Consider the following 117313-nt stretch of genomic DNA (forward strand, 5'->3'; position numbering starts at 1 on the left):
CAAGGAAACATACCTCTTCAACAGGTGACTCGCGGGCATCGGTTGCCACTTGTTCTTGGGAAATCTCGAGAGGGTTGGCCGAATCAGGCGTTATCTTCTCCAGAGTGAGTGTTGTAGGTGGCTGCTAGTGAGATGTATTTGGTGGCGGCGTTCTTTCTTCAGTTTCAGGCGAGTTGTCATCCAGAATCTGCACCGGCACCAGGGGCAGCTGCGAATCACTCGCGGTATTGATTGGAGGTGGATTATTGGTAGAATCAGGCCGCGCTTGGGCTTGAGAAGAGGGTGCTCCGTCGCCAGCGGTAGATGATCCTTCACTAGTTAGCCTTAAGGGCCTACGACGAACCTGCAAGTGAGGAGCGTTATAGGCTCAGACATAATGATGGAATGAAAATGTTGGTGCTCGCGTTAAGTATGAAGTACCAGTCGAGATGCGAGTGGTTTATCTTCTGCCCACAGGTCGGTCCGGGGATCAGCGCAATTGCGTTTGCGGGCCAAAGCGGCGGCAAGCTGTCCGGATCGAAAGAGAATCAAGTTAGACTTTGAAGAAAATGTCGCAATATTAGATTCTAAGAGGAATTCCTTACAGTTTGTGGGTCGTCGTCGTTAGAAGAAGAGTCTTCAACTTCTGGCTCTGTGGCTACAGCTTTTTGTTTGGCAGCCTGACCAGTGGTCGGAGAAGCATCCACTGCGCGACTGCCGGAAGGCGAAGCACGTCCCTGCTGCATTATTGAGTCAGGGGAAAGGAGTGGAGGTAAAAGAGAAAGAAGAAAATGAAAACATTCTAGGGTAGTTACCTCTTGTGGGGGCTCGCGGATAACAATGCCAGCTTGAGCAGGACGTGGGGCTCGCGCCGGTGGCAGAGCCGGTTCTGGTGGTGGAGATCACGCCTCATCTTCAGGGAAGCGAGCAAGCATTTCAGTATCAGCATCAGCATCATAGGGATACCTCAAATCTTGGAAGATGGTAGCGAAGAGTTCATCATCCCTTTGTCTCCAGCAGTTCACAGAGACTTCTTTCCACCATTGGTCATAATCTTCGGCAGTCCCATCGACGATAGCAAGTTTGTTGGCCCAGTGAGGGAGATCGACCAATGCAAGCATGCTTTGGGCTAGCGGAGGAGCAGTTGGGGGACCAATTCTGCTCCAGGAGGTGTTGTAGTTCCAGGTGTCAAAGAGGGGGAATGACACTTACTGAATTAGCCCAAGTTGGCGAGCAAAGTGATTGGGCACGTAAAGCTCATAACTGAGTTCTTCCGCTACGAGCCTAATGTTTGAGCAGGAGATCATGCGACGAAAATCCAAGTGCGCGTGATCACTATAATTAACATCCCCAGGAAGGAACCCATGTTCAAGTAGAGGCGGGAATCTCCTATTAATCACTAAGTCGAGGTATGACATTTCGTGCAGGAGATACAAATATGAGAAACACTCGGAATAGGGTGGGGATGTGTACCTTGCCTCGCGCCACAGCCATCGACCAAGAAGGGTGTCAGCTGGTGGTAGCGGCGGAATGTCGTCGCGGTGGAAAAATGGAAAGTAAATTTGAATCCAGAAATCAAGGATCCAAAAGGGGCCTGAGATCTAGTTTCGAAAGGATGCATGGTGGCCTGGTATAGAGTACGATAGAGGGCGCCCAGAACCTGTTGTCCGAGCCCTACGCGGTGGCCGTTGTAGAGGGCCGTGGTGAGAGAAGTCCAAGGACCAGTGGGTTTGTTGGCAGAGGTGCAGAAGATGAACTTGCACAGCCAGTACTCCAGGAAGGCAATTCCTCCGGTCGCGTTGTGTTCTATGCGATAATGGGACAGCCACCGCGGGTAGGAACCGCTATGAGCGCTGCGGCCGGTTTGAGCCATTGTTGAAGTAAATGTGACAGAGCCAAATTGGTTGTGTACGTAGGGCTCGCCGTCAATGGGTAACACAGTAATAGTGAGGATGTCCAGCAGAGTGATGCTCATTTGGCCGAATCGAAAATCAAAAGTGTTGGTGGCGGTGTTCCAGAAATAAAGAAAGGCAGCCAGCAGTGAACAATTGCCACCGCGCGGAAGGCAAAAGCAAAGATGAATAGTCTGAGTAATACCTGCCGCGTCCCAGCGAGCTAGATCTCGCGCTCGTACTTCGCGATACCATGAGAGCTCCACCGTGTTGATGGTGGTGGGCCAATGCCCTATTTTGGCTCTATGCAGATGCGCACCCTAACTAGTGAAATCTCCAAGTGTTCTTCTAAGGAACAGAATGGGTCGTCGGATGGGCAGGCCGTAGAGGCGAGCGCATCGTCCGGGATGGAATCTCGTGGTGAAGGGCCCAATCTGGCATGTTGGTTTGGGAGTCAGAGAAGCAGAGGTCTTTGGACGATGGTATGGATGAAACAGCGGGCACCTACGCTGGTTCCCCAAGTGTGTGCGGCTTTCTTGTTAAGTTCCTCTTCCTGATCGATGATCGTCTTCTTCGGGGGAGCCATTTCTAGGTTTCTGTAAGGATGTGTATGGAGCAAGGAGTTTTTTGGGTTTAGGAGACTAGAAAGGTTCTGATGTGACAGGTCTGAAGTGGTTGTGAGATTTAAATAAAAGATTTTGTGAGGGAAATGATACGACAAAGAGATGTTTTGCAAGGCGAGTAGACGCGACCCTCATTAATGGCCTCGTTTCGGTCGTCAGGCGTGTCGTTTAAGTCCCCTTCAATCAGTTACTTTTCACGGGCCTGATTTCGGGGCCTGGGGGCAATGTTTGAGCCTAAAAGTATTTTTGGCAAGATCCCTTAAGGGATTGATTTAGCACAGCGGGTCGATACCTGCCCAAAAATAAGCCTACTTGGTTTTCGGTTACAGCTTCACCCATTCCGTGATCCATGAGGAAAAACAAGTCCTTATTGGAGTCAAGTAGCGGAGATCGAATAGGAAACTTCAATTAATATTCCTTCTATGGCAATGAACAGTCGAAACCCTGGGTATAAATACTATGTTTCAAGGACGAATTACGGACAACTCTTCAATCAACTAATCATATAGATTATCAAAGCCTCTCCGGAGCAAACCTACCCGCAACCTAGTTGCAACCCAGCGAAGCAAGGGTAACGCCCTCGCAATCCAGCGACTCTAGAGATACGCTTTAGCAAACCCGTGCTTTCTCCAAACTTCCCAGTGATTGCTCTGCTCAACCTACAACGTTGAGTATCGATTCAGTGACGCGAAGAGATCACAACCAAAGCCCTTACCCGTAAGGCAAAAAGTCCTTTTCCGGAAGGCATAGAAAAGAACCTTGTGATGAGGTTGGTGTTCTCCTCGTCCACAGCATTTGAGAAGAAGTTAGGTCAAGGGATTCTCCGACGACTGCACCCCATGCTACTGGCACGCCTGCGCACACGCTCAAAAGAGATAGTTTGCACCCATACTGGTTTTGGAGCCAAATACAACCATTCCATAACCGCTCGGCCCTATCATGGCTTTACTCACATCAAGCTTAAAAGTCGATTGGCCTCATCACCACTGCGCTTATTGCCTTATTATACAAAACACGAGTCATCCCATTGGCCACAAGTGTATTATAAGTGCTCAACCTTCCATGAACGAAAACACACTGGTATAGAGAGAAAATATCACTCATCAGCGGTTTGAGTCATTAGCCAATACTTTTGCACAAATCTTACAGAAAATGTTGCATAAAGCAATAAGGCATAAATGAGCCATCTTAGTTGGGTTTTTTTACTTTCAGGATTAGGCATACATGAGTATACTACCGCAAGAGTTGCTCAAAAGAATGAAATTCCTTCACCGCTACCAAATCATTGCCACTGGAGCCGCACACGCGCATAGAACAACTTCGGTACGGAGGTCCTTGTGGTTCTTGGAGCCGCCGCTCCCATTGAACTGAATCACAACCAGAGAGTAGAGCGCTGGCATGTAACCACCATACCATCCGATCTCAGTCATTTAATGGGGTGGATTTAAAAATAAAGCTAACTTGATTTACAATAGGAATGATGAAGACAACACTGGGGCCATGGCCTCACTACTTACACCATCCGAAGAAAAATGCTGCTTATTAAGATCCTGCCAAACCCCATTTACATCTCAAAAAACTTTCAATGTAGCTGTTCTTTCGCATTCTCAAAAAGAAAATGTAGCTATTCTTCCAGTTTGACGCCTTTTGACGATAGAAGCGAGTGTTTTTGTCCCCGTCTTTTAACCGATCGTTTTTAGATCTTTGCCTCCAATAGACATGTTCTTGTTGAAGCAAAAATTAATTTTGTAACTACTTCCCTTCTTGGAGATCCACCTATTGAAAAGGCAAGGACAAGAATTGCCCCTGCTTGGCCATGATAAGACTCTAGTTCAATAACATCTCTCTTTCGAGGCTCCTGGGGATGCTCGAGACTTCTCCTATCCAGATGGTGGTCATGCTTTGTGCCACCACTAGTCGAAGTCGATCACACAATTTGCACCAAATCGCGCCACCACCAATCAAAACCGGCCACACAATTTACACCAAACTAGCATGCACAACCACCACCACAGGCCTACAATAATCTTCTCACTCGAAATCTGCCATGTCCGAGAGTGAATGACCGATAGAAATCCAGTCACCACCACATCCCGCCGATCAGAGATTTACTAAATCAATGCACCACCAACAAGTACAAACGGCAAAATTCACAAAAACCTCGAAAGAGTACCACTCCACACCATCAAACTATCACTTCTCAAGAAGAAGGGTCCAAAATCAATTGCCGACAATAAGAGGTCAAGACTCACATGTAAGTGCGTTGCATGCATCCGATTCCTAGATATCCTCCCAGGGACCATCGTCGGGGCCACTATATCGAAATAAGTTGAGGCAATCCAGACTACTACCATACCCCAAGTAAATCAAGTTCATCAGGGGTGCTTCCTCCACATATCCATTAACGGCAGCCCCAACCAAATTTGAGGAGAACAATTTACGAAGGAACATAGGATGATAGATATCCTCGCCAATCGAAGATGAGTCGCATACAGGAGGAGGAGGGGAGGTTTAGCCGTTGTTTCACACCTAGCATTATTCCTTTATTCAGCACTCTAAACTCCATTTAAAAAAAAAAAAAAAAAAAAAAAAATCCCATTTGTTCATGTGATTGACTTCGGCATGTTTCATTTCCTGGAAAATGGTGACGGATTTGAGTGCAGTGAACAAGATTGCTGCACAGATTAGGGATGATTACATTTGGGTAGGACTAGGACAAATTATTATGATGACGTTTATTTCTACGAGCCCAAGCTTGGTTAGAATTGGTAACGTGCAAAGCCATTCATAAGGCTTACAAAAGTTCCAATTCATCAATCAAATGTTTGTACAAATAGAGATCAAAAGGACCAACGCTCGGACTGAACAACAGTCGAGTAGACAAAACAAAGATAACTTGCCACAGAACTCTCGTCTCCAGTAGCAAGTAGCATAAAAGCACACAATAATTAACAAAAACGATCCACTTACTAGACTAGGCCCTCAAGTATTATCCGAACCAACAGGGAAGCTCACCTATAAGTGCCACCTTAGTCCACCTGCATCATTACCAAATAGATTTTAGTTACAAGGATAACATAGAAGTGTTGTCTAACCTTCAACACCAAAACATGAAATCCAAAGATAGAGGCCTTTTCATAAAAAGAATATCAACCAAAAGTAAATGGAGCACCTAGCCAGTATTTACGTGACTAAAAACCAACTGATGTCTGGAATAAACCTGAGCTAGCAGGGACCTAATTAATAAATACCCTGAGGACCTGAGGTAAGTCATTCTTAATCCTATTGGCAAAATAAATGCTCTCCGTGTTGATTATTAGCATAATATGAGCTATATTAGTGGCACTGCGATATTAAGTAGCAAATTTGTCATTCTCAAATTGCTGACCACCACTTGCGCAACAATTTTGCTTGTATATATGAAACACTAGCTGGAATATAGATAGCACACCCATGATAGTCTGACAGTTTCTGTTCCAATGCAGAGCTGACGACCACACATGTATACAGAAATGAATCCTATCTGACTCGCTGAAACTGTTCGACAAAAGCTGAAAATAGAACACAGACTCGAATGCCGGCCCACATATGCATGGGCAGCTGTGCTTAGTACTTTGCTATCAAACAATTATACAACTTCACAGATGCAACTACACCATCTATACATTCTCCTTTAAGCTATCTATAGCCCACCATAATCAAGCCAACCCCAGCCCTTGTAATGCCCTACATATGCTGATAATACCAAAACAATTTGACAATTGGATGGCTCAAGTACCACGAACCAGAATGTATAGGTTTAGGGTTCTGTAACAGGAATGTACACTGGATTGTTTATTAGGGAGAGCAACGGATGGTAACATAAGATCAACAAAATGCATAGGTTGGCGAGCCAAATACTTTTGAAACAAATTTTGATGGAAAAAGAAGTTCCTATAGTCCTGAAGAGATTCACAATCTGTTGAAAGTAAGAAAAGAAAGAAAAAGTAAACTGAAGAGAAGAGTTCCGTAACCTCAAGAAGCACCCAGAGTGATTTTTCCTATAGTTTGAAGGTCAAAGATCTCAATCCAGTAACCATCTGGATCCTTAATGAATGCTATCCCTTTCATCTTTCCTGCAAACGACATACACAAATTTAAGACCAATAATTAATATGCAATGAAACAAAAAGGAGCCTCAAAAACTGAAATTGTGGAAACAGTAAATGAGCCTCCAACAAGGAGCCTGAAGGAAGGTTTGTTGCTTTTTCAATTTTTTGTTCTTTCCGTTTTTCACTTTGTTTTAAAAAATACAAAATCCTAGAGAAAGAATAATAACTGGAAAGCACAGTTCTGGTGCCTATGAGACAATGATGCATGGATACAGTCACTAGCACTGCAGTTCAAAACAGGCATTAAAGTTGACATGGCAATCCTCAAACTTCAAACAGTATGGACATGGCTATAAAATTCACTTGACAGCGTAAGAAAGAATAATAACTGGAAAGCACAGTTCTGGTGCCTATGAGACAATGATGCATGGATAGTCACTAGCGCTGCAGTTCAAAACAGGCATTAAAGTTGACATGGCAATCCTCAAACTTCAAACAGTATGGACATGGCTATAAAATTCACTTGACAGCGTAAGAACTTCAATCATCAATTAAATACTTCATGATCTTTGCGTACATATTCTAATGGTTTGTTGTGACTATTCTATGCCAAGAAATCTCAAATCCACAACTACACAATTACTGAACTCCTCAGCTATCCAGATTTCAGTGTAACCCAGACAACATAAATTTTAACTTAACATAACCCAAAGCAAAGAAAATATGATGTTACGTATTCTAATGGTTTGTTGTGACTATTCTATGCCAAGTATAAGATCTCAAATCCACACCTACAGAATTACTGAACTCCTCAGCCATCCAGATTTCAGTGTAACCCAGATAACATAAATTTTAACTCAACATAACCCAAAGCAAAGAACATATGATGTTACAGTCGAAGATACACCTTTATGAATCACAATTCTGGAAGATATCTTTCATTTTTTTAAATTAATTTTTTCTTTTTCAGATGACACCTCTCAAAGGTTTCAGTATAAAATTAGAGGTGTTCCTGTCGCTAACTCAAGGAAAGTATTGATCCTTCCTTTAAATGAAACTGCCTGCTTTCATATATTATCCATTTACACAACATGATCAATCTCTACAAACTGATTCCAAGATTATCAATCTACTTTCTTACAAAGGAAATAAGGTGTCCCAAGCAATCTCCACCCGTTGTACCAGTCAATATTCATAGAGACAACTCTTAAAAATTTTAGGATAAAAATGAAATCTTACCATCGTCCAGCCTTTTCACAAATTCAACCCCCAGACGTTCAAATCTCTCGCATGCCTTTTTTGTGTCATCAACAGTGATGCCAATGTGTCCTGATTAACAAAATAAGATGGACAGGGTTAATGCCAGAATCTAGAATTTACCTACTAGATTTCCTACCCATGACCTAGAGATTACACATGCTTGATTAGCCCTCAAGCAGGCTAACGGACATAGCTAATTACATTCTTATTTTATAAGAGGCATGGACATATGTAGATGTTTGAGGAATATTAAATTTATTTACGATTGCAGCAATATGTGATAGTTGTTTAGTATTTAATTCTTCTCCCCGGTCAATCAGAAAAGTGGTCTCACATGATCCTAGGAAGCCTCGCAGGGGCATTCTCATCTATTAGTAATCAAAAACATTATTCCCCGAGCAAAAAGATAGCATCCTATATGATTTGCAACTATAAGTTTGCTGCTTTTTATTTGATAATGGTAACAGATGTACAGATTCCTGTATGCAAATCAACCCTGCCCTATAATTACGACAGCTAAGGATTGACAGCATTCTCCCATTCGTATAACATCATGCAAAATGTTTGACAAGACATATACCGGTACTATAAATATAGTTATAACAGCAAATCCGGGTACAATGAGTGCATTCTTGTCTGGAAATATAGCCAAAGACAGATTTGTGGGAAGAGTGAAGCATTTGGTGTATATCCTAAAATTTATGGTTATTGTATTGCAAATTAGCAACTGATCAAAAAGACCGAGTGCAAACGATTCTGGGGCCACACATACCACATAGTAATGCAAGACACAATATGTGGCATTTGGCATCAAATGGATAAGTTAGTCAAACTTATTTGAAGGAGAACAACTACATCACAAGAATTGTCAGTTTTGAGTTTTGACACATTCATAGAGCAATTTACGTACCAAAGCCACGAGGTTCTGAATTACCATTGTGGTATCCTTTGAATTCTGGATCACTTTCAGTACCCCAGTTACTGTAAAATGTCGGTCATTGTCAGATATTGACATAACACTATACCAAAAGAGTTGTGAGAAAAATAAGTACAAGAAGTTTTAAAACTCTTACTGTGTTAATTCAATTGTAGCCTTCTGACCAAAGGTCCAAACAGTTCTATCAACTGGGTTAGTTGGAGCTGAGGCAGCATCCTGCATCAGAAAAGGAAAATGAAATACATGTCTCTGCCATACACCAGTACCCATTCGAGTAATTAAAAGTCTCCATCTTTAACTCACAAGAGGTTTGTAAAAGCAAACTATCTTCCAGTAAGTACAGGCATATTACAAGATGTGAGAAACACGCCAGATGGTTTATAGAATAGCATAGGAAACTATTTGTAGTGTTGGAAAACCCAATAATCAATGTAAGCCTACCTAGCAAAGAACTGTTGCTGGTCCCAGTTTGTTTTTGTTTTCAGGCTCTTTAATTCATTCAAAAATAAAAATAAAAAATACGGAAACCTAGCAGTTAAGATATATCTTTGGAATAATATATATGATGATATTAACTCACCGCATAGCCCAGAAAGTACAAACTAAACTTCATTTCCGGAAAGTCCAGCCTCTTAAGTAGCCTGAAAAATTAAAGAAATAACCATCAACTTCCACCTAATGAGCTATTTCCAAAATCTAACAATTTACATGAGCATGAGCACATCATGCACACAAAAACAAGACAATCTAACAGTATCCAGAAATTGGTTCACATGGTGAATACAGGTGCATAGTCACCATGATAACACACAAAATCCAACTGATCACATATACTATTTCAAAATTTTCAATAATGCATGCATTGCCATGATATCATGTCCCAAATAAACTCGAGGATTCTGTGTTGGTATTACAGAATCCAGAGACATAACCACCACCGCTCAATAGTCATATATAGAGTTAAATTCATCTTCCAAAACATTTAGGCCAACTCCATGCGGTGGTAGACTGGTCTACCATTGCATCGAACTAGTGTACCACCGCACAGAGCCTATCTTGATTTATCGGTCAATGTGTTAATGACATAGAAAAGATGTATTCTTTTTCGGATACTCATGGTTCACACAATTCCAGACTGTAACAAACACGAGCTAACACCATATATTGCCAGTAACACATACAGAAGGAAGAGTAATTTATCATCAAGTCCAATGATCAATCGCAAGAGAACAAGAAGGTATGGGCTAAGTTTGGCACATTCCTTTGCTAAATAAATTTTGCAGCGGTGTAGTAAAACAGAAAAGCAATACAGTCAAAAATTCAATATTTTCATGCACCAAAAACCACATGAACTTGAAGAGAGGCAATGTTAACGCTAGCTTATACATGTCAAACACCTACATAATTTGATACACAATAACACACAACAATACAAAGGATGGAAAACAAAGACTTACGACATGCCCAAGACACGAGAGTAAAAATCAAGACTGACTTTGGGGTCCTTAATTCGAAACATCTGCAACCACGATTCAGGAAAAAAAAAAGTTGGCCAAATCAAAACCAAATAGCAGAGCAATAGTTTTCATAAACCATGTAACGGGAAGAAGCGATTGCATACAGTTTGTTGCATGATGTAGCCCTTAGTTTCTTCATCTGGGACGGCCTGGAGACCCGGATTCTTGAAAGGTGAATCTTTGTCATTGGAGGAGGCCATTGAAAACAACCGGAATCGGAACTTGGGACCCTGCAACACAAAAACAGTGATTGATTAGGTGGGAGAGAGTTGGGGGAGTGAAGAGAAAAGTTGTGGGGGGATTGGGACCTTTGGGTTAGGGGCAAAGAATGGGATTGTATAAGGGGATGATGATGGAGAGGGCCTGGGTCTGGGTGTGAATCGGATCAGGAGGGAGAGGCGGGAAAAAGCGGTTGTGATTGCCATGGGAGAATTGTGTGTGTGTGTGTGAGAGAGAGAGAGAGAGGGAGAGGGAGAGTTACCTTACTGCGTGTGTGTGAGTAAGAGACAGAGAGGGTGACCTTACTATCTGGTATTTATAACGATCTTTGTCTTTTGATTCCAAGGATTTTATCTTTGGGTTAATGCTCATACACCCCAAATTTGGGACAATACTTCTCATACACCCCAGTGTATTATTTTTGTTCCCTTTTACACAACTTTTTCTCACTTTCTTTCCTACCTACCCGTCTTTTCAAAATCCCTACCATTAGTACCCCTTTGTTGTTTTGGTTTGTTAGAGTCTGCATCTGCATATGTCTCTTTCATAAATTTATATATGTCGTTTTAGAAACGTGGTGGGCCCATCAGAGTTTGTTTCATTTGAATATATGTATGAAGCTGACAGTCATCCTCTAATTCGAAAGGTAAACAGTACAATTTACTATTCATAATTTCAATTGTAGACAGACTTGAGCTTGTTGCTATATGCAAACATACTACTAAAGAACTGCAGAAAGAGAGAGAAAAACTGAGAAAATTAAAAACCTATCGGGACAGCCTTGATAGAGAATCTCTCAATTACTGGGATATTATTTATAGACTTCAGACTAGAATCTATAAGATAGAAGAAGAGATAGAAAATCTCCTATATGTTCTGGAAGAGGAACAAAAACCTCTGAATTATTTGAGCATTGGTTAGATCCGCACCCTCACTGGTATCAGAGCTTGTAAAAGGCTCAAAGGAGAACCCCTCCTTAATGGGGACAATGTCAGAATTGTTACTAGAAAAATAAATTCTCTACTAAAAGCTTCTGATGAGAAATATCAGAAGATGTTACTAGAAATATCTAGATGTCAGTCGACACTAGAAACAATACCTGCTATAATCCACCAATTAGAAAGATTGGAAAACAAACTGGATTATATCAAAGATCTTCCAAAAACGGAAGAAGAAAGACTGACAAGTGTCAGTAGAAAAATCAAAGAACAGCAAAAAACGCTGGAATCTATACTGAAGGACAAGAAATTGCCTACAGTAAAAAAGAAGACTAATGGGTTCAAACCATTAGAGAAACCAGACTCAAATCGTGTTCCTAACATGATTTTTCTGGAACCATCTACTAGTCAGACTAGTATCCGGTATGAAAATCCGGAGAATACAGAAAAAAGAGAAATGAAGATGTTAAGCATCTTTGGAAAAAAGAAAGGAGTTCAACTCCTAAATTCTGAAGAATTTGAATACAATGAAATCGAGCATGAGGTAAAAAACTCCTCAATTCCAAAGCTAGATTTCAAACAGATCTACCGACGGGGAACATTTGACCTGATGGACAGCCATCATTTCAAAATACTTGAATTCACAACCCCCTCAACAACAGGAGAAACAGATCTCTTGATGATCACCCCTGCTGAAGTTGCCAGAGCACAAGCAAAGCAATACCAATTTATGCACATTGGAGCAGTCCAAGTCGGCATAAAGCTATTGGCAAGAGAAGGCATCAACTGTTCAGTCCTATGTGTCCTGCAAGACAACAGACTGACAGACTTCCAAGCTAGTCTGTTTGGGACTTTAGAAGCATCATTATGCAACCAGGTAGCATATTTCAACTGCTTCCCCAACTTTTCAACCAGCTTGAAAGATGCAGCCCACTGCCTCAGACTGAGAGTCAAGACAGACGGGATCTCAATGAAAGAAGAAATGCAAGAATTGGCAATAGTATACAGAGTATACTATAAACTGATGAGCACCACAGTGGAACCAAAGACAAGGATCTCCAACATCCCTGGTCTCACTACTGGATTCCTCACCAACCAGAAGAACCATTCACAGCAGATTCACAAGGTTGCTTGGAATGAAGTAACTTTTCCTCTTGAATGGAAACTGTCCGGTCCAAAAAAGCTGCCGGAAAGAGCAAAAGCAAAGATCTACGAGAGTAGACGCACTGGAGAAATCAGCCTCAACTTTGAAGATCACAGGAAAAGTGATGTCTGTCCTGAAAACATCAGGATAAACAACAATCTTCTGAGAAGAAGCTACAGCACCAGAGAAGCCGGTGTCAGTGGTACAAAACCCACTATTGAAGAACCAATATCAGAAGAAGATCTAGAAGCTGATCTATGCAGACCAGTCCATATGCTCAGAGCTGAGAAGCTCTATGATCTTTACAAAGAAGCTGAGAATTGTGAAAGTCCTGAACGATTAGAAAAACTAATCGAGGAAATGAAAGAATTCAAATACAGAAAGACAAGAAAAGTCTTTCCTTACCAAGATGTTGAAATGGAAGAAGGAGGAAGCTCCAGAACTTTCATAAAAAAAGAAACAAGGGAAGTGAAACTCCCAGTTCAGAAAGCCCCCACGGGTAAAAAAGGAGAAAGAAATTCTCAAAGATTCGTCCCCGAGGACAATCTGCCAAGAGTTCCGATCACGAACTATGGCATCTGGTTGAATCTAGACAAGAGTCTAGACAAAAGAAAAACTATTGACCAATGGGTAGATAGCCTGATGATGGCTTCTGCACTGACCCTTGGAAAATTTGAAGCACCAGATTTGCAGGTGTACTATGAAACTACTCTCACTGGAGTAGCAAAAAAGTACTACCTATCTTTCAAGGAAACTACCAGAGGAAGAGACTGGCTTGAAGAGATAAAAATTCAAAGTCTCCGTATGATTTTGCAGTACCCCTGTACGATCAATTCTGTGAAGATCTCTCAAATCTGAGTGAGAAAGCCAAAGAAACGGCAAAGTCGAATATCTATGCTCTCAAGATCTGTGACATGAGATATTTCGAAGAATACCAGAAATTCTTCAAGAAAAAGAAGAATACTCAGCAGCATAAACAACCTAGCAAGAAAGCTTGCAGATGTTGGTTGTGTAAAGCTGAAGGGCACTATGCCAATGAATGCCCGGAAAAGGGTAACAGATCTACTAAAGCTCTCTTTGAAGAATATGAGCAAATAGTAGAGGTAGCAAACATGAAAGGCTACGAAATAGCCTATTCTGATGATGAAGATGACGACAGGTCAGTCTATTCTGCCTGGTCTGAAGAAGAAGAAAGTTCATCAGAAGAGTCTGAGATAGATTCTGAAGTAGAGTACTTCGAATCCAGACAAATGAACGTTTTGAAAGTCAAAAACTGGGAAGAAAGCAAGACAGAATCCTTCATGTCTTCTTATCAGGTGAACCCTGGTTCATTCGTCTGTGACTACTGTTTATGTCACGAGAAGAATGGTCTCCCTATGTTCTGTGAAGAGTCTAAAAAGACGTATCACAAAGAATGCTTCATAGCTGAAGCAAGAAGAAAAACCAAGAATGGTCTTGTCAGCCAATGGGTTGAGCAAGAATATGAAGAGTATTTCGCTGAGAAAAAAGCGAAAGAAGTTGAAACTCTGTTCCAGGAAACCATGGAACAAACAAAGAATGTTGCAACAACTGTAGTCCAAGAAACGACTATGGAACAACCATCTTCCTCAGAAATAAAGGAAGAAATCATCGGTGAAGAAACAATCGATGAAGATATTGAACTGGTTGAAATACCAGAAAATGTTCATCTCTTAGAAAGACAAGAGATAGCTGCGGATACTGGTACATGGGATCTACTTGGCCAACCTTCCGGCAAGTTTGACTACAAAGTCAGATATGATCCTCCCCCCTGGTTCAGTAATCCAGACAGCAAGGAAATAACTCCTACAGATTGGGATGATGATGACAAATCACCCACTCAGGAAAATGTTCCAGAAGAATGTAAACCATTCATTCCAACGGAATAAGCTCAAGAAAATGAGCCTCACCAATCGAAAGTCGTCTCTACAAGTAGATACAGCAACTACATAGAGATCGGACTCAAGTTCCCTGATCACAGGAAATATCATCTACATGCTTTTGTAGATAATGGATCAGGTTTTACTGTTGCAAAGAGATTTGCAATTCCAGAAGAACTCTGGAACGAAGACAAGAAAAAGTCAGCTACTGGTGTTACATTTGATGGAAGCCATCTCACCATGAAGAAAGTAGCAAAAAATGTTCATATCACCATTGGTGGAGGAACATTTATCATCCAGAATGTTTGGCAATCTGAAGGCCAAGGATCTGATTTCTTGTTGGGCAATGATTTTATTCTCCAACAAAGATTCATTCAGGATGAAGAAGCGATAGGCTTCAGAAAAGGAGAACGGGTGTTCTGGGCTGACCGCCTCCCACATGCATTCAGTGTGACCGGTCCCGGTTTTACTACTCAGTATCAGAGATCGCAACAGAATAGTGGTGATCTTACCCCCTACAAACCCAAATTTCAACCCATACTCCAAATCAAACAACAAGAAGAACTGCTTGTTGAAGAATCTTCAGAAGAAGAAGAAGAAGCTAGTGAAGATGAAGAAGCTAGTTTCATCCACGAGCACAACCTCAAGCACTTTCAGAACAAGCTTGAGTCTCAACAAACTCCCACTCTTGACAAAATCAAGAAACTACTCGAGCAGAATGTGGATACAAATCCTCAGAAGTTTTGGGAAAAAGACCCAGTGGTCTGTGAATTGAGATTGCATGACATGAATGCTATCTGCCATGTCAAAGCCATTCCTCAGTACAAAGAGGAAGATCAAAAAGAATTCAGAAGTGATATTGAAGATCTCCTGAAGAAGAGATTAATTCAACCTTCCACTAGCCCTCATCATGCTCCAGCATTCTACGTGAGAAATCATGCAGAGAATCTAAGAGGAAAAGCTAGAATGGTTATTGACTATAGAGATGTCAATAAGAAGACTGTCAAAGACGGATATCAGATCGCTCAAGTCAGAGTCCTGATCAACCAGCTCAGAGGAGCTAAAGTCTTTTCGAAATTCGATGCAAAGTCGGGTTTCTGGCAGGTCAAGATGCATCCTGAGAGTGTACCTCTCACTGCATTTGGAACACCACAAGGTCATTACGAGTGGCTAGTAATGCCTTTTGGTCTCAAACAAGCTCCCTCAATCTTTCAAAGAAAGATGGACAACATCTTCAAGCATGTAGCGGAGTTCTGCGTCGTCTACATAGATGACATCCTGGTCTTCTCCAAAAACAGAGAAGAACACATGAAGCACCTCCACGAGGTAGCAAAGCTGATAGTCCAGCATGGAATTATCCTAGGTGAGAAGAAAATCTTCTTTATCCTCGATGAAGTTGATTTCCTAGGAATAAACATCAAGAATGGAGTCATAAAGCTCCAACCTCACATCCTTGAAAAGATCTGGAAGTTCCCAGACACAATTCCTGATGCTAAGAGTCTAGAGAGATTCCTTGGTGTCATAAATTATGGGAGAGATTTCATCCCTAGAATCTCAGGGTTAACAGCAATGTTATCTCCCAAGACAAGTTCCAAAAGGAAATGGAACTTCACAGAAGATGATGAAAAGATCGTGAAGCAGATAAAAAACCTCTGCAAGAACCTCCCTCCTCTTCAACAACCAGAAGAGAATGATGAAATTATCCTCCAGACAGATGCGAGTGATAATTACTGGTCCGGTGTTGTTCTGGCGAGAGCGCCTGGAACTAACATTGAAAAGATCTGCAAATTTTGTAGTGGCAAGTTCAGCCCTGCAGAACTGAATTATCCCACAGGGGAAAAAGAAATTTTAGCTGTCAAGAAAACAATTTTAAATTCTCCAGCTTATCTGGGAAAAACCTTTACTGTCCGCACCGATTGTGCTAGAGTAAAGAATTTTAAAAATTTTAAACTTGACAAAGCTGCTGATAGAGGAAGATTAGCCAACTGGCAATTGTTTCTTAACCAATATGATTACACTGTTGAATTAATTGCAGGAAACAAGAACTATCTTCCAGACGCATTGACCAGAGAACTGGCAATGTTCAGCCAAAGAGAAGACGACGAAGGTCGTAATCCCAGAAGCAGAAGGACTGGGAAAGAACAGGAATCTGAAGAAGATCCAAAAGAAACCAAGGAGAAAATCCTTAAAAGGTTTCTGCTAAGCTCAAAAGGCTTGGCCTCAACTGATCAATCCCAGGGTAAAGGATTGGCTAGCCCGTCTCAAACGGCAGACGGTAAAGGCACATCAAGACCGTTGACGGCTGCTGCTTTGCCAAAAAGCAGACCAACTCCTAGTGGAGTTATAAATGTTTTTAATAATGAATTAAGAACTTTTGATACTCCTGTGTTCAGAACTGGCAGGAGACTAGCGTATCACCAGAAGGCAATCCTGGACAATCTCTTATTTGCCTTTCAAGAAAGAAGCAGTGGATTAATGTTCCCAGCTCTGTTTGCATTAGCTGAAGAACTCTACGAGAATGGTAGACCACAAGGTGAAGAGCTTCATACACAGCAGAGTGCTGTAAGGAAAGAAAAATTATCCTTCCTTGAAAGTCCAGAAAGTGCTAGGGTCCCTATCATAGCACTCAATGAATCAGACTGGTATGAATTCCATAATCTGATAGGAAGGCACAATCCTGAAAACCTAGTTCCTCCAACCCTCTTTATCGTCTCAGGACCGTATGTTGGAAGATACCTGGTAAATGTTCAGAGTGAACATCCTCAAGAACACAAGCTATGGCTTGTTGAAAATGGTTTTGTCCATAATTTATGGACTAAAACTAATGATGATCTAAGAGGCTTGCCGCCTATTATTGTCAACACGGTCAAGAACATCAGAAAAGACAACTGTATGCTTCGTCTGAAGTTCAGATCCACACCTCCTGAATGGATCCAGAAGACAGATGGTGAAGTTGAATATATTCCTCCATATCATTATGTGAGAATTATTCAAAGAAGATATCTTCAACCAGCCTGTGTAGCATACAACGGCCAACCGAATTCTAGCATTCCTTGGATGAAGGCCATGGCTCTTGACTACATCAAAAAGATCATCTCTGAAGACAGCAACAACACATTCCTGGCAGCAGGAGAAAAGACAATTATCACTGCTTACGATCATCCTGACGTAGTCAGCAGCGATATATTCCTATCTCTAACCAGAAAAGAGATAGACTCGACAATGGCATGCATGCGTTGGGTGGAGAAACTTGAAAATGACAACCACTACAAGATGTATGTTGATACAGACGTCGAGGATAATGCAACAACAACTCGCATGGCCCAGACAGACAACAACTCCTTTGTCTTTGGCCACCATTCTGAAAAGGACGAAAACATGTGAAGCTACAGGTGAAGAATCAGCACCAAAATAGCAACTGTAGAACTTTAGACTTTTCTAAAGCTACTTTTGCTTTTTCCTTTTCAAAAAGAAAAGGTTAAGTGAAAAACATTTCACTTGTTCCTTTTGCTTTTCCCAGACCGACCTCCACCAGCAGGAGCACTACGAAAAGCAGAAGTCACGGAGTTGTCCTGTACATTTTTGTATTTTGAATTCTAGTTTGAGTTCCGCTCCCTATATAAGGAGCTTCAGCTTCTCTTAGTAGGCATTCGAAAATTAGATCAGAAAAACCTCTCTGAAAAAATAGAATAGCAGTGTGCTTCCTTTCCTGTTTAGGTGTGAAGTAGTGTGCTTTCAATACAAGTAAGTAACTGTTCTCATTCTTATGGATAGCTAAACAGCTTTTGCTGTTTACCTGAGAATGAGGCTCTGATTGTCTAAAGTTTTATATGTATATTTGAATAAATAAATTCAGATGGATGTTCACCCACTTCTTTAATTTATAAAATGTTTATGTCATTATCTTTACATTTTGTACTCATATTTATCATGCATAGTTTACTATGTCAAAGTTTGAATATTCGAATGCATACATGCATCCCATGGAAAGCTAAAGTTCTAAAGCTTTACTGTTCAGCCAAAAGAATCAGTTTTAAAACAAAAAAATTAGGACAAGCAGCAGTGATTCCGCCCTGTGAGTAGCCGTTTAGACAGGAAGTCGTTAGGCGAAATGTGGCATGTTGAAGGCTAGTCTTGTTTTTGTTTTAATGTTTTTTATTGTTTCCTTTTGACTGAATAGAACGGTAGAAGAATCTAAGGTCAACATAGGATACAGAGGGCATTTGTTTGTTAAAACTATCCATGTGAGTCTTTGTCTTTTGTCAATAGTAAAATACCAAAGTGTTGGGCAGTTGGGAAAAATACCAAGGATTTTTGGGAATGCGGGAATTACCCCTTTATCTTTCTAGAGGAATCGGTTTGGCACTTGGCGGTGTGTGTAATTCGGACCCTGTTTCTTTTGATAAAAATGTTCGGACCGGTGGGTAGAAGAATTTTTAGTTTTATATTTTTAAAATTTGGAGAATTTTTATTCTAAAAAATATGGAGACTCGAAACTACTTTTATGTGTTTTGAAAACTCAATCGAGACACATTCTAATTTTTTTTATATATTTATAATTAATTATTTTATTAATTCAGAATTGCTTATGGCATTTTTGGAGAAGCAATCCAAAACAGTCTCATAAAAGCGCTTTTTAATTTGACAAAAGCGCTCTAAACTAGGAAGCTTGTGAAAATCACTTTCTTTAGTTAAAAATTAAAAATTAAAAATTAAAACCACTTTCAAGTGCTTCAAAAAACTACCCAAAGACACATTTTGTATTTTTTGTAATTTTTTTTTTTATATTTATAACAAATTTTCCTTATTATTTAAAACTTGTTTATGACTCTTAGAAGCAAATCCCAAATAGGTTCTAAGTTCTTTTTTTTTAACCCTAAAAAATAAAAACAAAACATAGTCTCAAATTGACCTTCTAATCTCTTCCTGCATTCCCCGAGGTTACTCCTTAAATAAATTATCTTCTTGAATTTCAAATGTAGATTTTAACGGGGTAAATTTTCTTTAAGGATTAATTTCAGTTTACCCCCCTGAGGTTTGGGGGTGTTATCATGTCACTCCCTCGACTTTCAATTTTGAATTTTTACCGCCCAAACTTTCCAATTTCAGTCAGTCATGTCCAATTTCTCAGATTCCGTCCAAATTGGATGTTAATTTTGACAATCTAACCCACTTTGAGGGCTAAAATGGTCATTTCAAGACAAAAAAAACTCATATGTGTCCTTAAAAGGCTTCAAATTGGGTTAGATCGTCAGAATTAACGTCCAATTTTGACGGAATCTGAGAAATTGAACATGACTGACTGAAATTGGAAAGTTTGGGGGGTAAAAATTCAAAATTAAGAGTTAAGGAGGTGTCATGATGACACCACCAAACCTCAAGGGGGTAAACTGAAATTAATCATTTCTTTAATTTCTTAGATGTAAGCAAACCCCAAACGCATGCATAGCAAAGGGGACATAAATAGAATAATTTTGATCTTCTAAAGATACTCAAATACATATGAAATGCTTGTTTAGGTTTTTACCAGTAGAAAGCATTCCAAAGCATATCTTTCAAAAAAACCTAAATATTTGGGTTCATCTCAAAGCCTTCCAAAGCGTTAAGCATTTAAGCATGCCAAAGATAAATAGTGGATTGCCATTTGCAATTATTTGCTTCCTTTAACAACACATGCTGAACAAATCTACATTGTGTCACATACATAAAAAAGTATTTTGTTTCAAATTTCAACCTTCTTACACATTCATCGAAATTTAACTATGATAATTCTATGTGGGTTTGTGGATTAGTACTTGTTGTTGGTAACTTGATCATCAAACATTCATTAGATTCCATCTCAAATGTAGTTCATCTTACATTCTAGTGTCACAATGTTGTCTCGATCCGATTTTCGTTGTCGTCCTGCAGGTGAAAATTTGAAAGTGAACATATCTTGAAACCCTTAAAAATGATTCAGTTTTGAATTTATCTCTGTCTACACTAGTATACTTCATAACTAAAATACTAGTGATCAGATAAGTTTGTAGGTTGTCCTATGATAGTAGATTATAAGTCTTGAAAAGTTTTGTTAACATTATAAGAATATAACATATAGTCTGTTGACAATGTAATAAGGATATCTCCTTTCCCTTATAATTCTACAATGCAGCTGCAAAGAGAAAATTGTGTCTCATAATCATAATGATCATTTCATATTTTTATTGTTTAGTTTTAATTTCTGCAATCTTGAAGATGTCAATTTTTTTGTTTTTTTTGAAGATGTCATTAGAAAACACAAATGTCCGACCACTTCATAGTCATAATGCCTCTAATGTCTCATACTCTAAAGACAACAAATAATTCAAAGTATTGAAAATACTTGTATTTGTTTTAGGGAAACGATATTTGAGAGAATTAAGTCGTAATTTCATTGATAATAGAGACCTCTTTATATAGAGGATTACAAGGCATAGAATCAGAGTTGTACAAGGAAACGTAATATTACATTGATTGGATATCTCCAAGATTCTCCGATATTATCTCTAATTCTGACCCTATTGCCACTAGGTCAAGTAACCTAGAGTTTGGGCCAGACACATATTTTGGATTTACTTGAACACTCCCCCTTATGTCGGCCAAACGTGGTGCTCCTCTCGTTGCCTCATTAAAAATCTTGCCTAGTAATAAAAACCTTGTGGGATAAAAATTATCTTGGTCGAAGGGGAAAAAGAGCACAACACACCCTTCACGTTTCAAGACCATACACGTAAACATCTCCCCCTGATGACTACGGTCATGGGAGTTCGGATAACTTCCGTAAACGATGCTACCAACATGTTTCTCGAAAGTGGAATTTAGGCAATGACTTAGTGAGCAAGTCTGCCATACTGTCCTCAGATCGAACCTAGTTCGCTTTGATCTTGAGGAGAGTCTGTTCTTGCTGATTATGCTTGGTGTTCTGTTCTTGCTGATTATGCTTGGTGTTGTCACTTTTGATTTAGCCTTGATTCATTCGTTCAAAACAAGCAACATTATTCTAAATGCTCATAAGCTATCTGTGGTAGACTTCAAACAACAATTGTTCGAACATGCGGAATTATGGATCCAATCCATATACATTCACGAACCACTTCGTGAAGAATAATAATCTCTACATGGTTCGAAGATATAGCAACTAGCTAGGGTCTGTTCTGTAGACCTCCTAGATATTGCGGTCTTACCCATGGTGAACACTTAACCAGTTTGGGAATGACATTTGTGTGGGTCAGAGAGATATCCAATACAGTAAAATCTTCCAAAACACATGTCGTTTTGGGATGGGATTAGAGGAATGAAAAAGAGGTATTTAACCAAGCACACTCTTCTCTTAGAAGCGTTATAGAACGCACATTTGGAGTTTGGAAAAAAAAGTGGAAGATTTTAAGGGACATGCAAGGTTATTCATTTGAAAAGCAAGTGAAGATTGTCATTGCTACCATGACACTTCATAATTATATACGGAGACATGCACATGGTGATAGACATTTTGTCCGCAGTGAAGAAAGAGAAGGTTATGGGTCAAGTGGTGAGATAGAAATGGATGATGATGTAGAAGAAGAATATCATGGTCACGGTGCACAAGAAATGGAAGCAATAAGAAATAGCATTACTCAAAGTTTGATGAATGCGCGTAATAACGTGAACATTTGATGTGAACTAGAAACCATGATTTATAATAATATAGTCACCATGATTTATAATCATATTGTCCAATATTAATCAAATAGTCACCATGCTTTATAAAAATTCAAAGTTAACAAAAATTAATACGGACATAATAAAGATTAAAAATAATAACAAGATCATTTGAACAACATTGTTTTATATACAATTAATTAAGGCAAAATAATCTCTCATGTCCAATTTGGTCATTCCACAAATAAAAAGCACAAGCCAGTTTGATTTACCAAACACTTTGCCACTGCTTCTGCCACTGACAGCTCTTATAAAAAGCCAGTTTACCAAACACTCAGCAGCTTTGCTTTTCAGCCACTTATTCTCAGAAATAAGCAGAAGCCGGCTTTTATGAAAAGCCCAGCCCTACCAAACAGTCTTTTGAAGATTAAAACAAGGCGGGGAACAAAAATTTCTAAGTTTCACACTTGCATTATTTTTCTCACTTTGAACGACAAACCCTAACCTCACTTCCTCCTCCATTCTCAACCCGACCCCAAACTCGACCTCCTCCTCCATTCTCTAGCTCAGACCCCGACCCCGACCCCAACCTCCTCCTCCTCCTTTCTCCTCCTCCAACCTATCCTTCGACGTCGATTGTAACCTGTGAGTGAAGGAGGCTGTAATCCGCCTCTACTTATGCCTCCTTTTTTCGTCCTTTTTCCCTCAAGCTTTACCCTAATCCTTTTACTCGATCTCAGCCTCTATGGCCCCAAACGAGGACGTTTTGGTTGAAGAAAGAATTGCAAATAGTCCAGAGCCCATGAAGGATTGAATTCTGGTGGTTGGTTTGGTGTTAGTTGTTGGACTGCTTCTTAGCCTTTAAGTCTGAAAATAGAGTTTGCTTGTCAAATTTCCTTTCTTTATCGACCTTTTGTTTTCGAGTTTTAGTGTATCTTTAGTATGAATTGATTTGTTGCTTTTTTTTTTCTGGGGATTTCTTTCTATAGTTGCAAATTTATATCTTTTGCGAGTCTTTTGTGCCGGAGACTGTCACTCTCTGTTACCAAGCGCCAGAGGTTTTGCTTGGGTCCACAAATTACTCGACTCGGCGGACATTTGGGCCTTCCGCTGCATCTTCGGTACTAGGCCTGGCAACGTGCGGGTACGGTGCGGGTTCTTAACGGGTCGGGTTCTTAACGGGCCGACCCGGTAAGAACCCGTTAGCTTAACGGGTTTCGCGGGCCAAACCCGGCGGGTTTGCGGGTTTTCCGTTGGAACCCGTTAAAACCCATAAACATTTTTTTTTTTTTTTAACTTTTTATCAAGGCAGAAATATCACTTTGGTCATCGAACTATGGCTCGCTCGACACTTTGGTCATCCAACTTTTAAAAATTTCATTTTGGTCATCGAACTATATCATCACATATCACTTTGGTCATTCTGTTTGTTTTCTCTGTTAACTCCAAGGGTATTTTAGAGATTTAAAGGTTTACTCGCCATTTTTATAACTTAATCCAACTTTTCCCGCCTAAACATAAAACTTTAACCAATTTTGCCAACTTTTCCCTCCTTTTATAATTCCTCAATTTATTAAATCAATATTTTTCTTCCTATTATATTCCCTCACTTTGAATCATTCTCTGACTCGATTATTTTTCTTTGTTGCATGCTTTGATTATTGATGATGAATGCATGAATAAAAGGAAGGAAAAGTTGGCAAAATTGGATGGAGTTTTATGCTTAGGCGGGGAAAATTAGATTAAGTTATAAAAATGGCGGGTAAAACATTTCATCTCCAAAATACCCCTGGAGTTAACAGAGAAAACGGAGAAAACTGACGGAATGACCAAAGTGATATATGGTGATATAGTTCGATGACCAAAATGAAGTTTTTAAAAGTTGGATGACCAAAGTGTCAAGCGAGCCATAGTTCGATGACCAAAGTGATATTTCTCCCTTTTATCAAAGCAACTCAAACCAATTAAGACTTATGTATATAACCCCAATTTCTCTATATGAACTTTTTTGGTTTTCTATTTTGAAATTTTTTATTTTCTATCTTTTTAGATTTTTTTTCCTTTCCTTTTTTGACAAAAAATAATTCACAAATCACAATTATACGACGATCCAACGGTCAGACCCTCACAAATCACCTAGAGGATCATCTTTACCGATTTATACGATGATCCAATGGTCGGATCCTCACGGATCGCCCTTAGGTTCATTCTCTCAAAATTATACGAAGATCCAACGGTCAGATCACCTAGAGGATCATCTTTACCGATTTATACGATGATCCAACGGTCAGATCCTCACGGATCGCCCTTAGTTTCATCCTCTCAAAATTATACGAGGATCCACCGGTCAGATCCTCACGGATCGCCCTTACATTCATCCTCTCAAAATTATACGAAGATCCAACGGTTGGATTGTCCCGGATCGCCCTTAGAATCATCCTCACAAAATTATATGACGATCCAACGGTCGGATCCTCACGGATAGCCTTTTGATTCATCTTTGTAAAATTATACGAAGATCCAATGGTTGGATCGTCCCAGATCGCCTTTAGAATCATCCTCACAAAATTATACGACGATCCAAAGGTCGAATCCTCACGGATCTCCTTTTGAATCGTCTTTTCATAATTATACGAAGATCCAATTGTCGGATCCTCATGGGGAATAAGAAAAATTATAAAAATACCCTAGTTGAAAAAAAAAAAAGAAAAAAAAAAAGGGGAACCCATATGGGTAATGGGTTTTTGGGAAGGATTTTAAGTTAACGGGTTCCAATGGGTTCCAACGGGTTTAGCCCACAAAACCCGTTAATTTGCGGGTTTTTGCGTGCGGGCTTTTTTTAGCCCGGATTACTAAACGGACGGGTTTGTGCGGGTTTTTAGCGTGCGGGTATAGTGCGGGTTTGCGGGTTACGGGTTTAACTGCCAGGCCTATTCGATACTTTCAATTTCCATTCATACTTTCTTAATTCACAGCATGGCGACCGTTGCTCCTCCTACAGATCGTATCCTTATCTATTTTAACCATATCGATATACTTTGATTTCGTTTTCTTCTTATCTCACTTTGCTCTGCTTCGATCTGTTTATTCCTGATTGGTTTGCCATCAAATTCAATCTTCTCTGACTTTGTTGCTATTGCTTTGTTCTCAGCATGTAGATTGCTCTATAGGTTTTACTTTTAGATGATTCGTATTGGTGTTTGCGTTTCTAGGCTTGATTTGTGGTTGTGAACAACTTGTCTGGGAATTTATGGCTATCGATTTGGCATTTGTATGTGCAGCTCTTTTAGTTTTGCATAATTTCTGCTTAATTGAAGTCCTCTGATACATGGAACTTGACAATTTTGTTCTTCCAAGTGTTTTTTCCATAATCGGTTGATGGAGTGATTGAATTTGACTGCTGGATGCTTACCCATTTGTAATTTCAATTCAGGTCAATACTGTTATGTTGGTTTGTTAGTTCTGTATGCTTATGATTACAAGATATTGTAGTATAACTCCTTTAAATTAGATGTAGACCGATTTTTATGTTTCCTTCACTCTTGATTACTTTAGAAGCAGCATATTTGCTTAAGAAGTTGTCATTAGATTCGCAGACCAAGACCTTGGAAATTCTAGAGCCTACAAAGAAGGTATTGTACATGTTTTAGTTGTTATCACATCCAATTGTTTTTGCTCAAGTAAAGTGGAGCATGAAACAGTATTCTTCAAAATCAAAGTTGATGATCAGACGTGTTAATTACTATTTTCTATGCAGCCTTCTGTTAACCAATATGGGTCTATTGATTATGGCAATGCTGCAAATGGTCAGATCCAATTTGATCTCTCTGTGACTCCACTGTCGACTGATTTCATGGATCAATCTTTCTCCTATCTCCCAAATGGTTATCCATCAACAGCCTATTACTATAGAGGTAAGTTGACTAGCAAAATTTCTACTTGAGATCTATTTTCGGTGGATTATCAATTTGTTTTTGAAATTATTGACATGACATGGATGGTCAATTTCCTGTATTTTTTAGGCTATGATGGGACTGGCGACTGGGATGAGTACTGGAGATATATGAATCCAGAGGGAGTAGATATGACTTCCGTAAGTTCTTCTTTTATTGCATTAGGTATTGTTCTCCTTTTGGGTCTCACATCAATTATTTACTAATTTGTAACTTTATTGTGTCCTTTTAGGGGGTTTATGGAGATAACGGGTCTCTTATGTACCACCATGGTTATGGGTATGCACTGTATGGGCCTTATTCACCAGCAGCTTCCCCTGCCCCATCTATGGGAACACTACTAGAATTTTGGCCTTAGACATCACGACAATTACATCGGTGAGGAATTCACGCGATGTAAAAAATTATCATTAACATTGATTCCTCAAATACCGATTTCTATGCATATAATTAACATCATTTATTACTGTTGACCGATATCTACAATTTGATTCTCAAATTTTAAAAAACGCGGAACGGATGAAGTTAAAAATTTGAACACGCGGGGAACAAAATTTCCATTCCGCCCACACTTCGTCAGTTTTCCCCCTTCTATCTCACTCACTATTATCTCCCAATTTTCGCACACTCCCTCTTCCTCAAAACCCTAGCTCTCTCCTCCTTCCTCTTCCGCTCTCTTTCCACGGCCACCACTGCCTCCCTCTCCTCCACTCACTCCCGCTACTATCTCTCTCTCATTAACCGCCTCCGCCCCTCGGCGGCGCCATCATCTCCACTGACAATTTCTCTCTCTGCAAATCAAACACATTTTCAGCAAAGCAAACTCAAACAAGTGTCCTTCTCTAATCCTCATCCCTTCCGTCAAGCCCTAGTTCCAACAAGTCAAGGAGAATGCGCCTCCGCCTTCAGATCTAATTCGTCATCCTTTTGATTCTCACAGACGGAGATTCCCAATTCCTCCCTCTTTCTATAAAGAATCGATTCACGATGGCCCCTTTTTATCCCGATTCAATTTCCCCAGGTAGTGTTTGTTTGATTTTTGGTACATGGAGATGAATTCTGTTCCATTTTGTGTGGTTTCAGTTTTAGATTTTCAATTTAAAATATTTTTTTGTTTGGGGTTTCATTTGAGGGCGATGGCTATGACGGTGAAGCAAATGGCCTTTTTTGGAGGTGGATTACCCCTCGTGAACCACCTGGCAAAAATGTGGTAAGTATCTTGGTTGATTAATATTTGTACAAATACATTACTAGAATAATTTTGTTGACAGGTTCTCTGTTATGATTCATGTTCTCACCATTGGATCTCCTTCATCAGGAGGAGTGGGGAAGTGGTTTTGATACTTGAAGATGACCATGAATTGGTTTCACTTGATATCATGAGCAAACAGCTTAAAAATTTTGGGATTTCTACATATCAGGGTTGTCCTGTTGGCTCGTATGAAGAGAGCCTACTCTTGCTTGACAGGAAGGATGCAATTTCTTACTGAGGGGAAAGAAGAGGTTAAGGTGATAAGTTATATAACTGGCTTCGTGTTTAAATGCATATGCAGGCTAAGTTTATTTGACATGTGACTGCTGAATTTTAGCTCAAAACAAAGTTTAGTATTCTGCAAGTGTTAATTTTTTCTTTGTATACAGTTGCTCTGTTCTTAGATTTCTGGGTGTCTTGTTGTCAGCTTGCTTTCGATATTGTTTTGTAGAATTTCTTGTCTTAGGTAGTTAGTTGATTGGATTTCTTGCTTATGTTGTCTGAAAACAGAACTTTGTAACTAGTTTAATAGGAATGATGCAATCCTACTCCAATAAACAAGCTCAGAGCGAAAATAAATTTTTTTAAAAAATTTGGACAAGATGTTAAAGGTGATACATGGTTATGTTGCACGTATCGTGTTTTATGTAGCACCGCTTGATAGTGCCATTCAAAGGACTATGGTCTCTCTGGAGTTGCTGATGCTACTTAAGTGTACTTGATATAACACATTATTATTTGCTGTTCTACTAAAAGTCTAGAACTATAAAAATGTTTATGCAATGGATGCTTTAATCAATTTGGCTTTGCTTTATACTACATTCCCATTTGGATAGACATCAGTATAACATAACCTAATCAAATGAGCACTAGACCAGCGGGGATAAGGTGATACTTTGAAAACCCGCAGCATGAATTGAAAATAGGACACAGTAGTGGTATAACTTATAGCTCTAATTTCTGGAGTTTTAAATTCATTTTTAATATCTAGACTCTATGTACATGTAGTGGTTTTTTTTTTCTCCTTTGTTGGATCGAAGCATCTCCAAGTTATCTTACAGGCTTCATGCTTTGGAAATCTTGAGCAACTATTCATTCTACGTCTGTCTTCAAACCGTAAACTGCACAAGTTACCTTTACGTCAATCTTCCAAGTTATTATTAGAAGATCATTTTCCTCTTAATAAAAAGAACGATTTTGAGGAATAGAGAAGATTCATTGATACATAGGTTTGTGCATTTGTATGCCCCAAGATTGATAATACATTATTGTCACAGTATATTAATGGTGCTAGGTGGTGGTTTAAGATGTTTATTAAATCTTTAGTTCATTATGAAGGCCAACATTTGGTGAATTTTAATATTAAATGGTTAATTTATCTAAAAACTATGCTTATAAGGTTTTGATTTTAACAAATTGAATTGATGCTTATAATGGTTCTTGTCAAATACTTCATATCTGATGTTGAGTTATTAAGAGTTGTCATAATTCACAAGTCTATGTAATACTTGGGTAATGAAAATTATTAATCCTTGCTTAAGAAGAACTTTGGGTGGCAATGTTCTAATGGTTAGTGTTCTTCTTTATCCTTTAATTTTACTTTTGTATATGCTATCATGTTTTTAACCTTCTTCTGACTATTTTACAGAAGTGACAGCAACATTTCTTGTGTTGGTCGTATTGTCATTCAATCATTCTGTGTTCCACAGTGTGGTTATTCCAGCCTGGTGAGTGGCAATTGTTAGTTGGTCTTCAACTGTTATTCTGAGGCTTTGCTTTGCAGTTGCCTCTTATTTCTTTTCTCTGCTGTTTTGGTGATTCATATAGGTTGTGTATGTCTTTTCCTTGCTCAAATCAATATATTGTATTACTGAATCAAGCATAATACAGTTAATACTGTTGGATTGCAGGAATGGGACATGTTTTCCTTCCTTAGATCTCTAAAAATTATGCTACAATCTTCAATGCAGTTGTTGTGACATCCCCGCCTAGTCTTCTTTCATCATCATCCTCTACAAGATGGCAGCACATGGCATCCTCCCTTTAATACTATTACATGCGCGCTCTCGCGCCGGTCAAGAGATTCGATTATGTTAAGTCATTGCCCTCTACTTTTAACTACTTTTTGTGATTTGAAGTTGCAATTTAAGTGGATATCTGTGAAACTAGTTCTCAACTCATTGGCACATGTTTTTGCTAGGTTCATTCGCAGCTACACCAAGGACTGGAAATTCAAGTTACAAGTATTTTTATCTTATAACAAATTGCTACTTTTTTCTCCTTTTGTTTTTATTGTATCTACAAACAGAGCAACTTGTCTTCATATGGTTTATTTAGGAGACTTTAATCTTGTTCTTTTCTTTTGCTATTGTATATGGAGAAGTTTAGGCCATATGTCCCCTTCTCCCTACTCTTTGTATTGTTTTTATCAATAATATTAATGAGAATTTTCTTTTGCTTACCACTGGTATGCTCATTGTGATACGTTTCTAGTGTAGAAACTGATTTAGTAATCACTTTTAAACTAGAAATTGAAGCAAAAAGAATGAAGACACAACAATTTGAAATAACAAACTGATGTTATAAATGACTCATGACATCAGTTTTATCTATAAAACATATGTCTAATACTGATATATAAATCACTTTCTTATGTAAAACGATGTCATAGTAGGATACGAAATCAGTTTTTTATAAATCAAACGATGTCTATAGTCATTTTATACATCAAGACCTTACAAGAAACTGATGTCCAAAGTCATTTTTAACATCTGCTAAAAACCGATGTCTGGGATTTCCTGATCTTTAACATCACCCACTAAGACATCAGATGATTTTTTTTTTAACATCGGTTTCTGGCCGATGTGTAAGGCCAAAATTCTAGTAGTGGAAATGATGGGCAGCATAGACTTGTAGCAAATACACCCATTACTTCTTCAAACTCGAAAGGCAATAGAATTCCATCTTTGAGGAATCAGAACTACCGTCCAAATTCTCACTTCATGGTATCGTTGAAAAATAAGCAAAATAAGGTGTATAGACAGAATCTTGTTTCTTTTCCTGTGGTTGAGGTGTAGCGTGACTTTGATATCGGCTACTGCTCAGTTGTCTAATTGAATTAACTAGTGGAAATGTCAACCTAATTGGGTTACCTTGTTTCCTTGGTCCCAATAGAAACCTCTAATCTTTGATGTGAAAACATATAAGGTCAGGGGAATCCTATTGGAGTGTCTAGCCAATGAAATATTGTTAGTATTCTTAAAAGGCTAGTAAATGATCTGTACTGATTCATCATGTATCAACCCAACTGGTTTATATTGTTTCCTTGGTCCCATCAGAAACCTCAAATTGGTTTATGTGAAAACATATAAGGTCAGGGGAGTCCTATTGGATGTTATTCTTAAAAAGCTAGTAAATGATTTGTACTGGTTCATCATGTATATATGATTTTTGTTCATGTCGTATGCTGAACATGCTAAAGTTGCATGCTTTAGTTATTAGGTTTGCGCATTTCTATTCTGCTCTTGGCTCATCTTCTCTCCAGTATACTCAGGATTCTGATTGGGAAAAAAATACAAACAGTACCCAACCTATGGGCCACTCCGAATTTCTGTACCCAAGTTTCCGAAACTATCACAACGGTACCCAAAATACCCAGCCCGACCCAATATACGTACCTCCCGTCCATGACTGCGTTAACCCGTATGCCACGTGGTGTATTTGGGTGGGTATTTCTGTCATTTACTTACCCGAGCCCTATTCTTCAGTGGGATAAAGGCGTCAGCCCTGACTCACTCTCACTTTACTCTTTCCACAGCTGCACTCTCTCTCACAGACCCCGTGTAAATCGAAAGTGAAAACTCAGAGAATCTAGGTGAAAATCATAGATTCCAAGTGAAAACAGATATCAAAGGGATTTGATTTTGAAATCACAGTTTCATCAGATTCCACTTCTAATTTCGTGAAGCCTTCCATGAGACAGTACCTCATTCCAAAAAGCACCACCAACACCTCACCAGAATGAGCAGACAGTCCTCCTTGGATGGTGTGCATCAGTGCTTCTTTCATACTACCCTTCTCATCTCTCACAACAGCTCCAGGCCTGCCTTGTGGGGGACCATCGTTCCGATGAATTTGCCTCCTAGAAGGAATAGAAGAATCTGATGAAATACGAGATGAGACAGCAGGGAGTGGCCTCAAATTGGCTTTACCGAAACTGTTTTGCCATTCAAGTGCTTGACTGACAAGCTGCTCCCCACCACAAACTTTTTCCCCGAATCTGCATGCATTTCGGTTTTTCCAGATTAAGTGATTAACCAAGCAATAACCCCACATAGGCAAAGAGGTGGAGCAAGCATCATCACACGTGCAGAAGTGGGGTTTAGATGCCAACACCGAGAGCTGCCTTATTTTCTCTCTGTTGATCCATTTCTCAATGTGTTGGTGGTCATGGATTTTTCCTTTGTGTGATGGTTGCCATATGAACCACAATACCCACTGCTCTCGATGAAGGAATAATGCTTTCGAATTTGGTGGAGGTGTTCAGCTAGCTTGCACGAGCCCACTAAATTGCTAGAAAGTTCCTGCAGTTTTGCATTTGTATGGTTTTCATTGCTGTACCTCTCTCTTCTTTGTAGCATAGGTAGGAACCTTCTAGAATGTTCTGCTGGCTTGTATTAGTATGCATGGTTCCATGATTCCTTGGCTGGCTTTTGGTCTAGTCCTCCAACTGGTTTGTAATTTTTGTTCTTCATTCTAAAAAAAAAAAAAAATCCACATAGGCCTGCTCCTCCACAGAAAACTTTGAAGGGATTTTCATTTTTGGCGGGAAATGGCTATGTAACTGAGCTGTTAGTTAGAGTTGGCGCCAAATACCACCTCGGTCGGATTTACCCCTAAAAATACACATGGGTTAACGCCGTCATGGACGGCAGGTACATATATTGGGTCGGGCTGGGTATTTTGGGTACCATTGTGATAGTTTCGGAAACTTGGGTACAGAAATTCGGAGTGGCCCATAAGTTGGGTACTGTTTGTATTTTTTTCCCATTCTGATTTGGAGAAAAAGAATCCTGAAAATAGCCTTGGATCGGATTATCCTGATGTTGAACTCTGTATGTTGATAATGCTACAATGCGGCTTGTTCGTAATCCAAAATAGGTTCGTCTTTAGTTCCATTCAAGTTATCCGTCTTTAATTTATTCTAGGACCAAAATATGGATGAGTAGCTAGAGCAAAATTCTAAAGTGTTGTAAATGAAAATTGCCAGTCTCACTGTGTCTTCCCATGAACAATTGCAGTTTGATACAATTGTAACAAACAACATATTTGGCGATATATTATCTGATGAGGCCTCAATGATTACTGGAAGTATTGGGATGCTTCCATCTGCGAGTCTTGGAGAATCAGTTAAGCAACTGTCTTTCAATGGTTCAAATTTAGCTCTATGTGTTCAACTGTATGAGGAATTTGTTTTTCTTGGTAGGACTTTCTAGCCTTTATCCTTTTGTTTTGAGGTATGTTTGGATTCCTTTTGATCTGAATACATTATAATTCCCATTGGCTCAAGGTCCTGGACTTTTTGAACCTATACATGGTTCTGCTCCTGCATGTACATTTTCAGTTTTTCGTAGGCATGGGATCGGTTCTGAAAAAGTTATTTTTAGCCGGAACCGTTTAGCTTATTCCGGTTCGGTTACAATGTTATTTTTAGTAGGAACCGCTCTAGAACCGAACCGTTCTGTTCGGTTCGGTTTTAATCCATTTTCGGTTCTGTCTATATGTTTTCGGTTCCTGTACATAACCACAAACTGAAACTGTTTTTACAGTTTCCCAGCTACACAAGAGTGACAAGACTATAGCACCGCACATATAAACTTACTCACCTGATGAACCTCAATGTTCCATCTCCAGAAATAGTTAAATACATAGCATTAATCCACAAATATTACAGTCTTGCACATAAACATCTTTCAATGAAACAAAGATAACAGTCCATCAATGACCTGATGCAGTACAATCACTACATTGCACAAAGCATTAATCCACAAATGTTGCAGTCTTGCAGATAAACATCTTTCAATGAAAAAAGAACCAAACTGAAATCAATAAACCAATGTACTCCACATTCCAACTTCCAAATTGCATCCTTCTATGATCCATAGAGATAGCTGCTTTAAAACTGAATTCCTGCATTAATAGTATAATTGGACATGAGACCAAAACATGGAACCAAAATAGAAGCATAACAGTCCCAACACATGGACCAAAGCAGACGCAAAACAATCCCAAAACTTGGAACCAAAACAGAAGCAAAACAGTTGTAAAACCTGGAACCAAAATAGAAGCAAACCAAAAGAGAATCAAACTAAAAGAGAATCAAAAACCACATTGAATGAAAGTGGTAAACATCATCAATAATCAACTGAGTACACAAATGAGTCAAAAGCTTCATAATGCTATAATCAAACCAGAAACTGCATCAAAATAGCCAAAACTGAACAACAAACTGAACAAAGCATAAACTCATAAAGCCATAAACTGAAATGAAGTTGCTCACCTTAGGCAGTCACTTTGATGGTTCTTGAAGTTTTGTTGGTTGACTTAGCTGCATCAGAAGTTGTGGATGTCCTGCTGGCCTTACTCGCCTTTGAAGGTATCGATGATGCAGTTGCCTCCTTCTCCTTCTCCTTCCTTTCCCTTTCTTCTTTATCTTGTTCTGCATAACAAATATTGGAAACAATTGGATTAGATCAGCAAGTTAGAAACTGCATCGAAAGTGACAGAAAAATAAAAAACACAAGCAACTCAAGTTATCACACCTTGTTCCACTTCTTCAAACCATTCCATTTCCTCCGGAGTAGGAACATAAGCCAAACCGGTAATGGAATCTGATTTCAGCCAGTTTTGAAGGCAAATTAATGCCTCAACTGATCTAGGAGTCAAAGAACTCTTATGAGGATCTATAATCCTCTTTCCGGTACTAAAAGTAGATTCACTTGCCACTGTCAACACTTGGATGGCAAGAACATCTTTGGCAACAGTTTGGAGGTTAGGATATTTAGGACCATTCAGCTTCCACCATGTCAAAATATTGAACTCAGTGCCTTTGGGAGGCTTCTCTATAGGGTCTAGAAGGTACCTATCTACCTCATTGTTCACCACCACTGTATCACCATCTTCAAGCTCTCTATCCCATTCCTCAAGCATATCTGCCATCTTCCCGGTAACTCTAGTTGAAGTGTATCTGCTACTGCCAGCAGTTTGAGTCACCTCAGATGATCTAGTTCTTTGTGAACTCTGTGAGGGCAGCGCAGCTGCATACAGATCAGTCAAGGAGACCACCAATTCTTTCAATTCAGCACTCTTTTTCTTAATCACTAAATCCTCAATGTTCAACATCTTCTTGCACACATTTTCAAAAAATAGAATCTTATACCTCGGATCCAAAACCAAGGCAACCAGCAATAGTTGGTTGATGTCCCCAAGCTTTCCAAAATATTTTTGGTACTTGACCCTCATCTTCTGCGCCATCTGAAATAGGATCTTTTGTGTAACATCATGGTTGGCCACTGGTTGACAAAACAAATCTTCAATCTCAACATGGATTGAAACAATATCATGGAAAGCTTTTGGTGAGGTAGGGTGATTTGTGGCACTAACACTCAATGTTACATTGTAAAATACCTTCAAGAATTTGACAAACACAACTGCCTTTTCCCAATCTGCTGCATTAGGTGGTCCAACCCTCTTCCTAGATGCCCTGCTGCTCCTAATTGCAGATAAATCAACACTGAAATCATCCGGCTCTTCACCATCTTCCTCAACAGCCTCTTCATCTTCATCAAAATAAGACATGTACTTGCTATCCTCATCATCTTTCAACCTATCAAATGCCTTTCTAAGCTCTAAAGCTGTTTCCAACATAATGTAGGTGGAATTCCACCTTGTTGGAACATCCAACACACAAATCCTCTTGCAATCATCTACTTCTTTTTCAATACAAGACCTAAATGCATCTAACCTTGATGAGCTTGATCTAACATATCGAACTGCATTCCTTATACTAGACACAGATTTATCCAGTAAATGTAGGGCAGACCTCACAATGAGATTGACTATATGTGCTAAACAGCGGACATGCAGATATTTCCCACCAAAAATAGCACTCTTTTCCCAATCGTTCATTTTGTTCCTAATGTAATCTATGACATGCTTATTTGCAGAAGCATTATCCACAGAAATAGTTAAGACTCTATCAATAGACCAAGCCCTCAAACATGACTCCAAAATTCTTCCGATTGTAACTCCTTGATGATTTGATATTACACAAAAATTTAGAACTCTCTTGTGCAATTTCCACCCATTATCTATGAAATGCGCAGTCAAGACCATATAGTTGATGTTTTGAAGGGATGTCCAAGTATCGGTTGTCAAGCACACACAATGACAACTTAATTCCTTCCTAAGCTATTCCTTCTTCGACTGATACATTTTCAAAAAAAATTTCACTATAACCTTCCTACAAGGAATTTTCCATTTCAGAATAGCCACCTTATAGAAATACTTAAACCCTGGTCTTTCTATGGAACTAAAGGGCATTTCATCCATCACTATCATAACCGTAGCAGCTTGAATGCAAGCTTCTTGAGTCTAGTGCCTAGTTACCATATTTTCATCCAAGTCATCAGCACCAAGCTGAGTTTGACTCGCTGCTAATTCTTTTCTACCCGGATATTCCTTGCATATTACCTCTATGTGTTTAATCAGAGAACTAGTTCCATTACTAGTCGAATTACATGCAAGGTGAGTAGTACAATACTTACATTGTGCTCTTGTGGTGTGGCCAACTTCCTGCTCAATTCCGTCCACAGTCTCCATAAGCGAGTGCTCCACCTTTATGAAATGTGCCCAAATCCAACTTCTCTCCTTAGATTTCTTTACTTTCTAAGCTTTCTCTGCCCTCTTTCTCTTTGCAGCAGCAATCTTTGCAGCACCTTTCTTCGTGGTGCTAAGATGATGCGACTGAGCTCCTTCAGTCTCTTCTCCTTGTTGTGTTGCAGGTATAATCTCATTTCCAGGACTCCGAGTACTTGAATTAGAAGAAAGTGAATTCAAATTCATTTGCAGTCGAAGTATTGAACGATTTGGGAGGAATTGGGAATTAGGGATTAGTTACGATTTGCCGGTTTGGGATACAAACTGGGATTTAAGAATTGGAATTTTGGGTTTTGAAGCACATATGGGGTTATGAAGATAGACGGATTTTGGGTTTGGAACTTTGAATCAAGGAACTGAGGGAAGTGCACTGTGTTCGATTGCAGGTCTGAGGTCGAGTGTTTGAGCCTTTGAGGCTTTAAGAGTTGAGAGATTTTTAGGTTAAGCCGTTTAGGTCGAGGTTGTCGACTTGTCGAGTGTTTAAGTCGTGATGTCATGTTGACTTGCAAAGAAACGGGCCTGAGGTCTGCATATACATGGGCTTCAGTGAATGAATATATGGGCTACTCAGCTACTAGACATGGATACCGGTTCCAACGGTTCCAGAGAGTATGGAAAAAGCATAACCGGAACCGAACCGGGTTTTCTAAAACGGTTCGGTGCTTCCATTTTGACATGTTTTCAGAAGTTCAAACCGAACCGAACCGCTGGTTCCGGTTCTACCGGTTCTCGGGTTCAAAATCCCAGGCCTAGTTTTTCGTGTTTTCTTTTATTTGTTCTTTTTCATTGGTAGGTGCACATGATCAAAATCCAATATATTATAATGCTCTTGTGTGAAACGCAAACATATGACACTGATTACTTGTTGGAATGTTTGTTTCCCATTCCTCTAGTTACCTACAAGTAACTTAACACCAAGGTAGGACATATGATTCACATACACGCGTGCACACACACATATAATCTGTGTGAGTATATGGATTTGTTCCAGTCTAAATATATGGATTCTCTTACATTGCTGTCTTTCACTTGCAGCTGCAATATTGGTGAGGGAGGTATTGCCCTTGAAGCTGTACATGGATCGGCACCTGATATTGCTAGAAAGGTGAACATTCTTGAACATTAATGTGAAGTTCAATCTCTTACTATTTAGCAGTCATGTATCCCAATGTTAGTAGTATTTAGTAAAGTTTGATGTTTTGTCCTTAAGAGGTTTAACATATATTAATCACATTCATATGTTTAAGGTCGATCTGGTGAACCAGAAAGAAGCAGCCTAGTATCTTAAATTAAAAGTCAACGTGGTTAATGAATGAGAGATTTTTTTTGGGGAGATTATTATAGAAATGTGGCTACCCTTAGATGGTTGCAAAATTGTTTTCTACTTGACAAGGTATATGCATTATATTATGAAGAACATTTTGGTTTAATTAAATATTAGTTGTTTACCCAATGATTTTGACTTAAATGTTGTTTTATACATTTCTAGTGGGCGGTAAAGACGCAAAAATCATATAGCCAAAAAGAAATTGACGAGGTGCGCATTGAAGTAGCTGATTATTTACAGAGTTTGATGTAGGACTTTTGGCTACCAACATGATTTTGGGTAAGACTAGTTTTTGCTTGGAAGCAAAGTTTGGTGTAGAACTTTTGTAATTGGTTGCTAATTAATATGTTTATAGGCTAGCCTTTGTAAGTTTTGGGGTTTTATTTTATGAATTATGTAGAATTATGAATTAAGTTGAGAAAATTAATGGAAAGCCTCAATTTTTGGATGATGAGAAATGTATTTCTTTTCCCAGCATCAGCTACATGATCACTTTGCACATCATGCTTGACAAAATGAAGTGATGTATATAAAAGCATAACAAAACAGTAATGCCTCGGAAAACAATGTCAATTGAGAGATTAGAAATCAATACCAAAATAAAAATCGATGTCTCATGATTACCAACATATCGAAATGTGCCTACAAAATTGATGTATCCAAAACCAATGCACATCGATTTCTAAACACAAAAACGTAATCTATTGTCAACTTACAAATCACTTACTATAAAGTAAACAGATTTACCATGAAATATAAAACATCAGTTTTAAAAACCTGAAGTGATGTCTACGATGAAATAACACATCAGTTCATATGAAAATAAGCGATGTACATAAAACCAGTAAACATCGTTTTACATAAATAAAAACGATGTCCTATGTAAAGGAACATATCATTTTTAATAAAGTAGCTAATGTTGAATAAAGACACATACTTCGTTCTTAGGAAAAAAAGGTGGCAAGATGCACGTAAAAATGGCCAAGAACAAACAATAGTTTTTGAACACTGATGTCTAGAAGAGTATCAGACATCATTTCTGAAATTGTAATTGATTTAAATGTTCACTTAGGTATTGTTCGATATATACTTTATTAAATATAAAATGTGAAAATATGAAGAATTAAATATAGTTAACATACAAAATTATGTTTATTATAACGATTATACATCGATTTTTGTTTTAGAAGCGATGTTGGTTGTTATCCGGGACATCGATTTTTGACCGATGTCTGATTTTCTCAATCTTTTACATCACCCATTAAGACATCGGTCGGATTTAAGTTTTACATCGGTTCTGAACTGATGCCTATTAACATAATTCTAGTAGTGCTTCATCATCATCCTTTGGACAAAGAGGATCATTTTCAGGATCAAGACTACAGATGATCATGGGGGTGCTTGAAGGCTTGACCTTGTCAAAATGCCTAAGCATCCATTAACATGATGCTCAAGTTCCAAACTGAGACATAATCGTGTTCTCCCAAAATCTTTCATCTCAAAATCGGATTTCAAGTGTTCAGCAGTTTCCCTTAATTCTTTAAAGGCTTCTAATGAAAATCATGTCCAACATGAACCGTGATAGAATTTGAAACTTATTATGAAAACGTGCGAGCATATCCCTTCCCAATCCAGTAGTCACTTTAGTGAGCATTTCAACCTTATTGTAAACGTGCTCTGTGGTATAGAGCCACTTGACTTGGGTAAAATGAAGTTCACTATGAACGTTCATGTATATTCTATATTTAGATCCCCATAGAGATACGTAGTGACCACATTTGTAAGCGGCATGTTTAGTTATTTGGAAACTACCAAACTGACAGGGTAGTGGAGTGCAATGACATCCATTACGAGAGAATATGTCTCATCGTAGTCGATTCCAGGGAGTTTCTTGAGAAGCCTTGCACCATAAGGCGAGATTACCATATCTTTTTCTCATCATGCTTTCTAACAAAGACCCATTAGTCAATAGGTTTTATGTTTGGAGGTGTTAGCATCATTGGCTCGAAAACCTTTCTCTTCGCTGAGAATCCAACTTAACTTGGATCACATCTTTCCATTTAGGCCAATTTTCTCTACGTTGGCATTCATTCATCAACGGAGCATGGTTCGATGTCATCTGACTCAACAAACTCATGCACTATGGAATGTGCGAATACATCATCAATCATGATGGAGTTTCTTTCCCACGTCTCATGTACACTAGTGTAATTTTCAAAGAGCTCTATATTCTCAGGAATAGGTTCTGATGTTGAGGCGTCCCCAACGATAACCATAATCCGGAAGATACTCATGAGGCGGATTTTGAGTCTTGATGATCAAAGGATTAGGTTGTACCAAAGTATCCTTCGAACACATGGGCCTCCAACGCATCCTAGTTAGGGCCATGGCCTATAACGCCAGAGTGCCACTCTCTTTAGCGTTAGTACCATGCCTACCTCTGTGTAGGGTAGTGCTACGTCCTCTTATAGGGACGTCCTTCTTTGCAGGCATATTTGTAGCAGATGTGTGATCTCGTCACTTTAACAGAGATCAAGATGAGACATAGTGGAGATAGACCACTACAATTCCTGTCGTTCCTGTTGAACATCTGTGTTTTTATCTCCCCCAACGACGAGAAGACTGTCTCATCAAAGTGACAATCCTCAAATCTAGCTGTAGGGAGATAGCCTAGCAAGGGCATTAAGTGGCGGACGATTGTTGGTGTCTTAAACCCAACGTAGTTGCTCATTCGTCTGTAAGGACCCATCATAGTGTGCTGTGGCGATGTAATTGGCACATAAATGGCACACTCAAATATGCGTAAGTACGATACTGATACCCAGTCACTAGCTGTAACGCAGAGAAAGATTGAGTGGCAGTGGGTTGTAGACGAATTAGCATAGCTGCTTGCGATATTGCCTCACCCCAAGCGGATAAGGAGATTGGTGCGTATTACCAATGTTCAGATTACCATAGTAGTCGTTTCTGTGAGATCATTTGGGTGTGTACATGGGAATATGATGTCCAACATCAGTCCCATTACAATAACCATCGAAAGTCTTTGATGTAAACTCTCTAGCATTGTCAAGTTTAGTTGATTGAATAGGATGATCCGGGGAGTGAGCCCGTTGTTATATGTTATGTGCTAGGAGTGTAGCATAAGCAGCATTACAAGTGGACAATGACACAACATGTGATCAGCGTGTTTGTGTGTCAACCAACAACATGAGATATTTAAATGTCCGCAAGTTCGTTGAATCAGTCCACAGGATCCCCATGGATTCTATGTAAGAACAAAATGAGTATTTTCATATCCTTTGCTTAGGATGGTCTCAGTCTTAATTTCCCTAAGGAACGGACTTTGTAAAATGAGCGAGAGGCCTTAGAAGCAACCAATGAGGATTTTGGTTGGGCCTAAGAGTCTGAAACGCTATTTGAAGCAAAATTGGTGATTTCAGCATCACCTAGGGTGCCATCACCATGATGGACGCCATCCATGGAGTCATGGATAGGGACTATGCCAGCCCTAGGCTTGTGGTGGATGGCAGCGGCGACGGTCATACTTAGTCCAGGAATGAACCTTTGATTCGTGCTTCGTTTCGCTCGAAAGAATGGATGTCCATGTGAAGTCTTTAGTAGACGGATCATCATATCATGACTAGGATGACCTATCCTGTCATGAAAAAGCCAATATGTTCTAAATTCAAGAGATCTTATCTCATGACTTTATTAGATTTAATAGCTCGAATAGTGACATAGAGTCCACTAGAGAGACACATAAACTTCTCTAAGATGCGTCTTTGTTCGCAATCATTAGAGGTATTGCAAAGGAACTCATTTTCGTTCTCTACATGCTTTTTCGCATGGAATCCGTTGGCTCGAATAGCTCAATAGGGTTCGATTCTCCCTAGGAGTGTAGAGAGTTTCTGTGATGGTAATCAAGGTGCCATTGGGCAAGCGGAATTTGGGCCATTCCATATCCTTGAACTAATACTGATGGCCCAGGCATCGTAGTCACAAAGTAATATGCTCAGAATCAAAATGGAGTCATAATGAAAAGAACTCAAAATTTTATTCATAAGCCAACGGAGTACATCATTGTCTCTTAACCATTAAGAGAGCCTAATCCAAATGCTAGCTAATGCAAAGCAAAGGTAGTCTTTTGACTTTTTTCGGTAACTCCAAAATAAATATAACCAGGTGAGTAGAGAGATGTCGGTGGAGCAAAGCTTGCTTAAGTACCATTTATCTCAAAACCTTCGTAGACATCATACTCACTTTGGATGAGCCTACTTTGAAGAGAAACTAAACCAATGGCATTTAGTACAATATATGGCAATTGCCTATTACATCTCTTGGAAAAAATAAAGACTTAAACAGAATTGGTGATCTATTGATCCCAGCCAAATTTGAAGTCTTCAACCCTTCACTCTAGATCATCTTCTTGATCTTCTTGTTCCATATAGTGAGCTTCTCTTGCTTCACAATATGATTTGTAAGTGGTGACAATTTCTTCACAAGCTCTACAAATGTGTGCCCAATGACTAGATACTCCACATCGAGAACATACATCTCTATGCTCATACTCCATTGATTGAGGCGCTTTCAAAGCGTCATTTGGATGACTCTTAGTGTTGGTGGCGCCACCAATATGGCCAGACGTGTTGCCTCTCTCTCTTTCCATGTTGACCTCTTCAGTTCCGTTTCCGCCTATTTTGGCGGTTACCTTACTCATTAGAGCGAGAATATGGACCAAAACGTGCAGAATTGTCCCTAAATGTAGGGTTTTGCTCTTGGCACCCTCGCTTAGGGGCACGACTATAATTGGACTCCGGAATATGTTATGTTCCCACAGGTCTTAAATTATAGTTCTTTAGAAGGATGTTGTCATGATTTTTAGTGACATTCATAGCTCCAACGAGCTCATGAAACCTTGTGATCCGTACTGTAGTAACATCGATTCGATAGTTCTCTGCAACCATCAAATCAGAGAAGGGGAAGGTAGAGAGAGTCCTCTCAATCAATATCGCATCTATGATATCTTTTCCATAGAATTCCATTAAGGATTTAATGCGAAGTGCTTCTGAGTTGTAGTCAATAATTGACTTGAAATCACAAAAGCGGAGGCTATGCCATCTCACTTCTAGTTCAGGAAGTAGGGAGTCACGGACGTTGCCAAATCTTTCTTCGAGTGAGACCCACATCTTTCTGGGATCTTCTTCGTTCATATACTCATACTGGAGCGAATCATCCATATGATGAGTCATTAGGATGATGGCTTTCACCTTATTTGCCTCCAAGGCTTCTCTATTTTCTTCCAAAGCTTGAGCTTGCTCAACAGTTAACACGTCCTGGATAGACTCGAGAATCGTATCCAAGATTCCATCGGCCTTGAGATGTTGGCGGACATCGCGAATCCACTTGTGATATCCAGAGCTAGTTGTTCCCAATGAAGCGAAGTCTAGTTTGTTCAGGTTACTCATCCTGAAAGAGAACAAGAAAAAGGGGTTAGTTTCAGAGCGAAAAAGGCTACCACGAAAACATATAAAATTTCTGAGCGTAATCGCTTCCAAGAAATTAGGAATTTCCAAGCATAGTCTCTTCCAAGAAATTTGATTCCAAGAGGTATTGGATTTTATCGAAACAATGAAGTAAGTGGTCGATCATAAATTCTACAAACTGTAAGTTTGGAGGACTCTACAAGCTCCAAGCTTGGAGTGAGCACGAACCCCCACTGTTGGGCTATTGGTCTCCCCAATGAAGAAGAAAGGGGGGTAGAAGAAAGGAGGTTGCAAGTCCCTGAGAAAAAGAAGAGAAAATGAATAAAAACTCAAAAACGGGAACTTTTAGTAAAAAATACCTTGGAAAGTGAAGAAAAGTCGCCTGAAACTGGTGGCCGGCGGTGACTGGAGCTTGGCTGGTAGTGGTTGCAGGCGAGGCTGGCAGGGGTGTTGGCGAGGCTGTTGCAGGACTTGTGTGAGGGGTAGGCGAGGGCTTGCAGGGCTGGTGCGCAAGCTGTCGGTAGGTGTCGCGCAGGCTCTCCGCAGGTGTTGCTCAGGCTCTCGGCAGGTGTTGCAGGGCTATTAGCAGGCGCGCGCAGGGCTCTCGGCAGTGTCTCGGCAGGGGCTGCACAGGCTCTCGGCAGCGGTTCAGTCACTTCCTACAGCCGGTTCAGAGCTATTTCGACCAGTTCTGAGGGTGGCGCTGCTGGTTCGAGGCTCCTGGAATCTGGGGCTTCAATATATGTGGCGGCGGTTGCTAGGGATTGAAGGCTACGAAATTAGAGTTTCAGGGTTATGGCTTCGTGCTGATAACATGTTTAGGGAAACGATATTTGAGAGAATTGAGTCATACTTTCATTGATAATAAGGGCCTCTTTATATAGAGGATTATAAGGCATAGAATCAGAGTTATATAAGGAAACGTAATATTACATTGATTGGATATCTCCAAGATTAATCTCCGATATTATCTCTAATTCTAACCCTATTACCACTAGGTCAAGTAACCTAGAGTTTGGGCCAGACACGTATTTTGGATTTACTTGAACAATATTAAATATTTTTATTTTATTCATTTGTTTATTATTAACATACTTGAAATCATATTTAGCTTTTTGTTCATTTCCGTATGAAGATGAAGGGAAAAGTCATTTTTCACTTGAGTTGTAATGATTATGCAAAATGTGAAGTTCTAATAACATTGTCATTTAGGTTACCAAAATATTATTTGAAAAGTGAATTGGAAGGTTGTTGGTATAATCATTAATTAAATCACACCCCATACCCTATTCAGATTATGTCTGCCATTAACAGGCCTTCAATGCTTGCCTAAAAGCCTCATTTTTTAATAAAAAAAATCAATATTCAATGTAAAGACTCTCTCTGAATGGACCACATAAATGGTATTATATCATGCATGACATCGAAAGCTAGCTAAATACTGAATTACTCTAAATTGTTCAACCCAAGAACACTGAGAGAACATATATATATAACTGCTCATGGTGTAATGGGAAAAAGAAAGAAAATAAAAAGAAAAAAGTTGTTAGCTAATTGTAGATGAGATTCCTAAGTTGGTTTTAATTGTTTTATAACCTATTTAGGCAACAACATTAATATATGCCCACAATTTCGACTGCTTAACTAGAAATCAGAATCTTCTATGCATATCTAATACCTTCAAGTTTTAGTAAAAGCTTCTATAAATTCTTCATCATCCAATACACACACAAGTTGGTTAAGTAAAGTTCTGGTCTCTTTATACTTGTGCAAACATCCTTGTCTTGCATAACTTGCAATGGAGAAATCTGGTTGTGGCTCAGATGGTATTTTCAGGTCTTTTAGACCCTTTCTATTTGATCAACTCATTTTTCAGGTCCCTAAACCGTAAAAGGAGGACAACTCGATCCTTCTTGGTATTAAGAAAAACGATGTTGTCTTCCTTTTTGCTCCAAACTCGATCTAGTTCCCTATCTGTTTTCTTGGCCTTGTTGCAATCGTTGCCATTACAACCACTTCTAATATCTTTACACTGTTTTTGAGCTATCAAAACAAGTGAAAGATTGCAAACCAAATCTTGTTACAACTATTCTTGAGTTGTGGGGCAAAGTGAAGGATTTCAATCTTCTAGCAGTGATGTTAGGCCATCTCTAATCTTGATGGTCTAAAATAGACCATGTTCTGAAATTTTAGACCCTATAAAAGTAATATTCATCCAAATAGTAGGGTATATACTTTTCTCAACTCCAATTGTTCGGGGCTAAGCTATAATTTGCATAGCAACATTTGCATGTGGTGGACTAATCTAGAACCCTTCTCCATCCACTTGTGGTCTACACTCTACAACATGGTCTGAGTGTAAACTAACCTTTAGCTTTTAAACCCTCAATATTTTTTTAATTTTTTGTAATAGATCTAACCTATTATTGGAGATGATATTTGGAAACGTATGGTCCAAAGGGTGGACTTTAGACTTAGGATTGGAGATGGTCTTAGGATCAAAAGCTTCTTCTTCCCTTACTCCAATATTGATTTCAAGAATCACAAGTTTTCATGATTTTATTTAAATGGAGCCAAGGAGAAGATCCGGATCCATTTTGTATGGAGCCAAGCTTTTCTTTCTTTATTATAATTAATTAAGGGGAGCGAAATCTATACCCCTTAATCCTTGTTTTATAATCTACACTCTAAGTTTCCTTTTTTTGTAACTTAATTTTTTTTTTTTTTAAAACTTAAATTTTGTCTTTTTATAAGAATTTTGACCAAAGAATGAAAGGAGGAGTGTGGATTACAAACTAGGGAGTATGGATTTCACTCCCCTTAATTAATGTTGCCTAATTTGGTTGAAATCTGGGTATGGCCTTAATGAAATTTTTTAGGTCTCTTAGAGCATCTTTAGCAATGCTAGCCATTTTTTAATCAAATTTTAGCCAAAGTAGCTACTTTAGAAAGTCTCCTTGGTCTATTTCCTCTTCCAAACTACCTCTTCTCACTCAAGCAAACCTGCCCCCACTAAGTCACTATATCTGAATCCTCTGGAAGTCTATGGTCATCAAAGTCTCCTATGTCTCCCCTTGTATTCAATAGTTTCATTAATCAAGACTTGAGGGCAGCCGCACCAGCCATTTATTAAAAAAAAAAAAAAAAAATCCCAAAGATCCCATGAGAGATGAACCGAATAGACCCAAAGAACCCATGAAAAGCTCATTTCACTAATTACAAACAATTACAAATAGATCAAACTAATTCCCATAATAATCCCAAAATCATGGCTGAAAAAATAGATCAAATTTTTGTAGAGAAGTAAACCAACACCGTGCAGTTTTGGATTAACCATCAACTATATGATGGTATGGTATATGAGTCTAACATCTTAATATTAGATTAGATTAGAAAACTAACACCATGGTATATGGTTTGATAGAAGCATGTGGAGTTCTTTCAATGGAGAAAAGGCTAGAAGGGCCTCAAAATACTAGTTTAGCTGGCCGTCTTATTGTAGGCTTTGAATATTAGATAATTAGTGTAAACACACTCTAGCCTCTCCCTCCCTAGCAATTGGGGGAGATATGGGTAAAGCTATGTGTGTTTTTAAATCCAGTTTTTCCAAGTCTTTTTGTGCATTTTCATCATTATCTTTGTTTCAAGGAATTCTTCTATGGCACTTTGATGTATTGATGCACCAAGTAGGTCGGCTTCATACAGTAGGGAACTGACTCCATCTTATGGTAGACTAGTGACAGTCTTATCTACTGATATAAAAAGATGGTCCCCTAGTGATGCACTAATACTTAAATGTGCCGTAAAATTTTTCATTCTTCAAGCTACTTTAAATTATTTAGGGGATTCAATTAATCATATTATGACAAAACCATGATTAGCTGATAAACTTCTTTCCAGGGTATATTTCAACACAACCCACAGGCCCCGAAGATTAATTTAGATGAAAATCTATCGCTTTTTTGTTGAAGTGAGCATCTCATGTACCGAGTCTTTGATGCAAGGATGAAAATATCCTTGATATTTCCTCGAAATTTCCATTTTTTACAAGCACCGATATTAATTTTCACATCTTTCCGATATTTCATTTTTATTCTATTTTTAGCTGATTATACAATTTTGATGTAAAATTTTGACAAAATTTCCATCAATATTCAATATTTTCTCGATATTTCTATTGAAATATCATTTTTTCAAACTATTGATATTTCTATGACTTTCGATATTTTAGTCATGACTTTGATGTACCAGTAATGATAATCTAATACGATAGGTTGATGTGACGAGAAAAAAGAAAAAGATAAACCATCAGTTTCATAGTTAACTTACTTTATATCAAATTTTCAAAAAAAAAAAAAACATGCTTTGTATCATTTGACAATCATATGTCTAGACAATAAATCTCCAACCGGAAAAGGACGACACTTACCAGAATTCAACACCGCATTTTGGGTATTGATCATCTTTTTAATTAGTCAGCCTGCACATAACTATTTGACAATCCCAATATGGTTTTGTTTCTAACCATGCAACATAACATTTCTATCCGTACCAAGACAGACATTCAACCATAGTTTAGGTAACAAATTCCTCATTCTCTGAGTAATCTCCCAGCTTTGGTTTTGTCTGCATCACCCTTAATACTTATAGTCCCACAAACCCATTTACCCCGAAGTCGTTATCTTTCTATCAAAAACAACATTGGGTATACCCATCACTCTTCTCTGACTTAATTTTGCAATGGAAACATCTGGGTATGGCCGTGATGGAGTTTTCAGGTCACTCAGACCACCTCTGGTACTACCCAGAGACCCAAATCTCAGCATGGTCTCTTTCCTCTTCAAAAACTCTTCTTTTTATCCACACAAACCTGCCCTCATTGATACCGAGTCCTCTGAAACCCTGTCCTTCTCCCAGTTCAAGTCAACGGTCATCAAGGTTGCCCATGGCTTAATCCATCTGGGTATTAAGAAACACGACGTGGTTCTGATTTTCGCTCCCAATTCAATCCAGTTTCCTATTTTTTTCCTTGGAATTATTGCAGTTGGTGCCATTGCAACAACTTCAAATCCTCTCTACACTGTTTCAGAGCTTTCCAAGCAAATCAAGGATTCCAATCCAAAACTGGTTATAACTGTGCCTGAATTGTGGGAAAAGGTGAAGGGTTTAAATCTTCCAGCAGTGATTCTAGGACCGAAAGGTTCATCTTCCCAAATTGAATCCAGCTCAAGAATTGTGGGTTTTCATGATTTGGTTCAGTTATCTGGGCCTGTCTCGGATTTCCCTAGTGTAAATGTTAAGCAGACTGATACTGCTGCGCTGTTGTACTCTTCAGGTACAACAGGCCTCAGCAAAGGTGTGATTCTGACTCATGGGAATTTCATTGCTTCCTCTCTGATGATCACACAAGATCAAGAAGTGGCTGGAGAGATGCACCATGTGTTTCTCTGTGTGTTGCCAATGTTCCATATGTTTGGATTGGCCGTCATCACTTACGCGCAGCTGCGGAAGGGAAATGCTGTGATTTCGATGTCCAGATTCAATCTGGAGAAGATTTTGATGACTGTTGAGAAGTACAAGGTCACCCATTTGTGGGTTGTGCCTCCTATTATACTTGCTCTGTCAAAGGACAGTGTAGTTAAGAAGTACAATCTTTCATCTTTGAAGCATATTGCGTCTGGTGCAGCTCCTCTGGGGAAAGAGTTGATGGAGGAGTGTGCAAAAATTATTCCTCAAGGTGTAGTTATTCAGGTACTTAATCAAGCTTATCCTAATTTATAGTGTGATTGACACTAGTGGCTTTGGATTAGTTTTTTCTTGAATAAGATTTTCAATTGAAAATGTTCAGTTGATGTGAAGTATTGAAATTGGGAAGTGGAAAGAGTAGCCATAATCTAGTGTTGCAAACGCTAGGGGTGTGAAGAGGTTTTGGAAGTCGGTTTGTTTTGCATGTTTAAGGTGGCCTCAGTTTAGTAGCTTGGAGTTTAAAACTTCTTCATTGGTTAGATGTTTGCTTGTTTTGCAGGGTTATGGTATGACAGAAACCTGTGGAATTATTTCAATTGAGAATTCACTAGTAGGACCTCGACATAGTGGTTCAGCTGGCACTCTTGTTTCTGGAGTTGAATCTCAGATAGTCAGTGTAGATACACTGAAGCCTCTCCCTCCAAAGCAGTTGGGGGAGATATGGGTTAGGGGGCCTAGTATGATGATGGGTAAGTGCAATTTGAATTTGGTTGTTGTTAATCTTAGAGAAAAGAAAGAACAATTATTCTGCATTTGAACGGGCAGTTCATTCCATTTGCATTGCAATCCATATTCTATTAGAGAATGCATTTTTTTTTTCTGGTAGCTAGTTTGCGTATGGAACAATAACAATGAAACATGAGGTACCTTGGACCGCTTTTGATGAAAATTTTTGCAGTAGAAATTTTGATTGATATTTTGTAGGTTTCATGTCTAATAGTCTGCACATATTTATGACAAAGGAATGTTTTTCCGCTTGGGACGGGTGTATTCAACACCTATGGGCAAATTGTAGAAAACTCCGTTGGTTGGGTGAGTTTGTCAAATCTGATTGAGTGATTGCCAATTTTGGCAGAGGCTGCACTGTGTCAAACTATGAATTTGTTCAAGTATCACTGCTGACTGCAACCTATTTCAAAGGGTATAGTTGAAATTCGCAAATTGCTGGAACCAGTGGCGGATCCAGGATCCAAGAGTTGTCTAGGCTTATTAGAAGTACACTAATTTATTTATTTTTGTTGAGGTTTGGAACCCAGTGGGAGGCTCATCCTCACCATTTATTATTTTCAATCAAAACATACAACGGAGGGGACATAAAACCAAACTCCGTAAATTAAAAACTACAAGCTAAAGAATATAAAGTTAGTAACACTAACCAGATGGAAAGGGCATCAACACTCAACAAGTCAACAGCAGTCAATTGAGTCTGAAAACGCTGCATTAGTTAGCCTCATAATATCAAATAGCTCCCCTTCTTTCTACAATTCAGCCTCATATTATTTACACAAGCAAGACAGATTTAAAAGGGATAGCTGAGTAGTCGACTAAGCCGAGTGAAACAAACCCAAAAGGCCAAAACCGATATCCCCTAATTCCTAAACAATCCAACAATCCCAATCATCAACTTATACCCAAAACTCAAAATCCCAACTCACAATTCATGGAGCCATGGAGGGCCAGAAGTCCAGAACTCTTCCAGAAACCTAGGCAATAAGCCAATCACTCGGTCATTCCAGTCTGCAACTCTGCAAGAAGCCAAGAATCTCCTCAAATATGCAAATCAAACAAGATACCCAGTGAAATGGAATATACCCAGTGAACCCACATTAAGAAAATCGAACAAGATATGAAATTGGCGTAAAGGAGACTAGGAGAGTGAGAGAAACCTTGGGCAGTTGGGCATTAGATCGGGCAATGGAAGGGAGAGGTGGAGATTGGTGAAGAAAAGGCGGAGCCGCCGGCCGCGGAGGTTCTGATACTCTGATATTTCCGATGAGTGAAAAATAGGCGAGGACTGAGGAGACGACTCTCTCGAAGCAGTCGACGTCTCGAAGCTGTGGCTGGGGGAGAACGCGGCTTTACCTCCCTATTCTTTTTCTTTTTTTCTTTTTTTCTTTGGGTATGGACTGAAATTAGATATATATATATATATATATATATATATATATATATATATATATATATATACTTGGTCGTTTTTTGCCAAAAAAACTGTCTAGGCTTGAGCCCATATAGCCCACCATGTAGATCCGCCCCTGGCTGGAACATTGTCATGTATCATCTAAGATTCCAAATGATAATTTTCAACTCATTTTTTTTATTACTTATAGAAGAGGCCTTGTAGTGATGCAAAGGAGTTCATTACCATGTGGATCGCACTCCCCTCACAATGTTTACTCTTTCCTGGCTGAAGATTTTATGTGGAATGTTTTCAGAGAAATTTAAGTTGGTCTGCCACTAAATGAATAATATGCATTTGACTACAATAACATAAGCATGGAAGACTTTATATGACATGGGAATCTAATTGCCCCTCCACTTTCCTATTTTTAGCATGGATTAAGAACACTTTTAAGCAGTAGCCTAGAGACATGTCAATATGATGCACACTTTAACTGAGGTATTAGTTTAACAGATAAAAGTACTCTCTTTTTCCAATGAGAATTCTCAGTTATGGATGCCTTCGTTCAATAAAATTATTCAAATCTAATCAGGTTGGAAACCTTTGCTCTAGATTTGTCCATCAAGTCTATTTGGCTTAAACTTTGTATGGAAGTTAATTGGTAGAACTTTTCATTGAGTTATATTTAAAGCTTTTATATGATAACATTTACTCTATATTCCTGCATATGATAACATCATGATTACATTACTCATTTTCAGGTTATTTTAACAACCCACAGGCCACCCAGCTAACTTTAGATAAAAATGGTTGGGTACATACGGGAGATCTTGGATACTTTGATGAAAGTGGCCAACTTTTTGTGGTTGACCGAATTAAAGAACTCATTAAGTATAAAGGTTTTCAGGTAACTTCTGTTTTTGAAGGAATCAATACATGAAATGTCTACTGGCGATTTTGGTTCTAACTAGTTCTATTGGGTAAAAGTAGTCGAACAGAGTAAAGGCAAAAAGAAAGTTTGAGAATTTCTAAATGTTATCTCTATCTTCTCCAAAGATGGAGTATATATATAAAGTATGCAGAACCCTAATAGGAAAGTGACTACCTAATTACATCGTAATATACTTCTCCTTAACTACATAATATTTTAAATAATTATACTATCCTAATTACATAACAATTGCTACAATCATGGGATACGATGCAGGAGTGACTCACACCAACACTTCCCCTCAAATTGGAGCATACAGATCACGTATGCCCAACTTGTCAAGTGAGTCATAAAAGGCTTTACTCGAGAGAGCCTCTGTAAGAATATCTGCTAACTGTTCTTCAGTAGGAACGAAGGGAAACAAAATGATCTGTCCATCCAGCTTCTCTTTAATGAAGGTCGATCTACCTCCACATGCTTTGTGCGATCATGCTGAACAGGATTGTGAGCAATTTCAATTGCAGCCTTATTATCACAATAAAGCGTCATAGCCTTTTTCTATTTGAACCCCAAATCTCTCAACAAATTTCTCAACCACAACATCTCACAAAGTCCTTGGGCCATTCCTCTATACTCTGCTTCTGCACTAGAATGAGCGACCGCATTCTGTTTCTTGCTCTTTCAAGTAACCAAGTTACCACCCACAAACGTGAAGTAGCCCGAAGTAGACCTGCGATCTGTAATATTACCTGCCCAGTCCGCTTCTGTGTATCCGGAAACATCCAAGTGACTATGCTTTGAAAAGAGTAATCCCTTACCTGGAGCAGACTTCAAATACTGCAAAATACGAAATACAGCACTCATATGAGCCTCACTAGGATTATGCATAAACTGACTTACCACACTAACTGCATAAGCTAAATCTGGTCTAATGTGGGATAAATAAATCAACCAGTCAACTAACCTCTGGTATCTGGCTTTATTCGTAGGTACTTGGTCTAAATACTCTACTAATCAATGGTTTTGCTCAATAGGAGTATCAACAGGTTGACAGTCAAGCATACTTGTTTCTGCCAGCAAGTCGAGAACATACTTCCTCTGACTCAACACAATACAATCATTCCCACGAGCAACTTCAATTCCCAAGAAATATTTCAAAGTACCCAAATCTTTCGTCTTAAATTAAGAAAATAATTGACCTTGTAACATCTGAATCTCCTCAAAATGTCACAACCATGTAGTCAACATAAATAATCAAGGCAGTCACTTTACCACACCGATGCTTAAGAAACAAGGTGTGGTCTGAATTACTCTGCCGGTACTCAATTTTCTTCATGAACTTGGTGAACCTACCAAACCAAGCTCTGGGAGACTGCTTCAACCATAAAGAGACTTTTTCAATTTGCACACCACCTGCTTTCTAGTAGAAGTACCATATCTAGGAGACAAATCCATATAAACCTCTTCATGTAGATCACCATGCAAGAATGCATTCTTAACATCAAACTGTTGCAAATGCCAATCAAGATTAGCAGCTAACGAAAGAAATACCCGAATTGTGTTAATTTTGGCCACTGGTGCAAATGTCTCATCATAGTCCACTCCATACTTCTGCGTATAGCCTTTAGCCACTAATCTTGCCTTATATCTGTCCACTGAACCATCAGGATTGTGTTTCACAGTGTACACCCACCAACAACCAACTGTCTTATTCCCAGGTGGCAATGATACTAACTCCCACGTACAATTCTTCTCAAGAGCATCCATCTCGACTGTCATTGCCTGCATCCACTTCTCGTCCCTCATTGCATCCTGCACTTTACTAGGAAGTGATACAGAAGATAATTGATTCACAAAGGTGTTTGCACCTGTTTTTTGCATGTCGACCTACTAAGCTCTCGCTGTTGGATGAGAGAGAATTTTGGCTGAGATTAAGTAAGGGCCAAGAATGAAGTCACTCGATCATTCGATCGAGAATGAAATTAATTGGCCATTCAGCTGAGATGAGGAAATTAGTCAAATAAGCATTAGCTCAGCCGAGAATATAGAGTTTAGGTCATACGGCCGAAATGAAGGTGTTGACCGAAATCAGAGTTTTTCGGTCACTCGACCGAGATTATAGTTTTGAGTCATATGACTGGGCGTTGTTCGGTCACTTGACCGAGATTAGAGTTTTGAGTCTGAGATAAAGAAATCGTTCAGTCACTCGACCGAGGTTTGAGATTTTGGGTCGAACAACCCAAAAGATGATGAAAGTGGATCACACGGTTACATGGTTGGGAAATCCAAGTTCAAATGAGTGACTACACAGATGGGCCGAGAAGGAGTTTAGATATGCTCGGCCAAGCCCAACTGACAAACATCGGCCGACGAATCCATTCAAGTAAGGAATCCTCACAAGGAAAGAGTTCAAATCAATCAAGGGTTTCAATTGTGAAGAATCTAGCTATCAGCCGAATCATAACATTTATGGACGAATCAATCTTAAAAGGAAGGAGAATCCTACTTAAATTCCACGGCTTGGAGGACAAGTTAGCTAGGGTTTTGATTTGTATATATAGCACCTTGTAACTCATTGTAGAAGGTCCTGCACCACACAAATAAATCAATATACAACTTTTACTCAAACTTTTCTCTTACTCTTTCATAGGTACTTTGCCTTCTATTCAACTTTTATAACTTGTTTTCATTTCTAGTTTTCTATTTCAATTCAATACTTTACATTCAAGCACCTTACTTTCTTGTTTCATTTATTTATATGCACTTTACTTTTCGCACTTAGGAGTAGTTCGTAACGTAGAATGATTGTCTATTGATCTCTTTCGGCCAGTCCGGATTGGATCGATGCGATTTGTTGTTCACACACACATTATCTCACAACGTTTTGACAACCGAATCCACTTCACCTTCGTCTTTACCTTGATTTACGAGTACCTTCACCCGGTAGACCTCTCGCTTGTCACCCGAACCTTTGAGTTTACCCAAGAAGTGAACGTGATAGAAGATCCGGTCAGGATTGACGCCTAACTAAAGTCCTTGCAACAGAGACATCAGAACCTAAAGGCCGAGAGGGTTCCTTCCTCGGCCTACAATCATTTGAAAGAAGTCAGATCACGCACCATTCAAATCAGAAACCTCGCTTGGCCATTCGGCAGCGAGTTGGCACGCCCGCGTAATTTCAGAAGGACGATTCATCCACAAGTCCCTCGGCTCTCATTTCGGCCGAGACGATTTTGAGGCAAACAAAAGGCTATATACGACTTCGACAACCTATGAGTAGACATATAATTAGCTACAGGATACCTAGCCTTAGCATTCAAAATTGGTTCATATTTCTTTAGGGTCTAACCACGAGTGGAGCGTTCCAGTAAGACTCGTGTTTGAACCTGTATAGAATCGACTAAAGGAACAATACTGATAGACAAAGGTGGGTTAGGGGATTAAGGTAAACTACTACATACCTCAGGTGAAGACTGAGCAGGGGAGACCACTGATAGAGAGAGAGAGATACTGAACGGTTAGGAGCTTCTTCTTGAAGGGTAGGCAATTATGCAATTGTCTTTTCTGTTTCGGAATTCACAATGCTCTGTTTGGCAGTTACATGGCGAAGGGTAGACGATTCAGCAATTGCCTTTTCTGTTTCGGAACTCGCAATGGTCTGTTCAGCAGTTTCATGGCGATGGGTAGACAATTCAGCAATTGCCTATTCTGTTTCGGAACTAGCAATGCTCTATTCGGTAATTACCTTTTCTGTTTCTGCAGGAGTATCGTTGGTTTCCGGGCCACTAGACATTTCCTCTTCACTAAATGATCGATCGTTTGAGATAAAGCGATCGATCGTTGGTCCTGTTTGATATTGTCCTTCATAAAAAACACCCTGCTCCCCCTGACTATGAGTCGTAGAAGGTGGAAAATAACATGTATCCTCACTGAATGTCACATCCATGGTGACATAAAATCATTGAGAGGGAGGATGATAACACTTGTATCCTTTCTGATGAGTCCCATACCCGATAAAGACACACTTGAGAGCCCTTGCGTCTAACTTGGAACGTTGGTTCTTATAAAGATAGACATAGACTACACAACCAAAGACACAAGTAGGAAGGGTATTAAGAGATGGGATAGAGACATAACTAGACAATACCTCAAATGGAATACAACCTTGAAGAGAGGAAGATGGGAGACGATTAATAAGATGGGAGGCACACAACACTGCCTCTCCCTAAAGATATTTAGGCATATTGGCACTAAGGAGAAGGGTGCGACCCATGTCTAACAAATGACGATTCTTCCGTTCAGAGACCCTATTCTGTTTTGGTGTTTGTGGGCAAGTGGTTTGGTGAACAATTCCATGAGATTGGAAGTAATCATGAAATCAATGATTACGAGCATCATATTGGGTACGGAAAAGATTATGAAAAGCTGTAAAAGCAGAGAAGACTGTATCTTTTGACTTAAGTAAAACAACCCAAGTCAATCTTGTGAAATCATCAATGAATAAAACAAAATAGCGCATTCCAGAAAGTGTTGAATGTTTGGAAAGTCCACATAAATCCGAATGAATCAATTCAAAAGGCATAGTGCTAGAATGAAAGCTGGAAGGATAGCTAGACCTATGGCTCTTAGCTAAAGCACAAGTCTCACAATGTAAGCTAGACTCCTTTATTCCCAAAAACAGAGAGGGCATGGACTTCTTCATACCTCCAAAGGATGGATGGCCTAAACGGCGATGCCACAACCACAACTTATTCAACCGATCAGAACTCAATGTCAGGGCAACAGGGTTTTGCAGACTTGGCGGTGCTTGTGTATGTTCTGCATACATGTAATCCAAGTGAAACAGTCTCTCCCTCAGGTGTCCCTTGCCAATTATCACTCAAGTGCACAGATCCTGAAAGATGACATACATAGGATAAAAGGTTACAGAACATTTGTTTTGTGTATTCAACTGAGACACAGATAAGAGATGATGAGACAGAGATGGTATAAAGAGAACATTATGAAGAGTAATGGAAGGTGTAACCTGGACAGACCCAATTCCTAAGACCAGGAAAAACTCACCATTGGCATTAGAGACATGTGTTATGGATGGGGATGACAACTTAACAAAGAAAAACTTATCATAGGTCATATGATCACACGTACCAGAATTAATTATCCATGTATTACTACCAGTAAAGCCAGAAACACGTAAAGCAACACCAATTTTACCTCGTTTTTCCTGAGTTAAGTAAACATTACCCTTGGTGAGATCTTGACCCTCTACACCATAGAAGTCTGATTCTTGCTCCGACACCAATTGAATTGCAACCTTGCCCTTCTGACCGTTGTTACCACCTTTCCACCCAGAATTATTGGAGTTGCGTCTCATAAGCTGGGGACAATGACTCTTATAGTGACCATGATTTTTACAATAGTTGCAAATAACCTGATTGTTGAATGGAGCTGCTCCTTCCATTTTTCCTTCTTCAACCAGCAAATTTTGACAAAAACAAGGGGAGAAGAGGCTGACGGCAAGGTATGGGAATTTTAGGGTTTTAAGGCGAAAGGAATAGAGAACAAAGACAAAAGACAAACTCTCAAGGAGTACCAAAGACAAATTTGCAGCGGAAACAAATGAGACAGAGTCCAAAGGATCTCTGCTCTGATACCAAGTCAAACAGAACAAAGGCAAAGAGAAAGTGACTACCTTCTCTATCTTCTCCAAAGATGGAGTATATATAAAAAGTATGCAGAACCCTAATAGGAAAGTGACTACCTAATTACATCATAATATACTCCCCCTTAACTACATAATATTCTAAATAATTATACAATCCTAGTTACATAACAATTTCTACAATCATGGGATACGATGCAGGAGTGACTCACGCCAACAAAAGTTTGTGTATGAAAAACTAATTATAATAATAATAATGAAAACGGCGTGGGTTGATATTTTGATTTCTATGTAGGAGCAATATCTCCTGTCAGTTGGCTAATCATATGATTACCATGGTCTCAATATAAAATAAATTGTCACTGTTGCAATATCTCCTGTCATTTGGTTAATCATATGATTACCATGTTCTTAATTTGAAAAGACTCTGTCACGTTGTTTTCCTCACTCACATCGTAGACATCAGACAATTCCTTTGATTTGCCTGTTGCCTTTTATTTATTGTTCTTGTTTTATGCATGCTTTGTACATCCACTATACTATTCAATCATGTTTTCTTTGCTTTTGTGGTCCTCTGCTAGGTAGCACCAGCTGAACTTGAAGGCCTGCTAGTTTCTCACCCTGAAATATTGGACGCCGTTGTCATCCCGTAAGTTGTATGCACACAAGATTCATAACTTGTACTAATTACAGGACTTGAATAATTGGAATATTTGCACCATACAGATTTCCTGATGCTGAAGCTGGTGAGGTCCCTATTGCATATGTTGTGCGCTCGCCAAACAGTTCACTGACCGAAGAAGATATCAAGAGTTTTATAGCGAGTCAGGTAAGGAGGCAACTTCAAGGAAGAATCAACAGCTAACAATCTAAATTGGTTTCCTTGATGCTATAATTGTCTTCTTGCATTATGATCCATTTGCTTCTTGAAACAGGTTGCATCTTTCAAAAGACTGCGACGAGTGACATTCATAAACACTGTCCCTAAGTCGGCATCAGGAAAAATCCTCAGAAAAGAGATCATCGAGAAAGTACGATCCAAAATATAAGTATATATTCCTCATTCTCATGTTTGTTAATTAGATGAAGACCAAGTCTACAGAGCACCCACAACATCGAACATACTGCACTTGCTTTAAAGTTGCAGGTGGTTCTTATACTCATTATCGAAGAAGCTCAGCTCACAATAATTGTAGCTCATAATTCAAAAAGCAATATGGGACGATCCTGTCTTGATTGTTATACTTGGGTCTAAAGAAACCGGGACACAAACTGCCCCAAATGACTGTATCTAAGTGCATCCTTGCTGTTAGAGACATTTTGTACTCTAATCTTGCAGTCTTTGTTCCACTCTTAGACTCATCTCGCTTAGCTTTTCTCGAAACTCATGTTACACTTGAACAAAAGTCTATAAAGGTAAGCTTACGCTTAGCAGGGACTAGCCTCTTTAAGTCATTATTACCTAGATGTCACAATCGAGTTATCAAAAAATTCTTTAAAAAATGAATAATAGAAACGATGCATGTCAAATGAGCTTCACTTAATTACCCGTCAGTCCATATATAAAAAACAAAAGAGCATACACGTCCTATACCGTGTATTTTACCAACCGCGGGTGACTCTAGATATTTCGAATTTATGATCAAACACCCAATAACAATTCAATCCACATTCCCTTTTTGTTAGTCATCTTGCTTAACCTCGATTTCCAAAATCGAACAGCTCTATTAGCCCACCTGAAATTTGGCCAGACGAGTCAAGCTCAACCACACAAAAGCATTCATTTTTGGTAATTCAATTCGATATTCCACATATCCTTCCAAACTTCTTTTACAATCTATATGCACATTTCCCAACGCATATGTATCATGAATGACATCATAATCATTATAACACATACTTTTACATAAAGTGATAACATTCAAGATTTAATCAACCAATGTCAAACAATTCACTGGTTTCAGCTCTATTTATAAATTTAACAGAAAAGGTTCCTCGAGAGATCCTACCTAGAATCTAAGCTTCAAATCCAACACTGCTCAAAGTTAATAACACTGCGACTCACATTTTGAATCCTTACGCTTCTCGACAATACAAATCATCCCAAAATACCGATCGTAAACCGAGCCTCATAAAATGAGCCTTCTAGAAATAACCATTGGATCTAACTCAAACCTCTATAGATAGAAAGAAGACATCAAGACGAATCCGTAGCCTTTCGAGGATCCTAAATCGGAGTTACGAATCAAAAGTTATGATCCGTTGAAGTTTTAGAGAGAGAGAGCTAGACAAAGAAAGTCTCTCACAAATTGGTATTGAATATACGGCGTTAAGTTCCTATTTATAGGGAGAGAAGACCAATGATAACTTGTCATGTGTCAACACCAAAAACTTCCAACAAAGTGCTTGAAACACTTGTCAACTATAAAACAAAGTTTATGTCCATTTTTGACAAGTGGCAGAGGACTACTCTTTTAGGATAACAGCAACAAGGGTACTACTCCGTGGTCACCAAGTAAAGATTTCAACCAATCATGAGGCGCCATGTCACTAATAAATTCAATTTCCACCCAAACTTAAAAAAAATCATTAAAAATAGCTCGCCGAAAAATACTGTAAACTTGTGGCGACTGGCAACCTCTAGCTTTCATTTCCAAGCTCAAAAATAAAATTTGAACAACTTCAAAATTCAGAATCTCACATGGACATATTTTGAAAGACTTAAAAATGATTCAGTTTTGAATTTTATCTCTGCCTACACTAGTATACTTCATAATAACTAAAATACTTGTGATCAAATAAGTTTTTATGTTGTCCTATGATACTAGATTATAAGTCTTGAAAAGTTCTGTTAGCACTAAGAATGTAACATAGTTTAGTCTGCTGACAATGTAATTAAGAGATCTCCTTTCCCTTATAACTCTATAATGCAGCTGTAAAGAGAAACATGTATCTCATAATCATAATGATCATCTCATATTTTTTTTTTTTAGTTTTGATTTCTATAATCTTGAAGATGTCGTTAGAAAACACAAATGTCCGGTCACTTCATAGTCATAATTCCCCTAATGTCTCATACTCTAAAGACAACAAATAATTCAAAGTATTGAAACTACATGTATTAAGTATTTTTTTATTCATTTTTTTATTAGTAACATACTTGAAACTAGATTTAATTTTATGGTCATTTTCGTATGAAGATGAAGGGAAGAGTCATTTTTCACTTGAGTTCTAATGATTATATGCAGAATGTAAAGTTCTAATAACATTGTCACGTAGGTTACCAAAATATTATGGGAAAAAAATACAAACAGTACCCAACCTATGGCCGACTCCGAATTTCTGTACCCAAGTTTCCAAAACTATCACAATGGTACCCAGGTTATCTAGCGCAACCTAACATCCATACACGCCGTCTATAACAGTGTTAATTGTTATGCTAGGTGGCATAATTTCAGGGATATTTTAGTCATTCCATGCCTTAATCTTAGTTTTTAATTTTTATTAGTATTTTTCTTTAACTGAATTTTTTTTTATTAGTTATGTATTTACTTATAAAGGAATATCAGCCCTTCATTTCCACCCACTCTAAGATCCTACGGCTAGAAAAATAAAACCATAATTTTTGGCTTTCTAATCCATTTACTTTTTCTTTGCCAAAAGAAGTCCATTTCTCCTTCATCTTCTCTATTCCTTCTGAAACCAAAAGCCTACCTCTCTGTCATAACCACCGCCACCGCCACTGCCACCATCATCATCAAAATCTCTTTACAGCCCCAGAAGAAAAGAAGAGGTATCCCCACAGATCCATTCATAATTCTATTGGAAATTTTATCTTGATTAATTAATCAACTAGGCATAAGAAGAACTGAACAAATTTTGGCGGTCAAATACTAGATCAATATACAACAAGTCGGGAAGAGAGAGAGAACAAATCGGGAAGATAGAGAAAGAGAGGCAGGGATACAGAGAGAGGTAGAGAGTAATGATAGGAGCATTTAAATGTGGTATTTTAATAGTTAATTCCTCATATTTTGCTGAGTTAATTCCTTAACGAATCGATTTTTAACTCAATTTCTATTTTTTTAGGTACATTGGAGTAGATGATGATGAAATGAGCATTTTGGCCTGACAAAGCGTGTCTTGGAGAAATTGAGCCAATGAGAAAGCGAGCTAGACAAGAAATGAGGAGTGGCAGACTAACCATCCGAACTCCAAATGAGTTGAAACTTTCCAGATTAATTGTAGAAAGCCCAAGGATCATTTCTTATGAAGAGTGCCAGAGCAAACTATGAGTGGAAGGCCTTCAAACAATCAGCCCAATTTTCTACAGAAGCAAAACTGGAAAACTGGACCTGTAAGAGGTCCAGCAGCATTTTCGGCCCAACCGCATGGAATAAAAATCTGAAAATATGTCAGGATGATCTACACTCATAGTGGAACATTTCATATGAAGAAGTCGAAGACATATAATGAAGTCTTGTTGGAGAAATAATTGAAGGAATAAAGGGGCAGAAACTGACCTAAAAACAGCTCAATATTCACATGTTCATGTTTCCTACCCACATGAAGAAAGCTAGATGCTTTTCTCTTTTTCCTTGGATATATTTTTCTTCTACAATCTCTTTAATAGATCATCATCACTTCCATGTTGCTGCACCTTCATGCTTTGCTTTCATTTCATCATTTCTCTATCTTTTCCATATTTTACAAGTGAACTTAGATCCACTTTCATTATTTTTCTTCCACTCATCATTTCACTCTTCTTTTTCTTCCCTATATAAACACCTTCTCCTCTCATTCTAAGAGACATTCCTTCATCCATTCCATCTTCTTTGTCTCTCCATTTCCTTTCCATTTTCCTTTCCACCCTCTAGAGCAAGCCACGAGTTCAAGCAAGGCCAAGGGAGAAGAAGAATTGCCGTGAGCATCATCCTCCATCATCATCCTTGAAGCTTGCTTTCGAGATTCAAGAGACTACTTCCTCAATTCGTTCATCTCATCTCCATCTCACGGTGTAATCCGATTCTCCTTTGTAACATTTGCTTTGATTTCGTTGGTTTGTTCTAGTTGACATATATGTATGAACAAAGTATTATTTCTGGAATTTTTATGATTAATTGATATTTTCAGATTCATATCATTGTTCTTCGAGAGTTGCTTATGTGGGTTTGCTTAATTAAATTTGCGTTATAGATATCCTTTGTGTATTAATCTTATTTGGGTCGACACTTATAGGGTTTATGCATAATTGTTGCTAGGTTTAAGAACATGAAATCGACTTTTCGTTTTGTGTAAACTTGAATCAAAGTAGTAAAGGTTTTGTACAAAGATCGAATTTAATTAACAAGGATTGCAATTAGGTGGACTTTTCCATACTAAGTTGTACACTTGAGTTGATAGCCTTTCTCTATGTGTAATGCATTAAACATGTTATGATTAACTAGCTTTCTAGTGCTTGAATGCATGTTTGATAGGATTGATCTAGGTGCTTTCGCTTAGGTTAATTAGCATTGAAAAGTAAAATATGGGAAATTGTTTGCTTTTAACGTTTCACATGATCAACTCCTTTCTCATGACTTAGATGAACAATATTAGGGTTTGAATCAATTTTAATCATAAGTTTCAGTTTTGATCTTTGTTCTCTCATTCCATCTTTGTATTTATGTTTTTGCATTTTAATTATTTTGTTAACTTAGTTTTATTTTCGAAAATCCAAAAACAGAATCCCCCCTTTTTTCGTAAATAATGTTTATAGTTGTGAATATATTTGTGAATATTATACTTTGTTTTAATTTTAATTGTTTAATTGTTTGACAATGACAGGTGTACCCTCAATCCCCGGAATAGAACGATCCCTACTTACTTATATTACTAACGACATTTCAGGGTTAAATTATGCGCTTGCTATAAGCGCATCAAGTAAAGGGACTTAAGAATAGGGCTGGGTAAGCCTAGTTTTCACTGTATGGCCTGCACAATTGACTTCCGCTGCCTAGACGAAGGCTACGGTGGCAAAATCTACAAGCGCAAGCGGAACCCCGAAGCCGCCGCCACCGAGGAAGATGCCGCCATGGAAATCGACGCCTCCTACCCACCTCCGGCGAAGCGATCCACGGTGTCCTCCTCGGACAATTCAGACAAACCAGTCTTCGGCCGGCCGAGCCGCGTCGTCGTGATCGCTGGGAAGATCTCCGGGCTGAAGTCGAAGCATCTGCGGAAGCAGAGGTTGTCGGCGGTTCAAGTGAGCCGGAAGGGGACGACGTTCGAGGAGAGGGAGAAGAACAAGTCGGTGAAGAAGGCGTACAAGGAGAGAATGGCGGAGCTGAAGGGGGAGATTAAGAGGAACAAGGAGGAGAAGAGGAGGAAGAGGGAGGAGAGGGAGAAGAAGAAGAAGGAGAATATTCTCAAGACTGGGACCAATTAGCTGCAGATTATTTCCAAAAAAAGGGATGGGTAAGTAAATGACGCAAATACCCATCAAATATGTCACGTGGCACACGGGTTAACGCCGTCATGGACGGCAGGTACATATGTTGGGTCGGGCGAGATATTTCGGGTACCATTGTGATAGTTTTGGAAACTTGGGTACAGAAATTCGGAGTCGGCCATAGGTTGGGTACTGTTTGTATTTTTTTCCCAAATATTATTTGGAAAGTGAATTTGGAAGATGTTGTTGGTATACTTATTAATTAGATCACAACCATGCTCCATTCAGATTATGCCTATCATTAGCAGGCCTTCAATGCTTGACTATGTCATGCCGCGATGTTCAAGCACAATTTATTAAACAAATTAAACACACACAAATATTTCAGGCTCGATGGTTCAGACATCAACACTAAATACTTCGAAATCGGGTTGTGACAGTTTGGTATCGGAGCATAAGGTCACATACTTGATGATAATCAGTACTACTCGAGTGATGGCCCGTCTGCAACTGTTCCCCATCTGATACTCTTCGGTACTGGTATAATTATTGGGTAATGTGGTAGTTTTAGGTGTTGGTCAGGACTTAAGTCTTTAATTAGAATTTTAGGTTTGCCCTATAGGTATTGTGGTAGAGCTTTGTGTAACTTCTTTGAGTTGCAGTCTTTTGAGGAATGAGAACATCTGGATTGAACTCTGGTTGAGTTGTCGACGATTATTTCATGAAAACTGTATCCTCTTCTGTAGTAGTAGTTGTTTTGGTTGTTGGGGTTAGTGTTGGAGACATCATTGAGTGTGAAAGTGTGTGAAAATTTGTGTATGATATTCCTTACTTCCAAGTGTAGAAGGTCAAGTTTTAGTAAGGGAAAGTGTAGAGTATCGTACCCAAGGGATTGGGGGAAACCCCACCCTAGCTAGATCACCGCGAAAATAAACCTAGAAAACACATGCAAAGTCTACCTTTTTACAAGTTCAATAGTTTTGGCCCTTTGGAAGCCTAACTACCAAAAGTGATATTAACAATGGATAGTAGTGAATCGGCTTTTGAGTTAATTTTAACTATATTAAAATTAAAGTGCAAATAAAGCAAAATAAACTAACAAAGTGTAAGAGATTTGATCAAATGAGATAAAAGGGGTTGTAAGGCATCACACCTAACCTCCTTTGTGCAAATTCTAAGTAACGAAATCTAACATGCTCAAGCCAAGATGGAATCCCCCTCGGTTCTCTTGATTATCGAGTAACCAAGAAACAATTATACTAAAGAATGTATCAAAGCTACCCCTTGATTATCGGACATAACTCTCCTACAATCCTTTGAGTTTCTACCCATTCCTTGATTATCGGACACAAGTAGACCTATGTAGATGCAAACTAAGATCCCTTGATTATCGGACACCTAAGCCACATCCACATGATAAGCTCAATTGTAAGGACCCAAGCAACCTTATTTGATTATCACAAGATTACTATTTCTACATTTGTAACATGCTTTAGTTTACTAAGTTTGTCAAGCCTAGCATACTTCCATGAAATTATCAACATTTACCAACCTTAGGTGACGAATCTAAGAAGCATAAATGATGAACAATTAAACTAGCAAAGTAAACATTCATGGCATGACCCATATTAAATTTAACTACATAGTTTGTACACAAATTCGGCCCCCCAAAATTATTCTACTCACAACTCATAGTTCCATAAATTAAAGCCATAAACTTGTAAAGCATCAAGTTAAGAGAGAAAATAGTAGATAAAGGAAGGAATACCCACGGGTTTGGTTTTAAAAAGAACCAAACCGTACCTCTAAGTACACTTTCTACCCTCCAAGATGCAAAATAAGGTGAGAAATGTTTCCTAGCATGGTATTTTTGGTTTCTAATAAGAGAAAGGATCCAAAAACACCATGCAACTCCACAAAGTCTCTTAGAAGTATGATGAGCAAGACTCGAATATGTGAAACTAGAGTTGTGATTGATCAAAAGTGTATAGATACTTCGGTTTTGGTAAGGAAAAACCAAGAACCCAAGAAGCTATACACCTATCTCTACACAAAACTAAGAAACTATGAACTAAAGCTATGAAACTAAGAGAAATGTGTGAGAAAGTGAGAGAAGAACATGAAAAACGTCCACCATGAGGGGATGGTGTTTTTATAGGCCAAGAGTGATGAATGGAGGGTGGAGATCAAAGGAAATGAAGGGCTAGATGTAAAGAACAAATGTGTAAGCACAAAATGTGGATCTAATCCTTAACTCTACATGAAAATGGCCTAGAAAGCCCATATATATTTTGGTGGAAGAGATAAAGTAAGGATAGAAGGGTCATTGGGAGACAAAGGTGTAAGATGTAAGAGGAGAACCACTTGTCATCCTTCAAATTTTAGATTTCAAAATAACCTACACCTAAAGTCTTCCCACCTAAACTCTCTAACCCTAGTCAACAGCTGTTCCATGCCCCCCAAACATGTCTTTGGCTAGAAATGGTTGGAAATTCGGCATTGACCTCCATTGACCCATTTTTTTGTCCTTTTGCGCACTTTCTTCTCCTTTCTTCCTTCAATTGAATCTCCACGGAGACTTCGAAATTGGCCTTCGGTTTCTTCATAAAAAATGTTCCTCCATGAGTGTAGGTCATCATGGTAAAATTTCAGAGCTTAATTTACCGTGGTATGGCCGTAAATTCTGCCGGAATCATTACAGCTCCGGTTTAGTAGTTTTCGTCTTTTAGTCAGAAACTTGTACCGATCTTTTGAAGGCCTTCCACTCCGAACTAGCTCTTACACTCTTCATAACAAATGATCCTTAGGATGTCTAGAATAGATCTGGAAATTTTGGTCAGTCTTCCGCTCCTCCTTCCTTACCTAGCTCAGTTTCTCCTAGCCGAAGTAGGAAAATGTCCTGAGACTGACTTTTTAGTGCATTTCCAAGCTTCTCCATCATTTCCTAGCATGATAAGGAAAACATAATAAATAGATATAAATAAACACAAAGGCTAAGAAAAAGTGCAAGATTGGGGGAATAATTACTAAGTAATTATGGACCTAACAGTTAGGACGTTTGACCTATGCTTGTATTTAATGTTGGTACAAGTATTCGAACAATTGTGATTGTGCTTCTTGTGTGTTGGATCGACATATGTTCTGGTTGGAAAGTACAGTTATTAGTTACCTTGTTGGGTGGAGCATTTTATTTATGCACATTTGTTATGTGTTTGGAGTGGCTTCGCTGTCTCTAGCTAGATCTTTTTATGTGGCTTAGCATCATGGTATGTTGTTGAAAATTATGTGTTTAGTGATGCCTTTGATTTTAGTTATGGTGAAGGTTTCTGAAATTTTTATTGCGGTTATGCAATGCTTGTGGTGACTTATGTGTAGGTTAGAGAGGCTGAATCTTACTTTGATTTTGGTTATGAGACGATAGAAAATTTGTTGAGTGGTGATGCATGCATGTGTTATTATTGTAGTAGAGACTTTGTATAGTTTTAGTTTGTGAAAAGATTACCTTGTGATATTGGAATGGTTGAGTTGAAATGAAGGTGTCATTTTCAATTCCTGAAATTCTAGTGTTGCGTTATCGGTGTAGTGAGGCAGATACTATTTTGAGGACAGGATTATGAACTCATGTGTAGTTTGTGTGTGTTAATGCTCAAGTCTGGCGGTAGCCGACTCTTCGCTTAACGCGGGTCCGATGGGCGGACCACTACTCCGAGGATTAAATGACTTCCGCTTGCTGCAACACGAGAGACAGGGCGTCAGAGGGAGACCGCGTTGGGCGGTCTTCACTTCTTCGATGCCTAAGTCAGTCACTGTATGGGCAACATAGAAATAAATGAGTAGTAAATGCGTAATTAATGAGGAGAGAGGAGAGAACCTTTTATAGGTGAGGAGGAGGTTGATCTCCTTCTTGTTTTCGATGTGGGACTGATGTGCTTCGATACCCAGCATCTGGAGCTTCTGATGCTAGCTTGGCGAGGCGCGTTGCGGCGCGTTAGCTGTGATCTAGGGGCGATCCCGGGCTCGGGTAGTAGCCCGCCTGGCTGTGTCTCCGCAGGTCCCCCACTTGGTTAGATTCAGTACCTCTGGCGGTACAATGAGCGTGGCTCATTATAGCTAATTATGCTTGCAAACGTACAAGTAGGTACAAGTCCCCCAAGTCCCCAGTCAAGGAGGGCAATCTTGGTTGGGGAGTTGATCGGCGGTGTGAAGCGTTTTCTCCGCTTAGACTTGCAAAAAGCATAATTAGCGTCATTGCGTTGTCAACCATGGACTTACTGAGCGATCGCTTTATACCCCTTCGGGTGGGCCCCTGCTAGGCCCGCCAGGGAGTCCCCCACTCCCTAGCCAAGAGGGACCTCCGGATGGTCGGCAAATTGTTTGTTGAGGGGAAGCTGTGCGGAGCAGAGGGTGTTGGGTAGCGAGCCCAATCTTAGTACCCAAGTGATGGGGGTCAACGTACCTGATCAGGGTCGTCGTAGACTGTTGACAGTCCCCGTGTCCCGTAGGGACTGTCTGACCGTAACGCCGCGTGGCGGTCGTTGTCAGAGTGAGGCGTAGCCTCGGGATTCGCCGCTGGCGGATACCCCCCGCTAGTTGTAGCAGGAAACATCGTCGCGTAGACGTGTTTTGCGGTAGCTATTGAGCCGAGTTGCGCTCAGCAAAGCACGGGGTTTGCAAGCGAAGGGAGCTTTGCCGGTAGTGTTGCGTGTAACAGAGGTTGCCTGTTGCAAGTTGATGAGTGGAAGTTCCGAGACTTCGACAATCGTAGGGTGTTAAGGGAGAACTCCCGCTGGCCGGGTTTCGCCAGCGGACCCCACCAATTGGAAAGTGACGAGAAGCTCCGCTAGCGGTGTTTCGCTCGGCGGACTTCGATACTTGGAAAGTGACAAGTGAGAAGTTCCGCTAGCAGGGTTTCGCTCAGCGGACTTCGATACTTGGAAAGTGACAAGTGAGAAGTTCCGCTAGCAGGGTTTCGCTCAGCGGACTTCGATACTTGGAAAGTGACAAGTGAGAAGTTCCGCTAGCGGGCTTTTGCTCAGCGGATACTGCCGACGATTGGCGCCCTCTTCCCAAAAGTGGAGGCTTCCATTAGACGCTTTGTCTGATGGTGGTTGACATGTGGCGAACGCCTAGAGGGTTAGCGTGCGGAGGCGCGTTTCCTCCGCCTAGCCGTCTCCCTGCCATTAATGCTGAGTAATGATGGATTTTGTAACCGAGGCGACGCCTCGGTTAATCCGGAAAGTAACTGGAGTCGTGGGACACGTGGACAGCTGATATTTGATGTCGTTTTTCAGCGGACGGCGTAGAACCGTTTAACGTTGACATAAAAGGGGGGAAGTTGGCTGATTTTGACACTTTGCTCTAAACTTTGAACTGTACTCGTCGTCTTCAAGCTCTCTGCGTCTGTGATCGGAGAAGAAAGCTGAGGCGATTTTGCTGAGTCATCATACGTGGAGAAACCGACGAACTCCGGACTCGCAGACAAGTGTGCTCAAACTCCTACCAGAGACTCCATCGTTGAGGTTGGTACTCTGATCTGTAACTCTGTTTCATTGATTGTCTGTCATGGCGAGTTTCTGGGTTTTGGGTATTTCTGTGATGTTGTTCGTTGACGTGCTGTGAGGGTATGAGAGTGGGTTTGGAGATGGGTTGCTGTGTTTGGCAAAGTTGGGGCTTTTAGGGGTTTGCTAGATGGTCGAATCTGGGTTTGAGTGCTTGTTCTTGTTTTGGTATTTTCTGGGTAACTGTTCTTCATGTTCTTGGGTACTAACTGATATAGGTATAGGTTAGATCTTGTGTGAGCTAACTGATTTGGGTTTAGGGTTTTGGGATGGCCGATGTCATAGAGATTTCAAGCAGTGAGGATTCCGGATCTGAAGTGTCGTTCAGCGCGGCGGATAGAAATTTTATTGACTCGTTGTGTCTGTCTGCCCGTGCAGGAACCTCACTGTCAGAACCGCTAGAGGTTGAGCCGCTACAGACCATACCGTGGGTCGTAGCTATGGGTCGTGCGTTGCGTCCAGAGAGTTCTAGGGTGGGGGAGGATGCCGCTGCCCGTACTATGCACGAAGAGAGCTTAGAAAGCAATAGCGCAGCCAGCGGTTCCACTGGGGGGGGAGGTGTAGCGGGAGAGGATATCGAGTCGGCGTGGGTGTTCGAGGACGACACCCCCGTTGATGAGGCGAGAGGTAGGATGACTGTTGTTGCCGTCAACCGGCTGAAGCGGGTGTTCAGGTTGCCCGGCGTGGTGAAGCTGCGTCCGCCGACTTGGAGGAGTAGGCCTCGATCCTGCCAGTGGGCCACGCCGTCGTGCACGAGGCTATATTCCGCGAGGGAGTGACCTTCCCGCTGGTGCCAAACCTTCAGATCTTGGTGTGCGAGTTTGGCATTGCCTTTGGGCAGGTCTGCCCCAACATGTGGCGGTTGCTGCTGGCGCTGAACTCGCTATGACGGCTGTCAGGTTGTGAGGGACCGACTGTGGCGGAGGTGCTGCACTTCTACGAATTGGTGTACGTGAAACGCCAAGGTTGCAGAGGGCAGGTAAACCTAAGTCGCCGTCAAGGAGCGCCCAAGTTGATCGAGAACTTGAGGGATTCCATGTCCTACTGGCGGGGTACCTTCTGCTTTTCCACGACGGGGTGGGAGTACCAAGCGGGGTCCAACGAGGGGGAGCCGACGTTTAGAATTAAGTCGGAGTTTCAGCCTATCCGAGGTCGTTTGTCGGTCTCCGCCGAACATGTCTGGCGGGGCTCTCTTTATTTATTTATTTTCACTGCCTTGTACTCTATACTGATAATGACCTTTTTGTGCAGCGGGGTTGCGGTACAATCTGACTCGTGAGGAAGAGTGCCGCGTGGCACGCATCCGAGGTTGCTGGCGGAATCGCAACTTGCTGGACTTCCGTCTCCTTACAGGCTGGGAGTTGTTGGTGGATCAGCAACTGACTCGTGCCGTTGGTAAGTACCCTCCGCCATACCACACCCTTCGTGAGATTGTGTCATGCTGACAGATTTGTTGCTCTTTTTTTTTTTTTTTTTTAGAAACTTCGCCGGGGAACAAAGCGAGCCGTGACGCCTTCGCGAAAGCCATGGATCGCGCTGAAATTAACAACTTCCTGGAATCCATGTACGCGTCTGGGCTGGCGGCCTAGAAGACGGTGGTGAACCCGGAGACACTGGCACTGAGCCTGTCCGAGGTTCCGGTGGTGCTGCCAATGCCGCACCACTCTCATCTTGGTGGTGACGGGCTGCCTAATGTTCAGGCGAGGACCAGCGTGGCGAGCGAGGCGGCGCCGCGGAAAGAGAGAGCGCCGGCGATACGGCGCGGGGTGCAGAAGAAAGCAGTGCGCCCAACGGAGGGTGTCACCATAGCGGGGTTGGAGCCGCCGACGGGGGGTTCGAGGCCTGCCGTTGATGGAAGCAAGCGGGCACTTTAGCGAAAACGCCGTCAACCCGACTCGGGCGAGGAAGAGGAGGTAACCGAGGCCTGCGAGCAGCCGAAGAAGACAAGGCAGGCTCCGCTCGAGGCTCCCGCTGACGTGGCGAACGCGGCGGGTACGAGCGGCCTGGACTCATTTGCCGCTTACGCCGAGTTCCTGAATGACGGTGAACGGGAGTTCCTGTATCACCTCTACGAGCGGTTGGGGTTCGGCGGCCTGGAGGGGATTGTTCGGTCGACCGCAGTCAACGAATCGACCTTCAGCACAGCCTTTGGGCACGTCGCCGTTGGGCTACATGAGATGTTCCAGGCGGCGTCAAAACAGCCCCTAGTTGAGCGGGAGCTGAGGGAGGAGGTGGCGGGCCTACAGAGGGACTTGGGGAAGGCCCAGGAAAGGTTGGCTGAAGTCGAGCGTCCCTTGACAAAGGCCGACTGCGATGCGGCAGACTCCCGTGGCAAGCTGTCCGTTGCCATTGAGCGGCACTTGGAGCGGAACGAACAGTTCTCCAAGTTGGAGCAAGACATGTCCCTGCTGCGGGATCGGGTGGCCGCTAAGGATAAGAAGGTTGAGATCCTTCAGCGGGAGTCCGCCGCCAGACAGGCGGAGGTTAAGCGGCTAGAGGGTGAAGTCGCTCGCCTGGAGGCTGAGGGGAGCCGTGCTGCGTCAGCCTCTGTTGAGTCATACAAGCAGTCGGCGGAGTACAAGAAGGCACTGACCGAAGCAGCGAAGGCCGGTGCCCTAGCCAATGTGGAGATGCTGCAGCAGAAGGGCGCCATCGACTGGGCGAAAGCGTCGATGCCGGTTGTGCAGCCATCGAAGGAAGCTCCGCCGACAACAAGTACCGCCCCTGGTCCAGTCGGAACCTGCTCGGGAAGCGGGGAGAGTGGCGGACTCCCGGAGGGCAACTCTCAGCGGACGCCTACCCAGTCAGAGGTGTCTCGTGATGGGTTCTTGGCTGCCCACACCCGGGCGGATGGCACGATAGAGACCCCCAGTCCCACAGCCCGAGGGTCCGACCAGAGGAGTCGTTCACATCCGCCGCGGGCCGCCAGTGGAGATGCTGAAGGTAGCGGAGCTGACCTCGCCAACCCCGCCAACCCCTGAAAATAGGAGTAGGAAAGTTTTTGTAGCCGCTGAGGCATAAATATTTGATGTAATTGACTTGGGATATAAATGAAATTTCAGAACCTAAGCTCCTATACTTTGTACTTGTTTTTTTTTTTTGTGTGTTTGTGATGATGTGTGTACCGCTAGAGGTCTTGACAATGTTGTTTTTGGCCATGAATGAAACATTAAAGGAATTAAAATTGGTCCAAGTGCACAATGTAGAGGACATAGTCCGCTGACTGGCGTATCCAGTTGCCCCCAGTGCTAGACTTGGTAACAATGGTTTGAATAATTCCTCGTTTCATTGATAGCTGTCTGAACAGCGTTTACAAAAGCGGGGTCGTACCCGTTGGGTAGCTTCCCTTAGCTAAATATTGAACAAAAATTTAGCTAAGTCAAGATGCTCTTGGGTAGCGGCATGACTATTTGTAGTAATACCGAAGGTGTTCGGTATTCCAAGGGTGGGTCGTTGTTACGCCATCCTTGTCCATTAAGTAGAAGGTGCCTGGGCTAACGACTTCCACAATTTTGTATGGACCCTCCTAAGTTGGGCGGAGTTTTGTTGGTGGTGGTATGACTTCTTTCATTACCCAGTCCCCCAGTTGGAGGTTGCGGGCCTTGACCCTGGCGTTGTAGAAACGCGATACCCGTCGCTTGTTTTGGAGGTTGCGCAAATGGGCTACGTCTCGTTTTTCCTCTAGGAGATCCCTGTCGAGGTTGACGCCGTCGCTGTTGGTCTCGAGGCAGTAGCCGTCGACCCTAGCTGTTGGTTGGGTTACCTCGATAGGCAGGACAGGCTCAGTTCCGAACATCATACAGAAGGGGGTTTCACCTGTGGCGGAAGTTGGGGTTGTTCTGATGGCCCATAGAACTTCCGGGAGCTTCTCCGCCCACAAACCCTTGGCCTTATCGAGCTTCTTCTGTAACAGCTTCTTGATTATCTTGTTTGCCGCTTCGACCTGGCCGTTGGTTTGGGGGTGAGCGACTGATGCAAAACGCATCTTGGTGCCCAGGTTGGCGGTGAAAGAGATGAGTTCCTTATTGTTGAACTGTGTGCCGTTGTCTGTGATGATTGCATGCGGGACACCGTAGCGGTAGTAGATGTTCTTCCAGAGGAAGTGAATTACCTTGGCGGTAGTTATTGCCATCAAGGGCTCCGCCTCTATCCATTTGCTGTTGTAGTCGATGGCGATAATGATGTATTTGAACTGACCTTTGGCGGTTTGGAATTTTCCCATCAAGTCTAGGCCCCATGTTGAATGAATCCAGGGACCGACGATAACCGACAGAGGCTCCGCCGGGGCATGGGGAAGATCAGCATATTGTTGGCATTTGTGACAAGATTTTGCTATCCGCCGGGCGTCATCACCAAGCGTAGGCCAAAAGTAGCCTTGTCGCATTGTGCGATTAGCCAAGGATCTGGCGCCGGAATGATTTTCGCATTCTCCGCCATGTATTGTTGACAGCACGACCCTTCCCTCTTCTGGGGTTAGACAGCGGAGGTTGGGGTGAGTGAATCCCTGGCGGTAAAGTTTGCCGCTCTGTATGTTGTAGCGGGTTGCTCTCCGCTGGAGCTGTCGCGCTTTGATCTTGTCCTCTGGTAATGTCCCGTTGCGTTTGTACTGAATAATTTCGTCCATCCAGCTAGGATTAGCCTCAATGTTGAAAATCTCTGCAAGGGTTTTTGTGATACTTGCCTTGTCCGGGCACTCCACCCTTGTGTCCTCTGGACTCTGGTGTGGCTGGGCGGTTGCCAGTCTTGCCAGTGAATCGGCCTTGGCGTTCTTTTCCCTGAGGATTTGTGTGATGGTGTGGAACTTGAATTTTTTGAGCAGCGTCTTGGCGTATCCTAAGTATGCCGCTAACTGCTGGTCCTTGGCCTGAAAGCTGTTGTTGACCTGGTTAACGACCAACTGAGAGTCGCTGAAAATGTTGACACTGTCCGCCCCTGAATCGATGGCGAGGAGTAGGCCGGCAATGAGTGCTTCATACTCCGCCATATTGTTTGAGGCTTTGAAGTTGAATTTCAATGCGTACTCGACGCTAAGCCCCCTGGTCCTGTTAAGATGATTCCGGCGCCGCTGGCCTTGGCGCACGCGGAGCAGTCCACGTGTAGGTTCTCGGCTGTCACTATTTCCGTTCCAGGCGGTACATCAATCTTGGATTCGGGCTGACGCTCGGTGAGCTCAGCAATGAAGTCTGCCACCGCCGGGCCCTTCATGGCGGTTCTTGGTTTGTAATCTATGTCAAACTCACTGAGCTCAATGGCCCACTTGCTGAGGCGCCCCGAATGTTCAGGGTTCTGCATTACCTGTCTCAGCGGTTGATTGGTTAATACATGGATTGTGTGGGCCTGGAAGTATTGGCGGAGGCGTCTGGCGGCGACGATGAGTGCGAGAGCAAGCTGCTCCAAGGGAGGATACTGTGTTTCTGCTCCGTTCATGCCCCTACCGGCATAGAACACCGGGAGCTCGTCCTGGCCTTCCCGCCGGACGATGGCGCAACTCACCGCTGACTGCGATACGGCTAGGTAAATGTATAATGTTTCTCCTTGCACAGGAATGAAAAGGAGTGGAACTGCCGCCAGGTATTCTTTTAGGCCTTGGAACGCCGCCTGGCACTCTGGGTTCCAATCGATGACTTTCTTGTGGGTTGTCTTAAGGATCTTAAAAAATGGGGCGCATCTGTCGGTCAGTCTGGAGATGAATCGAGACAGGGCGGTTAGATTGCCCTGGAGGCATTGGATGTGCACCTTCCATTCTGAGTCCTTCAAGTCGAGGATGGCTTGCACCTTGTCAGGGTTGGCCTCGATGCTCCTTTCACTGACAATATACCCCAGAAATTTGCTGGCGGTGACGCCAAAGAAGCATTTTTCTGGGTTGAGGGGCATACCGTAGGCCAAGAGGATGGTTATTATGATTTTTAGGTTTGCCACATGTCCGCTGGCCTTTGTACTCTTGACCAACATGTCGTCTACATAAACCTCGATTATCTTCCCCAGATGCTCCGCGAACATGGCGTTCATCAGTCGCTGATAAGTTGCCTCTGCATTCTTCAAACCGAAAGGCATCACATTGTAACAATACAGGCCTTTGTCGGTGGTGAAGGTGGTGCACTCCTGGTCGTCGGGATGCATCCTGATCTGGTTATAGCCGGAAAAAGCATCCATCATGCCGAGGAGTTCGTGTCCAGCAGTTGCATCGACCAGTTGATCGATGTGGGGTAGTGGGAAACTATCTTTTAGGCACGCCTTGTTAAGATTTTTGAAGTCGACGAACATCCTCCACATGCCGCTAGCCTTTTTGACCATAACCAGGTTGGAAATCCACTGGGGATAGATGACCTGGCGGATGAACCCAATGCCCTGTAACTTGGCAACCTCCTCTCCTATAGCACGGTACTTCTCTTCGTCGGAGGCTCTGCGTTTTTGTTTGATAGGGTAGAAGGATGGTTTGATGCTCAACTTGTGTGTGATGATTTCAGGGGAGATACCTGGCATGTCTGCATATGACCAGGCAAAGACCGTAGCGTTGTCACATAGGAACCGGGTGAGCTCCGCCGCCAGCTCTGGGTCTAATTGAGCGCCTATGCGGATTGTCCGCTCGGGGTGCTCTTCAGAGATGCTGACGACTCTTAATGATGTTTCCGGGTTGACCGGCTCCTTCCTTACGTACTTCTTTTCGTCTTCCCTGGGGTCCTCAAAAATATTTGCTGGCGGTGCCTGACTGCCTACCGCTAGGATCTCATGGTGGCGGGTTGATTGTGCTATGGTAGTAGAATAACACTCGCGTGCCAACTGTTGACTTCCCTTGACGCAGCCTGTGCCGTTAGGTGTGGGGAACTTCATGAGCAGCATGTACCCGGCGATGATGCACTTAAGTTTGTTGAGCGCTGGCCGACCAATGATGGCTTTATATGAGCTGAAACAATCGACAATTATGAACTCCGTATGTATCTCAGCCATACATGGACTAGTACCGATCACTAGCCGCATATAATCAGAACCCAGCGGTTGTGTGACGTCACCGGAGAAGCTGAGCAGTGGTTCATGATCTTGGAGTAATTTTTTGTTCAGCTTAAGGTCGTTGTAACAACCACTGAATATAACGTTGACAGCGGAACCGCTATCACCTAGGATTCTTCCCACTGACATTTTGCCGAGAATGGCGTCGATCAAGAAAGGATCGTCATGGGGCAGATGTACTCCGCGTTCCTCCTCCTCTGAGAAGGTAATAGGCTCCCAACCAGACCTTGGGAGTTTGGCGGATCTTTCGTAGCGAATGTTGCAGACTTCCTTTGGGTGATTAGCTCGCGCATAACGCTTTCTAGCTCTGTGAGACATGTTGGTGATTGGAGCACCTCCGTCGATTGTATTGATGCGGCCCATGGGCTCAATGTCAGCGATCACAGGTGGCGGTTGGCGCACTTTGAATTGCTCCAGCTTGCCATCACGGTACAAGGTCTCAATGGCCGTTTTGAGAGCGTTGCAGCTGTTGGTATTGTGACCGCTGTCCTCGTGGTATTTGCACCACCTGGCGGTGTTTCTTGGCTTTCCTGTTTTTGGGTATTTTCCCGGGGGCGGCGGTGGGATCTGATCCTTGCACTGATTGTATATTTCTTCATACGAGGCCGTGAGGACTGTAATTACTGCATATCGCTGGGACGACTCCGTATGTTTGTTGCGGCTGTCCCCATGGGATGGGCGGTTCCCCTTGCAGTGTTGGTCCTTCTGTCGCTTGTTTTGGTACTGGCCTTGCTGCCACTCCCTCTTTTGTCAGTTGGCGGTGTGTTGGAGGTTTTGTTAGCGGTCCCCTGGTGACTGGAGGAGGGTTGCGTCGACTTTGCTAGTGCTGCTGGTGGCGGTGGGGTTTCTCCATATGTGATGAATTCTGCTTGGGCATGAATGACCGCCTCACTCATGAGGTGGTCGTATACCGCATTTGGATGATTGTAGTTGAGGTGATAGAGAAATGGCCCTTTGAGGAGTCCCTGCTTAAAAGCCGCCGAAGCCATTGTTTTATCAAGATCACAGCATTGAGATGCTGCCGCTCGCCACCTTGTGACGAATGCCTTCAGTGTTTCCTCTGTACCCTGCTTGACGTTGAACAATTGGCTTGTATTGTGGTGCCCGGCGGACAGTAGGATGAACCGGGAAAGAAAAGCGTGCGATAGTGCCTGGAATGAGTCAATGGATCCCGGCGGGCACTCGAAGAACCAATTTATTGCTTCATTGTCCAGCGTTTCGCTGAACAAGTGGCACAGGGTGGCGTCATTGAATCCCTTGTTGTTGGTGACTTTCTTGAAGGTGTCCATATGGACGAAGGGATCAGTCTTACAGCTGTAATGTGACATTTTTGGAGTCTTTGCGTACGCCGGTCTGACGGCCAGCAAAATTGCAGCGGTAAATGGTCCTGGCCTGGACGCGAAAAGTGGATTTGAAGTTGGCGCCGGGGTGCCTGCTTCCGCCCGGATTAACCTTTGTTCCAACTGCTGCATCCTTTCTAGTATTTGAGCAGTTGCATCGCATGCGGGGTCTAGCCGGGTACTCCGCTGAACTGATCCTCGCCTGGGAGCGGGTGGGTTTCCCTCGGTTCTTGCCCGAGGTCTCGAGCGATGGGTGTGCAGTGATGACTCTGCCTCCTGTTCCAACATTAGCTGAGGTACAGGGGGCGGCCCCATTCCCGCTAGCTCTGGTGGGCGCAGCGGGACCTGCATATGCACGACTGGTGCTGGTATCAATGCTCCTGTACCAGGTCGGCTGTGCCTGGTGCTCCGTGACTGCTCACTTCGTGCCGGGTTGGCGGTTGCCTCCAGCGTTCTCTTTAGCTCATCAAAGCGTGACACAAGCGTGGCCACTTGCTTTTGGGCCTCGGCCTTTTCCTTTCGTTCTTGCTCCCGCTCTCTGTTTGCTTTGTGAAGATCCGCCAGTGCCAGCTCATATAGAGAGGCAAGGTCTTGGCCTGGCGGACGGCTGCTACTTGGGTTTGTCTCACCGCCGGGGTTCACAGGGGTGGTGAATAGCCCGCGGTTGATGCCTACCGCTGGGTTGGTGGGTTGGGGAATGGCGGACTGATCTGCCTGCTCTTCAGCGTTTCCCCTGCTATTGTTAGTCATGGTGGTGGTGTGGTGACCTTTTGTTCAAGGGTTCCCACAGACGGCGCCAATGTTAATACTCAAGTCCGGCGGTAGCCGACTCTTCGCTTAACGCGGGTCCGATGGGCGGACCACTACTCCGAGGATTAAATGACTTCCGCTTGCTGCAACACGAGAGACAGGGCGTCAGAGGGAGACCGCGTTGGGCGGTCTTCACTTCTCCGATGCCTAAGTCAGTCACTGTATGGGCAGCATAGCAATAAATGAGTAGTAAATGCGTAATTAATGAGGAGAGAGGAGAGAACCTTTTATAGGTGAGGAGGAGGTTGATCTCCTTCTTGTTTTCGATGTGGGACTGATGTGCTTCGATACCCAGCGTCTGGAGCTTCTGATGCTAGCTTGGCGAGGCGCGTGGCGGCGCGTTAGCTGTGATCTAGGGGCGATCCTGGGCTAGGGCAGTAGCCCGCCTGGCTGTGTCTCCGCAGGTCCCCCACTTGGTTAGATTCAGTACCTCTGGCGGTACAATGAGCGTGGCTCATTATAGCTAATTATGCTTGCAAACGTACAAGTAGGTACAGTGTGTAGTGCTGTAGTTTGCAGAGTTGTTGTTGTGTTGGGTACAGGGATGAAAGTCATGAGAATTACTCTAAATGGAGTGCAGCATTTTATCTACAGATTGTTGGACGGACCCAAACGAGTGAATCTGGTGGTAGAGGTTATGTGGAGAGCATGTGTTTTTAACTTTATAGTCCTCACTTGTGGCGAGTATGTATTGACATTGTGGATTCTTGATGTCATCTAGGGATGGCAATGGGGATTACAATACCATCCCCACCCCCGAGGTAATTCTCCACCCCCATCCCCGCCCCAATCCCCAATGAAACTATATTGGGGATTCCCCTTCCCCGTCCCCATCCCCACTGGGGACAAAGCCTCCAAACCCGCCCCAAATCCCCAATAAGAATTTAAAAAATAGAATAAATTTTTTTCTCATATTGCCTTTTTTAAAATCAAAATCTACAATAAGTTGAATTAAAACATGATTAAATTTATAAATCATAATTCAGTGAGTGCAAAAGTCAAACACTATTAAAATAAAAGTGTAGCCATTAAAGTAAAGTAGTAAATATATATATTTGTAATTTATATTATAAAAACTATATATATATATATATATATATATATATATATATATATATACAGATCCTATCCAGAGCGGAGCTCCGCTTTGAAATTAACGTGTGAAGTTCGAGTTTTGGGTCACTTTTCGGTCGCATATCCACATCTCGACCGTTCAGTTTTTAGGTACTAGTGTATAGATCATCTCTGCAAATTTTCAGCCAAATTGATGATCGTTAAGGCATTGATAACTTCCTTAAAGCTAGTACGGTTCAGGTTGACAGATTCAGTCCGTCCATTGGTTTAAGCGAGTTAGATACCTTAACGATCATCAATTTGGCTGAAAATTTGCAGAGATGATCTATACACTAGTACCTAAAAACTGAACGGTCGAGATGTGGATATGCGACCGAAAAGTGACCCAAAACTCGAACTTCACACGTTAATTTTCAAAGCGGAACTCCGCTCTGGATAGGATCTGTATATATATATATATATATATATATATATATATATATATACAATGGAAGGACTGAATCTGTCAACCTGAACCGTACTAGCTTTAAGGCACTTATCAATGCCTTAACGATCATCATTTTGGCTGAAATTGGGTAAATGATCATTTCCCCTAATATATATATATATATATATATATATATATAAATTAAATATATGTATATATCATTGAGGTGAGTTTGGGGATGGAGATTATAATATCATCCCCGCCCCATCCCCGATCTTAGATAGTGGGGATTGGGGATCCCCATCCCCATTCCCCATTTATCCCGAATTCTCCCCCCATTAGGGGCAGGTATCCAATAGAGCTCCACCCTGCTGGAGATTTTTGCCATACCATCGAGTACTTGTTTTTAAAGAAAATTTTTACAAGTATTTAGTGTTGATGTCTGAACCATCACGCCCGGTGTATTGTTGTTTATTTATTTGTTTATTATTTGTGCTTGAAAATCGGGGAGTGACAGCCTAAAAGCCTCATTTAAAAAAAAAAAAAAAAAAAAAAAACCGAGATTCAATGTAAAAGCTCTCTCCGAATGGACCACAAAGATGGTGCTGAATAATGCATGATGTTGAAAGCTAGCTAAAAACTGAATTACTCTTAATTGTTCAACCCAAAAACAGTGAGAGAACATATATAACAATTAAAACTGCCCATGATTTAATGAGAAAAAGAAAGAAATCAAAAGCAAAAAAGTTGTTAGGTAATTGTAGATGATACCAATGCAAGTTGGTTTAATTGTTTTAACCAATTTAGGCAACAACATTAATATATGCCCACAATTTTGAGTGCTTAACCAGAAATGAGAACATTCTATCCTTATCCAATACCTTCAAGTTTTAGTAAAAGCCTCTATAAATTCTCCATCATACAACACACACAAGTTAGTTAAGTAAAGTTCCAGTCTCTTTATACTTGTATAAGCATCCTTGTCTTACATAACTTGCAATGGAGAATTATGGTTATAGCTCAGATGGTATTTTCAAGTCTTAATTTTAAACCCCCTCTATTTGATAAGCTCATTTTTCAGATCCCTAAACCCTAAAAGGAGGATAACGTCGTTTTTCTTAATACCAAAAGGAGTAAGCGCTTACTCGATCCGTCTTGGTATTAAGAAAAACAATATTGTCCTCCTTTTCACTCCAAACTCAATCTAGTTTCCTATCTATTTTCTTGGCCTTGCTGCAATCGGTGCCATATATTACAACCACTTCTAATATCTTCACACTGTTTTTGAGCTATCAAAACAAGTGAAAGATTGCAATCCAAAAGTATGACCATTCTTGAGTGTTGAGTTGTGGGACAAAGTGAAGGATTTCAATCTTCCAGCAGTGATGTTAGGCCATCTCTAATCTTGGTGGTCTAAAATAGACCATGTTTAGACCTTATAAATGTATTATTCATCCAAATAGTAATGTATATAATTTGCTCAATTCCAATTGTTCGGGGCTAAACTATAATTTGCATACCAACATTTGCATGTGGTGGACTAATCTAGAACCCTTCTCCATCCACTTGTGATCTAGACTTTACAACATGGTCTAAATGTAGACCAACCTCTAGCCTTTAGACCCTCAATTTTATTATTTATTTATTTTGTAATAAACCCAACCTATTTTTCGAGATTTTGGAAACATATGGTCCAAAGGGTGGACTTTAGACTTAGGATTCGAGATGGTCTTAGGATCAAAAGCTTCTACTCCCTTACTCCATTGAGTTCAAAAATCACAAGTTTTCATGATTTGATTTAAATGGAGCAGAGAAGATCTATATCCATTTTGTATGGAACCAAGCTTTTCTTCCCTTACTATAATTAATAAATGTTGCCTAATCTGGTTGAAATCCAGGTATAGCCTTAATGGAATCTTTGAGGTCTCTTAGACCACCTTTAGTTGTACCAAATGACCCAAACCTCTACTTGGTTTATTTCCTTTTCCAAGCTACCTCTTCTCACCCAAGCAAACCTGCCCTCACTATATCCAAATCCTCTGGAAGTCTATGGTTATCAAAGTCTCCTATGACTTGCTCCATCTTGTTATTAAGAAAATGATGTTTTTCTCATTTTCACTTCAAATTCGATCTAGTTCCGTTCCCCATATGTTTCCTTGGCATTGCTGCAATTGGTGCCATTACACAACCACTTCTAAGTTCTAACCTCTTTTCACTTTCGCTGAGCTCTTTAAGCAAGTCAAAGTCAAAACTTACTATAACCATTCCTCAAGTGTAGGAGAAAGTGAAGCTACAACAAGCATGAGCAAAGAAGTGATTCTGACACATAGGAACTTCATTGCTACATTTCATGACCACAATGGATGAATCAGTGGCTGGAGAGATGAACCATTTGTTTCTTTTTGTTTTTCTCATGTTCCATATATTTGGCCGGTTGGTTCGATGGCAAGACTTAATCTTGGGAAGATCTTGATGGATGTTGAGAAGTAGAAGCTAACACAATCACTTTCTTTCTCGAGTTATGTTTATATTGAGGATCGAAGGCTTTAGACTGTATTTTTATGGTTAGTGAAAGGTATAGTCTCTTATATATCTCTGTGAAAGTTTACCAAAGTTCTGAAAGCTAGCTAAAACAAATAAGTGGAAGTTTACAATGCATTAATGCATCAAAATATCAAAATAATCAAGCCAACCCCAACCTTGTAATGCCCTACATATGCTGATAATACCAAAACAATTTGACAATTGGATGGCTCAAGTACCACGAACCGGAATGAATAGGTTTAGGGTTCTGTAACAGGAATGTACACTGGATTGTTTATTAGGGAGAGCAACGGATGGTAATATAAGATCAACAAAATGCATAGGTTGGCGAGCCAAATATTTTAGAAACAAATTTTGATGGAAAAAGAAGTTCCTATAGTCCTGAAGAGATTCACAATCTGTTGAAAGTAAGAAAAGAAAGTAAAAGTAAACTGAAGATAAGAGTTCCATAACCTCAAGAAGCACCCAGAGTGACTTTTCCTATAGTTTGAAGGTCAAAGATCTCAATCCAGTAACCATCTGGATCCTTAATGAATGCTATTCCTTTCATCTTTCCTGCAATCGACATCACAAATTTAAGACCAATAATTAATATGCAATGAAACAAAAAGGAGCCTCAAAAACTGAAATCGTGGAAACAGTAAATGAGCCTCCAAAAAGGAGCCTGAAGGAAAGTTTGTTGCTTTTTCAATTTTTTGTTCTTTCCGTTTTTCACTTTGTTTTAAAAAATACAAAATCCTAGAGAAAGAATAATAACTGGAAAGCACATTTCTGGTGCCTATGAGACAATGATGCATGGATACAGTCACTAGCGCTGCAGTTCAAAACAGGCATTAAAGTTGACAAGGCAATCCTCAAACTTCAAACAGTATGGACATGGCTATAAAATTCACTTGACAGCGTAAGAACTTCAATCATCAATTAAATACTTCATGATCTTTGTGTACATATTCCAATGGTTTGTTGTGACTATTCTATGCCGAGAAATCTCAAATCCACAACTACACAATTACTGAACTCCTCAGCTATCCAGATTTCAGTGTAACCCAGACAACATAAATTTTAACTTAACATAACCCAAAGCAAAGAACATATGATGTTACGTATTCTAATGGTTTGTTGTGACTATTCTATGCCAAGAATAAGATCTCAAATCCACAACTACAGAATTACTGAACTCCTCAGCCATCCAGATTTCAGTGTAACCCAGATAACATAAATTTTAACTCAACATAACCCAAAGCAAAGAACATATGATGTTACAGTCAAGATACACCTTTATGAATCACAATTCTGGAAGATGTCTTTCATTTTCTTAAATTAATTTTTTCTTTTTCAGATGACACACCTCTCAAAGGTTTCAGTATAAAATTAGAGGTGTTCCTGTCACTAACTCAAGGAAAGTATTGATCCTTCCTTTAAATGAAACTGCCTGCTTTCATATATTATCCATTTACACAACATGATCAATCTCTACAAACTGATTCCAAGATTATCAATCTACTTTCTTACAAAGGAACTAAGGTGTCCCAAGCAATCTCCACCCGTTGTACCAGTCAATATTCATAGAGACATCTTATAACTCTTAAAAATTTTAGGATAAAAATGAAATCTTACCATCATCCAGCCTTTTCACAAATTCAACCCCCAGACGTTCAAATCTCTCGCATGCATTTTTTGTGTCATCAACAGTGATGCCAATGTGTCCTGATTAACAAAATAAGATAGACAGGGTTAATGCCAGAATCTAGAATTTACCTACTAGATTTCCTACCCATGACCTAGAGATTACACATGCTTGATTAGCCCTCAAGCAGGCTAATGGACATATGTAGATGTTTGAGGAATATTAAATTTATTTACGATTGCAGCAATATGTGATAGTTGTCTAGTATTTAATTCTTCTCCCCGGTCAATCAGAAAAGTGGTCTCACATGATCCTAGGAAGCCTCGCAGGGGCATTCTCATCTATTAGTGATCAAAACATTATTCCCCGAGCAAAAAGATAGCATCCTATATGATTTGCAACTATAAGTTTGCTGCTTTTTATTTGATAATGGTAACAGATGTACAGATTCCTGTATGCAAATCAACCCTGCCCTATAATTACGACAGCTAAGGATTGACAGCATTCTCCCATTCGTATAACATCAGGCAAAATGTTTGACAAGACATATACCGGTACTATAAATATAGTTATAACAGCAAATCCGGGTACAATGAATGCATTCTTGTTTGGAAATATAGCCAAAGACAGATTTGTGGGAAGAGTGAAGCATTTGGTGTATATCCTAAAATTTATGGTTATTATATTGCAAATTAGCAACTGATCAAAAAGACCGAGTGCAAACGATTCTGGGGCCACACATACCACATAGTAATGCAAGACACAATATGTGGCATTTGGCATCAAATGGATAAGTTAGTCAAGCTTATTTGAAGGAGAACAACTACATCACAAGAATTGTCAGTTTTGAGTTTTGACACATTCATAGAGCAAGTTACGTACCAAAGCCACGAGGTTCTGAATTACCATTGTGGTATCCTTTGAATTCTGGATCACTTTCAGTACCCCAGTTACTGTAAAATGTCGGTCATTGTCAGATATTGACATAACACTATACCAAAAGAGTTGTGAGAAAAATAAGTATAAGAAAGTTTTAAAACTCTTACTGTGTTAATTCAATTGTAGCCTTCTGACCAAAGGTCCAAACAATTCTATCAACTGGGTTAGTTGGAGCTGAGGCAGCATCCTGCATCAGAAAAGGAAAATGAAATACATGTCTCTGCCATACACCAGGACGCATTCGAGTAACTAAAAGTCTCCGTCTTTAACTCATAAGAGGTTTGAGACCAAAAGGTAAAACCGTAAAAGCAAACAATCTTCCAGTAAGTAAAGGCATAATACAAGAATCGGGAAACACGCCAGATGGTTTATAGAATAGCATAGGAAACTATTTGTAGTGTTGGAAAACCCAATAATCAATGTAAACCTAGCAAAGAACTGTTGCTGGTCCCAGTTTTTTTTTGTTTTCAGGCTCTTTAATTCATTCAAAAATAAAAATACAAAAATACGGAAACCTAGCAGTTAAGATATATCTTTGGAATAATATATATGATGATATTAACTCACCGCATAGCCCAGAAAGTACAAACTAAACTTCATTTCCGGAAAGTCCAGCCTCTTAAGTAGCCTGAAAAATTAAAGAAATAACCATCAACTTCCACCTAATGAGCTATTTCCAAAACCTAACAATTTACATGAGCATGAGCACATGCACACAAAAACAAGACAATCTAACAGTATCCAGAAATTGGTTCACATAGTGAATACAGGTGCATAGTCACCATGATAACACACAAAATCCAACTGATCACATATACTATTTCAAAATTTTCAATAATGCATGCATTGCCATGATATCATGTCCCAAATAAACTCGAGGATTCTGTACGTGTTGGTATTACAGAATCCAGAGACATAACCACCACCACTCAATAGTCATATATAGAGTTAAATTCATCTTCCAAAACATTAATGAAAGTTGATATCCTCATCGGTGCATTAATGGATCAATACATTGATGCAGGCCAACTCCATGCGGTGGTAGACTGGTCTGCCATTGCATCGAACTAGTCTACCACCACACAGAGCCTATCTTGATTTATTGTTCAATGTGTTACTGACATAGAAAAGAAGTATTCTTTTTCAGATACTCATGGTTCGCACAATTCCAGATTGTAACAAACACAAGCTAACACCATATATTGCCAGTAACACATACAGAAGGAAGAGTATTATATCATCAAGTCCAATGATCAATCGCAAGAGAACAAGAAGGTATGGGCTAAGTTTGGCACATTCCTTTGCTACATAAATTTTGCAGCGGTATAGTAAAACAGAAAAGCAATACAGTCAAAAATTCACTTACTCTGTGTGTGTGAGTGAGTCCGGTGGCTCTGTCTAGTATTTATAACGATCTTTGCCTTCTGATTCCAAGGATTTTATCTTTCTAGAGGAATCGGGTTGGCACTTGGCAGTGTTCGGACCTGTTTCTTTTGATAAAAATGTTCCGACCGGTGCGTAGGAAGAATTTTTAGTTTTATATTTTTAAAATTTGGAGAATTTTTATTCTAAAAAATATGGAGACTCGAAACTACTTTTATGTGTTTTGAAAACTCAATCGAGACACATTCTAAATTTTTTTTATATTTATAATTAATTATTTTATTAATTTAGAATTGCTTATGGCAATTGGAGAAGCAATTCAAAACAGTCTCATAAAAGCACTTTTTAATTTGACAAAAGCACTCTAAACTAGGAAGCTTATGGAAATCACTTTCTTTAGTTAAAAATAAAAAATAAAAAATTAAAACCACTTTCAAGTGCTTCAAAAAATTATCCAAAGACACATTTTGTATTTTTTGTAATTTTTTTTTATATATTTATAACAAATTTTCCTTCTTATTTAAAACTTGTCTATGACTCTTAGAAGCAAATCCCAAATAGGTTCTAAGTTCTTTTTTATTAACCCTAAAAAATAAAAACAAAACATAGTCTCAAATAGACCTTCTAATCTCTTCCTGCATTCCCCCGAGGTAACTCTATTTAAATAAATTATCTTCTTGAATTTCAAATTTAGATTTTAACGTGGTAAATTTTGTTTAAGGATTAATTTCAGTTTACCCCCTGAGGTTTGGGGGTGTTATCATGTCACTCCATCGAATTTCAATTTTGAATTTTTACCCCCCAAACTTTCCAATTTCAGTTAGTCATGTCCAATTTCTCAGATTCCGTCCAAATTGGATGTTAATTTTGACAATCTAACCCACTTTGAGGGCTAAAATGATCATTTCAAGACAAAAAAAACTCATATGTGTCCTTAAAAGTCTTCTAATTGGGTTAGATCGTCAAAATTAACGTTTAATTTGGACGGAATCTGAGAAATTGGACATGACTGACTGAAATTGAACAGTTTAGGGGGTAAAAATTCAAAATTAAGAGTCGGGGTAATGAAATTAATCATTTCTTTAATTTCTTAGATGTAAGCAAACCCCAAATGCATGCATAGCAAAGAGGACATAAAAAGAATAATTTTGATCTTCTAAAGATACTCAAATACATATGAAATGCTTGTTTAGGTTTTTACCAGTAGAAAGCATTCCAAAGCATATCTTAAAAAAAAAACCTAAATATTTGGGTTCATCTCAAAGCCTTCCAAAGCGATAAGCATTCTAGCATGCCAAAGATAAATAGTGGATTGCCATTTGCAATTATTTGCTTCCTTTAACAACACATGTTGTACAAATATACATTGTGTCACTTCATAAAAAAGTATTTTGTTTCAAATTTCAACCTTCTTACACATTCATTGAAATTTAACTATGATAATTCTATGTGGGTGTGTGGATTAGTACTTTTTGTTGGTAACTTGATCATCAAACGTTAATTAGATTCCATCTCAAATGTAGTTCATCTTACATTCTAGTGTCACAATGTTGTCTCGATCCGATTTTCGTTGTCGTCCTGCAGGTGAAAATTTGAAAGTGGACATATCTTGAAACCCTTAAAAATGATTCAGTTTTGAATTTATCTCTGTCTACACTAGTATACTTCATAACTAAAATACTAGTGATCAGATAAGTTTGTAGGTTGTCCTATGATAGTAGATTATAAGCCTTGAAAAGTTTTGTTAGCACTATAAGAATATAACATATAGTCTGTTGACAATGTAATAAGGAGATCTCCTTTCCCTTATAATTCGACAATGCAGCTGCAAAGAGAAAATTGTATCTCATAATCATAATGATCATTTCATATTTTTATTGTTTAGTTTTAATTTCTGCAATCTTGAAGATGTCAATTTTTTTTTTTTTAAGATGTCATTAGAAAACACAAATGTCCGGCCACTTCATAGTCATAATGCCTGTAATGTCTCATACTCTAAAGACAACAAATAATTCAAAGTATTGAAAATACTTGTATTTGTTTTAGGGAAACGATATTTGAGAGAATTAAGTCGTACTTTCATTAATAATAGAAGCCTCTTTATATAGAGGATTACAAGGCATAGAATTAGAGTTGTACAAGGAAACGTAATAGTACATTGATTGGATATCTCCAAGATTCTTCGATATTATCTCTAATTCTAACCCTATTACCACTAGGTCAAGTAACTTAGAGTTTGGGCCAGACCCATACATTTTGGATTTACTTAAACACTTCTCCTTATGTCGCCCAAACGTGGTGCTCCTCTCGTTGCCTCATTAAAAATCTTGCCAAGTAAGACAAAAATTATCTCTGTTGAAGGGGAAAAAGAGCACAACACACCCTTCACGTTTCAAGACCATACACGTAAACATCTCCCCCTGATGACTACGGTCATGGGAGTTCGGATAACTTCCGCAAACGATGCTACCAACATGTTTCTCGAAAGTGGAATTTAGGCAATGACTTAGTGAGCAAGTCTGCTATACTGTCCTCAGATCGAACCTAGTTCGCTTTCATCTTGAGGAGAGTCTGTTCTTGCTGATTATGCTTGGTGTTGTCACTTTTGATTTAGCCTTGCTTCATTCGTTCAAAACAAGCAACATTATTCTAAATGCTCATAAGCTATCTGTGGTAGACTTCAAACAACAATTGTTCGAATATGCGGAATTATGGATCCAATCCATATACATTCACTAACCACTTCGTGAAGAGTAATAATTTCTACATGGTTCGAAGATATAGCGACTAGGGTCTATTCTGTAGACCTCCTAGATATCGCGGTCTTACCCATGGTGAACACTTAACCAGTTTGGGAATGACATTTGTGTGGGTCAGAGAGATATCCAATATCAGTAAAACCTTCCAAAACACATGTCGTTTTGGGATGGGATTAGAGGACGCAGGCCAGTGTTGACAGCGTTCCTAGTGTGTGATGGATCCGAATCTATCGTCTCTCTGTAGGGATAGAATAAGCTCATATCAATCGTATATCTCAAGTACCGAAAGATATCTTTTACACCAATCCAATGGCATCGCGTTGGCACAAAGCTACATCTAGCTAACAAGTTCACTGTAAATGAGATGTTCTGTCTTGTGCATTGAGCTAACTACAATAATGCGCCTATTATACTTAAGTAAGACACTTTTGCCTCTAGCACATCTTCACTACTAGAATTTTGTTAATAGACATCACATCATTTAAATCGCTTGAAATTACACGTGATGTAAAAAAGTAAGTTAACATCAGTTTTGAAAATTACCTATTTAAATGTATATTATTAACATTGGTTCTTAAAATGACTGGTGTTATAAATTTTGTTCTAAAATTTGCAAGAACCTGTTTTCATGAAGCGGCTAAGTCTTTTGAAGATTAAAACAAGGCGGGGAACAAAAATTTCTAAGTTTCACACTTGCATTATTTTTCTCACTTTGAACGACAAACCCTAACCTCACTTCCTCCTCCGTTCTCAACCAGACCCCGACCCCAACCTCCTCCTCCATTCTCTAGCTCAGACCCCGACCCCAACCTCCTCCTCCTCCGACTTATCCTTCGGCGTCGATTGTAACCTATGAGTGAAGGAGGCTGTAATCTGCCTCTACTTATGCCTCCTTTTTTGGTCCTTTTTCTCTCAAGCTTTACCCTAATCCTTTTACTCGATCTCAGCCTCTATGGCCCCAAACGAGGACGTTTTGGTTGAAGAAAGAATTGCAAATAGTCCAGAGCCCATGAAGGATTGAAATCTGGTGGTTGGTTTGGTGTTAGTTGTTGGACTGCTTCTTAGCCTTTAAGTCTGGAAAAAGAGTTTACTTGTCAAATTTCCTTTCTTTATCGACCTTTTGTTTTCGAGTTTTAGTGTATCTTTAGTATGAATTGATTTGTTGCTTTTGTTTTTCTGGGGATTTCTTTCTATGAGTTGAAAATTTATATCTTTTGCAAGTCTTTTGTGCCGGAGACTGTCACTCTCTGTTACCAGGAGCTGGAGGTCCATAAATTACTCGACTCGGCGGACATTTGGGCCGTCGGCTGCATCTTCGCTACTTTTAATTTCCATTCGTACTTTCTTAATTCACAGCATGGTGACCGTTGCTCCTCCTGCAGATCGTATCCTTATCTATTTTAACCATATCGATATACTTTGATTTCCTTTTCTTCTTATCTCGCTTTGCACTGCTTCGATCTATTTATTCCTGATTGGTTTGCCATCAAATTCGATCTTCTCTGACTTTGTTGCTATTGCTTTGTTCTCAGCATGTAGATTGCTATATAGGTTTTACTTTTAGATGATTCGTATTGGTGTTTGCGTTTCTAGGCTTGATTTGTGGTTGTGAAAAACTTGTCTAGGAATTTATGGCTATCGATTTGGCATTTGTATGTGCAGCTCTTTTAGTTTTGCATAATTTCAGCTTAATTGAAGTCCTCTGATACATGGAACTTGACAATTTTGTTCTTCCAAGTGTTTTTTCCATAATCTGTTGATGGAGTGACTGAATTTGACTACTGGATGCTTACCCATTTGTAATTTCAATTCAGGTCAATACTGTTGTGTTGGTTTGTTAGTTCTGTATGCTTATGATTACAAGATATTGCAGTATAACTCCTTTAAATTAGATGTAGATCGATTTTTATGTTTCCTTCACTCTTGATTACTTTAGAAGCAGCAAATTTGCTTAAGAAGTTGTCATTAGATTCGCAGACCAAGACCCTGGAAATTTCAGAGCCTACAAAGAAGGTATTGTACATGTTTTAGTTGTTATCACATCCAATTGTTTTTGCTCAAGTAAAGTGGAGCATGAAACAGTATTCTTCAAAATCAAAGTTGATGATCAGACGTGTTAATTACTTTTTTCTATACAGCCTTCTGTTAACCAATATGGGTCTATTGATTATGGCAATGCTGCAAATGGTCAGATCTAATTTGATCTCTCTATGACTCCACTGTCGACTGATTTCGTGGATCAATCTTTCTCCTATCTCCTAAATGGTTATCCATCAACAACCTATTATTATAGAGGTAAGTTGACTAGCAAAATTTCTACTTGAGATCTATTTTCGGTGGATTATCAATTTGTTTTTGAAATTATTGACATGACATGGATGGTCCATTTCCTGTATTTTTTAGGCTATGATGGGACTGGCGACTGGGATGAGTACTGGGGATATATGAATCCAGAGGGAGTAGATATGACTTCTGTAAGTTCTTCTTTTATTGCATTGGGTATTGTTCTCCTTTTAGGTCTCACATCAATTATTTACTAATTTGTAACTTTATTGTGTCCTTTTAAGGGGTTTATGGAGATAACGGATCTCTTATGTACCACCATGGTTATGGGTATGCACTGTATAGGCCTTATTCACCAGCAGCTTCCCCTGCCTCGTCTATGGGAAATGATGGGCAGCATAGACCTGTAGCAAATACACCCATTACTTCTTCAAACTCGAATGGCAATAGAATTCCATCTTTGAGGAATCAAAACTACCGTCCAAATTCTCACTTCATGGTATGGTTGAAAAATAAGCAAAATAAGGTGTATAAACAGAATCTTGTTTCTTTTCCTGTGGTTGAGGTGTAGCGTGACTTTGATATCGGCTACTGCTCAGTTGTCTAATTGAATTAACTAGTGGAAATGTCGACCTAATTGGGTTACCTTGTTTCCTTGGTCCCAATAGAAACCTCTAATCTTTGATGTGAAAACATATAAGGTCAGGGAAATCCTATTGGAGGTTCTAGCCAATGAAATATTGTTAGTATTCTTAAAAGGCTAGTAAATCATCTGTACTGATACATCATGTATCAACCCAACTGGTTTATATGTTTCCTTGGTCCCATCAGAAACCTTAAATTGGTTTATGTGAAAACATATAAGGTCAGGGGAGTCTTATTGGATGTTATTCTTAAAAAGCTAGTAAATGATTTGTACTGGTTCATCATGTATATCTGATTTTTGTTCATGCCGCATGCTGAACATGCTAAAGTTGCATGCTTTAGTTATTAGGTTTGCTCATTTCTATTCTGCTCTTGGCTCATCTTCTCTCCAGTATACTCAGGATTCTGATTTGGAGAAAAAGAATCCTGGAAATAGCCTTGGATCGGATTATCTTGATGTTGAACTCTGTATGTTGATAATGCTACTATGCGGCTTGTTCGTAATCCAAAATAGGTTTTTCTTTAGTTCCATTCGAGTTATATGTCTTTAATTTATTCTAGGACCCAAATATGGATGAGTAGAGCAAAATTCTAAAGTGTTGTAAATAAAAATTGCGAGTCTCACTGTGTCTTCCCATGAACAATTGCAGTTTGATACAATTGTAACAAACAACATATTTGGCGATATATTATCTGATGAGGCCTCAATGATTACTGGAAGTATTGGGATGCTTCCATCTACAAGTCTTGGAGAACCAGTTAAGCAACTTTGTCTTTCAATGGTTCAAATTTAGCTCTATGTGTTCAACTGTAAGAGGAATTTGTTTTTCTTGGTTGGACTTTCTAGCCTTTATCCTTTTGTTTTGAGGTATGTTTGGATTCCTTTTGATTTGAATACATTATAATCCCCATTGGCTCAAGGTCCTGGACTTTTTGAACCTATACATAGTTCTGCTCCTGCATGTACATTTTCAGTTTTTCGTGTTTTCTTTTATTTGTTCTTTTTCATTGGTAGGTGCACATGATCAAAATCCAATATATTATAATGCTCTTGTGTGAAACGCAAACATATGACACTGATTACTTGTTGGAATTTTTGTTTCCCATTCCTCTAGTTACCTAAAAGTAACTTAACACCAAGGTATGACATATGATTCACACACACGCGCGCACACACACATATAATCTGTGTGAGTATATGGATTTGTTCCCGTTTAAATATATGGATTCTCTTACATTGCTGTCTTTCACTTGCAGCTGCAATATTGGTGAGGGAGGTATTGCCCTTGAAGCTGTACATGGATTGGCACCTGATATTGCTAGAAAGGTGAACATTCTTGAACATTAATGTGAAGTTCAATCTCTTACTATTTAGCAGTCATGTATCCCATTGTTAGTTGTATTTAGTCAAGTTTGATGTTTTGTCTTTAAGAGGTTTAACATATATTAATCATTTCCTCATATGTTTAAGGTCGATCTGGTGAACCAGAAAGAAGCAGCCTAGTATCCTAAATTAAAAGTCAACGTGGTTAATGAATGAGAGATTTTGTTTTTGGGAGATTATTATAGAAATGTGGCTACCCTTAGATGGTTGCAAAATTGTTTTCTACTTGACAAGGTATATGCATTATATTATGAAGAACATTTTGGTTTAATTGAATATTAGCTGTTTACCCAATGATTGTGACTTATATATATGTTGTTTTATACATTTCTAGTGGGCGGTAAAGACGCGCAAATCATATAGCCAAAAAGAAATTGACGAGGTGCTCATTGAAGTAGCTAATTATTTACAGAGTTTGGTGTAGGACTTTTGTCTACCAACATGATTTTGGGTAAGGCTAGTTTTTGCTTGGAAGCAAAGTTTAGTGTAGAACTCACTATGCCAAAAAGGACTTCAGACGACATAAGTTTTGTTTTATGTCGTCTGAGTTTTTCAGACGACATAATTTTTTTTTATGTTGTCTGAATATACACTAAAACCATACTGGTTTAATTTGGAAAAATGGTGAGCATTCAGACAACACATTTGTGTAGTTGTAGAAGGTGGTGATTTTCTATCTCAAATTTAGATAAATTGTGAGCATTCAGACAACACATTTGTGTAGTTGTAGAAGGTGGTGATTTTCTATCTCAAATTTGGAGGGATATCCAAAAGTTGATTGAGTCTTTTCCCTCTCAAATAGCCACGCCCTAGTTGACTGGAAAATGTTGTGACATTCAGACAACATTTAAATGTTGTCTAAATGTGGGGGTTGTTTTAAAATTTCCCAAGTTATTTTGACTTGTGCTATTTGACACTCAACAGTCCCTCACTCCCTCGCAATTAAGTCACTTTCTGCCTTCTCACTCAGTTCGACCACGACTAAACACTCAAACACCACCCCGCGCGCTCTCTCCTTCTCACTCAGCTCTCTCAACTCGACCTAGAACCCGCGAAACTAGAAAACTCAAACACCAGCCTCTCTCCTTCTCACTGTGCTCTCTCAGATCTCGATTCTCACTCTCCTTCATCTTCTCACTCTCTCTATTCTTCTTCGTAGTCTCTCCTTCTCCTTCTTAGTCTCTACTTCATCTTTCATGTTCGTATTAATGGAGCTCTCCAGCAAGAGTTGTTTTCAAATCGGATATTGGTAAGCAATTTAGGGTTTCAATCATTTTGTAGTTTAGGGTTTCAATCAATCTTCAATTGATTTTAGGTTTTTTTTTTTCTGCAAATGATTTGTGTTTTGGGGTTTTTTCGACTGGGTTCTTCCATGTTGTCAAACAAGAACTCTTTCTTCTTTCAATTAAAGCTGATTTGTGTTTTAGGGTTTTGAGTTTGGGTATAGTTCTTCAATTTTGTAACATGTTTCTTCTGTTTTGTTGGTCTTGTTAGGGAAACTTGGTGCTACAAAAGAATTTGCTGGGAAGGCTCACTGCTCGTAGTGTAGTGCAGAAAAACAGAAGGCTTGTTTGTCTAAATTTATGGGGAGTCTTTTTCCCCAATCAATTTATGGGTCTTGTTAATTCATTACCTAGACTCTTTGACAGCCAAACACTCAGCTAACAAAAACCAAGCTATCTCTATTCTCTTTCCATTCCGCTCCCACTTCTCTCCTAAGCTCTCAAATACTTGAATCTTCTCACTTCATTTTCATCTAAGGTCGAAAATCAGTAGCTACTTTACCTCTATGCCTTGCTTCTCATCATGTTACGAGGTATGAAGATAGGATTGATCAAACCTCCTTCCGCACATTTCCAATTTCGCAGCTCCAGGTCTTCTCTATTTTTTATGTCTTGTAAACCTCCTCTAATTCACTTATTTCACTATGACATAACAAATGGAGGACTTTGAGATTTCAAACCACTGAGCTTCTCTCTATTTTGCTTCAATACCAGAAATTTTCTTTCCTTTCGGTAAGAACTTCTACTTTATGTTAAATTCCAGTTCTTAAAGCTATTCAAGGTTATAATGGAATGCACTTTTGATTATTATGTTTTGGTAAACCCATGAGGATGGATAGGACTGGAAAAGACCAAAGTTCAATTACTGCACTCCAAGTGTTTGATGTTATGCCTCAAAGACAACACCAAGCTGAACCAGTGGGATATTCCATGATTTTCGAAAAAACCATACTTCTTGTTTTACTCTCAGTTTTTGACAGCTTAAAGTAGACTCTTCAATGATCATTTTGAGCTTGGTTTCAAGAAAAACGGAGTTAAACTGAGATGCTTATGCTATTTTGAAGTTACTGCACTGTTTCAGGATTTCTGCAGAATCAACGTTTCTGTCAATTTTAGATTCTTGTTTGACCCTCCATTTGAACTTCGATTAGCATGAAACTTTGCAAAATAGTAGCTTTGCATGTTTACTTCAAATCTGGAAAGTTTTGCTTGAAATCACTGAAAGAATAATTGTTGGTGAAATTTTCTTGCTTGTTACCAGTTTTCTGAAATTTTCTCAAACTTGCAGCTTATTCTTACAAACAATTGATTTGAGAACCTTTACACTTGTTTTTTGTCCTCGTTCTTCAGTAAGTTAGATTAGAAATGCAAAGCATGCCCTGAAACTTAACTTCAGTTCGAAAGGGTTAGAAAAAAGTTTTGTCTTTGTCCGAAAGTGACTACAAACCAGTGTTTTCTATGCATTCTAATCAGAACATTTTGATCAATGTTTTCTTCTCAGAATAAGCCCACATATGGTGAAGCTCTAGCTATTGCCTAGTCTCTAATTGAGTGATTTATTGAGTTCTAGGATTTGCCCAATCGAAGTATGTGACCTTAATTCCTATACCACTCAGTCATTTGAACAAATTTAAAAGTTCAACCGTTGTACCGAGTCGGGGCCTCCATCATTCGCAAACACATAAGTAGAAGAACCTTACTGTTCAAAAATCACAATCAAGATTGGTCAGAGGAACAACAAAAGCCCTAGAATTATAGTCCTCCACTTTATTGAATAGTAAGTTTCTCTCTATCCCTCTCTCTCAAAACTCTGTACCTTCTGATTTGGGAACGGTGAATCGCAATTCATTTGGGGTCATCTGATTCAATCTTCTTGTTTCTAGGTACAAAGATTCAAGATTTGATTTTGATAATGCCAATCACCTTTTGAATGATTTTTGGTAATTGGGTCTAAATCTGAGTGAGTTAATTGATTCACTGATTGCAAATTCGCAGGCATTGTTCCAATGGAGAAGGATCAGAAGGTACCATCTGAAGACCCCAAGGTGGATATGTTCGAGGACGATGACGAGTTTGAATTGTTCAACATCAATCTAGGTAATTTGGGGACATGTTATTAATAATCAGCAATTAAATGTTGTGGACTTTATTCTGCTTCTTTTGAATTGAATGTAATGTTATACATGATTGGAATTTAGGAGCTGTACCGATATATTGTAGCATACACTGAATTTAGTCCAGATATCTTCCACCTGACCTCCATGTTTAAATCTGCATTTTATATCCCTCTGTACATATGGTTTCTAATTAGATTAAGCTCTAATATTGCCGTGTTGCTCTTGTCAAAATTAGATTGTTGGTCTAAAATCAATTGTGATAATATAGGTTGCTTGATTTCTGCTATACTTCCCCATGAAACTAGCAAGTTTATGATTGAGCTCGTAAGTGTTAAACGTGATGAGTTGATAATATAGGTATGCAATCCTCCTGTTTTTTTTCCTCTCTCTTATTCTCACCTTTTGAATGGATTCTGTGATCAGTTTGTTTTTTTAGATTGATTTGCCAAACGACTGTGGTCACTCAATTCAACTTGGAACTATGATTTTTTTTTTTTTTGGGTGCTTCTGTGTAATGAATTTGATTGTAGTGACACCTTCTAATTATGTTTTGCTTTTTGTTGCGAGGATCATGTGTGTTCTGTGAGACGTTGTGAGAAATTCTAAAACTTTGATGGGCGATCTTAGGCCTTGGTCGCTTGAGCGAAATGGCGCTGTTTTGGAGGAGAGGCCGACCTGATCTTCTTCATCCGTGTTTTCAATTTCAACAAATTAGAGGGACGTTTCTGCCGAGTACTGGCGGAGAGCGGAGGAGGCAATGCAGGGGGTTATAGCTCAGATCCAACGTACTCACGTCTCCGAGCGGAGAAGGAAAGCCGCCATTGATTACGTTCAGAGGATCATTGGAGCTTGTATTGGTTGTTAGGTCAGCATTCATGCCTATATATACCATTCCCCTATATCTGAATTTAAACTTGAATTTAGTGAAAAGCCCTATGTTTTTATGTGAATTGAAGAACTCAGTTTTCGTGTGATGATGAAAATGTGCTTGAATTTTGGCTATAAGTATAGCTTTTTCGCTCTCCAAGGCTTGGACTTTGATTTTGAGTATGTAGCTATCCAGTTGTATGAATTGCAATCAGTTTGCAGCTCATGAGTACATGTAGTTACGTTTTACTTTGAATTGATAGAGTAACTCTGTGATTACGCAACCAACTTAGGGAGTAATCTGTTTGAGAGATTAGTGTGCTTGTAGGTTTGTTCTTGTTCCACATTATGGTTTTTGATTGCAAATTCTGAGATGTCAGAGTTAAGAAAGCAAAGGGGTGGTGACTAGGTGGAGGGTATTGATTTCATGTTGGGTTTTGTTTCAGGTGTTCTCGTTTGGATCAGTACCTCTGAAGACGTATCTACCGGATGGAGTGCTGTTCTTTGAAAGGGAAGATCACAGTATGGCTGCTGAGTTTATGGTGAAGGACATGCAGTTAATTCGGGCAAAGGTTTGTAGGTTTTACGTACCCTATATCATATGAGATATCATTGGTTGAACCTTTATATTCATTACCTAGACCCTCTTACAACCAAACACTCAGTTGACAAAACAAGCTACTTCTCTTCTCTTTCCATTCTGCTCCCACTCTTCTCTTAAGCTCAGAAACACTTGAATTTGCTTACTTCACTTTCATCTAAGGTCGAAAATCAGTAGCTACTTTATGTCTACGCCTTGCTTCTCATCATGTTAGGAGGTATGAAGCTATGCATTGTTAAAATCACCTTCTGCACTTTTCCAATTTTCGTATCTCCAGGTGTCATATAAATCTCTTCTAATTTACGTATTACACTATGACAGAACAAATGGGGGACTCTGAGATTTCAAACCACTAACCTCTCTATTTTGATCAGTATCAGAAACTTTCTTTTGGTAAGAACACCTACTTTCTGTTAAATCTCTGTTCTTAAATCTATTCAAGGTTGTTGTGGAATGCACTTTTGATTATTATCTAGCTATGGTGACTCCATTAGGATGATTAGGACTGGAAAGGGTCAAGTTCAATTATTGCACACTATGTGTTTGAAGTTATGCCTCAAAGACAACACCCAAGCTGAACCAGTGGGCTATTCCATGATTTTCGAAAAACCTATACTCCTTGTTTCACTCTCAGTCTTTGACTGCTTAAAATAGACTCTTCAATAATCATTTTGAACTTGGTTTCATGAAAAACGGAGTTAAAATGAGATACTTAAGCTATTTTGAAGTTACTGCATTGTTTCAGGAATTCTGCAGAATTCAGGGTTCCTGTCATTTCAGATTCTTGTTTGACCATTCATTTGAATTGCGAATAACATGAAATTTTGCAAAATAGTAGCTTTGCATGTCTACTTTAAATCTGGAGAGTTGTGATTAAAATCATTGAAAGGATGATTGTTGGTGAATTTTTCTTTCTTCTTACCAGTTTTCTGAGAACTTTTCAACTTGCAGCTTTTGGTACAAGATTAATGATTTGAGAAACTTTTACTCTCTTGTCAGTCCTCAATCTTTAGTACATTGGACTAAACATGCAAAGCATTCCTTGAGTCTTAAATTTCAGTTAAAAAGGTTTCATCCATGTTCAAAAGTAACTACAAAGCTCTGTTTTCCGTGTATTCTGATTAGTGCATTCTGATCAGTGTCTTCTTTTTAAAATAAGTCTATAAAAATGTGGCTTCATCTTAAGGGAGAAAGAACATTGAGACCGATGATGGTTTACATGTTCATAATAGGATCAAGGGCTCAAGTGGACTGAAGATTGGTCCTTTGGTACTTGCTGGGAGTTGCACATCAAGGATTCCAGGTAGGGGGTCTTCACTAGTTAGAGCTTTTCTCGAAAATATTTCTATGCTTTTATGCATACACATTGCATTGTTGTTAAGTGGTGACCTGAGAGTGAAGGGAGCAAAACGACTACCTTGGGTTTCGATCCCCTAAACCTCCGGAGGGGCTATACGGACTGGAGGATGTCTAACATCCTTTGAGGTGTGGCGTCACTCCTAGGTGGTATGGCGTAAACGGCCACTCTTACTACTTCTTGCTGGCTATTTGTGTACTTACATTGGCAAGTAAGTAATTGGCATTAAGAACGGTCATCGGTTTGTAGGAAAGTGGGTACCCCATTATGCATATGTATCCTTCTATTTCCTATTTTTAAGTTTCTGTCTACTCTTGCTGAGCTTGTTACTTCAGTTGGATAAATCCTAATTGCTGTTGTCATTGCTTGAAATTTTTCCACCAATTGTAGTCTGAAGCCTCAGATTTTAAACCTCTTTGTATTCTATTTAGTTTGACTATCTCGAGTTTATTTAACATCATATTTCACTTGAATTTATGTAGTTTTTTCATCACCAAAGGTTGAGATACATTGATTCCAAATATCAAATTTTGCAGTGCCCAAAAGAAAAAAAGGAAAAAAACTTAGTTAGTCATCAAACTTCACTTGATTAGTTTCGTTATCTTTAGCCTTGCGCATCTTAAAAAGTTTGAGTATTACTTTGTCAATACTTAAGCTTCGTACGTAAGATTCACGGCGCTGTGACATCAACCCTTTCGAGGCGTTACAATAGCACCATCATGTCCATAAAAAATTTCTGTTTCACCGCTAGTATGTCCTTTAATTTGCTTTTCCTAAAAACCTTTAGGAAATGCACGTGTGTTTATGAGATTATTCTTTGTTTCTATTCAGATTCACTTAATTTTAGTTGTCCTCAGTAAAGATTGTTGTGTTTTCTGGTGGCAGGTTAAGCTTGTAAAGTGCCTTGTGCAAAATATTGTGGTTGATGTATCCTTCAATCAGTTAGGAGGGCTATGTACGTTATGCTTTCTTGAGCAGGTAGTCTTCCACTAAAGCTGAGTTTTATTAGTCCAGTTTTGCTACATATGATTGAATGAGTCACCAGATTTGGTTCATGTAAAGGATGCTTTCCTAGGAAGCTCTGGTTTATCAGATGCAATAATTATTATTATTATTTTTTTTTTCAAGTCTATTATAGCAAGTAAAAATATTGGACTTTGGTGCTCTTTGCTCGTTTGTGATTTTGGATTTTTTTTTTTATTCTTGATCATCTTCCTGGTGCTGTTACCATACAGGTTGATCGCCTCATTGGCAAACATCATCTCTTTAAACGTAGTATCATACTGATTAAGGCATGGTGCTATTGTGAGAGTCGAATTCTCGGTGCCCATCACGGTTTGATATCTACATATGGTTTGGTGACCTTAGTTCTTTTTATCTACGTGTCATTGTTTCAGGTGAAAGGAGAGTGATACTAAGGGACCACAGTATGCAAACAACACTTCAAAACTTGAATCTGATCTCTCAAGTCAGTGGAGATCGCTCATTCACATGGAGGATATCTTTGTAAATGAAGGCAACCACTTTGTGAGTGTAGCCACCTTCTTGTTTTATTTATTATAAACTTACCTATTTTTGAGCATTTGTCATGCTCTCCAATGTCTCAATTTTTATGAAAATGATCCAAACTCTTTTGCTCTACAATCCAAATTAAATAGCCTAAGTTTGTCAGTTCCTTAAATCTATCAAAATGTGATCTTTTGCTCTCTCTGTCGAATCGCGACTTCTTTCTTTTGGGGTCTTATTCTGATAAATATTCTTGGTTCTGCTTGTTTTGCTACTTAGTTATTGGTTGCCACTATTATCATCAATTTTGTCAAGGAACAAGAAGATGCGTAGTTGTACACCTGACTTGCATTCTAAGTTCTAATGTAACCTTCTATATATTTAAATGAATGGTTACATAATGGGAAAATTGGCACATCTCTGTTTACTTTTGCAATTTTAGTTATGTTGTACATTGTGTGATATTCAGTACTATTGTAATGATATTTTGGGACTTGTGGTTTTACAACTTCCTTTATCAAGTGTTGAACAAATCGAATATGCTTGACATAATTGACTTCGTAGACCCTGCTCAGACTGGTGTCATTGGCTATGGAAATCCGACTAAACGAGCTCGTTCTTTGTCAGCTTCTTATTAAAGAGGGAAGCCTAGTCAGATTTTTTGGGTGCCCTATAACTCAGGGTATGAAAGCTTGAATCATGCATATATTTTGTTGGCTGCCCAGATTAATAGATATGGGCCATTTTGAACTTATGCTCATGAATAGGTTTGTGTACATGAGACAATGGTGGATTCATGAAAATTACAATGAATGATTTTGGATGTGGATATTATGGTTTCATGAATGGGCAATTTTAATTTCCAGAATGCATGCATACCAATTGTAACAGGAGACTAGTAATATGTGTTATCTCAAATTGCAAGCTACAACAAAAGCACACCAAAACGTGTGGTTGCAGCTGCACAAAAACAACACAAAAATCAATTAGAAGTCTATTGTCTTTTTTGCATTTGGACAACATAAAATTGTAGTATAAAAGGCAAAACAACAACATAAGTTAGATGAAAGTATTGGCTAAAGTGTACAACAACAACAAATAAGTGTGATTGGACGTGATTACAGACAATATAAAACACGTACTATTAGTGGTCCTTTTTATATTCAGACCACAAATATTTGTCGTCTAAATAATCTCAAACGACAGTAAATTGTCGTCGTAATGAGACTGACATAACAGAAAGAATATGATATCTATTGTCTAAACCATTTCCCAACATCACATATGTATAATTTCAAAACCTTTCACACAACACTTAAATGTCATACAAACCTACCCTAGAACGACACTTAATTGTCCTCTGATGCTCTTTACGACCACATATAATTATCGTTTAAAGTAAATTAGCACAACCTTTAATTGTTGTTGTATGAGAGAAGACACTACATACGAGTCTTCATATTTCTGATTTAAGGGCATTCAGACCACACAAATAAGTCTTGCAAATATGCTTCACACAATAGTATTTAAAAAATACTGTGGTTGTTTTGTTTATCAGACAATACAAAACTATTGTTTGAATGCTTTTAAAGATACAGATCACAATGTTCCCAAAATGCAAAACTCATCAGACAATACAAGACTTTTATTTTTTTATGTCGTCTGATTTTTCAGACGACATAACACTTCTGTCGTCTGATGCCCCCAAGAGACGACACCGTACTAGACGACATATTTTTGTTCATTCAGACGACAGAACAGTTCTGTCGTCTGAAGGCCTTTTTGGCATAGTGACTTTTGTAATTGGTTGCTAATTAATATGTTTACAAGCTAGCCTTTGTAAGTTTTGGGGTTTTATTTTGTGAATTATGTAGAATTATGAATTAAGTTGAGAAAATTAATGGAAAGCCTCAATTTTTAGATGATGAGAAATGTATTTCTTTTCCTAGCAGCAGCTACATGATCACTTTGCACATCATGCTTGACAAAATGAAGTGATGTATATAAAAGCATAACAAAACAGTAATGCCTAGGAAAACGATGTCAATTGAGAGATTAGAAATCAGTACCAAAATAAAAATCGATGTCTCATGATTACCAACATATCGAAATGTGCCCACAAAATTGATGTATCCACTACTACAAAAAAGGCCATCAGACGACGGTGGATTTCTGTTGTGTGATGACCAAGCTCACCTTGGTCTAAGTGAGTGTTGTGTGATTGAAAAATCAGACAACGGTGATTTCACCGTTGTGTGACAGTACTTTGCTCAACAGAATACTAGTTTCCGTTGTGTGAATTCTGCGCAGGCATATGCCTGGCATGGCATGCGCAGGGATGCCTCGGCATAGTCAGACAACAGAAAAAGAAATTTTCCGTTGTCTGAGATTCATAACACACAACATGTATAACTCATTCTTTGTTGTCTGAGATACATAACACACAACAGAAATAAAATGATCTCTGTTGTCTGAGACTAATAATAGACAACAGATATAACTTAGTTTTTGTTGTCTGAGGTGAGTAACACACAACTGAAGTAAAATTATCTCCCTTGTCTGTTGATTACTCAAACAATAGATATCATTTTATTTCTGTTGTGTGTCATGAACCTCACACAAAAGAATTTTGTTTTCTTTTGTTGTTGGTTGTTAGTTCTCACAACCACTATATTTAGTTATCCGTTGTGTGAATATTGTAATCAAATTCAGTAACAACCAATGACTGTTGTAGGAGAAGCCTCAATTTTGAACTCTTTTATCATCATACAACACTTGGTTTTGTATTGTGTTGTATTGCCTTAACCTTGGACAGTAATTACCACACAAACAGTACTTTAATCCATATCATTCAATTACCATTTTTCCAAACATTTAAACATTCAAGTAATTAGATAATGTACCAAACAAGAAAGCATTCTTAGCTAGCTACACATGAATCAAAAGTACAATATTCCATTGCTAAATATCCTTCTGTTTAAGTGGAGAGCTTGTGTAGAAGAGACTCTCACTGGTTCCTTCCAATTGAGTCACCAGAAAATACAAGACGTTGGTTTCTTCCAGTTTTGTCTTCTTTTTTTTTTGTAAACAAGCCTTCAAACAACTCATTATGAGCAGCAAACTCTTCAGATGAAAGCCCTTTAACCTGTGAGAAAATAGTAGCATTTATAAACCTCACTGCACAAACCCTAAGCAATCCGGAATTCTATACTAAATAGGTAAAATTGACAACTCAACTACACATGTTCTTCCACTTCAATTTACTATCGAGTACTAAAATACCGTATCCGAGTGTATTGATCTTTCATTTTTCAGTCTTGAGTAGAATGTAGCACACTGAACATCAATTTCTCAAACAATTTTATGAAATGCACAATTACGAAGAAGCACGATAATAGATTTGATTCAAACAGTGGAGGTAGTAAAATATAAACACATATGCCTTACTTTTAGTTTCTTCTCCGCTTCGTGTTCTTTAAGCGCGTTCCATTGCTTCAGAATGTAAGCAACTCCCTCTTTAAGTGTTGCCTTCCTCCCTGCTTTAAAATTCCAAAGATCTTGTATCCTATACCTCCCATTGGAATTATGTTCATTCAATTCCATTAACGAAGTTGTCACCACCTTGTATACTTCATCCCCCAGCTCAGTCTTCAATCTTTTAATTTTTTATCTTCTTCATCAATAATTTCCTTTATTTACATCAAAATCAAACAAAGTGAACAATAGTAAAAGAAATGTCCAGTATGACATGCTAAATTGAGGGATGTATTTAGTTCATCATATACCATTCTTTTTCCTGTCTCATCCATAATAACCTTGTATGGGTTCCAATTAGAATCCCCAACATAATCCTCCCACACAGAGCACAACTCCACTGCCCTCTCATTTGCTTCTTCTATTGCAGTATATATTCTCTTGGCTGCAACTTGAAATGTCTTCAAGTCAAGATCACCCAATGTCTTCATGCCAATATAGATTTTTGAATGATTTTTCAGTCCCTACAGAAAACAAAAATTAGACAAAATCCAAAACACTTGCTCTAAAAAAAAATGGTAAAAAAGAATCCTTCTATTTCATTCCACCCAAAATACCCAATACATAGCTGGCCCACTACATATCCAAAAATGCATTCCCCTTTCTTCCCAATAAAATCGATTATCAAAAATAGTGAATCAACAAATATGACCGAGAGAATGTAACTTATTCAAGGCATTAATTCTGATTTTAATCATGCATTAGTTCCAATATATAGTGTAGGGAAATAGTTTATAAACTATATCGAAAACATGCTTAGAATATGAACATACATCAATTAACTCTTTACGGGCCCCCTGCAGCTCATCATTATTGCTCCTCTCCTTGAAAATCAGTGCATTGTAAAATTCTGACAGATCAGTAAGCTCCTTCTCCTTCTCCTTTAACATTTGTTCAAGTGCTTTAATATTCATCTAGGCCTCAAAATCCTCATTCACTGCCTGTTTGGCTTGGTGCTGGTCTTTCAATTCAATTATTTCTGAGTGAAGCTTCACATTTTCTCTCTGCAATTACAATAAAGCGCAAGAAATATCAGAGATTTATTCATCCAAATCTCAAGGTTCCGAAAAGAAAATAGACTACAAACCTTTCTCTTTTCTGCCAGCGCTATCAGATTTTCTGCCTTCTTCTGCTCTGATTCTGCTATCTCATTCTTACATAAATAACCACAGTATTAGTTCATATCAAATAACATATGCCGAGAATATAAGCCAATCATATTGTGGCCTTTAGATTACCCAAAGGAGAGAACTAAACAAATAAAAGATAAGAAAAATGATGTATACTTAAACTAGAAAACAAAGTAGAGCATTACTAAAAATGGAGCTTGAAAATGAGGTTGACGTTGCACCACCCCATGGTACCTTCTCACTAACTCAATCTAAACCCTACTAGATCAATTTTTTCTATTTCATTATATTTTCATCGAATATCAGATAAGTGGACAAGAATAAAGTTGGAGGAAACTTCATTGGTGTTTTTAATTCTTTCATGTCATTTCTCCTAGTTACCATTCTCTCCTCCCTCTGAAAATTTGATTCCCAATTAAGGCACATAATAGCCGACAAACTATATTCCAAATCAGAGTGCGTATGAACGAATATCATATACAAGCCGGAAATATATGTGAGTAGTAAAATCATTATAACATTCCAATACAGTCTAAGTTGATCGATATTAACATTTGCAACGGTATGATTACCATATGCTGTAGCTCCTTGTGGCAGTGCTCCAGCTCATTCTTTTTCATATCAATCTGATTCTCCAATTCAATGTTCTTTAGTTGAAGCTGATGCTTTTCTCTCTGCCATAACTGGTCAATCATGAAAAATACAAATTAATCTCAAAGTTTCATGTACACATGTGATTGCTCCAACCAACCAAATTATCAAGTAAAATAAAACAAAGTACAGGAAACCTTTCTCTCTTCTGCCAACATTAGCTCCAGTTCATAAGTATCCTTCTCATTCTGAAAGAGAGGCTAAATTAGCTCCTAGCATGTCAACAAAACAAGTTCTGAACACTAGAGAAATAAACAACCAAAATGTTATTCTGCAAAGGCAGAGATGCTAATTAATCAAGACAAGTATCAGAACCAAGGAGCAAATAGTAACGGCTCCAACGAATGCCTATGCACCCAATGATCAAGACAGTGTTTTCTGAAGCTCAACCTCTTTCTCAAGATACTTCTTTTCAGCTTCAGATTTCAAAAAGCCTTATCGTATCCCGGGAATGCTTGTCAAAGTAATATCAACCTTAAAAAACAGAGACTCACCCATATCTCTTTCTCCTTGTATGTGAGCTACAGCGAACCTGATACACACACATGAAATCATAACTACGAGAGACCCAACAATAGAAACAGAACATAAAACTAGAAACTAGAGACCTAAAAATAAAAATTCAACTATAGAGACCCAGAGCCTCTAAAATCTTGTTACCTGGTGATGAAGGTGGAGGAAGTGAGGCTATATGAGACGGCTGAGCCGGGAAAGAGAAACACTTGGTACGTTTGGGCTGGGGTGGTTGTGGGTTTTCATCGAAGTAATCCAAGGCCAACCCAGCAGCACAGCACTCGGCTTCTTTCTTAGAGGTAAGCATAGTTTTAGTGTTGAAGGTGAAGCCATGGACGAGCACAGAGGCTGAGAAGTGAGGTCGGTGAGGTGGGCCTTGCTGGTTGCTACTATACTTGGGGAAGGTCCAAGTAATTCACCTTTCTCTCCTCAATTTTCAACCCCTTGCCGCCACCACCGCCAATTGGAGCCTTCCTCGTCCTTAGATTCCACAGCCTCACCGGCTGCGACGATCCCCCCTTCTCCGAAACCTCAGCGTCCTTCTCCTCCTCTGCCGCCACGTCAGTAACAATAGGTGAATTAGGGTTTCATAGAGAAGTGAAGAGCGAGCCCCAATTTCTCGCTGAAGACTAAGAACAACTGGGGACTTAGGGTTTCAAGGAGAAGAGTAAATCGGAGTAGAGGATTTGGGTCAGTATATCGGGGAGGAAAGAATAGAAGAGAGGAGCTACACTGAGAGAGAGTCCTAGGCTCAGTATTTTGACAGAAGAGAGAGGGAGAGAGAGGAAATAGTTGGCTTTCGGACTGAGAGATAGGCTCAGGCTCAGCAGGTTGAGCGGTTCTAGCTCTCTTCTTCTTTTGTTCTTTTTTTCTTTCTTTCGGACATGATGTAGGTGACAGAGAGAATGATAGGAAAAGAAATGATTTGAACTTCAAATATTACTTCTGAAGTCCATCCCACAACAGAAACACAACACACTGTCGTAAGAGTGTATGACATAAAATCAAAATGTCAAAACATGGGGGGAAATATGCCGCCTGCTGCATTTTGGCTCAAAATGCTACCACCTATGTTCCCACTTCACACAACAGAAAAGTATAACTTCTGTTGTCTGATTTTTACATCTTGCACAAGGTTTGCCTAGTGGAAGATATCCAAGCAAGCTTTCTCAAAATTTGGTGTCTAGTTTTCAATCACACAACGGACAATGTCAAGCACCGTTGTACTAAGTACCCCAAATTTCAGATTTCAAGAGGCAAACAAGACTCGAGAGTGGAGGGAAATTTGCCGCTAAATTTTTAAGACTCAGACAACGGACAACACTTAATTGTGTTGTGCAATGTAGTTATGAGAAAAAAGTTATTACTTTGTTGACATTCACACAACTGAACATTATTAATACCGTTGTACAATAGATTTTACTTAAACACACAACAGAAGATTTCTATTCCGTTGTGTGTTTAGTGTTGTGTGATTAACTTTTTGTAGTAGTGATCCAAAACCAATGCACATCGATTTCTAAACACAAAAACGTAATCTATTGTCAACGTACAAATCACTTACTATAAAGTAAACCGATTTACCATGAAACACAAAACATCGGTTTTAAAAACCTAAAGTGATGTCTACGACGAAATAACACATAAGTTCATATGAAAATAAGGGATGTACACAAAACCAGTAAACATTGTTTTACATAAATAAAAGCGATGCCCTGTGTAAAGGAACACATCATTCTTAACAAAGTAGCCGATGTTGAATAAAGGCACATACTTCGTTCTTAGGAAAATAAGGTGGCAAGATGTACGTAAAAATGGCCAAGAACAAACAATAGTTTTTGAACACTGATGTTTAGAAGAGTATTAGACATAATTTCTGAAATTGTAATCGATTTAAATGTTCACTTAGGTATTGTTCGACATATACTTTATTAAGTATAAAATGTGAAAATATGAAGAATTAAATATAGTTAACATACAAAATTATGTTTATTATAACGATTATGCATTGATTTTTGTTTTAGAAGCGATGTTTGTTGTTATTCGGGACATCGGTTTTTGACAAATGTCTGATTTTCTCGATCTTTTACATCACCCATTAAGACATCGGTCGGATTTAAGTTTTACATCGGTTCTGAACTGATGTCTATTAACATAATTCTAGTAGTGCTTCGTCATCATCCTTTGGACGAAGATAATCATTTTCAGGATAAAGACTACGGGCGATCATGGGGGTGCTTGAAGGCTTGACCTTGTCAAAATGCCTAAGCATCCACTAACACGATGCTCAAGTTCCAAACTGAGACATAATCGTGTTCTCCCAAAATCTTTCATCTCAAAATCGGATTTCAAGTGTTCAGCAGTTTCCCTTAATTCTTTAAAGACTTCTAATGAAGATCATGTCCAATATGAACCGTGATAGAATTCGAAACTTCTTATGAAAACGTGCGAGCATATCCCTTCCTAATCCAATAGTCAATTTAGTAAGCATTTCAACCTTTTTGTAAACGTGCTCCGTGGTCTAGAGCCACTTGACTTGGGTAAAATGAAGTTCACTATGAACATTCATGTATATTCTGTATTTAGATCCCCATAGAGATACGTAGTGACCACATTTGTAAGAGGCATGTTCAGTTATTCGGAAACTACCAAATTGATAGGGTAGTGGAGTGCAATGACATCCATTACGAGATAATATGTCTCATTGTAGTCGATTCCAAGGCGTTTCTTGAGAAGCCTTGCACCATAAGGCGAGATTACCGTCTCTTTTTCTCATCATGCTTTGTAACGAAGACCCATTAGTCAATAGGTTTTATGGTAGGAGGTGTTAGCATCATTGGCTTGAAAACCTTCCTCTTCGCTAGAGAATCCAACTTAACTTGGATCACATCTTTCCATTTAGGCCAATTTTCTCTACATTGGCATTCATTCATCAACGGAGCGTGGTTCGATATCATCTGACTCAACAAACTCATGCACTATGGAATGTGCGAATACATCATCAATCATGATAGAATTTCTATCCCACGTCTCATGTACACTAGTGTAATTTTCAAAGAGCTCTATATTATCAGGAATAGGTTCTGACGTTGAGGTGTCCCCCAACGATAACTATAATTTGAAAGATTCTCATGAGACGGATTTTGAGTGTTGATGATCCAAGGATTGGGTTGTGCCAAAGTATCCTTCGAACCCACAGGCCTCCCACGTATCCTAGCTGAGGCTATGGCTTGTAACGCCAGAGTGCCACTCTCTATGGCGTTGGAGCCATGCCTACCTCCGTGTAGGGTGACGCTTATGTCCTCTCGTAGGGACGTCTATCCTTGCAGGCATATTTGCAGCAAATATGTGTCATCTCATCACTTTAACAGGGATCGAGATGAGACATAGTGGGGATAGACCACGACAAATCATGTCGTTCCTGTTGAACATCTGTATGTGTTTTTATCTCCCCCAAAGATGGGAAGACTGTCTCATCAAAGTGACAATCTGCAAAGCTAGCGGTAGGGAGATAGCCTAGCAAGGGCATGGCGAACGATTGTTGGTGTCTTATACCCAACGTAGTTGCTCATTCGTCTGTACGGAGCCATCATAGTGCGATGTGGCAACGTAATTGGCACATAAATGACACACTCAAATATGCGTAAGTACGATACTGGTACCCAGTCACTAGCTGTAACGCAGAGAGAGATTGAGTGGCGGTGGGTTGTAGACGAATTAGCATAGCTGCTTGCGATATTGCCTCACCCCAAGCGGATAAGGAGATTGCTACATATTACCAATGTTCAGACTACCATAGTAGTCTTTTCTGCGAGATCATTTGGGTGTGTAAATGGGAATATTATGTCCAACATCAGTCCCATTGCAATAACCATCGAAAGTCTTTGATGTAAACTCTCTAGCATTGTCAAGTCCAATTGATGGAATAGGATGATCCGGGGAGTGAGCCCGTTGTCATATGTTATGTGCTAGGAGTGTAGCATAAGCAGCAATACAAGTGGACAATGACGCAACATGTGATCAGCGTATTTATGTGTCAACCAACAACATGAGATATTTAAATGTCCGCAAGTTGGTTGAATCAGTCCACAAGATCCCCACAGATTCTATGTAAGAACAGAATGAGTATTTTCATATCCTTTGCATAGGATGGTCTCAGTCTTAATTTCCCTAAGGAACGGACTTTGTAAAAGGAGCAAGAGGCCTTAGAAGCAACCAATGAGGATTTTGGTTGGGCCTAAGCATCTGAAACGCTATTTGAAGCAAAGTTGGTGATTGCAGCATCACCTGGGGTGCCATAACCATGATGGATGCCATCCATGGCGTCATGGATAGGGACTGTGCCAGCCCTAGGCTTGGGGTGGATGGTAGCGGCGCCATAGGCAGCTGCGACGGTCATACTTAGTCCAGGAATCAACCTTTGATTCGTGCTTCGTTTCGCTCGAAAGAATGGATATCCATGTGAAGTCTTTAGTGGACGGATCATCATATCATGACTAGGATGACCTTTCCTATCGTGACAAAGCCAATATGTTCTAAATTCAAGAGATCTTATTTCATGACTTTATTGGATTTAATAGCTCGAATAGTAACATAGAGTCCACTAGAGAGACACATAAACTTCTCTAAGATGCGTCTTTGTTCACAATCATTAGAGATATTACAAAAGAACTCATTTTCGTTCTCTACATGAGTTTTTGCATGGAATTCGTTGGCTCGAATAGCTCAATAGGGTTTGATTCTCCCTAGGAGTGTAGAGAGTTTCTGTGATGCTAATCAAGGTGCCATTAAGCAAGCGGAATTTGGGCCATTCCATATCCTTGAACTAATACTGATGGCCCAGGCATTGTAGTCACAAAGTAATATGCTCAGAATCAAAATGGAGCCATAACGAAAAGAACTCGAAATTTTATTCATAAGCCAATAGAGTACATCATTGTCTCTTAACCATTAAGAGAGTCTAATCCAAATGCTAGCTAATGCAAAACAAAGGCAGTCTTTTGACTTTTTTCGGTAACTCCAAAATAAATATGACCAGGTGAGTAGAGAGATGTCGGTGGAGCAAAACTTGCTTAAGTACCATTTATCTCAAAACCTTCCTAGACATCATACTCACTTTGGATGAGCCTACTTTGAAGAGAAACTAAACCAATGACATTTAGTACAATATATGGCAATTGCCTATTACATCTCTTGGAAAAATAAAGACTTAAACAAAATTGGTGATCTATTGATCCCAACCAAATTTGAAGTCTTCAACCCTTCACTCTAGATCATCTTCTTGATCTTCTTGTTCCATATAGTGAGCTTCTCTTGCTTCACAATATGATTTGTAAGTGGTGGCAATTTCTTCACGAGCTCTACAAATGTGTGCCCAATGACTAGACACTCCACATCGAGAACATATATCTTTATGCTCAGACTCCATTGATTGAGGCGCTTTGAAAGCGCCATTTGTATGGCTCTTAGTGTTGGTGGCGCCACCAACATGGCCAGAGGCGTTGCCTCTCTCTCTCTTTCCATGTTGACCTCTTCAGTTCCGTTTACTCCTATTTTGGTGGTTACCTTACTCAATAGGGCGAGAATATGGACCAAAACGTGTAGAATTGTCCCTAAATTTAGGGTTTCGCTCTTGGCATCCTCGTTTAGGGGCACAACTATAATTAGACTCCAGAATATGTTCTGTTCCCACAGGTCTCAAATTATAGTTCTTCAGAAGGATGTTGTCATGCCTTTTAGTGACATTCATAGCTCCAACGAACTCATGAAACCTTATGATCCGTACTGTAGTAACATCAATTTGATAGTTCTTTGCAACCATCAAATCAGAGAAGGGGAAGGTAAAGAGAGTCCTCTCAATCAACATCGCATCTATGATGCCTTTTCCACAGAATTCCATTAAGGATTTAATGCGAAGTGCTTCTGAGTTGTAGTCAATAATTGACTTGAAATCACAAAAGCGGAGGCTATGCCATCTCACTTCTAGTTCAGGAAGCAGGGAGTCACGGACGTTGCCAAATCTTTCTTCGAGTGAGACCCACACCCTTCAGGGATCTTCTTCGTTCATATACTCATACTGGAGCGAATTATCCATATGACGAGTCATTAAGATGATGGCTTTCACCTTATTTGCCTCCAAGGCTTCTCTATTTTCTTCCAAAGTTTGAGCTTGCTCAATAGTTAACACGTCCTGGATATGCTCGAGAATCGTATCCAAGATTCCATCGGCCTTGAGATGCTGGCAGACATCGCGAATCCACTTGTGATATCCAGAGCTAGTTGTTCCCAATGGAGAGAAGTCTAGTTTGTTTAGGTTACTTATCCTAAAAGAGAACAAGAAAAAGGGGTTAGTTTCGGAGCGAAAAAGGTTACCACGAAAACATATAAAATTTCTGAGCGTAATCACTTCCAAGAAAATAGGAATTTCCGAGCATAGTTGCTTCCAAGAAATTTGCTTCCAAGAAATTTGATTCCAAGGAATTTCCGAGCATAGTTGCTTCGAAACAATGACGTAAGTGGTCGATCATAAATTCTACAAACTGTAAGTTTGGAGGACTCTTCAAGCTCCAAGCTTGGAGTGAGCATGAACCCCCACTGTTCGGCTATTGGTCTCCCCTATGAAGAAGAAAGGGGGGTAGAAGAAAGGAGGTTGCAAGTCCCCGAGAAAAAGAAGAGAAAATGAATAAAAACTCAAAAACGGGAACTTTTAGTAAAAAATACCTTGAAAAGTGAAGAAATTGTCGGAACAGTCGCCTAAAACTGGTGACCGGCGTTGACTGGAGCTTGGTTGGCAGTGGTTGCAGGCGAGGCTGTTGCCGGACTTGTGCGAGGGGTAGGCGAGGGCTTGCAGGGCTGGTGCGCAAGCTGTCGGCAAGTGTCACGCAGGCTCTAAGCAGGTGTCTCTTAGGCTATCGGCAAGCGTGTGCAGGGCTCTCGGCAGCGGTTCAGTCACTTCCTATGGCCGGTTCAGAGCTATTTCGGCCAGTTCTGGGGGTGGCGCTGGTGGTTTATGGCTCCTGGAATCTAAGGATTCAATATATGTGGCGGTGGTTGCTAGGGATTGAAGGCTACGAAATTAGAGTTTCAGGGTGTACTTACATAAGCATTTGCAAGCATAATCAGCTATAATGAGCCACACGCATGATACAGCCAGCGGTATCAACTACCACCAACTGTGTGACCTACGGAAACACAGCCAAACGGGCTACCGCCTGAGCCCCGGCTCACCCCCAGATCACCGCTGACGCGCCACCATGCGCCTCGCCAAGTTAGTATCAGAAGCTCCAGAAGCTGGGAAACTGAAGAACATCAATCCCACATCGAAAACATGGAAGAGCTCGGTCTCTTCCCCACCTATAAAAGGTTCTCTCCTCTCTCCTCATTAATTACACATTTACTACTTACCTACTGTTACTTTGTCAACATAAATATATTGACTAACTTAGGTATCGGAGAAGAGAAGACCGCCCAACGCGGTCTCCCTCTGACGCCCTCTGTATTTCACTTGACAGGTAGCGGAAGCTCAGAGAATATTGCAAGTAGCGGTCCACCCATCAGACCAGAGTTATCCAAGGTTTAGCTACCGCTAAATCTTAGACATCAACATTGGCGCCGTTTGTGGGAACCCTTGAACAAAAGGCTATCCCACCACAACAATCACCATGACTAACGGTAGCGGGGGAAATGCTGAGGAGCCAGTGGATCAATCTGCTAACCCCCATCCCAACAACCCCGTGGCTTACATTAACCCAGTGGTTAATGTTAACCGTGCACTATTCAACACTCCAGCAAACCCTAGCGTGGGGCCCCAGATCTCATCCCAGGCCCCGCTGACCCAAACAGCAGCGGAGACTCAACCGGGTAGCAGTCGCCCACCGGTCCAGGACCTTGTCGCTATGTATGAGCTGGCATTGGCGGACTTCCACAAGGCAAACATGGAGCGCGAATAGGAACACCGAGAGTAGGCGGAGGCCCAAAAACAAGTGGCCAAACTGATGTCAAAATTCGACAAATTGAAAAAGGCACTGGAGGTAAACGCTAACACAACACAGAGCGAGCAATCGCGGAGCACCAGACGCAGTCGACCCAATACCGGTGGAATGGTACCCGTACCAATCATACAGATGTAGGTACCGCTGAACCCACCAGAAATAATGGGCCCACCTCCTCTGCCCCGCCTAATGATGGAGCAGGAGGCGGAATCACAGCCAAACACCAACCGCTCGGCAGCTAGGACCAGAACTGAAGGTAATCCACCTGCCTCCAGGCGAGAGCTGGCTCAGCGTAACCTCCAGGCAGGGCCTGCTGGAGATGCAACCGCCCTAATCCTAGAAAGGATGCAACAATTAGAGCAAAGGCTAATCCAGGCTGCCCAGCGCCAACTCCAAATCCTCTCTTTACATCCAGACTAGGGCCATTCACCTCCAGGATCTTGTAGGCCGTAAGACCAGCACACGTAAAGACACCAAAGATATCACATTACAGCGACACGTCAGACCCTAAATCCTCACTGCTCAAGATCACTACGACACTAGCCATCACAAACCTTAAAACCCAAAACCAGTCAGTTCACACAAGATCTAAGCTATCCCTATGCCAGATTATAGCCAACAATGTCAAGAACACCCATTCCCAGAAAGCCCAGAAAATGCCAAAACAAGAATGAAACACATCCACACTCAAACCCAGATTCAACCACCTAGCAGAGCAATAAACCTCAACCTTCTGTCAAACACCTAAAGCCCACCCCAACACAATTCTAGACCCTTACATACACAGGGGAATGGCAGGAATCACTCCAAATACCAAAACGCAAAACTGGCAGAAGCAAACAAAAAACCCAATAAAACAGGGACTAGATTCAGATTACCAACCTCAAAGATTGAAACTCTGATGCGCTTGAAGATGCTCATCTTCGATGCAGGAGGTCTTCGTTCTCCAACGATCGATACCCTCACAAATTGCAGAATTTTCTTCTCGAATATCAGAGCGAAGATTGAAGACTATGGATTCAGTTCGAAGTGCAAAGTGTTAAAACACTATGTTTCCTCTCTTTTATGTCAACATCAAAACAATCTAAGCCGTCCGCTTATAACGACATCGCACGACCACCGTACTCGTGCCCCACGATCTCACTTACTCTCCAGATTAGTCGAGGCATCGCCTCGGTTACAAAATTCATCATTACTCGTATTAATGGTGAAGAGACGGGCGTGCTGTAGAGACGTTATTTCACACGCTAACCCAATACATGTCGGCCACATGTCGAACGCCGTCAGATGAAGCGTCCAGCCGAAGGAACCATCGAAGAGGCAGTCTCCGCTAGGCGCAACTCTGCTAGCGGAACTTCTCCCTTTTCACCTTGCAAGTGAGGCAGTCTCCGCTAAGCGCAACTCTGCTAGCGGAACTTCTTCCTTTTTCATCTTGCAAGTGAGGCTGTTTCCGCTAAGCACAACTTTGCTAGCGGAACTTTTTCCTTTTCACCTTGCAAGCGGGGCAGTCTCCACTAAGCGCAACTCCGCTAGCAGAACTTCTCCCTTTTCACCTTGCAAGCGAGGCAGTCTCCGCTGGCGGAACTTCTCCCTTTTTATCTTGCAAAGGAGCGCAACTCCACTCATTGGACCACCACCAGGTGGGTCCCAGCGACACTGCTTGCCTCTTACTATCAGCGGAAGGACTTCAGCCAAAGGCGATTCCCGGTCAGGCTACGTCCCTCTGGGACACGGGGACAAGTCAACAGTCTACGACAGCCCTGATCAGGCATGTTAACCCCCGCTACTCGGGTACCAAAGTTTGGGCTCGCTACCCAACACCCTCTGCTCAGTACAGCTCCCCTCAACAAACAATACACCAACCAAACGGAGGTCTATCTTAGCCGGGGAGTGGGGGACTCCCTGGGGGGCCTAGCAGGGGCCCAGCCGAAGAGGTACAAAGCGTTTACTCAGTAAGTCCATGGTTGACAACGCACTGACGCTAATTATGCTTTTGCAAGTCTAGCGGAAGCAACGCTTCGAGCCGCTAGGCAACTCCCCAACCAAAATTGCCCTCCTTGACTGGGGACTTGTACTTACATAAGCATTTACAAGCATAATCAGCTATAATGAGCCACACTCATGATACAGCCAGCGGTACCAACTACCACCAACTGTGTGACCTACGGAAACACATCCAAACGGGCTACCGCCTGAGCCCCGGCT

The 117313-nt window shown here is 40.0% G+C and overlaps 6 protein-coding genes across 46 annotated transcripts; 4 read left to right on the forward strand and 2 right to left on the reverse strand.

The window, feature by feature from the left end:
- Positions 1 to 5282: 5282 nt before the first annotated feature.
- Positions 5283 to 10816, reverse strand: LOC112165547 (lactoylglutathione lyase). Of its 2 annotated transcripts, none has more exons than XM_024302097.2 (9): positions 10781 to 10816; positions 10404 to 10529; positions 10240 to 10301; positions 9363 to 9423; positions 8919 to 8998; positions 8756 to 8826; positions 7825 to 7914; positions 6508 to 6609; positions 5283 to 5532 (listed from the first exon to the last, which is right to left on the reverse strand). In XM_024302097.2, exons 2-8 carry the CDS (start codon positions 10497 to 10499, stop codon positions 6509 to 6511), a joined length of 561 nt encoding a protein of 186 aa, XP_024157865.1. In that variant the 5' UTR covers positions 10500 to 10529; positions 10781 to 10816; the 3' UTR covers positions 5283 to 5532; position 6508. The 2 variants fall into 2 exon arrangements, with proteins under 2 accessions (XP_024157865.1, XP_024157863.1); XM_024302095.2 differs by lacking the exon at positions 10781 to 10816 and adding an exon at positions 10608 to 10760.
- Positions 5283 to 85975, reverse strand: LOC112165551 (lactoylglutathione lyase). Of its 2 annotated transcripts, XM_024302105.2 has the most exons (6): positions 85672 to 85975; positions 85212 to 85291; positions 85048 to 85118; positions 84156 to 84245; positions 82992 to 83093; positions 5283 to 5532 (listed from the first exon to the last, which is right to left on the reverse strand). In XM_024302105.2, exons 1-5 carry the CDS (start codon positions 85702 to 85704, stop codon positions 82993 to 82995), a joined length of 375 nt encoding a protein of 124 aa, XP_024157873.1. In that variant the 5' UTR covers positions 85705 to 85975; the 3' UTR covers positions 5283 to 5532; position 82992. The 2 variants fall into 2 exon arrangements, with proteins under 2 accessions (XP_024157873.1, XP_040361542.1); XM_040505608.1 differs by lacking the exons at positions 5283 to 5532; positions 85672 to 85975 and having other exon boundaries at positions 82680 to 83093; positions 85212 to 85398.
- LOC112165548 (YTH domain-containing protein ECT4) lies at positions 25084 to 38074 on the forward strand. 5 transcript variants are annotated; one of them, XM_024302100.2, is made up of 9 exons: positions 25084 to 25158; positions 25710 to 25786; positions 25912 to 26068; positions 26177 to 26247; positions 26340 to 26438; positions 30248 to 30364; positions 32660 to 32767; positions 37332 to 37401; positions 37786 to 38074. In XM_024302100.2, exons 1-8 carry the CDS (start codon positions 25131 to 25133, stop codon positions 37344 to 37346), a joined length of 672 nt encoding a protein of 223 aa, XP_024157868.1. In that variant the 5' UTR covers positions 25084 to 25130; the 3' UTR covers positions 37347 to 37401; positions 37786 to 38074. The 5 variants fall into 5 exon arrangements, with proteins under 5 accessions (XP_024157868.1, XP_024157866.1, XP_024157869.1 ...); XM_024302098.2 differs by lacking the exon at positions 37786 to 38074 and adding an exon at positions 32408 to 32519 and having other exon boundaries at positions 30248 to 30365; XM_024302101.2 differs by lacking the exon at positions 37786 to 38074 and adding an exon at positions 32408 to 32519 and having other exon boundaries at positions 25966 to 26068; positions 30248 to 30365.
- LOC112165546 (4-coumarate--CoA ligase-like 7) lies at positions 47606 to 58722 on the forward strand. Its single transcript, XM_024302094.2, has 6 exons — positions 47606 to 48857; positions 49132 to 49321; positions 51516 to 51661; positions 57929 to 57996; positions 58074 to 58176; positions 58283 to 58722. The coding sequence occupies exons 1-6, from the start codon at positions 47847 to 47849 to the stop codon at positions 58394 to 58396; spliced, it is 1632 nt and encodes a 543-aa protein (XP_024157862.1). The 5' UTR covers positions 47606 to 47846; the 3' UTR covers positions 58397 to 58722.
- Positions 63174 to 63998, forward strand: LOC112163792 (MAP7 domain-containing protein 2). Its single transcript, XM_024300050.2, has one exon. It carries the CDS (start codon positions 63316 to 63318, stop codon positions 63772 to 63774), a length of 459 nt encoding a protein of 152 aa, XP_024155818.1. The 5' UTR covers positions 63174 to 63315; the 3' UTR covers positions 63775 to 63998.
- Positions 85976 to 89870: 3895 nt separating the features above from the next.
- Positions 89871 to 102131, forward strand: LOC112165549. Of its 35 annotated transcripts, XR_005799442.1 has the most exons (19): positions 89879 to 90631; positions 91183 to 91259; positions 91385 to 91541; positions 91650 to 91720; positions 91814 to 92028; positions 92825 to 92932; positions 93432 to 93501; positions 93646 to 93792; positions 93893 to 94009; positions 95053 to 95432; positions 95556 to 95573; positions 96412 to 96618; positions 96837 to 96938; positions 97227 to 97823; positions 98272 to 98397; positions 98748 to 98819; positions 99659 to 99729; positions 100669 to 100761; positions 101019 to 101464. XR_005799442.1 is itself a non-coding variant. In XM_040505678.1 (8 exons), the coding sequence occupies exons 4-8, from the start codon at positions 98350 to 98352 to the stop codon at positions 101291 to 101293; spliced, it is 396 nt and encodes a 131-aa protein (XP_040361612.1). In that variant the 5' UTR covers positions 95681 to 96618; positions 96837 to 96938; positions 97227 to 97823; positions 98272 to 98349; the 3' UTR covers positions 101294 to 101464. The 35 variants fall into 35 exon arrangements, 2 of the variants coding, with proteins under 2 accessions (XP_040361612.1, XP_040361613.1); XR_005799453.1 differs by adding an exon at positions 98553 to 98643 and having other exon boundaries at positions 89872 to 90631; positions 95053 to 96618; XR_005799454.1 differs by adding an exon at positions 98589 to 98643 and having other exon boundaries at positions 89872 to 90631; positions 95053 to 96618.
- The last annotated feature ends 15182 nt before the right edge of the window (positions 102132 to 117313 follow it).

Source organism: Rosa chinensis, chromosome 5 (assembly GCF_002994745.2).
Source record: "Rosa chinensis cultivar Old Blush chromosome 5, RchiOBHm-V2, whole genome shotgun sequence".
Classification (NCBI taxonomy): Eukaryota; Viridiplantae; Streptophyta; class Magnoliopsida; order Rosales; family Rosaceae; genus Rosa; species Rosa chinensis.

Bases quoted from the DNA above. Each gene is read 5' to 3' on its own strand.
- LOC112165547 (XM_024302095.2), bottom strand. From the start codon at position 10,724: ATGGCAATCACAACCGCTTTTTCCCGCCTCTCCCTCCTGATCCGATTC. The intron at 7,915-8,755 runs GTACGTAAATTG...TTTGTTAATCAG, and splicing joins TTCAGAACCTCGTGGCTTTG to GACACATTGGCATCACTGTT. The intron at 6,610-7,824 runs GTAAGATTTCAT...TGTCGTTTGCAG, and splicing joins TGTGAAAAGGCTGGACGATG to GAAAGATGAAAGGGATAGCA.
- LOC112165548 (XM_024302098.2), top strand. From the start codon at position 25,131: ATGGCGACCGTTGCTCCTCCTACAGATC. The intron at 26,248-26,339 runs GTAAGTTCTTCT...GTGTCCTTTTAG, and splicing joins AGGGAGTAGATATGACTTCC to GGGGTTTATGGAGATAACGG. The intron at 26,439-30,247 runs GGAACACTACTA...AATTCTAGTAGT, and splicing joins CTTCCCCTGCCCCATCTATG to GGAAATGATGGGCAGCATAG.
- LOC112165546 (XM_024302094.2), top strand. From the start codon at position 47,847: ATGGAAACATCTGGGTATGGCCGTGATGGAGTTTTCAGGTCACTCAGA. The intron at 48,858-49,131 runs GTACTTAATCAA...CTTGTTTTGCAG, and splicing joins CTCAAGGTGTAGTTATTCAG to GGTTATGGTATGACAGAAAC. The intron at 58,177-58,282 runs GTAAGGAGGCAA...TTCTTGAAACAG, and splicing joins AGAGTTTTATAGCGAGTCAG to GTTGCATCTTTCAAAAGACT.
- LOC112163792 (XM_024300050.2), top strand. From the start codon at position 63,316: ATGGCCTGCACAATTGACTTCCGCTGCCTAGACGAAGGCTACGGTGGC.
- LOC112165551 (XM_040505608.1), bottom strand. From the start codon at position 85,345: ATGCGTCCTGGTGTATGGCAGAGACATGTATTTCATTTTCCTTTTCTG. The intron at 85,119-85,211 runs GTAAGAGTTTTA...GACATTTTACAG, and splicing joins GCTACAATTGAATTAACACA to TAACTGGGGTACTGAAAGTG. The intron at 84,246-85,047 runs GTACGTAACTTG...TTTGTTAATCAG, and splicing joins TTCAGAACCTCGTGGCTTTG to GACACATTGGCATCACTGTT.
- LOC112165549 (XM_040505678.1), top strand. From the start codon at position 98,350: ATGGCTGCTGAGTTTATGGTGAAGGACATGCAGTTAATTCGGGCAAAG. The intron at 98,398-98,747 runs GTTTGTAGGTTT...ACACTATGACAG, and splicing joins TGCAGTTAATTCGGGCAAAG to AACAAATGGGGGACTCTGAG. The intron at 101,089-101,180 runs GTGAGAGTCGAA...TCATTGTTTCAG, and splicing joins GATTAAGGCATGGTGCTATT to GTGAAAGGAGAGTGATACTA.